The 135454-nt window shown below is 41.8% G+C and overlaps 1 protein-coding gene across 1 annotated transcript; it reads left to right on the top strand.

The window, feature by feature from the left end:
- Nucleotides 1-54906: 54906 nt before the first annotated feature.
- Nucleotides 54907-118452, top strand: LOC138598501 (polypeptide N-acetylgalactosaminyltransferase 10-like). Its single transcript, XM_069670298.1, has 14 exons — nt 54907-55065; nt 71332-71434; nt 75025-75163; nt 79235-79401; nt 99686-99871; nt 101956-102139; nt 107824-107941; nt 111701-111808; nt 113919-114140; nt 115325-115441; nt 115807-115956; nt 117468-117644; nt 117774-117930; nt 118017-118452. The coding sequence occupies exons 1-12, from the start codon at nt 54907-54909 to the stop codon at nt 117630-117632; spliced, it is 1818 nt and encodes a 605-aa protein (XP_069526399.1). The 3' UTR covers nt 117633-117644; nt 117774-117930; nt 118017-118452.
- The last annotated feature ends 17002 nt before the right edge of the window (nt 118453-135454 follow it).

Genomic DNA, 135454 nt, shown 5'->3' with positions numbered 1-135454 from the left:
GCAACATTATCCAGGTTATAATGATAATAATTACAAAGTATATTTGTATAGCTCTCATTAAAACTAACATTACAAAGTGCTGACAAAACATAAAACAACAATGAAGGAATAAAACAGGAAGTCAAACCAAATAAAGGAGGAACAACTTCAAACAGTGCTTGAATAAAAGAAACAATAAATAAATAAAACACCAAGAAAAAAACATCAAAAAAATGACAAGAAGGCCTTTCGATAAAATAAATGTCTTCAAAAGTGATTTAAAAGAAGTTGAACTTCCATTTTTTTCTGCAATTTCCCCTCAGCATCTGCTTATTCCAGCAGATATATCATGGTATAGTGATACTTAGCTTAACTTCACATATTTACAATGTTGTGAATCATTTGTATCCAACTTAAACTGTAAAATAAAATACTACTCCACCAGCCAGAATGAGTTAGTGCTGCTGGATCATCAGCAGAGGTGTTTAATGTGAGACAAACTGAGACATCAAACCATTAAAGCTCAATATTTAAACTGCATCCATTTATTGTTTATCTTTTTGGTTATTTTTCCGTTTTATTTGCAAATACAAACTTACATTCTGTACTACTACAACTCATGTAGGTGTAGTTCTTTGTTTCTAGAATCCAAAATAAGGTGGTGGAGAGAATCCTGTTAGAGTATCTCGATGTGTAGTGCAGGGTTGAATACTCCGTTCTAAGCCGTAAACCTTCTGAATTGGACAGTGTGCTTCTTCTGTTCGTTTTAATTCTCCTCGAGTCTTCAGACGAAATCAAACTTTGCTCGCTGTGGTACAATTTGTACTTCACGTCCAATTTAACCTTAGAGAGACCTACCTGAGAAATATCAGGCTGGAGAGCAGCCCAAATAACAATAACCTTGGGCCTCTGTGTGGAATAACTCACAAAAATCTATCCTTCTTCCTTTTGCTGTCCTCTCTGGAGGCGAGCTTATCTAAATAGGATTGATTGGTCTGAGCGATCATTCATCATGCCGAGCCAAAGCGGACGTTTAAGGAGAGAGGGGGGATGGAGATTTTATGGATAGGATATTTTTAGTGAGCCCTCTATGTCATCGAGGTAACCTAAGGAATTGATCAGGTTAAAGAGGACGGAAACTGCATGTGTGTGTGAAACATAAGTATATATGCGGAGATTGATTAGCTTACAGTGCATTATCTCACATGCAAGACATGGCCTTCCAAAGAGTGCGTCTTCATACTTGAATAATGAAGCCTGTGTGTGCAGTAAATTTTGGACTCTTGAATTTGAATTGCTCGTAAAATCAGGTCAGGAGAAAACTGTCTCTAATTGTATTTCATTTCCAATCAGCCTGAAGGAAGACGACAGGAAAAACACCAAGGACAGCAGATGATGAATTAGATGACACGATGAGAGAAGTGCTCGTCATATTTGTTCATTAGACGAGAGGACTCGCTGCAGATGCGGCGGCCGTGATTAGCTCTGCTGGATGCGTGTGCGTGCCTGTGCGTGTTTATTTTTGAGATTCGTTGGCACATTCCCAAACACAGGGTTGTCCTCTTAGCTTTGAGCAGGATTGTCTTGTACACTGAAGGACAAACAAACTCTCAAAACCTTTTTTTTCTCTGTTAAGACAACAGATTAATTGCTTTAACTTTATCACAGAAGGTTAGAGGAGGTCTGTCCTCCACATCGTTCTTTCTTCTCACCGGCTAAAGCCGGTCGGTCAAGGAGGTTGGGTGATAAGGTCTGGCTCACAGTCAGCATTTCAGTTCATCCCAAAGGGGTTGGATGGGGTTGAAGTATAGGCCATATGAACTGGAAAAATCTTTTCTTTATGGAGCTTTGTTCGTGCCTGGGCGTAGTGTAATGTTGAAACAGGACAGTGATCTGAATAAAAGCTATAAATCACAAGATCAGCCTTTTACCATCAAAAAAACATCCCAACACTCATGCAGTGGCTTTCTGTCAAAGTCAGACACTGAGAAATTAATACATGCACTCATAACATCATAACATGTAGAGTAGACTAGTGCAATGGTCTATTCACCAGCCTCCAAAAATCATCTGTCCAGCGTTTACAATTAATTCAAGATGCAGCTGCACAATTCTCACCAGTTTGAACACATCACACCTGTTCTTAGATCCCTCCACTGGCCCCCCGTTAAACCAGAATTGATTTTAAAATTCTCCTACTTGTGTGCAAAGCTTTAAACGGCTTTGCTCCTCAGTATATAAAAGACATGCTGCCAACCATCTAGAACTCTTAGGTCCACAGGCAGCGGTCTTTGGAGCATCCCACGTTCAAACTCCAAAGCAGGGGAGGCTACTTTTATGGATGGAAGTCCATGAGTATTTGCAAAGATTTGGGCTTCTTTACCTGCACTTGTGGCCATGTTACACCCCCTGAGTTAGCAAAGCATTCTGGGAATTTGTGGGAATGGGTTCCTACATAGGTTTAGTGATATAGAACCTTGCACTCTGGTGGCTGGAGTCGGTTCAAATTCCAACCCCATCCTCCCATAAATAAGGAAATTGTATTTTTTACAAATATATAAATGTGTTCTTTGCAGTGTGAGGATGTTGCTTCGTCCAACACTTTGGTTTTAATTTGTCCCATTCGTTTATGTTTGACCCATCAGTCTCAGTTGTGCTTTGCGTGTCAGGCAAACAAGCCAAGTTAGCATGCTAACAAAACCTCAGTATGACATCAATGTCACTGACAGAATGTTGACATGAATTTGAGTTTTGCATTTGGCTCAAAGCCCAACTGTGCCTAAGTACAACCCAAAAGATCTGCAAGCATTGGTGTAGACTCTCTTTTGTGCTTGATGAAAAGCGCTGTTTTTTTTAACATTGAGATAGCAAACTACTGTACTCGTTAGCATTTTTACACAAAACAACCTATTAACAGTAAATGTAAAAAGTTTCAAGCTTAAACGTCCTCTTTTTCAGATAACCTTCAACCTGGGGACGGTCCAGGCGAGGTCGAGCAGCACATGTGCTAACAAAGGGACAAGGCCATTCTTACTGACCTGATTCCCTGCAGGGTCTCACTGCTACAAACGGCCCCGCTGTCAGATACTAATGGGAAATAATGTCTGCAGAAGCATCACAGCGGCGGGCCGGGCTCACCGGGGACTGGGGTGAAGGTATTGGGGTCACACCTTCCAACAGTTCCCTGCATCCTGAAACAAAAACATGCTGCTCAGAGAGAAAACATCTGGAGGGACAGTGTGAAAGAGGAGGGATGACGTCAACCAAATGAGGTCGCATGGAAAGCTTCTGACCAGGAGGACAGCAGTGGGCTGATTGACAGTCTCCAGAGGGCTTTGAACCAGCGCTCCATGACATTTCACCATCATCATTGTGCACAGTGAAAGCTTCTGAGTGGCTGTTTCCCAACCATTTTTCCTCTGTGATGTAAAACCTCATGAGGGCGAGGACAGATGTGAAGGAGATTCGGAAATGCGGAATATTTCAGGTCCATCATTTCCTAAACATATTCAAGGAAGTTTAATAGAAAGTATTTTGGTAATAATAGGAAAACCTCTACTACTTACTACTACTCCATTGCACAACGAGATGAAGGGGGTCATTTGTCATGATGACTGATTTTGAGGATGTGTTGTAAAAAAAAGTTCATAAATATATCTACAGTTCAAATGGAATTAATTAAATGGACGACTAATGATGTAGCCGTTTCTCTAGAGATGGTACAACATTCGGTCTAATGCACATTTGGTAGACAGGTGCATGTTAAAATGAAATCAAGCATAAAACATTTTAAATAACATGTTCAATATCACTCATCTTTGTACCTTCTTACTTTAAATTAATTTATGCTTATGTTCTCTATTTAAGTGAAAGTAGAGAGTAAATTATGAATGAGTCTGTAAAAATATGTTTGGGTTTCATATATAATACATGGGTTATTTTTACCCCAATAAAAATACATGGGTTTCACATTTTTGGGTGTTTATTGTTCACAGTGAAAAAATGAAAACTGTATAATTCTGTGTTTTTCCAGAGTTTTTCCAGACCTTTGAATCGCAAAATGGCTTGTTCGTTTCGGGAGGAAGGAGAGGCTGTGAAAAATAATTGAATTAAAATATATACAATTTTAAAAACAAAACTTTAACAATGTGATTCAAAAATACATTAGAATAATAGAAAATTGCTGCATATAGCTAAAATATATGTCCTCTTTTTGTCCTCTAATTGTTGAAATATAAATTAAAAAGTGAAATATGGAGCCTCAATTATCATTGAATCAAATTCTATAGAAGTAGAAAATAATAGAATGCATTATTATGCTGCCCTGTTGGTTGGAAACACTTACACTTATGCTTTATCATTTCTTTTCCCTTCATGAGACATGCTCCTTCTTTCTTGGTTTATGGGAGTTACAAAGCAGAGTTTCACAAGTTCATATCATGGCAGCAGCCTGAAGAAACTTTCAGGTCAATTCTTGTTCGTTTTGGGTCATTTTGGATCAAATATGTTTTGTTTGTCGGTCGCTTCCCTCTCTAAACAACAGTGATAACTTAATTTCCTGAGCAGACCTGAAGGTGTTTGGGTAAAGTCACACTATAAACTTTAAGGTACAATCAATGACCTTTTGTTCAAGTTTAGAAAGTGTGCTCTGACAAATCTCAAACCTGGAGCAGGAAATTGCCTCCACTCAGGAGTCCAGGTTTGTTCTTTGCTCAGGGGGCAATCTGAGTCCCAAAGCAGCAAACAGCGGCTGCAGGTTATCATTTGTTGCTTTATGTGAGTCTTTTGTAAAGTGGACGCTATGGGTCATGTAGAAAATGCCACATAGGCTCTTTAATTTCCGTCATTATTCTTCGGACAGCAATGATGCCTGATAATAATAATAATAATGCATACCCTCTGTCAATCATCCACCTCAGGTTTGCTGAGTACTCATGACTCATTTCCAAACAGTCTGGGTGTCAAGATGTCGCTGGTTATTTTAATCCTCAGACATACAGACTACACATCATGTTCACCTTCAGCTCATAGACATCACAGGCAGATTGTAGTTTCTATGAAACTTTAAGGTGGTGTCTCAGATCACAAAACTTCCCTGCATCTACGTTATGTGTGTTATCACCCTGCAGACTTTTGGGGAGAGTGCCTTCAGTGTGGCAGCCCCCACTCTCTGGAACTCTCTCCCTATTGCAGTGCAACACCATTTACTCATTTTCAAAACTGCTCAAAACCTTCCTCTTCAACAAGATCTATAATCAATAACAACCGTTACCCAGCTCACTTTGCGTTCTTTCTTTGTTCTTGTGTTTATTTGTTTTTGTTTTGAACTCCCATGTAAAGTGACCTTGGGTTTCTTGAAAGGCGCTATATAAATCTAATTTATTATTATTATTATTATTATCATTTAACAAAGGCTTAGGAGTAGCAGGAAATATGGGAAATAGAGAGCAAGGATGAAATGCTCCAAAGGTCGAGGTCAAACCTCTATGCAGCGAGGATTTAGCCTCTGAGTATGCGGCACAAGCTCGAACCACTGAACTAAACCAATGTCTGTATGTAAAGATGGATGACGCGTCTCCATCCACTGTCATTGTACAAAATTGAAGTTAAAATACCCCCGAGGCAGGCGGTGCCATCTTGCGCTGGTGACATCATTTGGAGCCAGAGTTGCACAGTGGAGATGGGCGGGTGGAGCTGCCGTAGCCACTTCTGCTAACCAAAACACACGCTTAAAAAACATCAAGGATCCCGCACGCCGGCGTCTTGTGTTGGTCTGAAGCAGATGACCGTCTCCTCTCACCGTTCCTCCTCTTCTCTGCTACTCGGGAACAGAACGCTGCAGGAGCCCCATTTGTCCACAGAGCTGTCAATCATGAGGTCACATCCCGTTTTCATAGCATCAAATAACTAAATAAAAGTAAACTTGTGAGAAAAATGAACACTTGGACATAAATCAGCATGATAAGAACTAACTATAATGACAGAAACCATGTTTGAGGAAAATGTATTTGACGTATATTTTTATAGTTTGACTCATGTCCCATCTGTTAACATGGAGGAGGCGGGCTTTATGACCTATACTGCAGCCAGTCAGCAGGGGGCGATAGAGAGGGTTTGGCTTCACTTTCAGGGAGCTGTCATGTCGGCCATATTCTTATATACAGTCTATGAGCTAAAAATGAATAGTCACACCATGTAGTAGACCCTCCTTGCTGGTTGGAGACGATTACCATGGCAGCCTGTAGCAACCAGTGCTCAGTGGACCTACACACAACAATGAATCAAACAGTGAACTGATTTAAACAATATACTAAGGCTAGCAATTTCACTTACACTTAAATTGAAGCATTATAGACTTTAAGCCAGAGCTGCCTTTTATTTCATTGTTGTTGTCATGGCTACTGCTTTGTATGTTGGGATGGTTCTGCTGCCATAGTGTCTGGTGCTTGCGTTGTGTAATATTAGAGATAAAGTATTTGTTTCACCGACTATTGGTTTCATACTCAGGTGTCAGACTTCCAAGAACATGTTGGTGCACACTGCTCCACTGAGGAAGTAAAAGTGGTTAAAGAGGAAGAGATAGTGGTTTCAGTTTAATAAGCACTTTGTGTTCCCTGAGTTAAATCACTCAGGACTATTTCTGTTTTAAACCCAGATCACAATCAGCTTATTTTGTGAGTCTTTTATTTTCCTCAAAACATATTTGCTTAGCCATTTAAGGCGTTCAAAAGCTACAAATATTATATCAAGACTTATATTTCTATACATCTCCCCTGCTCTCCTGCATTAAGCAGCAAAACAGATAAAAACCCAAACACATCCTAGTTTATCAAGTTAGTTTCCCTCATTTTCTGTGTCTCCTTTCTGTTGTACTCTTTGTGTCTCTCAAAGACAAACTTCACAGAGCAGCAGATCAGCTAACAAGAATCTGCCCTTGTTGTCATTTCGTTGGCCGTAACGGCTCTGCGGGCTTCGCTTGGCAGGACGGCTGAATTAGATGACTCTGCCTCGCCGCGCTGCACGCCTCGACTTTGTGGCTTTTGGGTTAAAGATTGTTTCATGGCTCGGACTCAGACAGATTTACTGAGAGGCAGACACACTATAAATATGCAATAATGAAACTCATGAAATATTTATTGAGCTGCTTCTTCCTCCATATTTCCCCTGTCAGGTGGGATGTGCTGCGCCGTGAAATAAGACTGGAAGTTACTGGGTGACATTACTGTAATGACTGCAAGTGACTATCCAAGCCCCTGTTCGATCGGAGGATTTCAGCTCTGGGTATATTTACATAAATTAGCCTAAGACAAGCTGTCAAAGTCAGTCCTGGGCTGGAGCTTTATTTTAAACTTGCCAACATCCAACATGAACTCCATACGACCTCCACGACAACAACATGCTGCCATATGTAGGTCATGGCTGCTTGAAGTGAGAGTATGTGCTCAATCTTTAAATGCATGACACACTGCAGAACAAGTTAAGCATGGGTGTGTTTGCATTTAAACTGCTGTTCCAGGACTTAAAGCGGCTTCAGGGAAGTTATAGGCTATACAGAGTTATGCCAGTTGAAGACTCAGTTGTTAGCTTTGTGAACTCTTCAGGAGCTTATTGAACTGATTCTCTGGTGCCTAAATCTGGTATACAGCCCAGTACATCCCTGCAATGATTGAGCTCCACCCATCCATCCATCCATCCATCCATCCTTCCATCCACAAATGCATCAGAGACAAACAATCTATCCAACTCCACTTGAACTATTAAACGACTGGGTAAATGATCAGTCATACAGTGTCAGAGTTTAGACGTTTTACTTTGTGGCTTCAGGTTTCTGCGATCACCAGTTTCAGTTTCACTCTTAAAAAACTGCCATGCTGACTATCAAGTACAACCCTTCCCCCCACAGCGTTCAGATGATTCTCAATTTCACAAGCTAGCAACCGTTCATGGTAAGAGACCAACCACTGTGGCAGCGGAAGCTTCTTTGGAAATACAGGTACATCTGTCTAAACCAATATTGAAAACGTGTCGAGTCATTTTCATGGTCATCTCCACCAAAAGCAAGTGTGGTCAGCTTCTATCGATGAGAGGTCACTTTCAAAACAATATCTTTTTCTGTAACAATTTCACACATTTAAACGATTTTTATCTGATCACTGAATTGAACCAAATGAACAAGCTCACCTACTTACAAAATTTCATTTAGCAGCTCAAAATCAACAACATCCTTGATGTCAATAGCATCAATATCAATAATGCAGAGGTGAAAGACAGAGCTTCTTCTTAAAGGTGAAAGAGACTCTGCAGACCGAATGGAGTTTGGTAACTCGTTCCACCATCTGGGGACGACTGAGGAGAAGAGCCTAGTTAGCGACTTAGGGCCCTGTTTTGATGGGAGTACCAGGCACCTCACATTGGCAGAGCGTACCCAACCCAGCTGAAACCCAGCCCACCAAGTAGTTTTTAAACCAGCCTAGGCTGTTAAGAAGTAAGAAGAAGGTATACTTTATTAATCCTGAGGGAATTCATTCTTTTACTCAGTTTTTACAAACATGCACAGAAGGCCCGAAATTCAGACATGCACTAACAGGATCCCATGGACATGCACTAATGGAGAGATTTAAGAGGGAGGGGGCTGCACATGGACATGCATCCTGAGCAGTGGGGGATTCAGTGCCTTGCTCAAGGACACCTAACAGAAAAGTTTAAAGTTTAAAACATTTAAACTGGTATAGGTAATAGGTAGATACACCACCCGCTCATCACGATCAGAAATACTTTATTTATCCCCAGGGGGATAAAAAGGGACAACATAAGGACAACATCATCGTATTTGTTTGGTTATTTTTAATAAAGAAAAAGTCTGGTTCTTAATTAACATCTAACAACAACCATGATCTTTCCCTATCCTTCACCAAAGCGCTTTCTCGCCTGAAGCCAGTGACCGACAGAGTGTGGACGCAAACACAGGACCCTAGTGTGAAAGTCCTGCAGTCATCCACTGCAACCTCCAATCCTGTACATAAATGTTATACTGAATTCACTTAAAAAATGTTGCCTGTGAACAAAATGTCAGAGTGTACATTAAAATACATTAAAATAACGGGATCAGCGATTTACAAAGGCAGTTTCTAGGAGACAGGGTTGTTCACAAACATGCTGTATGGAAAAGTAAGAGCAGCTTATAGAAGTCAAACCTCAGATTCCTTTAAAGATTGATCTAAGGCAACTTTTAGCCCACTGCCCTTTCCAACATGGCAGCACTACTTTGGCAGACTCCTGCAGGGAAGACGGCTGCAGATGAGAAGGAGAGGAAGCCTGGGCGTCGAGATTAAAGCGGAGCGTCCTTGTGTTACTCAGAGAGCTGAAAGAAAGCTGTCTTTTTCTCTGTGCACCCACGGGACGTCCTACCATTTTAATGCTTCATTTCTCCTCCGTCTACAGCCTTGGGTTCATTCCTCTCATGTTCTCATTAAGCTCCCCTGAGCGCCTGCTCTTGTATGACATTGACAATTTATGTAACATGTCAGACTGTATTGAAAACCTGGGAGGCCTCTCTCTGTTAGTGTCAATTAATTTACGTGGCAAGAGCCTGCACTGAATCACAAGAAGCACTGCGAAAAGGACGAAACTGTTCGCTTGCGTAAAGAAATAGAAAAGACAATTTTTCTTCCAGATTGGATGTTGGATTTTCACCCATGTGGACATCATTTTTACTCAAGGTTTTTATATCTGCCTCAGAGCTCCAGCGACTCCCTGAATGAGAAAAAATCACACCCTCAAAATTTAAATGGATCTTGGCGAGGATGCGTCTCATCTGCCGTAACGGCTTTGTTTTATTGTTTTGAGTCCCGCAGCTGAATGGCGCCGCAGACAAACGCTGTCAGTGTGTGTTTGCTCATTTGGCAGCACTTTTAACACATTGAGTTTTTTCGAAAGCTTTTATACAAAGAGGAGCGCCACATGGGAGCAACAGCTTGTGTAAACAAAATCTTAAGCAAAACCACCCACCCATAAACTGCAGACAGCCGCACATTCATTCACACACAAACACACACTCTGAACACTAACGCATTTCCTTTGCCCTCCACCACCTACAGCGCATCAGACAGATAACTGTTTTCTTTACAAACACAATCATAAGCCAGGAGGCGTCTGATGGCACTGCAGGTTCAGCTGTCATTAACAGACTACTGAGCTCATACAGCCAATTAGGGGTTTGAATCTGGTTTTCAAATGACGAGACGAGACCAGGAGGCTGAAGCCGTGTCACCTGGTGAAAGAGTTCACCGTCCTCTCCAGAAGAAAGGTGGCATGGTATATATAGGCTACTAGTTTCTGCAGATTTAACAGATGTTTTTGTTCCTACCTTCTAGTAGGAAGCTGTAGGTGGAGCTCAATCACTGCAGGGCTGTATACCAGATCTAGGCACCAGAGAAACAGTACAATAAGCTCCTAAAGAGTTCCACAAAGCTAACAGTTGAGTCTTCATCTGGCATGAATCTGTGTAGCCAGAAAGCTAGCTTGGCTCGGCTTATTTAAAGGTATTCTTTAGCGTCTGCAGTAAACTTGAAATTCTTTCTGTGTGAGTACGGGCACTCAAAGTAAGTAACACATCATGATTTGGTCAGATCAGTGTTGACCCGAAGTGGAAATCAGTCTTTCTACGTCACCTGACGACCCACGGGATTGACGGCTGGAACGGGTGCTTTGACTCTGATACCACTTTCCCACCAAAATTAGCACGTTGACGCAGGTTTTTCAGACCCGTGAAGACACGATGCCGATTGTCTCTTCCCCATTGCCAGTGGAGTATCCTCCTGTCGGTCTCTTTTCTGCTGCGGAGACAGAGACAGGGTTAGCAAACAGTGAAGATGTTATGCTGACTAGGTCTTTATTATTTTTAGTGAAGAGAACAGAATTATAGTGAGTTATTAAGCTTTTATGCTTTTTATCAGTGGGACAATGAGCAGCCAGTCTACCTCCACCTGAGAGGCCACCTTTGGAACAAACATTTGCCCTTGGGTATCTCTTTGATGTGCTGTTATAAAGTTTGTTATCTATCAGACACGTTTCCTCCAGGATTTGGAAAGACAGCGCACAGCCTATAATTCATAGAACAACTACATATGTTGTCTTTGCACCTCGTGTCGGCACACACAGTCAAACTTGTTTAGTACAAGCATCAACAAGAGCGTTCCTGGTGTTTATTGCACTCCGTGTTTAAAGTGATCCTGATATGGCAAACACCCTCCTCTCCCTCTCACTGTCTCACATACTGATGCGCTTTATATTGATTTCCCCACTGCCCGGGTTTCCTTCTCTTCCCAGTGTGTGAGCATCCCGAGGAGTCAGTTAATGGTGCGTTACTAACTCCAGCCCAGTCATCCTTTACACGCTCACAAGAACCCCTTCACCCTGAATATCCATTACTGCCGGACTGTATAGTAACGCCGGCCCGGCTCATAACGTATTTATGAATGCGGCCTGAGGGAGGCTCGCGCTCTGAATGCTAATGTGATACTCAGACGGCGCATTTTTATCACCTTTTCCTCCTCTGCTTTTTCAGCCGCGGTATCGACACTGCTGGATTGAGATGTCAGGAAGTTTTCTACTGACACACATGAGCATGTTGCAAGCATAACCACAACGTTACTCCACATCATTCACCTCAGGAGAGACCAAAACAGAACAAGATGAGAATCCAATCTAAATCTAATCTGATAGCACAACCCCATCGGTCTGATTGAACACAACTTCAAGAGGCTTTGAGTGTTCAGCTCTATTTTGTTGCTTGTGCTGCTTTCTTGAGCATCGAGAATTAACATATCCTTTCACAGCTGTGGACAAAAAGATATGCAGAATTTTTCAATGGTTATCCAGTCCTTTGCACAAGGTAGCTGTTTCAACGTACCCTTATTGTCTGTTCTCAGGTCTTTTCTTTGCATATTCAGGTGGTGCAGAGGACAGATGTGGGGGAGCGATGAGAAAATAGAGATATGGGCTGACCAAACAATTTCACAAATGCCCGGGAAATGTACAAGAACACGTAGGTGTTCAAACTGTTCAGTGAAAAACTAAAGGAGAATGGAGCTGATCGATCTGTGGAACAACGTCGGTTAAAAGTAAAAAAAAATCTGATAACAAAACATTAAAGTCTGCGATCGTGTTGAGTGTGATAGAGAAGTGTGCTGTCTCTCTCTCTCTCTCTCTGTTTACTTCAGGGAGTTTACCCACATGGAAATTCTGACCTCTTTTGGTCCGCTGGTAAAAGCTACCGAGTGAACACAAACCAAACTCAAGGCAAAATGAAACTTTGTAATAATCTGGTCTTTGCTTTGGAACAAGCGGACCTCAGGTGTGAATGCGCCTTTGGGGTCAATGAAACCGTTTGTTTGGTTACATTCAGACACAAAAACTACTTGGTAAGGAAAGACCTCATGACTTTTTTCCCCACCTTGGTCTTTTCGGTCCCACCACCCTAATTTAACTTCTATCTAACAACTACATCACCTGACGTCCCGCATGCTGGAGGACCTGAGCTGCCTGCCCTTCTCAAAGCGTCTCATATTGCTCTGAATGGGTTTACATTGATACTGATTGAAAGCCTGTGGTGTCTCATGCGGACATGGCGTCCAAATGACTTGGCTTGTGATAACATGGGTTAAGAGTAAATTCTCCATGTCAGTGCTGAAGTATTATAGTAACATATTTGGCCTTTGGTTACAGATTGAAACAGAAAATGCACAGGTTTGACACAACTGTCTGTATGTTGTGTCCACAAGCACCTGCTCACACACTCTACCTCAGTGTGAGTGGATCAGTTAAGTATGTAAATGTACATATCATTATAAATACACATATACATAACAGCGCGTGGGCCACTTCCACTTTTTGAGTTCTATTACCTGCCTTTTTAATGAAGCTGTATTCATTATGAAATAGAAAGTAAATTCCTCCTCTAGAAGCCCCCTTTCAGAGTTACGTAGATGTCAACACTGTTTAAAATGCCAGCCATGTTCTTTGAGCTACAGTGATTTTTCTTAATTATGAAATCTGTAAACTGAAGCTCTTTGGAAGTCAGGGATAAAGTCCCCGACAAAGCTCGCGATTTAAAAGGCTGTCACTAATCCGCTGATGAAAAGGACTGCAAATCTGTCTCATTGTTTGGTTCTGACTTAATCAAAGGGTGTGAAGTCCCCTTTGATCAGAGCATGTGGTGTTTCTGTTCACATCCACACCAGATGTGTTCATTAAAAACAGCATTCGGACATTGATTCACAGAGCCGCTCGCGATCTGTTTGATGTTACAAACTGCTCTTTCACATAATCCGGACGGGGTAAACGTGCATGTGTGGAAGTCCTTTCGACATGTCTACCTCTTCTGTACAAGGTAGGACACATGTTCTAAAGATAGCTACCATGCATTTACAAAGATATAATTAGCTTCAAAACACCATGTATTACTTTGTTATCACACTACACCTTGACATGTGGCAATGCCGCTGGGTGAATGAGAAGTGATAGTTTACTGGAGGATGGCAGCTCCAGTGAGCTTTCCTCATGCCTAACTGTACAATGTGTTCCAGTCAGCTTGTTCTTGAGGAAAGGCAGAGCCATGTGTTGACACTGGTAAAACAAATACAAATAAATTAAGGGTATTATAAACCTGGGCCATTTATCCATATTTTTGGGGTCTAAATTACTAATATATATATTTAGAGTTACTCGAGTGGATTACTTAAACTGACAGCTGCAAGACAGGCGGTGATGTGCTGCAACATAATCCCTGCGGGCAAATGCTCTTCAGTAGGTCCACTAAAAGATCTTGTTTTTCCTCTGACGGGCTCCAAATGGTATTTAACGTGTCTGACGACATTATGGAAAGATCCACTACAGAGAGAGACCTTTGGATGGAACATGGAAGCTGCTGGTGTTCCTGTGTCTCAGTTGGTTAGTTTGTTTGTCTTATGTGTGTAAAATGACCGTTTAAATCAATGGAATCTGGTGGCTTTGAAGAGAGTAATAAAAAGGTATTTCTGATTTGGGAAAAATACACCTTACTCTTTTACATACAGGTCTGTCTCTGTAGGGATCCCTTCTGTAATGTTGTCAGACACTTGAAATCAGTCTATCAGTGGCAAACACAACCACCTTTTTTAGACAAACTTTGATAGGGTGCATTTTCACACTAGTTTTACAAGACATCACTCAGCATAAACTACGTCCTCGATGTCATCATCATCAATAGCATCAATATCATTAAGGTCAGAAGTGTTCATAAAGAGCCGGGTCTTTAGCTTCTTCTTAAAGGTGAAAGGGACTGCTTTTTTATAAATGAGCAACAGGGTTTTGAATTTAATGCGAGCGGCGACTGGGAGCCAGTGGAGGGATATGTGCCATTCTGGGTTGAGTGAAGACCAGTCGCGCTGCTGGGTTCTGGATCATCTGCAGAGGTTTGAATGTGCATGCAGGAAGGCCTGCCAGGAGGGAGCTGCAGTAATCAATGATATCACGAGAGCCTGTACCAGCAGTTGTGTTGCATGCTCTGAAAGGTAGGGTCTGATCTTCCTGATCTTCCATTTTGACATCAAAATATGTAAAAAACAAAAAATAGAGCCCATGTCAAAAAAAGGAATTATCCTTTAAGGCAATAATTGCTTACAGTCTCCTAATAGTGTAGGTGTGTCTTTTGGCCTTGTACCTCATCTTAAGTGCTGTCATTTAACTTCCTAAAGTTAAACTTGAAACCAGTCAAAGAAGGACCTGCAAAGTTAAGAAAAAGTAGCAGCAAAGCTGAGATGACATCTGGAGGATTTGAGGCACTTCAGCGCTGAGCAGCACCTGCAGGAAGACATATGGCCTGCTAGCTTTTGTTTACTCCAGCGCCATATGTGCTGAGTGATGCACGCAGCTCTAAGCATTCATATTTACACACACATATGCCGATGTGTGGACACACATAGTCGCCCTTCCTCGATGCAAAAACACCTTTGTAAACACTCCTAAACACAATCACATGCATCAGCTTGCACGTTCTCTGATAGCTGGAAAAAGAGGGACAGTTTTCATCATGAACATGCAAATCAACAGGAGAGGGAAAAACAAAGCCGGATGAAGCAAGGAGCTATAAGATCAGTGATGGATGGCGGAGAGTGCATTGTGAGATAATGTCTCCAGAGATTTTCCCCTCTCTCTTTGTTTTTCTCCAGATGTAGCGTGACAGACAACCCCTGCCTTTGACAGAGAAGCCTTCAGTCATTAATTAAACATTAACCACCCCCTGGTACGTCAGACAGGAAGGCTTGGAAGTTTCTTCTGACAGATGCAACATGTCACACTGCTATAATGTCGCTCGAGTCAGGAAGTCAACCAGGTGCAGCTTTAAAAGCATTCAAATATAAATCTGATTGAACTTCTGGATTTAAAATATGAATGTATGGAGGAGCAATTCATTCACGGCCTACAGAGCTGAGAAACCAGGGAAACTTGTGTTATATTTCTGGGGTCAACAAGTTTGTGAGCTGCTAGGGGTTTTATTTGACTCCTCACAGCATAAGGCTGCAAGGAATATACAAACAAAGCATGGTGCGATTACAATGATCAGTCAGAGCAGTGTAATGCATCTGCAAAAGTTAGTGTGAACACATTTTTACATGCATTACTGGGTCCATAATGCACTCTTATTTGCTTATCTCATCCACTTCATGTCTTTATTAATTGGATGATAAATAAAAAAAATCAGCAGTTATTCTTTGGCAACAACTCCCTCTGTGACTCTCTTAATGAGGAGGTGGGCTGCAGCAGATAAATTCATTCCCTGGTGGAGTACAGGCACCGTTGATGATTAAAAATAACCGCACATATGACTTCTGGCATCTAAAGACATTTTATTCTTGGAACTGATGTTCATGTGCAGAGCCAGATGGATTTGACCCGGACCTGATGAGCTCGTTAAGCTGGACCTGGAGCTGCATCGCAGTCTGAAGGCTATTGATTAACACGGGAGGCGGTGAAGCAAGATAACAACTGCACCAAATGGACAGCTATAATAAGTCGAGTTAGAAACTTTTAATGAGGGATGCAACTAATGACTATTTTCTATTGATTATCCAATACTTTGATTATTCTGTCTGTTATATGGGGGAAAAAACATGAGACATTCCCTGAGGAGTGGCAGACCGCTCCAAGGAATATTTGCTTCATAAAGACTTGAAGGTTTCAACAAGACAGTTGGTTAAATGTGGGTGTGGTGAAACACGGATTGAAAGAGCGAACAGAGCACAGAATCTATACACTATTTCTATCCCGGCTGCTGCTCAGGCTTCAGTTTATGCTACCAAAGTTAAGCTGCTGGAAAATTGTATTTTTTGGACAATGGAGGTCTGAAGTCTGAAAACCAACAAACTGGGGGTTAAGGTCAATGCAGGGTAACAACATGATATCAGGAATCTGATGTATCTGATCTGAAGGGGCCAGTGTGGGGCTCAGGTCGGCTCAGGTCGGATCTCATCAGTGTGCAGAGAGAAGATTTATCCCGTAGAGGTCGACACCGAAAGGTGAGTGTCCCTAATTGGAGGTGAAGTGCAGAGCAAAGCTCTGTGACTTATAATAAAACACGTCACATTCACTCACATCAGCTTCAGCACAACAGGGGGGCTCTGTTATACTTGACTGCTTGTGATTGATCTGCCACACACAAACACAGACGCACACACTTCTACTACATTTTGCTCATGAATGTTAACTCACCCCATGAAAACAGTGCGACTCAGAGATGCCCCCCTACATAAGGAGTGGAGGAGTGACCAACCAGCTGCACTGAAGCGTGCCATATAAAACCTGGATTAATGAAAAGAGAACTGCGAACTATAGTGTGATGAAGAAGGAATTATAAGCATAGGTCGCTCACACCACACTTATTTCTGTTGTAGCTCCAGAGGGTGGTTAAAGATTCATAGAGGGACTTGCCATCTCCCTGCCTGCAAACAAAGACACTGCAATAAGTCATAACAGCTCGGGGCATGGCATGCTCTTTTTCTACTGTTTTATCCACAAGCTAACTCACACAGCTAATTCAAACAACTCACCTCTTCCTGCTTTTCTCCTCAGAAGGGGGCGGAGCCAAAGGACTGTGGCAGGCCTCAGCACCGGCATAAGAGCTCCAGGGGTAAACCATTAAGATGACGGGGCAGTAGAGGCACAAATGATGTTGATTTATGTGATTATTTTAAGTGCATGTGTTATAATTTTACAGGTAGTAATTTGTATTTATGCATATATTTATTATTTGTCTGTTTAATTTGTTTGATGTTGGTTTTGCGAAAATATTAAATATTTCACTCAGTTTTGTTCCCTGCTGAGTGGTCCTGTCTGCTTAATTACTTGCACCAAGCAGGATGTTTAAGGCGGCTGTTTGCGTTGGTGACAGTTTGGTGTCATTATGTCTGTGTGGAAGTCAATGACTGAGCTTTGTATTTTACGTCGGCCTCATGTTCATCTGTGGGAAAACTTAAAGCCACCTCTGGAGCATCAGACAGCTGGCAACCCTGAGGTAAACAAACCCCTTTAAAACAACTTCTAGCTCCACAGCTCGGACGTGGGATTCACATGTTTCCCCTCGAAATAGTTTGATGATACAAGCACTGGCTTTGAAGGAAAATCTTTGTAATTCAGTATCTGGTGGCTCTTTGTTTCAATTATTCATTTATAAGTTATTAAAACAATTACCCTTTCAGAAACATGTTCACAATGTGACTGTTACTACAATCTAGGTATTTAAAGCTCCTGTGAGGAACTTTCGGTTAGTGTTGATTTCGGCGCCCTCTGTGGACAAAGCTGTACCTCTTTGCTGATTTTGTCCTGTACATGCCTAACTGGTGGTTTTTAACAAAGAATCTCATCCTGCTTTCTTTAAAGTGATATTTAAAGTGTCACTCACTTTTGCCCTTTTGCACATTTTTGCCCTGGAAAATGTAAACAAAGGCAGCTTGCAGTCAATTGCTTCATCTGACACCGACCCTCCGCCAGCAGTTTCAGACTAGAATTAAAAATATATAATATATATATAGAAATAATCAATCTTGTCGCTGATGGTCTGGTTTGCTTTTGTAGCTCATATAGAGTAATCCGACATGACTGTGCTACTTTTTGAAACGTGAGCTGTAGTGGCAGCTGAAGGAAGCTACAAAAAATTGAACAGCAAGATTTCAAGCTTACCACCTATTGTTAACTGACATAGTAAAATGTACAATTCTCCATGGGCTGCTGTTTTTGAGGAAGCTGGCTTACAGTATGAGATAATTTATCATGCAGCGTGAACACAATTAGAAAACAAATATAATTTGCTAGATTTTAAAGGGATAGTTCGGTTTGTTTGAAGTGGGGTTGTATGAAATACTTATCAATAGTAAGTGTACTGCATACAGTGGATGCCGGACGCTAGGCTATATGCCGCTGCAGATAGGGTCCATTTCACACGTAATTTATGCACTTATAAGGATGTCTCACCTAAAAATCAATTGTGGTTTCAATTGTACACTATATTTAAATCATTTACCGTGTTTCACTTTTCAGTAAGAAAGCCTCTTTATCTGGCACTACTTTGTGCGGACCGCAACACACACGTGTTAATACGCCTGCAGTGCACGGTGTCGGATCAGCTACAAACATACTAAAGAAAATACAGTATTATATAAACGACAAAGTGCTGTTCACGGTGGGGACCAGAGGACTTTGTTGTCCTTCACGTCATGCAGTGTTTTATGCCGTATGTCAGCTGTTAGTGTGTGTGTGCAGCGGCTAGCACAGACTGAAATCAAACTTCACTTTTCTGAAGATATCGCCATTGGTGCTTGATCTTGTCTTCTTTCCAGACTGTTCAAACAAAGAGTGTCCTGTTTACCTGAGAGATTACACCAAGTTCTGCTGAGTGATAATGGTGTTACATAGCGGTGTCTAACTGCGCTTAATGTAAACAACACTCCAGGCGCAGCACTGAAACAGATGTGCGCCTGCTGTATTGCTAACATAATCTTTAGCCATCACAGAGGTCGCCCTCGCGAGTAACCTAAAAGACCCCCTCCAGCGAAAATCCAGTGTTCAACCTTGTAAACATCTCAATGTGGTGTTTTTCATGTGCTACAAGACATATCGGGGACAACATCAGCATCATCTCCATGGCTGGGCCTGTCTGCTTTTAACCTGCAGTGTACCAAGGACAGGCTGAACAACATGTTTTCAGATTGGCAGGTTTGAGACGTCACAAACCTAAGGAGCCAATCACGTTAATGGATGGGTTGACGCTATGCATATCATTATGTATAACCTATGGCAACCACTTCTGTGATGTGCGAGCCAGCTGTAACCGTCATCGTGATGTTTGCAAACTCACTACTGTTAACGTTACTATACTAATCCGACACAGTTTATTATTTGATGCAGAGCATTTTGTATGTTTTAAAACGTGACTGGAGCTGCTCTTTAAGGCCCAAACGTGTGTGGAATGCATTTTCCTTATTACAAAACATTTGCAGTCCATGTGTCACATCATTTTAATCCAGCATCGTCTGCTTACATGTTACAGTTTCCTCCTCCTCTGTTGGCCAGGCTTGCTGGCACATTGCTTCAATTTTCTGACAATGTGGTGATTTGTGGAATTACCTAAAGTTAAAGGCAGGAATAAAACCAAGATCTATCACGCCGCCTTGTAGTTTTAAAACTAGTTTAAAGTTCAGTGATTAAACCACTGCTGTATGTTTAAAGTGTTCTTGTCCTTCCCGCAGTGCTGCTGATTATAGTCTGAGGTGAGCTGTGAGCCTCGGTGCCGATACAACTCATTTAATAGCACACTCTACGCCTTCATGGTGCCATTTAGATGATTGATTCTGGGCATCTCAACCAGCTCAGCTATGCATTAGTGATGAATAGGCCTGTGATTTAATATTCTCTCGTGGAGGCACTTGGCAATCAGCTGATTCTATAAACAACACAACACCTGTACTCTAGTTGTTCTGCTGTCAAGGGAAAGAAGAAAGAACAATGTCAGAATAAACATAATTTCACACGAGAATAGGACTTAATATTGAAAACAATACATTGTTTGTTGTTGGAATTAATCTGTGCTTGAGATTAGCTTGTTAGAGGTGTTTCACTTATGCAACAAGGTGCATTATAATCACCACATGCAGCATGTTATGCAACATGACATTTTATCTGGAATGGCACACTTGGAAATGTATGTCAAAGCTGGCTGTCATATGAAATATCTTTGATAAATTATCTCTTCATGTTTATTTGCTGGTTAAACAGCTGCATGCTTAAAGCAGATTTCTTTAATCTCCTTTGATAAAAATATGATGCAGTATGAAGAACAAAACCCCGAGGGTACAATGACATAAATCCCCTGTTACCTCAGTGCACAGTAGCATGGCCTGTCAACATCATTATTTGTAGCCATCAAATAGCATTTCTTCAGGAGGAAAGTATAAAGACTGTGTGCTATTTTCCGTCTCCAGCAAACACAGATGGATAAAAACCTGAGGAGGAGTTTTGATGAAACTTGGCGCGGTGCTGTGCCGGTGAGGGCTCATCACAAAACCTTCCAAATTAACATTTTGGCGCAGGTGCCAAGGTTCTGTTGGAAGATTCAGAACCGTCAGGCCAAGCTGTCAACATTTACCTGCCTTACAACAAATGTTCTTACCAAGATAATTTTTCTAATGTCAGAATAAAACCATGAGAGTTTTGCGCAAGTTGAAGTGCACTCCTGTCATCTCAATCATTCTGAGCAAGGTTGTTATAAAACTGAGTCTGAGCTGTCTTAAGCATCAAATAGGAAGCAGCAAATCAGGGAGAATCATGGAGGGAACTTAGGGGACAAAAAAGGGAGGCAGGAAATTCCTTGCTAACCAAGCTAGCATTAAAGCCTCAACCACTGCAGATAACAATCCACTGCACACACAAGAACAGCTGTGACCAAAAGCTGCTTCTGTTTTTGCTCCATGGTTGCTTTTTCTTCTTGCTAATTGCCACCAGGAGCATGATGGGAAATTATCTCAACAGGAGTTTAGCTGTAGTCTTGCAAACAGTGACCCTGCAAGACACCCAGTCTTTGTAAAATAATCTGGTAAACCTTACAAAATGTTCGCCGTTAGCTGATTACCTCATGAGTTTCTCATTCTACCAGTTCAGTTTTGTCTCCGACTGTATTTGACTGCCTGATCGTAAAGCTGACACACCTCAGGCAAGTACCTTTTTCGACTTAATTAATCAGGCATTCTCGGACCGTATTACTGTGGCGTTAATGGAATGATTAGCATTATGCTGATCCTGTATTACCTGAGCTGGTACAATATTATCAGAGACATGACTGAGATCACTGATCCCTGCAAGACAAAGACTGGGAGCAAGGTCATTATTAAAGTTATGAGGCAAATTTATTGCTGCTAATTAATGCGACTTTTCAAGCAATCTTTGGCAGGAGCGCGCAAAGGCTCCCATCTATTATCCCCAGGCATTTGAGGAATATATCAGCATAATAAGTGGTTGGCATTACAATTTATTATCAACACTGATTAGCACCTGCATCTCACCGTACATTTGGAAGTCATGAGAGATGTCATTAAATTGTAATTTGAATAATTTATTGCAGAGTCAAGGTTAAGAGGAAAAAAAGGAGCAGGCAGGATGAAACATTAACATTGACCTCTCTGACAGTTTAGCTCTCTGTCCCTCTGAAAGCCTCATTAGTTTACTTCAATTGAGACATTTTCTGTTTCCTGCAGATTAAGATGTAAACCTTGGGCTGGAATAAGTTTACTTAGATATGTGTTCTTTGTTTACAAGATTGGTCCTAACAAGGTACCTTTTTGAAACATTAAGATCTATGCTACTATCAGGCTAAGTACAGTAGAGAGCTATAAAGGCAACGACGCACTGACACACCCCACTACTAAGAAGTGGATGACAGTGACAGTGACATGCTCACAGTGTTAGCTGCAACATTGATTAATAAACGTCAAAGACAGAGAGTTTGGAAAGAGAGGATCTGCAGCCGTCTTTGGCTTCTGCGGCGCCAGAGACAGGGTGCATTGATCTGAACTGGGCTTAAGATCTAAGACAGCTTGGTGTTGCTTTTACTGGTTTTCTGCAAATTAAAGCCATTTGCTGAATTTTAAAGCTGAAAGCTGCCATAGCTTTCACCAGGGCATTGTTACTATATCCATCACCACAGTTACCAGGAATGGAGTAACGCCTGCGAGCTAGTTCAGGCAGTCAACTCGAGCTGCACTGTTATGCATGTCTCATTTCCACAATCACATGACAAACGCACCCTCCCAATTGGGCAATCTACATAAGCTCTCCCTCTGCTTTGTCATGGCCACGGCTGCCCTCGACCAGTCCTGGTGCGTCTTTCACCACCTCCACCCCAGCATCCACCTGCAGGCTTCGGCTAGGGGCTTTAGATATCTCATCAAATGTGAGTTGTCTGACTGAACAGCTTTTTTCCTCTAATGTGATATTAACATTTACAACAATTGTCAATCTACTGATAGGAATGATCACAATGTAGCATAGCACGGTCTTGCTGGGAGTAAACCACCCCCTACACCCTCTCTCTACTCACTTCAACTCCTTTTGAGCGCTCACGTGGAGGGTCCCCATCATTCATTGCCATCCCACGGCACTTAGCAGGGAGAGGAAGTGGATTATAAAACTTTCCAACCGCAAGCGTACATCAATGCTGACTGACTTAGGGAAGGTTTGAGAGAGGCTCACAGTCAAACAGTCATTTTGAATTAAGGTAAGATAATCTACAGTGCATTGTGAACAGCAACCCCCTCAGGCAGGGAGGGAAAACCACACAATTACACACATTCACAGTCAAATACAAATACACTTTATCAGTGTATTTACCGGAGCCTTGAACGACACAAATTGAAGAAACAGTCATCCAGAACAACAACAAGAAGCAGAGGTAAACACACACAATGAGCAAGACAACCACAAATGATATAATAGAGGGAAGAGAGAGTGAGGGAGGAGGAGGAAGACGTACTGAAAATGTCATTATGGCAAAGATGAAGGTATACTTGAGCATTGCATCTAGAAAAACAAATAGTCCTTCTGAGTCTGCACGGCTGAGGAGACTGTTTACACAATGTGCTTATGCGAGGCTAATGTGATAACTCTGAGCAAATATTCAGTGTAAATCAACACGGTCATTTCTCACATGTGCAGAATTTGCTGAGATTAAAGCCCTTTCTGAAGACAAATGGTCCCTGCTTCACATCGCACACAATCAATAACTCGTGAGACAGGAGCTTATTTTGTTGCTTTTTCATCTATATCATCAACAGAATTTGCCATCTGCGTTTCATTAGGCTCTATGAAACCGCTTTGACTGCAATATGAAAAGGATGAAAGAAAGTTAAATCAACACGTGGTCATGTGGTGTGTTGAATAGAAAGCAGCTGTTTTCACTGAGCCTCTTGTTCACGGAGGCGTGGAAACTGATTGGATTTGCCTTGCAGCGCGTTGCCAAAACAGCGCCGACAGTTGCCCGGGGATTCGCTGAGCCTTCTAACATCAATCAGTGACAAACGTGCAGATACGCTTTAATCTGGTGAACTACTGCGATGACTCAAACCAGACAGTCAAACTTTTGACTGCATTTAAAAAAGAAACCAATTTAATGGCAGGGTGCTGCCGGAAGCTACTGGGAGACGGAAGTCCTCACATAACCTGCAAATACATTTACAGAGAGACATATCCAGACTAACTGAAGGATTTAAGGGCCACAAAGCTAAGTCACAAGTGCATAACATTTATGTTAAAGACAACAGAGACAGGCTGCATGATGGTGCAGGGGTTATCTGGAAGGATCCCGGTTCGAATCCTGGGTCAGTCATAAGGAGCCTTTCTGTGAGTTTGGGTGTGTACCTGTGCGTGTGGGTTCCCTCCGGGTAGTCCAGCTTCCTCCCACATTTTAGAGACATGCTCTTTAGGTTAATTGGGAACTCTAAAATTGCCCATATGTGTGGATGCCCCATTTCGAAGGCTCCTTCAGATGCGGCCGACAAATGTGTCCTCCTTTACCCGAGCCGTGAAGGATCCATCGGGTGCATCCTTTGCAGCCCAATGTATCCAGAGATTCATTGCGCAACAATTCAAATGAGATGACGGCCGAGGAATACACGTTTAAATTCGGGGAGGTTTTGGTTTCAATCAAATAGCTAGGTATACAAATATTAAAAATAACAAAGGTGACTTGAAACTAATTATCTTAAAAATAAAAGGTTAAGTTACATGACGTTAGTTATGATAGCTAGTTAGCCCCCTAGCTACCTGTTCAGTTAGCTGAGTTCATCAGAAACAGCATCAGAGCTAAAAATGGAACATGATTGACACGTGTGCATATAGTTAGACAAGACGTAACCCTCACAACCACATGAACAGGAATCAAACCATCAAACTGAAATGTACGTCTGTGCAGCTGAGAAGATGTTACTCTTACTACCTTTAGAAATCGAACCTTTTTTTCTTTTTAACTCCGCCCCTTTCTTCTTTATCCCATATTAATTTTTTCCATCTTTTTCTCTCTCTCTCTTTACCTCTTCATCATACTTCTATCCTTCTTTCTCTTCCTTATTGGTGCTATGGTCCCCGTGCAAATACATCTTTTTCCACTTTTGTGCAGCATTTCTGAAAACTATAATGTCCTTTAGTCTTTGTCCTGCGTACATTGGTCTGTTTGACTATGATTGTTGCTAGGCGACAGGAGCCATGTTCGGTGACGCAAGGTTACGGGCGATAACAGCTGGTGATGCAAACAGGAAATCCTCTGTAGACCAGAACGTCTCATTTCAGTTCGGCCTTAGCATCCACACAGGCTATGAATGACTCATCCTCTGTAGACCGCCTCCTTCGAAGGATGCCTTAACTTAAGGATGGAGGCCTTAACTTTCATGTTCAAGACAACAAAGAGACTTTGGTTACAAATGGGAGTCAAAAGTCTTTAAAGTGAATGGCCTGCGTTGTTTGACCCATCCATCAGCCAGACTGCACCCCAAGTAGACTTTATCAGTCTTTGTATTCCTAGTGTGTCAGATAAGACTTCCAGTTGGTATTTGGGATATCATGCAAACCTTATGGTATCTTAAGTTGATATAGAGAAGAATCCACTGCTTTAAAAACAAACTTTACTGACACACAAAAGTCCCATATAAAGTCCCACTTTGAGCACCTGCACTCATGCGGTCAGAGTCACACTCCACTACAATCACAGCTGCCAATTTCCCCTGCTCTTTTCACTTCCCTCCCACACATTAACCGTCTATCTGCCTGTCTGTCTGCCTCTCTGAAAGCAGCTTCATCACCAGCTCTGGCTTCATCCAAATCCACTGTGATGGAGCACTTTATCATCCCGCACACACTAATGGAGGCAGACAGAAAGAGATAGACGGGGACCAATTAGCATCTCTGTGCCAGACTTAAACCCCAGAGAGTCTCAGGTCGTCTCTGGGTTTTCATTATGCAGAAGATCTCGTTCTTTTCATGGAACTTACTTCAGCTCAATTCATGAAAACTCAAAACTTCCTCAAAGAACAAAAAGAATTCTCAAACTATCATTTCATACTTTTTAGGAGGAGAAAAAACTTCACCTGTCAATCAATGCCAAGTGCCTGAACAGCAAGAATTTGAGTTTTGTTTCAATATGAATATTCTTTTCCCCAGATTAACTTTTGTAATTATTATCTCAGAGGCGCACACCAATGTATACCGTCTTATTTGATGCTACTTTTTGACGCCTCATGAACAAAACCTTTTAAAACAACTCCCTCTCTTTGGGGGTCATGGCACCTCTGACTTTTTTTGCTTTTTCCAGAAAAGAAAACATGTCGCTTGTGAGATCTTCTGGTCTCCCAAGTTGGATACTTGGCCAGGAAAACTTGCTTGCATCTCATAGCAGCAATGTAGACACAGTTTTGGTAACTAAAGGTTTTTTTTGACCAAAAGTTCCAGGAACTTTTAGTCCCAGGAAACTTCTCTTCACGGCACTAAATGGCTCATTGTTGTCTGCGTTTCCACAGCAGCCCAAAGACCCAGGAAGATTCCGCAAATCAGGCCAATGACGTATGGAGAAGCAATTAAAGTAACTGCACTTCAACACCAGTCCAGTAGGTGGCGGTAAGAAGTAGATGAAGGCCATACAACAAAGATGACGCCATAAAACGTGATGAACGGGCCGGTGTCATTTGTGCGACACTACAGTTAGCCTGTTAGCATGGAGGAGATGATTATCTGACTCCATCTCAAAGCACGGTGATGAACAATCTCGAATCACAAAGATAATAGTGAGCTTGCAGCTGCAGTCTTTTAAACATGGTGGGTGAAATAAAACGCTGCGAGTACTCGACCAATCAGAAACAATCAGCACTGCAGGCCCCGCCTGTACCCCGGAACTAAATCCAGACCCTAGTTCCTGGGGAAAGTTCCTGCTGTTGAAAAGCACCTTAAACAAGGTTCCCTCATCAGTCCTAGCTTCTCTTGGGGCCGCTACCTGCATTGTCCCATTAAGAGCTTGTGAGTTTCAGAATACGATCATCCTTATATCAAATCATGGCAATAATAAAGTTACATTTTATTGCAGGCAGTGGAAGGCGGAATTAGCTCTGCATGCAGAAAAACAACTGTTCAGAAAAAAGTTATTACCCGTTGAACTCTGTTACTTAAACTGCTCGCAGATAATTGACATATTGCATCTATAACAACATCTGACATGCATCAGAAAAAGCAAGCCCACACTGCCTGCAAACAGAGCCCTGAAAGCTTTTCATTATCCTCTGATTTTCTTTGTAGCTGTGAAAAAAACAAGAGTTGAGTTCATCAGAAACAGCATCAGAGCTAAAAATGGAACATGATTGACACGTGTGCATATAGTTAGACAAGACGTAACCCTCACAACCACATGAACAGGAATCTAACCATTAAACTGAAATGTTCATCTGTGCAGCTGAGAAGATGTTACTCTTTCTACCTTTAGAAATCTTACCTTTTTTCTTTTTAACTCCGCCCCTTTTCTCTTTCTCCCATATTCATCTTTTCCATCTTTTTCTCTCTCCACCTCTTCATCCTTCTATCCTTCTTTCTCTATCTTTTTCAACTTTTGTGCAGCATTTCTGAAAACTATAATGTCCTTTAGTCTTTGTCCTGCGTACATTGGTCTGTTCGACTATGATTTGCTGTAAATCAGAAGTATTATTTCATAGATTTGATAACATATTTCATGCTAAACATTTAGCACAGCCGTCAAACAAATATGTGGTGCATTTTGTAAATTATAACAAAGAATATTAGAGTGATTATTAAAAGTGGTACTTTGTGTATTTAACAGCAGAGTGTCGGTCTGAAGCAGATATCCACGGTTATGCAAAGTTCAATGACTGTAGTGTTGCCGTTAGTTACGTCTCCTCTGGCCGTTCCTCCTCCACTCTGCTGCTCGGGAACAGAACAATGCAGGAGCTGTATGGCTTCACTTTTGGGGAGCCGTCTATGGTTTTAACATATTTTAAAAATAAGATGCATATCTTTTGACATTTTTGGACACAGTGTTGAAAAATATTTTTAATTTTACAATTTTTACTCTAAAGTTTACTCGGAGCTGATTTCACATTGCAATCAAATAAATTCTAAACTTGTCAAATTAAGTTGAGACATTGATCCAGGAGTTTAGTCTTTCAATAAAGCAACGTTAATTTCATTATTTAACTGACAGCATGTGCACAAAAACAGTATTATATCATGCACACTTGGATAAAAGAGGCTGCTACAAAAATGCTAGCACACAAAATAGCATCTCATGCTCTCAGTGTAATAAATCAGAGTTTTAAAATATTGATAATAACATCCATTTTGCCCCTTTGGATTCTTTTTCTAGCTTCATCTTCCCCCTCTCTTTCTATTTTCAAGTTCAGGGAAGAAAAGAAAGACGTCACATAAGTATGAATGGAAATTGAACTTGACATCACAGCAACATTACAAAGTTACTCTTTGAGATTAATCCGCATGCGTTCAAAATTGATTAGATTAGCTTTTTATGCTCCCTTCAATTTGCAGAACAAACGGCTCCCCCAGCAGACGTCTAAATTCCTATAATGAACACTGTCAGCAGCACCGGCTCTTCCTAAATGTTTGCCTTTGAAACCGTTTAGGAACTGAGTTGACAAGTTTCTCCACAGAACGCCGTTCAAACCTGCCTCCATGAATGATGATGAGGACTTCTGAGGAAGCGTTTTTCTCTCCGTCATGCTGAAACTCTTCACCTTGAAAACAACTCACTTACTCTTTAATGCATGCAGACCTGAAGGTGGCTGTGAAGGTCACACTGTGTTTCCGGGATAGAGATGATGTGCTTCTCAGGTATGTCTTATTCTACCTTTTAAAGAGGCGTAAATGTGTGACGAAGAGGAGGGACACATTGAGGATGTTCTATAAGCTGACTTTGTGGATGAATCGACGGGAAACTATCAACACTGCACAGAGCAGAGACTCAAGGCCTCCTTCTCCCCACTCTGTAAGCAACCCTCTGCTGTTGAGTATGATACATGGTGGATGAGCTCCAGCGCCCTCTAATTCTCTACTGTGCACCCCCCAATCCTCCTCTTCCCCTCTCCCTCTCCTTACCTCCACCTCCCCTCTTTTCCATCTGTTATTCAGATGAAAAATTGGAGAAACATTGTTCTCCCTATAACCCAAAATAGACCTGGCCTACTAAAACGGCCCTGTCTTCAGCTTCCCTTTGGAACTGAGCCAAGAATACCTTCTTGGGGAAAAAAAAGAAACTCCTTTTGTCAGGTTTTTTTTTTTTAACATCTCATAATTAAATGACTTTTACTAAGAGTTTCCATCATAATAACAGCAACCTCAAACTGAACACTCTTCTTAAAAGTCAGAACAAGGAGGCAAAGCTTTCCTCTCTAAACTTAATTCCTGACTCTGACAGACACACACTTATACACGCTTACTGTGGCATACTATCATACATATTCACCACCTGCAGGCCTTGTATAGAAGCAGTGGACCTAATCTGTGCCACATACTGCTGGGCGTAACACGGCATGAAAGATGCATGCACGACATTTGGAGTACAGGTTGCACTCAGTGAGGGAATACCTTTTGTTCAGACTGGTTCACTGTTGTGTTTTAAAAGTAACACATTTCTGCATGTGTGGCTGCAGAGTTTGAATGTGAAGTGAAGGTCGTGCTGTCGGTTCAGCTTGTTCCTTGTTCCGTTTTAAAAGAATTGACTTCTATCGGCCGAGCTCAGATGAGTTTGACTGCAGCGGGAAGGTTATTTTGCGGTTTCTAACGAGGTTTTGCTGAGTAATGAAGGTCAGGGCTGTATCTTCTCTGTGGAGCTTCATCTCTGAATTGCAAATAGAAGTGACTGTGGAATTAAGGTCACCCAGTGGGGACATTATAATGTGCTGTAATGTTAAAGTAAATTGAGTAGTCTTCCCAAGAACCCAAATCGGTTTCCCTGAATTTAATCCATTGTTTATTTTCATTCTAATATATTTTTGTGGTATCGCCAGCAGTTGGCGGTAAAACAACTCAGCTCAGATAAAATGGACTCAAGCCTCAAAACCAAGATATCATTGGAATCACTTTTGGCACTGGGACTCATTCTACAAAATAAATGAGAACACATTTTACACCCATCCTGCAAAGGGTGGCAATGTCACGTTCCATGTCCTTCATGGCATTTGCTTGGTTGAAAGTACGGCTTTGGTTAAGATTCACAGAATGATTAAAAATGACTGAGATGCTCCACATTCAAAGCTTTCATGAGGTGCATTGAGCTGACCCTGCTTTAAAACCTTTTTGCCTCTTGACCCTTAAATAAGAAGAAAAGTCTTCTTGTAACCCAAGTTGCAAATCTAAGAGCAGTTCAAAGAAAGTTGTGTTCATATCTCCAGTTCTTTCATCATCTTTGTAACAGTTTGTCACCCCTGAGATAACTTTGTGACCCTGAAGTGGGTCCTGACCCCCAGGTTCAGAACCACCAACTTTTGGTGAAGATTATCAGTCATTAGTGTCGCTTTAGGGTTTAAACACAAAGGGACAGGGCCCAATGATAGACCTGAAGGATTTATTTACTTACGGAGTCAGTGGGGAGCAGGCGTTCAACATCCAAACAAAAACGTAGGCTTCTGCTGGAATGCTTCTGCTGTTTGTCATTTAAACTGCTGCTGTGACGTACCAGCGCTTTGCATTGTGGGATACAGGCGGCGAGGTAGACTGGTGTGATGCATACTGGAGATTTTCTCCGACTCAGTACGACATACTGCATACTACATTTAGCCCAAATCAGTACTATACCAGTACTGCTGGTATAGTATGACATTTCCAACACAGCAGTGGTCTCAATACGATAGAGAACGCTAGTTTATGTTGTAACCTTGGTTCTCTGAGTGAATACGATAGAGAACTAGCGGTTATAAAATATCCATCGCAGACTGCCCCCTCTTCCCAACATGTCCCGTCTGTTTCTCTGCTGCCACAGTCTAATGGAGGACAGAATACCAATAAATAATCTTCATAGTATTCCTTATAAAGACCTCACGTTGGTATGTTGACTAACATGCCAGCAATTTTTACATTGTTGTGGTCAGAGGCTTACAACATCTGAAAAACATATTAAAACATTCAGAACCATAAGACCTTCCTCCGAGTAGCCACATCAACACAAAGAAATGTCTTTACAATGATGTTGTAAAAACTCAAACTCAAGGTGCAATTTCTCAGAATCTCTCAGAAAAACGTTGTTGAGTTTTTAGTAATGACAAAGGTCGAACAGCTTCACGCTGGCAGGTTATTGAAGAACCAGCAGTCACAGGCGAAGAACAGGAAGGAAACAGGAAAGTGAATGCTCAGCATCAGTTAAATGAACCTCTTTAAATGGCAGCTAACATCAGCCAGAAAATAGCAGCCACTTAAATCCTGCAATCTGGCGACTCTGAAAAGTTGTGTCCATTCCATTATAGCAATGACCAACAGACACGCACGCCCACTCATACATCTCTCTATGATGGTCCAATTAAAGTAATGCCTGCGGCCATAATGTGCTGCCTTTGCTATATTGCAAAATGAAACAATAAAACAAGAATGATGTTTTTTTGTCTCAGACAAACAAATCTTTTGCTTGGCTCCAAATTGCCTCAACTCAGCCAAGTACTTGTTGACTGCTTGTGAATCTGCAGCTCGAAGGCCAACGTAAATATCAAACTTGAAAAAAAAGAACCCACCGGCTTTTACCACTAACAAGCCAGTGAGACAGCTCCCAAATAATGCAATGAATAATATATCCTGAACAGATGTAGCCTTTGCCTGGCCAAAGCCCCATGCTTTTACTGCAGGCCTGCAACATGCAGTAAAAATGTGCCAAATCTGCGTTTTAGCCTCTGAGGGGATTTGGAAAGTCACCACTGGACTTCTGTCAGATGCAATAAAGTTGATTTGGTGACTATAAAGCTAAGAAACATTAGTTCTCTTTTATGGTACACTTGTTTTATTGTCTGCTATAAACTTTTTTTCCTTTTTAATCATTGAAACTTTGTTGCTAAGATATGGCTGAGGTCCAGGTTTATTTCCTGCCAGCTGCCTTCAACATTAGCAAAGACTTAAAGGGTCATTCCTGTCATTTTAAACCTGGCAATGGTTTTTACATATTTTCAGGTCTAAAAGACAAATAGGTTCAAAAAGTTTTGGAGTTGCTCTTGTAGATTTTTTCAGCCAGCAGCCATGAAACAGGCTGTAAGCGCTGCAGGTGAATCTAATCATATCCACTAAGAGTGCTTGTTTTTGCCGCTGACAGGCTCAGATCAAATAAATGACAGCATGACAGAAATGATCCAACAGAGATGGACTTCTTTGTTGAGGTAAGACGCTTCCTTTTAACCAAAAAGCCACCAGACACCATTGATAAAAACAGTAATTCTTCTCCTAGAATACAGGAGTTGTTCTTTTCCTGCTGCCTTGATCAGTTTGTTGTTGTTGTTGTTGTTGTTGTTGTTGTTGTGTCAGTTGAATTTACCACAACACAATAACAAGAAAACTATCTGTTTAAGGCAGCAGAAGTCAAACAACTCCTCGCAAAGTAAAATGACTGATGGAGTCTGGTGGCTTTGAAGAGAGATATTTAGTTCATTGCTCAACAAAAAGGTCTGTTTCTGTAATGTAGTCAAACTGTCTTAATGTCACTTTTATAGACTTGCTTTTATGTGATGTCTTCTTCTTCTTCTTCTTATTGGTTATTAATCGTCTTTCTAAAAAATGTTTATTCCACTTTATTCTCACTTTTCCATCTTTTATTGCTTTTAATTCCTTTCTGCATTTTATTGCTTCTATTACTTTAATCTCCCTTGTTGCTTTAGTGCCTTTACTTCCTTCTATTGCTTCCAGCTCTTTTGGTCCCCTTGGTCTTGTGTCCGGTCATGGTGTGTGCGTTCTCCTGTTGCCTATCGGGTCTTGTGCTTTGCCTGTTTTTGTGCCGAGCTTGTTTTGTGATCTGCTGGTTTGTGCTTGCTTCTTTTTGTGATTTTATTTTTTGCTGGTTTTATGATTTGCTTGTTTTGCTTGGTTGTCACTAATTCACCTCACAAAGTTAATAGTAGTTATCTTCTTTTATTCAATAGTAATATTTATTTATTTCTCAAAGGGTCATATGTGCAATAAAAATCTGTCAATGTGCAATAATCTCTCACCACAGTGCAATAACCTAATTTAGTTTAATCGAACTAAATACCAGGTCAATTACCCACTGTTTACTTGTATATTTTCTAAGAGTGTATATTTTATATATTTTGTTATCTAATTTTGTACTTTTTATATATATATATATATATATATATCGATAGATATATATATTTTGATCTTTATTTTTTACCCTCTGTGTGCTGATTCTTTCCTATTGTATTATACTGTATAAGCGGCTGGAGACTGAATTTCCCAGAGGGAGTCATCCCAAAGGGATCAATAAAGTTGAGTCTAAGTCTAAGTCTTTGTAAACTTTTGTTTTTAAAGGTGCTATATAAATAAAGTTATGATTATTTTTATTATTATTAATGATGGTCTGTGTCTGACAGTAGTATCAACACTTTTAGTGGACATGCTTTAATAATGTGCATCTGCCCCAAAGGATTGCATCAAATCCATTACAGACACGTTGCAGCATCCAGCTGCAGCAGTCTACTGCAGCATTTTAAAACCTTTTGAACCTGGTACCCATTTGGACCGGTACAATATGTAAGAATAGGGCCAGGTTTAAAAATGTCAGAATTTCCCATTAAGCCTTAAGAGGAGAAGAATACGAAGGGTTTTCTGTAAGAGAGCTCGGATGTTAGAAAGATTGACAAAGCAAAAGTAGGTTGGAGGACATGCGCATCATTCTATCCACAACCTCTTTTTTTAATTTAAAATACTGAAACAGAGCAGCAACTTTCAGTACAAAAGAACCCTGAAAAACTAATACAAGGTTAATCATTGCAATAACAACAGAAAGAACAGAGAAGTGCAGTTCACAGCAACATCAGCACACCTTTGTGATGAATCTCTGTGCGTCATCCATATCCTTGCAACTTGAGACTTAGCTAAAAGAACACAACAGGGACCTGCACAGGGTGAAGAATGTGGTTATAGCAGTGAACAGTATCCATAGCAACAACCATGTTCATCATCATGAAATCCACATGAACAGGACACTAATGGCCTACCTACATATATAAGTTAATATCTGCTGGGGGAAATCAGAGGAGGAAATAATGAAACTATTGGGACCTGCTGGTCCAGAATCATTACACGTTTAGTGGATACACAGGGCACCTGAACATTTGTGTCACACAGCTATACACATCATTTTCAGTGGTACACTGGGGTTGGTTAGCACTGCCACCTCACAGCTTGAAGGTTCCTGGTTTGAATCCCGGTTCAGACGTAGCGGGCCTTTCTGTGTGGAGTCTGCATGTTCTCCCCCGTGCATGTGTGGGTTCCCTCCGGGTACTCCAGCTTCCTCCCACAGTCCAAAGACATGCTCGTTAGGTTCATTGGTATCTCTAAAGTTGCCTGTAGGTGTGGATGTGAGCTTGAAAGGTTGTCTGTCTCTTTGTGTCAGCCCTGTGATTGGCTGGTGATCTGTCAAAGGTGTAACTCCGCCTCTCTCATTCTTACTCCACACCTGAACCACACCAGGGGGGTACACCACGAAGCAGGAGTTGAGGTTATCGAGGTAACTTCAGGGTTAACTCCGAGTTTTCAGTACTACGAAGGTGGTTCACTTCTTACTGGGGTAAATCACCATGGTAACTTATGCTGAACACCTAACCTGCTCCGGAGCAGGTTATGTTGGAGATAAGAGATTAACCTGAACTCATCACCACCTACTGACCAATCAGGTCTCTTGATTTAGGAGCTCTGTGAGCAGACCGCGAGAGGGAGGAGGGCATTTACTAGTGCTACTTCCACTGTCCGCTACTGGCAAAGGATTGAAGAGACAGTGTTCTTCAAGCTGAGGTGGAGAATTATGTCCTTTACTTGTAAACGTGTTTTTTATTTGACTCAGTGGTCTCTTGACGCCTCAGCAGGATGCCAGTTTGATGAAGTAAAGTTGATAGATGTTCAGATCATTGAAACATGTTAGCTATAGCAACTGAACATTAGCTCTTGCATCACTCAGTTACTCTTTAAAGCATCAACGTTTCCTTTTATGCTTTGATCCAGATGTTTGTTGTTGCCTTCGACTTCACAGATGTTTTACCTCAGACATTTAAAGTGAGACCCACAAACACACAGAATGACTTTACTTTCTTGGCGATCTGATCCAAATGTTGTTATATAACTTAATATGATTTATTATAATAATATAGCTGATGTATTATGCTATCAAATGTGATTAGACAATGTTGCTTTGATTGTTCCGCATGTTGCATTTTTAAATGTATCACATAAACATTTGCATAATTCCAGGACTCTGGAGGGATGCTTGTTATTTACAGCCTCCATATCAATGCATAATTATACCCACAATGCATTTCAGCTGATGCAACACAGACCCAATCACTGCCTGTCAATTACCTCTCCACTTTTACTTATTCCTCTTTTAGTGGCTTTAGGATGCGATTCGTCTCTGTGCTCTCGGAGCGCCTCTGGCTCCCGGTTATCAGTCAGTTATTCTCTAATCTCTCCGTCCAGGAGCAGCCTTGGTCTGACTCCATATGGCAGAGTGCTCAGGTGGCATCTGGCCCTTTATCACAGCACAGATCCCTGGCCAGGTTACACACTCACACACAGCAGGAAGACACACACATGCAAACAGAGAAAGTGCAGACTGCAGCAGCAGGACCTGCACTCCTGCAGGCCAGATTACCCCCTGCGTGATGAGTAGACACATGCAGTACGACATATACATGGACACTAACGTGCACGGGAACAAAAACACGGAGGATGTACAAGGGAAACATGAGCATACATGCACAGTGTCAGAAAACTGGCACAAACACATGTAGAAGAGTATTACACGTTACCAACACTTCAGTATGTAAGCTGTTATAGTTTGTTGTATTTTGTTACATTTATTGAATTATTGCAAAACCCACAAAGGCACAAACTAGTTCTAACTGTAATCAAGATGTAAGTCGCTGAGCGAGCACACCAGCACAGATTTAAACATTCTGACTACAGGATCCTGAGTCGTGCTCAGTCAGTTCACAATCTGCCTTCACACTCTCCTGCAGCTCCGTCTCTGTCTCTCCTCCGCCATCAAAGGTTTATCTTTGCATTTTTTGGAGGGGCGTACAGCTGTTGGAAGTCGAGTGCTGTCTACTGATGTCACCTCTGTCACTTTGAGCGGCTCCACATTGTTCTTTCAAAGTGATGCAGGTCTCTTCATGTCTCGCTTGGAAGTCACTTCCTTTGTCAGTGCTTTGACACTCGTTTTGGCGAGGTATAATTTCTTTCTGCCTTTTTTTAATTTATGCAAAACACCTGTTTGTATTTTTCATGACAAGCAGTGCTGATCATGACTGGCCTCTCTCATAACCAGTCATCTTGATGTGCCCAAATCATAAAAAACTACCTTTGATTAAAACTTGAATTGGCTACCTGAATTACATTTTGAAAGTATTGAACAAAAAAATGCCAAAGCACCTCCCCATAACACATGTGCACCGCCTCCTCACTACTAGCACAGCACGTCGCTGTCATTGCTAACTGTATCCAAGTACCTTAGTCTGCCATTCTTGTGGGACTAGCTTGTTAGCTTGTGGAAGACCCCGCTCGCGTGTGATGAGTACATGGGTTAGAGTGCACACAGGCAGAGAGAAAAGTATTACATTTTGTGAGCATTTGATTTTTAATAGCTGTAAAATTGGATGTTAAAAGAATTCCAATAAACTGTGTTACAATTGAAGTGTAAAAAAAATCTAAATTTGCCATTTTACAGGTTCCATGCCTTTATGTTCTTTAACCCTGAGCCGTTTCCAAGCTACCAACCAAACAACAAGTTAGCAAAACGATATTGAATTTATTGGAAACTTCTTTCAAACATATGAAAAAGTACAACCTGGACGGGCTTGAGGGTAGAATAACATCTTTAGCACAGTTTGTGAACTTTAATAATTAATCTCTTTGATTATATTATAAAAAAGAAACTCAAATCACAGATCTTTTTATGAAAAATTCACTCTTAATTTCACTCTGAAAACGAGAGTAAATCGATATCTTTTAGTGCACAAAACCTATTATCAGGAAACACTTCATCAGTGTTAGTTTCACCGTATTACATTTTGAGTCTGGGATCATGTGATTAGCTGAAGAGCTGCCTTTAAATCCACATCCTCTTAAACCTCAACAGGCTGACATAAATATTTCCTCCAAGGCGTTGGCTCGTATTTACCATCAATCTCCTGCAGCCTGGTCCGACCCGTCACACTGACTGCTTCCTGTAATGGATGGGACAGCAGCTGAATCATCCAGCGGTCTAATGTATTATCAATTACTTGATTTGTGCCCGCTCTCTCGGTCAGATGCACTGATACAGTGTGGGCTGACGGTGAAAGCTCCTTTGTTCAGGCTGTCGATAGAGCTCAGCTGGAGGCCAAAGTGGCATCACTAATCTGCGTAATGTATGTGCTGAGAGAGGACAGGAGACGCAGTGTGTGAGGGCAGCTCATTCATCAGACGCAATAATCTACTGGATTATCAATAAGTTGATTGCTGACTGGCCTGAGCCAAATCTATTGATACAGCAGACTGTTTGGCTCTAATGTCTAATGAAGGGGCAGTCTGTGTGTGTGTGTGTGTGTGTGTGTGTGTGTGTGTGTGTGTTTTGCCACTTTTAAGCAGCTGAACAAGTTGTAAACTCAACATTTAGTATATTTTCCCTTTAAATAGTTATTGAGGTGTATGTGTCATTAAACTTTTAAACATGCAGCTGTCACGAACCGGCTCAAGGTCGAGAGGTCCCGGGGTTCGGATCCCGGATGAGCCCTCGTTTTGTCACCATCCGGCTCAAAGTCAGTGACAAAAAAAGGGAATCACACATGAAATACCGTTTAAACAATATTAATTTATTGTAAAAGTAGATAAAATAAACATAATTATGTAAGGTGGATAGGTCAGTCATGAATGCAGTGTATGGATGACTTTAGTGTTGAATGCAAACAAAACACAGAACAAACCAAACCAGCTGGTGGAGGCCTGGAAGGAAGAGAGGAGAGATAGACATTAGAGTGACTGCCACTTAAATAAGCTGAGGGCCAATTAACTCAGGTGCAGGCAATTTCCTGATGTCCTTCCCGACTCTGCCTATTGGCTCCTGAACCCGGAAGTCAACCAAACCGATAGCAGGCAGCGAGGGCAGGACGTCACTCAGACACCAAGCTGCATAAGCCTTTTACATCGTTCTATTTAAATTCCTTCCATTTCAAAGGTTTCGTTGGCATGAAACCTTCAGGAGCATTAAGGTACAAAAATATACAAAACAGTGATACTGGCAATAACATAACATAAAAATATATAATACAAAAATACGCAAAAGGCAATTCACCTTGTGTCTTAGATTTGGCGGGTTAGGTTGCTGGTTTCCCTTGAAATTCTCTGCATGTTTGGCAGCAACAAAGCAACTAATTCACTTCAATAAGGCAACACAAATATATGTTCCAGGAGACACATATAGAGGTACATATCAGCAGTTATACAAACATACATTAGCATTTATATCAGGGTAAATAGGCTACAGAAGGCCGCTTTCAAAGACGACATCTCTTTGAGCTGTAAGGATTCTTGTATCTGCAGAATAAGACGTATAAACTATCATTTCAGCCTTTTCTCCACTCACACATGAAAGCTATTAGAATAAGCAGTTAAAGCAGCGATCTGTGTATCTTTCTCTGTCAATCAACATGGAAACGATCACTTTGCTCAGCTTTCCCCACCAGGGAAAAAAAAGCAAAAAGAAAAAGATGGAATGGGGGAAAAGAAATCCCTCATTCATGAATTCATTTCGACCATATCTCCCTCCGCCTGAGCGGTTCATATCCCGACTTAATGTGGTCTCATGCATACGAGGGGCTGAGGCTGTTAAATGCAAAGGAAGCTGCAAAATGGAAGATACGGTGAGAGTCATTCACAGCCTCAATCAGGAGGAGAAAGAGGACTTTGGGAAATTTGGGAAAGAAGCATTTTGAGAGAAAAACAAGGAGAAATGGTTTGAAAGTGACAGAATGAATGTCTGAGGAATTGAATGGTTGATACGTTTAAATCGCAACCCTTTAGACCTGCTGTCAGTATTAATGTATGACACTGAAATGATTCAGAAAATGAGGACTCACAGCTGAATCTCACACTTATTTCACTCTCTAAATGTTATCTAATCCGTTTCTCTGCGTGAGCTCGAGCTGCGAGCTGTCAGGTTCATCTGCCCGGCGAGGGTTCACATCATGAGCATGACAGACTGTCACTTTAAGAGCTCCGTCGCCCATTGTCCCAGTGGTTTTGTCAAAATGTTGACAGCTGGAGAGCAAACACCTGCAAAGATAAATCATAAATCACTTTGGGTTTTAAAACGAAGCCAGAAAGTTAGAAAACTGTGAGACAATGTTGGAAACTTCCTGAGTAATAGAAGTCAGACACTGTCTATTATATATAATTTATTAGAGTGCAGAATCACTGAGGTGGAAAGACTCTATTTGACCTTTTTTTAATCCACTGTGGGTTTCTCTGCTTAAAGGTTTAATAGCAACTTTCCAATTCTCCTTCAGCTCTGCACCATCAGGATCTGTCACTGAGGCATATGTACACACTGTAACCATGAGTTATTCATGAATAAGAAGTTTATTCTGACTTTACTTAAACATTAAATGACATTGGCCCAAAAGAACAATCTTAAATGTCTAACCACTGATATTCCTCTTTGGAAGTAGAACGAGGAAAGTAAACCCATTACTCCGCCAAATTAAAGGAGCTCTCCCTTTATCTTATAGGCTAGGCTGGAAGAAGCCTTTCGGATGAGAGGTGAAACGTCTTCAAGTCCAGTTGCTTGGCCCCTTACCTGGGGGCGGAGATTAGCGTGTCGACACGAGTTAGTGTTCCCATCAATGCCGATTGTAGCCGAGGCGATAATTACCCGGGTCTACTGCAGAGTCATTTGACCCGGGTCTGAATGCAGATTGCAGCCTTTCCTATTAAGCAAAAAAGCCGGGTGTTAGCGGGTGGGAAAGTGGCTTAAGTCCATTTATGTTCTCAGCTGAATCGAACCGGACCATGGTTCATTTGGAAACGGACCGAGTCCCGTCCTTTACTCTGGACCACGGTTGGTTGGTTTGGTCCGCACCAGAGTTTGAATACGTGTTCTCAATTGTCTAAAGTAAAAGAAAGTCTGGATCAAAGCTGTCAGGTGTGAAAGCACTCTTACATAAGGTCAGTTGCTCACCAGATGTAAGACTCAGATAGTCAACAAGAAACATCGGTTTGAGGACTTCTGGTTTCACAGCATATTGGCCGTCACTCTTTTACTTTCTTTTACTGGCGCTTGAAGTGAACATATTCGGTTTGGTAACTTGATATAGCTTAGGTGACGTCTAGGAGACAGCTAATGGTACTCATCTGTCACTTAAAGCAGCCCTTCTCTAATTATGCATAACTTCAAGCCTTAATGTTATTGAAAGGGGTTATTTATATACACATTCACTGACGGAGAAATAAGCTACAAAGACCAAGGCTCTTATTCTTTTTGTACCCGGCTGTATAAATAATGGTCGGCCTTGTTGGAGTCTGAATTGACCGGCATTAAATTAACATTCATTTCCACTATTTGCTTTCCAACCTTTCTGAAGTTGTTTCACTTCAGTCATTTGGATGAAAACGTTGCTGCTGCTCCAGCATTTGGCCCTGCAGGCATCCTGACTGTTGGATGAGGTCCTGCATTATTTGACTTTAATGAATAATAGATAGAAGCTGAAGCAGAACAAACTCTATTGTCTTTGACTTTAGAAATATCTAGCATGTCCATTCAATTACAAGGACAAAGCGCTGAAAGTAGGTCTAAAGCAAGAACTCACTGAAGTGTATCAGAACTGTATGATCTTATTTCTCATCATTTTTATTCCCTCAGTCTCTTACATTCTTTACTTCATATCTCAGCGTGCTTCTCTTTTCCTCCTGGCTGTCCAACCTCCAGACTAGTATTTACATATCTCTGATAGTGGGAACACATGGATATATAAAAGGTTATGAGTTATATTCACTGCATCATTTCCGGAAAATAAAACAGATTTAAAATCATTTTTGCATTTTAGCTGACAAGCATATTCAAGGCTGCTTATGTATGTATGATAAATATGATAATTTCAAGTTCACCTCTAATTTCAGTGACGCCCTGAATGATAAGTAAGTGACGGTTCACTAAACCCTGCATGGCAGGCCCGTCAAGCTTTGGATTTTTTAATATGCAGAAGCAAAGCGGTGTGCATGGGCCTGTCGCAGGAGAAACTCTGGCTCTTTCACTGTGGATGAATAGATTTGGGGAAGTTAACACCCACCAAAACTCATTTTTTAAGACATTGTTTTGTTTACCATGCATCTAAACTTTGTCCCTCTTGTACAATTATGTACGTTAGGACCGTTTGTACCGTTTTAAAGTCCAGTGGAGACAGTGGCAGTAAAAATTAAAAGGGCAGCAGCTGCACGTGATGGGGCACTTACATGCTTAAAGACAGTTGCATTTATGATTGAACAGTTTAAAATATTAGATGGCATTTACTGAATTCACACAGTCATATTCCTCTAATGTCACGCTCAGGGTGGGAGGCCCGAATGCTGTCATTAAAGTATGATGTAGTACAGCTGTGTTTCCGGTTTGGAAATTGGGAATCTAGCAAATCATTTTTCTCTTTGTCCCAATCGATCAGCTTCAGAGAAGACAATAGATAGTTAAAATCCACAGGGACATTGGGCCATATTTCAAGATACAATACATAAATATAGTGAAAACATACTCTGATAATGTGGCTCAGGGGTAGAGCGGGTCGTCTTCTAATTGGAAGATTGCTGGTTTGATCAAGGGGCTGCACGGTGGTGCCTCGCAGCTAGAAGGTCACTGGTTCAAACCTCCGGGGTCTCCGGCTTCCTCCCACAGTCCAAAGACATGTTCGTTAGGTTCATTGGTGACTCTAAAATTGCCCGTAGGTGTGGTTGTGAGCGTGAAAGGTTGTCTGTCTATGTGTCAGCCCTGTGATTGACTGGCGACCAGTCCAGGGTCCTTTTGCCCAATGACAGCTGTGATAGGCTCAGCCCCCCGCGACCCTGTAAAGGATAAGCGGTATAGATAATGGGTGGATGGTTTGATCAACAATGCAGTCTACATTTTTGGCAAGATGCTAAACCTCGTTAGACAACAGCTAATGTTAGCATTGAACCACTTACTAGCTAACCCTACCATTGACAATGTAAGACGATACATAATTTGAGCCAATGGTAACGTTAGGATTATTTGAATTATAGTGCTAGCAATGTCGTTGTTTAATCTTGAAACGTGGCCACATGTCCCTCCAGATACTCACCTTTCAGATTTCCTCTCTTCAGAGGAGTTGTTACCTGGTGAACAACACAATGAAGATAGAATAGCATTTTAATTCTCACCCCAAGTGTGAAAAATGGCTGCTGTTTGAATATCAATTGCATGTTTTTATCTATTGCACTGCATCACATTTTCTTCTGAAAAATGCAAATGGAGCAAACCCACAGAAGACAGCGAGCTATTGCTCACTACATTTTGAAGAAGGTGTAATTTTATCAATACAGTCATGAGAGCCTGCTTGTGTACCTCTGTCTAAATCGAGGGCCAATCGTGTAGACCCTTACCCTTACCCTATTTGACGTGCGATTCTGCATAGTCGAGTTTTTGTGTGCTTTGTAAAATAGTTTGCAGAAGCATTTATCAACTTTAAACTTTGAAGGTCGGCTCACTAGAAGCCATCATTCACACTTTCATCTTTCTATCACTGTCCTCGAGTAGATACATTGGAGGCACCATCTGCAGAACTCATTAAGGCCACTGTTTGTTTAGAGGCTGATGAAAGCATTAAGGCAGCAGTGGGGAGAAAATAAGTCAGAAAATGAGAGGAAAAGTGGACGGGCTGGCTGTGTTTATGGAAGAGCGGCAGGCTTTATGAAGGTATTTGGATTGCAGAGAAATGAATATATTTGGCTGGCTGGGTATGATCACCACTCAGACGGGTTGATGAAGCATCAGGGGGAGACAAACAGAGGAGAGGGGAGGACAAACAGTGGCAGAGAGACGGAGGAAATGCAAAGATGCAAAGGAAGTATTTTATTGAATGGTTATATGTTAGAAATGGAGATGGATGGGCGGTGGTGGATCAGCATTTAGAGAATAAACAGCAGATAAAAACAGAGCTGCAGTGTGACTGAAGAAAGTTGTTGGAAGCATTTTTTCTTAACTGTGTTCCCAATGGAGTCAGATGAGAGAAGTTGCATCAAACTCGAGGTCAGATACTGTCTAAGGTGACACGAACATCCTCTTAATGGCAACAATTACAATACTTACAGGGCAGTGGCTGTATTAGTATCATGTTTGTGAATAAAATGTGAATATTAACTCTCTTTTAGCTTCCCAGTGAGCGAAGACGTTCAAAAGTAAGCGTTTTTTCACTGACTATTTGAAGACGTTGATGAAACAGTTATGTTTAGAGAAGGTTTCTGCTTCTGTCACAAGATTCAGCACACATTCACACATATTAATGGAAAGTTTTAAGTCACAGAGCAGCTAAAATGATTACGTGAGCTGTGGACCATGAAACAATGATTGCATACATGGGTGGAACGGGATTCAATCTCACGACAGCTGCATTTCAGTCCAGCACTCTTCATCATCAGCCACCGAGGTCTCCTGAGATGAGTCTGCATGAACTACGTCAGCACCAAGGGGTCGTTCTGCCTTTGTAGCAACGACTGTATGAAGTCAGAGCTGCACAGCCGAACTATCTGCACATGCTCAGTCTTCTTGTTTCTTCTTCTGAATGTGTAAACTGCTCCCTTCAGATGTCTCAAACAGGTGACATCAAACAGCCAATAAAGCGCCGTGTTTTTAATTTTGGTATGAAAAATAAAATGTGTTGAAATTACATCTTTGTGCAGACCGGATTTCACCCGCAGCTGGGACATGATTTTGGAGAACTGCAGCTACAAAACATCACTTTAGTAACCTTTAACCTTTCGACACTGAAATTTACAAATGATCGAAAGGAACAAACAACAACGTGTTTTCTGACACGCTGATGAAAATTGATTGAAATTAGGTCTCAGACGTTCAGACCTGATGTCACCTTGTTTCAAACCAACTTTCAATGTTGAAATCCTGATTGGTGCCCACTGGGTCTGGTTTGGTCTCCACCATCTCTTGATGGAAAATACTGTCTATTAAGGTACCGCACGCTCCTCTATGTTGCTGGACGGATGTGTACATTGAGTTTTTGCCAAAACCACCGGCGGCAAGGCTTTGTATCCTTGCCAAAAACTGGCGCCTATTACCAAACTTTTTTATTTGGCATAGTCACTGTGTCTTGAAAAAATATAGTCAGTGTTAACATTAGTAGTCCCTTTAGAACACCAAACTCCCAGTGAAATTCGACATCATCTTGCACATCCTGAGGACAAAACTCATGCATCACTAGATATTTGTGCCGCCATTGTGCTCAACAGAAGATGCATCAGGGAGACCGTCTACGGCTTAGTTTTTTTAGAGAAGAGAAAATAAAACGGAGCAAAAGGTGACTTTTAGAACATTCATTCAAGCAAACAAGCCGTCTGCCAAAAAAACAGAGGTTTGCAATTTCACATCAGTGCAAGAGAAGCACATTATGAACTGCTTCGGGGTCGGCATTGACACATGCGAGAGCAACAAAGAACCAATATGAGGCAACAGATCTCAGATAATGGGAACAGCAGACAGAAACTGGGAAGATGGGGCCTATCTGTTGTCCCACAACTGGGAGTCGAGGCGGCAACAGAAGTTACTTTGGGAGACATTGTTTTATTTACTCTGACAGCTTTGGCTTTAGTTTCTCTAGAAATATTACAGCAGTGCCAGGTTGTCATATACAGAACCACATACACAGAGAGAGTGTAATGTAAGGGATGTAAGGGAGCACGGAGGGAGCAGACGAGGCGAACAGGAAAAGCTCTGGGAATGTAATAATTCTTTCTCTGCCAGTTACACGATGAGTCTGAGGGAATACTGATGGCGCCTAATTAATTTATACACAAAGAGAGCAGACTCCATGATTGTCAGCACTGAAGGATCCTTGTATGTTTGATTTGGCTGGCACACACCACAAAACAGAGCGATGGTGTTTTTATGATATCAAGCTGGAAGACTTGTAGTTCATAAAATGATTAACTGAATGAATTAAAGTGACAAAAGTGATTTTAATCTGCGACATTCAGTTATTATATGATACAATGTTGGTACTGACGGGTTTGCTTTTCCTCAATCTGCCTTGTCTTTACAACACTCTGACAAGAGGAGTGAACTTTGGTTTCATTTGCCAAAACTTTTTATCTTGTAACCATCAGAAACAACTGAAACTTTTTACAGTTTAACTTGTTTAACTTATAAATGCACATATCTTAAAACAGCTACACAACATTTATTCGAAGCTTAATCCAGAAGACAACTGGACTTGGTTAAAGACGTCTCACGTCTCATCCGAAAGGCTTCACCTCACGTTCATAACTTTTTCAGTTTTCAGATGAGAGGTGAAACAGCTTCAAGAACTTCAACAGGTCCAGTTGTCTTTTGTATTAAGCTTCGAATTACCATGACCTGGATGACTGAGACGCTACACAGACATATAGCAATTTAAAGAGTTAAACGACTGGCAATCTGCTATAAAGGTGCATTAAAGGAGACTGATTATGTTCATTTAAAACTCTATATTTTTACCCTTTGGTTCCTCTGGAGTCACTCTACATGATTCACAGTTCAAATAAATCCCTGTTTATGTTTTTCTGCTCCTCTAAGTAGCCCCCCAGATCGGTCTCTGTCTGAAACGAGCCGTTTTAGCGCCTGTCTCTTTAAGGCCCCTCTCCCTCAACACCCACTTTCTACTGAGTGGACAACTTATCCAAAGCCTGCCATGGGGCATCAGCAGCAACACAAGGCAGCGCTCAACCGCTCTGTGAGCAATGATTGAAACTTAAAGTGATCATCTCAAAGATTTCCTTGTAAATAAATGTCTGTTAAGTCTCTGTCTATCACCGAATGAGGTAACATAATGGTGATTGAGCCTATGGCCCACTGATGGAAGCCTTTGCATTTGCAGTATTACAGACTGGGTGTCTGGTGCGACTTTCGCAGAATAAATCACAAGCAGCGCCCAGCAGTGGTTGGTCTGCCAGAGAGGGTAGGCGGAGCTAAGCGGCTGCTTTTCCGCTCTCTGCAAGTGTTGCGAGTAAACAGTAATCTACTATGGCTGAACAAACAAAGAAAAGATGGATGACTACAGATACAACTTCAACAAGAAGTTAAAATCCAAAGAAGAAGAAACAAACTCGACGCTCAGATGAAGCAAACAGTCTGAAAAGGAAAGCGACCGTCAGCCAGGAAAATCAAGAGTTACAACCGGAGCCAACTGTGGACGTCACACATGCAACACCGTCTGGATATCTGGGACGTGTGCTCCTGCAATCATTTATCACCATAGGTGCCGCCAAAGAGAAGGAAACTGAGAACTTCGGGATTAACACTTTAAAAGTAGTCCTGAGCACAGCAGTCTGAAAACCTTGTAGGTGGTAGATTGGTGTATTCTTGCACTTCATGGGCTTTGTGCTGAGGAAGGATGACTGTATGAAGAAATGCATCACTATCTTACATCAGCTAGTTGAAAACAGTACAAAAAACTTGGAGCCAAATAGTCAGAGCAGTCTGAAGCTTGAGGAAGAACTTTTACATAAGTTTACTATTTTACATTTGTGTATTAGCTTATTATTCAAAACTTTGGCTAAGTTCATTATGGACATCTGATACTGAAATGTTATATAAGACAAAAAGCACAATAGGTCCTCTTGAAAGTAAAGCAATGTTGTCATATGGTTGTTTCTTCTCTACACTCACGGTACCCTCATCATTACTGATTGTACCAGCATGAGTTAATGGCAAAACTTTCCACCCCCAAGCACTGGGAAACCAAGCTTTCAAAGTCCAATTATAGTGCAATGTCACTGATGAGTAATTAACAACAAGCACGCCAATTAAGCCTGAGAGATTACATTTAATTTACTTAATCTGCTCACTGTCAATACAGCTTTCCAGGGAGTCATAGCTGAGAACTTCACAACAAAGGAAACGTATGAAAAGATGGCGACAGTCACACACACTTAGTTTGTTCCCTTGTCTCTTTGGATAATGACTAGAGTTTGGATCAGGTGTGAGAAGAGACATTAAGTGGCCTGTTTAAAGCATGTTGAGGTTTTATGGCTTCGTCTTTGGGATGATTCTCCCTCCTAAACCCTCCCGTGCTCGGCCCTGTGATAGATTGCTCTGTGACAGTTTTAGCCAGAAAAGCTGAGCAATTTTATAGAAAGAGAACAGCAAAGTGCTTCAGTTCCACTTTTACACTCGGCAGACGAGCCTGATAATATTTCTCTGTCTTCCCATGTGCAACGGTAATTTCTCTGGTGAATTACACCTCTTGACCTTTCCCGGCATTAAGAAAGGGCACTTTCACACATAAATAGTGTATGGACTGTTCCTGCAGCCTCTTTATCACCGACAGAACAAAGCAGAGGCAGCATGGGAGTTTCATTACGGGAGGGTTCACCCATGTAGGCTATATTAGTGATTAAATGTAAATTCTCCTCTGGCCTTGAATGTGCTTACCACCAACAATAATACAGCATCTGAATAGAGCCACTGACTCTCAGTGTGTGCTGGAAGACGAACACAAATCCCAGGCTTCAGATAAACATTAGCACATCCAGCTGACTGCTGTTGGTGCATATGAATGAATAAATATGCCTGATTAAAAATATCACTTAACTTGACTTCTGTTGATCAACGAGTTGGGCTGTTCTCATTCACTGATGGCAAATATATAAAGGAAAAGTTATGCACTATAAAACATATATAACCTGCACAATAAAGAGCTAATTCAGAGGTCAGAGCTCAGGCAGATAGAGGATAATGGATTAGACAGACTGATAAAGAATTCATGGTGCAGTTGGGTGGGATGAATGGGTCAAAACTATGCAGGATGTGTGAAACAAAGAGTCAGCATTCAATTATTATTGTAACCTATCGCGTGCCGTAGTTTTGTGTTGTGTTTTCTGTGTGCGTCTCTCTCCTGTGTGCTCCTCAGGTGCTGCTCTCCGTTCACTGCAGGTGATTGAGCTCACCTGGGTCTCATGCAGCAATCAGGAGAGAGTGTAAAGAGCAGCAGAGCGGAGACAGCCAGTGCCAGCGGGACATTCGGCTGTGTGTGTGTGTGTGACAGACGTCTTCGTGCTCGGGTTTATTCCTTCAGTGGAAGGAGGGCGTTTCCGCCAACTGCTATGTTCCCCAGAATGGGCTAGGGGATGAGGGGAGTAACAATCGAATTAAAACCCAGGAAAAAGGAGGAAGGAACAATATATCAGCAAAATTAAAAGGAATTTATTAACAAACTAAAGCAAAAATGGAACACAAAGCAATTAGGGCCTCGAAGAAACGCCCCCCTGAGGAGCACACAGGAGAGAGACGCACACAGAAAACACAACACTACCGCACGTAACGAACCCAGCCCTAAGCGGACATGCATCCATACATTACATTTACTCCGTTTTCAGTTGTTTTCTTGAGATCTTAACAAATTTATCTTGAGATAACAAAACTGTTTTTCTCGTGATAACGGGATAATTTTCTGTCAATCTAGAAAACAGACCAACAGGCTGCAAACTGTGATGTTACAGAGCAGGACGTGCCATGCTGTCATCGCCCACACTGATGAGGTCAGTTAAGCCTGTTTCTGTTTTTTGTTTTGTGCTTTTGCAGCTCTGAGAATACGAGTTATGATCATCTGACGTTATAGTGGTGCAGCGTTGTTATCTCGAGATAACGAGATAAAACAGTCGAGATCTCAAGAACACAGCTGGAAATTACTCGTTATCACGGGAGTAAATAAAATGTATGGACGCATGTCTGCTTCAGGCTTCCGTAGTTTCCTAAACCTAACTTTGAAGTTTCTGAGCGTAAACCTAACAGATCATTTTATGTTAAACACGTTGAACAAAGAAAGAACAAAAACGTCTCTCAGCGTAACAACGGTAACAGACACTACCTTGTGAGTGTCTCTTGGACACAAAAGGGGAGCGTGAAACAAAGAGTCGTTGTCCGACAACGAGGGATGAGAATGCGTTGGACATTCGAGGGATTAAGAATGGAAAAAAAATGTTTTGTAGGATATCATTCAAACTGTAGTTATTATACTATTTGACAACACATTGGTAGACATCCTATAAACTTATGCAAACTGGAGGTCCTAAGTGGATATTGCTGTGAAGGCAAAGCAGAAGCAGTTATAAGGGCTGGTTCATTTGAAGCAGAGTGAGCGCACCATTTCTGGTTTCCAACGTTGTAAAAAACACGGTTTGCATGGGTCAACTTGGAGTTTATCTCCTAACGATAAGGGATTAATTGACTTTAAATAGCTGTTATCATGGATTCATTCCGCCAGCTGACAATAGGCCAGTGTTTGCAGTCTGACCAGAGAGGTGGGAAAGCAGATGACTCATCACCTGGAGCACTCTTTGAGTCATCTGTATCGATCAACACCCTTATCAAATCCCCACAGACACAACAGTGTATATTACGGTCATTTCGTGCTGCCGGGCAGAAAGAGTCTTGCGTTCTCCGCAGGGAGAGATTCACTTTCTCATTGACAGGAAGGTGAGATGGTAGTTTGGCTGAAGCTGCTGGAGCAGAAATAATTGCCCACATTTATCTGTTTTGTCTCCATGAAAACAGAGCCAGCAGTAATGTTCAGCTAATCGCAGTTGAGCTCAATTAAAAAAACGGCATTGTCACATTAAGCAGAAGCAGAGAGAGTGCGTACATGGCACAGGTTAATGGGCTGTATTCATAATTTAACACTGTATGCTATTACAGAAAACTGATTACAGGCCTGTTCCGGTGATGTCACCAGTCATATCTGTTTGAGGTGTAAATGTTTATAGAGGTTGTCGTGCTTGCAAACAAGAATCTTTTTCAGTTTGTAATTACTTTAAGAGCCTCAGACATCGAAGCAAACCTGGAAAACACATTGAAGGAAGACTTCACAGACGTGCAGGAATGAGCCCCCAACGCGAAACTATTGTACATCTCTGACACAAGATCAGAAACTTGTGTCAGTATTATTTTAATGCAAAAAAAAAAAATACAAGTGTATTGTGATTGAACAGCATGTACGGACCACTGAAGAGCAAAACAGTTGATTTAATGAGCAACACAAACCTTTCTAAATTAAGAGACGAATAAAATACACTTTTAACATCAGGAAATTAAACAATTTACATGGCAGACATTTTCTTCTGATGTCACACTCAGGATGGGAAGCAGAAAATACTTTTGCAAGTAATGAGGCGAAGTTTACAAATCATTATAATTTCACCAATACACGACTGCAAAGACTGTGGGTAGTGAAAATCCATGGGGAAACTGAGCCATATTTGAGGGTGAAACAGGATATTGGACATCCTGTTAGCTAGTTTAAGACAACAGCTAACATAAGCATTCCACCATGTTAGCATTTAAGGCGTTAATTCCTAGCTTGCGTTGTTTAACACTACGATTATTTGCTAGAAAGGGGGAACATAATTCACCTCCTAGCGAACATAAACCTCTTTTCTTTTGGCTTTCTGCCCTCTCAGCCAGTTCAGTGGGTGACACTTAACATGCGGTTTTGCTCTCTTAGTTCAAAGGTCAGATTTTGCATGCGTTCATTTCTACTTTTCAATTGACATAATTATAATTTGACATAGTTTAAAAGTACTTTAGGATCCCAATGCTGCATAGTCTGCCTGTCAGATGTATGAAAGAACGTGCTGACCTCCTCTTCTTAACCTCAAACTGCCCCATGACACATGATTGTGTCAAGTGGCAGCTGATTTGCCTCCTCTCCGTGAACTCTGACCCACACCATTGAAATATCCTCATTTCTGAACCTCTTGAGCATCTCCCTAATCTGATCGAAGAATGAGTGTGGGTTAACGGCAGATTAGCCACATTGTTTAACAGATTGGATTTAAACCTAGGATGTGTTGGAGTCTCTCTCCCTGCTAATCCTGCTCTTTCTCTTCCCTCTCTGGACGCTGAGAGAGCGAGGGAGAGCAGCTCATTCCTCTCTCGTTCTCTCCATCTATAACAGCCTGAGTTGTGACAATTCAATCTGTTCAGCGTCTTCCCGCATGAATTATGGATGAACCCTGCAACCTCTGAATGTGGTGGGGATTTACGCTTTATAACTGCTCCTGCTCGTGTCACAGGCTCAATATGGATTTGAAAGAGGTAGGAAAAAAAATTCAAGGTAATTCACAGCGCATCAAAGCAGTTGAAATGCCAGTATTAATATCCTCTGATGGCAGACCACTGATTCAATCCCCCGGTGCTGAAAGCCATTAGCAGAGCTCATTCAGAGAGGGCCGGGCCGTGACTTCCCTGATAAGCAATTACTGGAGCATCATTCTGTCCCAATGAACTGCTCTGTGAAACCTGCTCCAACAGGTCGAATAAACAGAAAGATTCCATCAAGACTCATCAGAGGGACAACAGGGGTGCCAACATGTTCTCATCCTGAGTCGTCAAACTGATGCTTTGTCACAGCGTTTCATAAAGATGCACGAGGTGGCTTTGGTGTCTGTTTTCTTCCTTTATAATCCGTGCTTCATAAGAACAGTCTGTTTGGTTAGGTTAAAGGTCCTGTGAGGAATTTTAGGTTAGTGGCGATTTTGGCGCCTCCTGTGGACAAAGTGGTCCCTCTTATCGCTTTGCTGATTTTGTCCTGTACATGCTTATGTGGTGGTTTTTAGAAAAGACAGTGTCATCCTGTTTTCTCTAACAGTCATATGTATCACTCACTTTAAATTTTTGCCCTGGAAAATGTAAACAAACACAGTTAAGTTAACCGCTTCATCTGACACCTACCCTCCACCAGCAGTTTCAGCCATCAACAATAACTATAAAGAAAACAATCAGTCTTGTTGCTGATGGTCTGGGTTGCTTTTGTAGGTCATACAGAGTCATCAGAACTAATTTCAGTCTGTTCCATAAGCAGCGAAAAACTCCTCACAGGATCTTTAAGGTACAAAACTGCTTGGTTAATTGAGAATGAAAATAATAAATCACAGGACTAAAAGTCCACCTCTATTCGACCTGAAGCCTGGGCCCTATTTTTTGGTCTAAATGACTCATTGGTTCAAACATTTTTTAAGTTGCTCCAGTAGATTGCTGCAGCTTGCAGGCACGAACAGACTGTAATGGCAAAAGCCCCCAGTCAAAGTGCGTCCACTAAAAGTGCTTACATTTGCGCAGTGACTCAGATTGTTATTCAAAGAGTTGGACAACAGTACTGAACATATCCCTACAGAGATGGATCCTTTTCTAAGGTAAGACGCCTCTTTATATTTTCACGATAAACAGTCATTATGGCTCTTGCAAAGCCACCAGACTCCAGTGGGACAAAAGAAACTGTATTTCTTTCCTTGCAGAACACAGGAGATGTCGTCTACCACGCTCTAAGGGCTAGCTGGTTTTTGTCATTGTGTGGCTTTGGGTTTTGGAGGGTTACGTCTACAGCAGTAGATGAGCAACTCCCATGTTCTGCAAGATAAAGTAACATATAGGGAGAAAGATTACATTGCAGCCATTACCGCCCACCTCATGCAATCTCCTGAAGCAAAACATTATGTACCTATATGGTGTTAAGACCCTGAAATATGGATAAATTGTGCCCACGTTTTATAAAACCACATCCCCCTAAAAGCCCCATAATCGACCCTCTACATAGTGAATTGTAAGCACCCTTAAACCATGACAGGTGCATGAGTTTGGTTTTTGAGTCAATTATTTGTGAATATGGGAGACTGTATGCAATAAGTGGGGCCGTCTGGGAGCAGGGATCAGGGAAGATTATCTGTGTAAGGCTCTGCGATGGGCAGAAAGCACTGCTCTGTTCAGCGGGCACCTGCTCTGCTTTTGCATGACTTTCAGTTGGAATACTTTCTGGTGTAAGCTCTCATTCAGAGTCTAGAGTCAAGCATCTGTGGTGTTAATTAAGAATGGAGTGTGGAGCACAGTGACAATGCACTTTAAAATGCATTAATCATTTCTACTGTCTGTGTCTGCGAGTGTAGCCTCGAGAAACGTTGCATAAGAGGAGAGGAAGGGAGGGGAGGGTGAGGGTGAGAGAAATTTGACAAAATTCTTGACATGGAAGCGGTTATCTGAAGTGTCGCAGCTTTTATCAAGACACAAAAGGAAGAAGTGAACACAAAGAGACTGTGGGATGAGGACAGTGACTCATACTGGAAAGCAGCAGCGACTAAATGACACAGAAGAACTGTCACTACTGGTCTGTTTGAGTTCCTCTGTAAGTGTTACTGTTCAGCAGCTGGAAAAGAGCATTTTACTGCCCTCTTCTGATGGAAGGTTACAGCTTCTTTAAAGCCTTAAGTGTGTTTTCTGAAGTGTGCCCATCTGCACCTGCAATCACACCCAACAGTAATGTCAATAGGTATCACTGGGTAATGGAGTACACCTGTACACCACACCTGTAAAAAGTATTTATTTGTATGTGGTTTGCAGTTTTAAATAAAGCTTGATTTAAAATATCTAAACTGCCTTAAAATACACTAAAAAAATGACAGCGGAAAAGATGTTCACTTGAGTTTTGCATACCAAGAGCCTGTATATCAACATGATGCTTTGTTTCTTACTTGTTACGTGCCTTTACTCAACGAGTATCTCAACATGTTGTTTTGCTAACACAGCAGGATTAAGGCGACTTTATCAGATACTTTATTTTGTGATTTTATTTAATACAAACAGTTAAAAACAAAACAAATGTGACTTTCACTGAATTGTCTCTCCCTCCAAGTCTTATTTCAGAATGATAAACTGCATCAAGTTGGATGAAGAGAATCAGAAGAGCAATGAGAAGTCAGCCAAGTTACCCTTCAAAACAAAAGCTTCTATTCTGCCATTAACAAGAGAGTGAGAACAGGAAGCGGCTATGTCGAACAGAAATGATAGAAAATAACTATGTGACACTGTATTGATTAAATCATTAGGTATGTTGTTATCAAATCTATAAAAACATATGATAATCTCGTCTCAGAGTTCAGTCAAAGAAAACAATGCTCCAGACTGGGAGCTGTGCATAAATTGTAGGCTAGAAACTGTCTTTGACTTTAATTTCACAGCATGTAGAGACAATTGTGCCTCATATTTGCATTGACAGGCAGTGGACCAAAGCTGCCTGCTGATCTCGAGTGTCTTTTTTATGATATAGCTGACCATGTAAGGCATCGTCCATAATTTTGCATAATAGTTGCTCTATTTGCATAGAGGGGCTGTGGTGAGAGAGGTAACTTTTTCAGACATATATGACTGCCTTTGGACGCTGTCAGCGCCAATAAACTACAGGGAAGATACATCTTGTGTTGCCTCTTTATACGATGTTTAGGAAAATGTGTTTTAGATATTTTATAATGTTTGCTTTAATTGTTTCATCTAATTACATTATAGTTTGTTGTTGCCTGGTTCATTAAAAAGAAAGGCGCCCTATGTAATTTCATTTACTGATTTCTGTTTCTAATGTCACATGTTTGAGTCAGATATTATATAATAATATTATATTATATTTAATATCTTAACTCAGATAGATGTTTCAGCGCTGTGAACACCGGCATGCGTTGCTTTGCATAAAGGAAATTTCAATTACTGAGAACTGAGATTTCAATAGGATGAACAATGATTGGCATTGTGAATGCATATAAAAAAGACATGTTTGTTGTTGTGCTATTTGCTTGTTGGGAATTGTTAAGGAACCTCCAGAGTGTCACGTTGTCCTGTTACTTTAAATATTAACTGACTGAACGCAGCATCAGTTGAACGCTCTTCTAAAATTGTAGGCTACTTGAGAAAAGCTAAGTCGTTTTATTTTGAAAGTCGTGACCGGACGTGGCGTGTGCTCGGGTATTTGAACGAGCTTGAGAGCAGTCTCTCCCCTCAGTCAGAGTGAAAGTTGTCTCTGCTCGGGAAAGCAGGGAGCCGGGACTCGCTAGTTTCCACCGCCGCTGCTTCTCACGCTTTCTCCAGGAGAGATGAGGCGGAAGGAGAAGAGGCTGCTGCAGTTCGCCGGGCTGCTCATAGCGGCTCTTCTTTTCCTCCCTAACGTCGGGCTGTGGTCTTTGTACCGAGACCGAGTGTTCGACAACTCGCCCAGCACAGTGGACGGTCCGGGCGGCATCCTCTCTGTACAGGTAAGAACAGCTATGTTATAATACTCCTCATAAACTTGGGTCCTAGCGTCTTCAGGGAGCTTTATTAATCTTAACTGTCTCAACAAGGAACGCGACAATCGTAGACAAAGAGCACACTCAGAGGACTTCACGACAGAAACAGAAATCAGTTCAGACGGGAGGAGAATGTGATCTGTCCGCCGGCGTTACACCAGCTGCAGAGTCAGGACCATGGAGAGCGCCTTGGTACTCTCCGGTCTGCTCCGGTTCAGCACCATGGCCAGCGCTGATACTTAGGCGTACAGAACAAGCATTCTCATCTCTGGAAATGTCCAATCACTTGAAGCAGCTTTATATTTTATTGGTTGAAAAAGCTTTCGGTGGAAATCTGGAGGACTGAAGCAGTAATTCTGAGACTCCCAGACTCCTCTGCTCTGCAGCCATTTGAGCTGTTAGATACATAACAGAAGAGCAGAAGCAAACTATCAGGGTGATCTGTTGGTGTTGGGTGTAGCATGTCTGATTTTCTTTTATGATAAGCAGTTATAGATGGTTTCATTTGGACATAAATTATACTACAGCCCTTTCTGTAGCTGTTGCTTCAGAGCACACCTTGGGGGACCACTGGTTATTTGCACTATTGATTATTGTGGACATGAAATATCTAAGAAGAATGATAATGATAACCAGCCACCGCATTTAAAATAAGTCATATGAAATGGAGTTTTGGAGAAATTGGGAGAAGCTGCAAATAGCAAATCTTTTGCTTTTAAAATCAATGTATTGTAATTTTTGTGATGAATAACTTAAATGCTAGTCCTCCAATTGACCAAAAAGAAATATCTAGTCTATATAAGCCAATGATGGAGTACTTTGCATCTCTTTCACAGCATGCATGATCTGTCTCCCTGCAGCCAATAGATGCTCTGATTAAAATATTAATAGCAGTAATTATAAGTTTGTTTTAAAGGCATTTTTCAAACTGCTGTACATCGGGAAAGGAGAAACATGTATGTAAAAACAAGACAAAGAATGAAGGTTAAGAGAAAGTGTTTATTCTTTAACACTTGCAACATCTTAAGGATCATCGACATCGCATGAAGTTGCCGTATCTGTGGTATCTGCTTACACTGAATGTGTGAGAGGAAATGCCACCCGGAGTTTCAAATCGAATCCACAATCAAAGCATGAAACATCCACGTTTCCACTTTAAATGAGCTCAAAGTGATAAAGACCTGCATCATTGTCATTTGTCTAAATACAGATTCATCAGTTTTGGTGAAACTAGTGTTATTAAAAGCAGGATATGTATCACAATGTGACAGTCGGTGTGATATCTTACTCCATCACACTGGTGATCAATTATCATGCAGCAGGATCAGACAAAGATTCCCCACCATGTGTTTCTTCTTATTGACGGATGCATCGATTTTCCAGTTTCCCTCTTACTGTTTCAGATGAGCAGATGAGAGAAAAAGATGAGAGCAAGTGAGGGAATTGATCATAAGGTTTCCTGACCGACTCGCTGTCTAGTTAACTGCAGCGAAGCGTCTGTCTGTTCCTGACTGGTATTAATTCCTCTCAGTGTCACTGCATCACACTTCATGCCTCATTTGTTGTTTTCCCTTTTTAAGAAAACACAGTTTTTTGTATTGCTGCTGTGAAAATCAGTATTCTCTTCATATTTCTAAGCCTTTCCATTATACGAGTCGTCAGTCACTTACTTGCCTGTGGTGTAAATCTCTTGCCTTTGTCACACATTGTTAAAATGAAACTACGCTGCTCTTGTAAACTTATTTCCATCAGGTGTGTTGTGCTTTTTGTGGAACAAACTTAATTTGAAATCAACCTCAGAGAATATTTTGCATAGATTGCTTGATGCACTTTAAGATTTCAACAACATAAAGGCTAATTATGTAATATACCATACTTTGAAAAAAGAATAGAGTTTCTTGTTAATATGATGAGGGAGTATTAAAAGAATTTGTATCAATTTAGTTGAAATTGAGTTCAATACTTCGCAAGTTGTCGACTAAGGAAAAAAGGTGAAATAATGAGAGCTTCCTATTCATATTAGAATAGTTAGATTTGACTCTGTGGTATTTAGGCATATAATGGGTGGAGCAGGATCATCCTGGTATGTTATAAAGTACGCTATGTGTCAGGGCTGATATCAGCTGGACTCGTATTACAACATCAAATATTATACAGCAACAAAGTCTGCAGACGGAGGAAGTAGTCAGCAGGGAACAGACACTGTTCGATCTCTGGCTCCTCTTGTCTACACGTCGAAGAGTCCTTGGTCCAGACACTGAACCTTAAATTGCTCCCGATGGTTGTGGACCTTGTGTGGTAGCTCACTGATACAGTGCACTGCATGCACAGAAATACAGACGGTTAAAAGATGTAGTAGGAGGAGAGGGCTCTCTGATGGCAAGGTGAAGCGGAAACATATTCAATAAAGTGTACACTAAAAATGATATTGATTTTTTTAGTGGGGCTTTATTTAAGTGGCTCGAATACATTTTGCTCCAGACCCGTCTACAGCTGTTCATAGCTTTGAGGTCTCCGGTAGATTCAAACAGGCGCTGTGCTGACGACCGTCTACTGTAGAATTAGACTCTTTATCTGATTGTCCGAATGCTGTGAATGCAGGGCGCTCGTTTTCAGCTGAAACAAATGTTGCATGCCGAGTGTGAGTGATGGTGCCTGTACATGAAATGATTTTTCTTATTCATTGCATTTCAAAGAGTCTCCTGCAACGTGTCTGTTTGTGGGTGCTTCTTCTTTAGCTGTATTTTCTTGTATTGGAGTTTGAAAGAAACATATGACATTAGTGTGCAATTATGTGCTTTGTGAGAACGGAAGGCTCTTCTAGCATGCATGGACTGAAAAACTGCAGTATGTAATCATGCAGTGCTCAGCTTTGTCCTCTTTTAACGTCTTAAATATCACAAACTCCTTCACGAGGCAGCAAGCATTCGTCTTCTGTACTTTTTTCTAGTAAACTTTTAATAGCAGGAGACAAATGGAGCGGAGGACAAATGAGGTAAAAGGAAGAAACAAAATGAGTGCCTGTGTTTGAATGCTCCCTGTGGGCTCTTGTGGCTTCACTGAAGTAGATAAAAATCAATACTCTTATCCCATTCAGCCTTTTCCCACATAAGTCTTGTTAGAGACATTTGTAGCGGATATTTTCTTCCTCTTGTTGCTTCTCTCCGCTTCACTTGTCGACGACACAGTGCTTAAATTATCAGAATAAGATCAGAGCAGATTAAATACGAACAAAAGGAGCTACAGTCTCATTCATAGAACATCTCCCTGGCTGATGTTTGAGATAACATAGAATATAAATGAACAACATTCCAACATATTGTTTTTTAAACATATATTTACCCGGGGAGGAGGAGGAGGAGGCTTTTCTTCAGCAGCGTCCTGGTTCACGTTTATTTGAATGCACTTTTCGCAACATGTTTTCTGCTGTTTGCCTTCAGGCTTTTGAGCTTCCAGGAATTTGCAGTTTGTGATTCTTTCATGCTCCGTCAGGGAGAACTGCAGCATTAGTGCGTTTAGATTCACAGCAGGTGTGATGGATTTGAACAGAAACAGCCAGTCAGGCCAAACAAGTGTCAAAAAGCATCCAAACATCAGCTGAAACTTCTTAAACACCCCTGCCGTTTAATCCACTTCTTAATCCACCACTGACCCACAAACTCAGTGTGTTCACAAACTCTCTCATATTAATAAGCACATCATCTGGACATAGGTCTGAAACTCAGCCAACAGCATTTGCAAATATATTGGCTGAGCAGCAATTGTATAATGACAGTGGCTGTCTCCTACAAAGCAGCAGGCTTTAGTGTTCTTATATACACCTACAGAGGAGCAGTATATACAGCTTTTTCCAAAGTATTCCTTCAAGGGCAAAGCAGCAGCAGCAGCAGCAGTTGAGGTTGGAGAGACTATAACCGCGGGCGGGACGGAGTGTAGACCTGGATGAGGGCGTTCAGGTAGGCAGGAGCCATTTTTTAAAAATATTTTGTAAGCAAGCAACAGGGTTTTGACTTTGATGCATCTCCACTGTCTTAAGAGCATTTATACTGGGTCACCTGACTTCCCAAAGGATTTGTGTGTCCATCAGAAAAAATGATTCTTATTGAATTTCCGAACAAACAAAATGAAGCACAGAATCTCATTGTGCAGGTACTGGCTGCTGTTCCATACCTGGTCTGTTCTCTGTTTTGGAATAATCAGCAGCCTTTTACTCTCCCATCAGATCAGACCAATCGCTGAAGAGACGCATACACCTGTCGCTCTCTTCAAGCCCTTCTCCAAGTAATGGAAGTGTGGTTTGTGCTGAAAGAAGAAAAGTCACAGGTGGGAGGAAGAATAATTAGCTGACTGAAAAGAACTCATCATTGAGAGTGTTATACTTCAAACCAAATCCCTTCAGTTGTTGCGTCCACAGATCGAGTTCTGTCCAGGTGGGTGAAATGTTTGAATATTTCAGCCCAAACCGAGTCGAGCAGCACTTTTTGGGTGCCGTGTGTGAATCTGAGTCTAACTTCAATTATAAGATTGTAAAAAAATAAAAAGAAGTGAAGAAGGAAAAAGCTGGTTTTGCTGGTTCTTATTTAAAAAGTCAAAATGCCTAGGGGCCAACCGATTCTAATATTTATGAACCAGTGCAGCTAAATGCCTTTCAGCAGCACACTGACAGCCTTTTGTGTTAAACTAATTTATTTGCTCCTCCTAACCATACTGAGCATTGATCGCTGTAGTAATGGGAAGGAGCGACTTGTCTCTCCTCCTCAGCACAGCTCAGGCCCGGCAGAGCAGCGTCAGCCTGCTGGAGATGGGGAGATGTGCAGAATGTAGGGGTGCTGGGAGGAGGATCAGGCGAGACTGTGGAGGCCACATCTGTCCTAAAGTATCCCCATGTTGAATTGAGCCAAGCTCTGAAGCAACAGGATGAGTCACTCCTCTGTAGCCTGAATTCTGCTGACAGAGAGACATTCACAGAGAGGGAGCCAGCAGACTGCAGGGCTGACACTGCTGCTGCCTGTCATGTGACTTTGAGCTTTATTTGTAGCTCTGAAAACATGATGCTGACACAGAGATCAGCCTGTTCTCATTCACCGTTTGTACTACAGAAAAAGAATAATGCACAATAATTTAAATATAACAGCAGTAATAAGCCAGCTCTCTAACTAAAACACTTTTTAATTCATAGTTAGATTACATCAGGGGGCGAGAGAGATCTCTGGTGTTGGATGAGAGTAGTCTGAGTTTTATTATCCACCAGTCTTTCAGTGGGCACTGGCTATAAGCAGGAACACTCCGTGTAAAGAGCAAAAGAAACGTAAGGCATCAGCCACAATGCATTCCCAGGATCCATCAGCTATCATCTGACGAGGATTTAGCTTTTTATTAATGCTTTTTAACATGCAGCTAACAAAGCGGTCATAGACGTCGCCTCTCAACTCCAACTCCACTCTCGCCTCTCAAGTTTCTTGTCGGACTGTAAACGTCTGCAAAGTGTGGAAAAGGAAGGAAGGAAGGAAGGAAGGTATACTTTATCAATCCCTGAGATTCAGACATGCACTAACAGGATGCCATGTACATGCGCCCGAGCAGTGGGGGATTCGGTGCCTTTCTCAAGGTCTTCCCTTAGACGGTAAGTATGACGAAGACGAAAGACAAACATGGCGACAAGAAAAATAAGGCAAGAGGCTTTATCGTCGCAATGTCGTTTAGAAATCGCATCAAAATACATGAAATGTAAAGATGACACTTGAGTTTTCCGTTGCAGGGTGCAGCAAAGAAAAACGATCAACTAATACAAAGATAGCAGAAATAGAAGGTGACTGTAGTTGTATCAACCATACGGGATATGAGTTGTTTCCCTATCTTTATTCAAGAGCCTGTTTTTTTTTCATTTTGAGAGCATGACTTATTGTAATACTTTCCCTCAAAAACCTGCTCTTGTGCTCAAATACCCCCTGTTTGTGCTTGCACTCAAATATATTGTTGCTTGCACAAATTTCCCGTGCAAAAACTGCTGATGATGAATATCACGTGATATGATGCGAGTAAAGTTTTGCTGTTCCTCAAGTCAGAAATTAACCTGGCTGTTTTTGTCTCAGCTCAAATGAATGTTGAAGGAAGTGGTGTGTGCTCCACTCTTTGCTTTGGAGCTGTTGTGTGCAGCCTGTGCAGATCAGGCAGCTGTGGGGGCTGACAGTGTCGCCTCTCTGTCAGCCTCGCCCGCAGGAACAGGACAGGATGCCATTCGTTGAGCTGCTAACACCACGGCTCAGCACTTAATGGCCACCGTACAGTACTGCTGTCTCTCTCCAACACGTTAATAAGGACCTATTTGAACAGCTCACATGGTTTACGACAGGATCCAGTGCAGGTTGTGATCCCAGCATTGCCAACACAGCTGTAAATTACCAGTCACCATACTTTGAAGTATGGGGAAATTGTAGGCAAACTGTCGACTACACGAGGATGTACCACAGATAAAGTGAACTAAATGTTTTCAATTGGTTGTTTAGTAACAGTAGTCAGCAGATAGTGTCAGCTCAGGGTCAAGTGCACTGGCTCTGAAAAAGCCCTGCATTGAATGAAGCTCCCATTTTATGCAATGCTACCTCAACGTCTCATGACAGCTTCACTTCACGAGTTAGTTTGTAAGTCAACAGACAACTGAATTCACTAAAATGTAACCTGGTTATTCTGCACATTCAGAATCATTACAGCTTCTGCTGTTAGCATTGTCGTTAACGCTTGACTATGTGTGCACATGTGAAACTTATTTTGTGATTACTATTGTCAGTTAGTATTTCTCTTTAACAAAGAAATCCCAAACTCAAACCATTTTCTGACGATGGTACTAAAGGAAAAATCTGTAGTTTTCATACAGGAACTAAATCTTTGGTAGAAAGTAGTCCAGCTGCAGAGTCCAGCTAGCAGGACAGCAGATGGATTATATCATGTCGACATGGTTTCAAGTCAGCTAACAGCTCCATTCAAAAAGTTGTAAACGATACCTCAAGTAACTTCAATCACTTGGTCACAACTTTGTATCATCGTCCCTGCACTCGCACGCAGCCTTGCAGCATCCTGAGAGTTTTATATAATTCAGTCGGCTTGAACCAAACTTGACGTCAGCAATTCGTAACAGGATTTGCAGGAGTTAATCTCACCCCTCCCTCTCCCACCTCTAGCAAACAAAAACTTCAGCAGCATTTACATAAGTTTAAGTTCAGTTATCTGCATGTTTTCAAGCTGTATACCAAAAAGTGCCATTAATAACCTCTAAGCTGTTTATGTGCTCTCTGCAGTCGGCTGTTAGCGGCTGATAGCAGGGCTGCTTTTAGCTGGAGGTGTGTTTGTGCGTAGCTGTGGTGCTCGCCCTCCTCACTGTGTGTTTGTGAGGTTCCTTCTGTACTTTGTGCCGCGTACAACAGGCTGCAAATCATCCCTATTAATGTGTAGCTTTTGGTGTGTGCTTCATGAATGTTTCTCTTTGCTGTTGTTGTGGGTTTGTTTACTATGTTTTTATGTACTCAGATGTTTTTTGCAGATGCAAGGCCTGAAAGCTGAAATGCAAAGGAGTGCTGCAGAGAGAGAGAGCAGAAGTTTTCTCTGTAGCCAACGATTTGCCTTATTATGAAACCTTCACATGAAGCCCAAATGTGATTGTTCAACTTCTCTTTTCAAAGCTATTCCTTCACTCCTCTGGCCTCAGGCTGTCAGTCTTTAACCCATAACCATGAAGGTGCCAAACCTCTTTATCTTCATTTAGTACTGTTGCTGTACAAAGGGGCCCTTTCTGTGTGGAGTCTGCATGTTCTCCCCGTGCATGCGTGGGTTCCCTCCAGGTACTCCGGCTTCCTCCCACAGTCCAAACACATGCTCGTTAGGTTCATTGGTAATTCTAACATTGCAAGCATGAGCGTGAAAGGCTGTCGGTGTCTATCTGTCAGCCCTGTGATTGACTGGCGTTCAGTCCAGAGTGAAATCCCACCTCTCGCCCAATGACAGCTGGGATGGGCTCCAGCCTCCCACACCATGAGTGGTATAGATAATGGATGGATGGATGGAAGTTCACTGTTTATCAATCCTTCAATTCAACCTGAAGAGCAACCAAATCAAACTGTCCTCACCTTCTCAAACCAGATCTCCGTAAAAAAGATAAGGTGTTTAAATGAGTTGTTTAGTGTCCTCTTCCCGCACAATTGGAGAACTATCATATTATATACAACGTTCGTATTTTTCAGTAATCACTTTCTACCTCTTTGTCCTTGTTTGTAATTTGTAAACGCTTTCACAACCGTTCCTTTCTCATGGCTGAAAAGTGAAGCCTTTCTCTGTAAGTGCTTCTCTCTGACTGAAAAAAGGAAAAACACCGGGTGCACAGAACATTCTGAAAGAGCAGCTGCACTTCGCCTGCCTCGTGGTGCTGCTCCTCGCTCTCGGTGAAGTAAAGCAGTCCTCCATCTTCACTTTGACATAATTTACATCAAAAAGGAGGCAACGCTTTGATCTAGATTGATTTTATTAATATTAATCTTCTCTGGCCGTGTCATGTAAACAGCAGGCGGTCCAAACATTGCAACACATTTATAAGACCAGTGTTCACAATATAATCCATCCGTATCTCAGCAGAGGATCTGAGCCCGCAGGAGGCAGAGGACTCCCAGAGTCCTGGCCTCTCTGTGGTCCTCTGCCAGCTCTCTCCCTCTCAGCGGGACTCGGGATAATGACTCCTTTTGGAGGATAATGGAGTATGCAGTGGCCTTGCTGAGCCCCTCTCTGAGGGGGGGTTTGGAGTGCCTCGCTGCAGGAGCCTTTGCCTGGGGGTCTTCTGCCTCCAGCTCATGTCTGGCTCAGACAGGATGGAGAATGGACGCCTGGAGCGATTTGCATCTGTTTCATCAAAGGACTGCGCTGCCCGGAGGACTGTTTCTGCTCCTGTGACACATGCTTCCCCGAAGCGATGACTACATGTTGCAGTAGCTTGATGGTAGTTTAACTACATTCATACGTGCATAATGATGCTTTTTTTATTACCATCTTCTAATAGTTGTCTTCTGAAACGACACAATTTTGTGCTATAAAAGGGAATTTAGGGAATAAAAGATTTCTCTCTTGGGTAGCTTTGCTGTAATTCCAATTCCAGCATTTCCAGCTGTTGTTTTGACTTGTGAATAGCCAGTCATGAAGATTAGTCATCTGACCCTCTAGCCCGGCCTCTCTCTGACTGAACTGAAGCCAGAGTAGGTCAGTTAGTGCACGCTGAACTTTCTTGTTCTTAGAAGAAGCAGCGAGGGATTTGTGAGCCTCCGGCACAGATTGACTTGTCTGTGAAGCGGCTGAAGGTGGAGGAGGAGGAACAGAGGGATGAGGTGAAACGGAAAAGACAGGTAATTGTGTCTCTGGGGGTTTTGAGGTGGATCTGTCTGATCTGACAGAACAGGAAGGATTAGAAAAAAAAAGAACAGAGAAGTTTCCCTTCTCTGGAGGAGAGGAAACAGAAATGGGAAGTATTGACCCATGGTGGTCTGAGTCGTCCTCCTCAGAGAAAGAATGGGCAGCTCTGTTCTTATCAGACTTACTGCACTGCTGGTAATACTAGCTTCTCCACTACACCAAACAAAGGAAGTTCAATAGCAGTGCTCTATCGCTCCTTTTTCACTCCTCATCTTCGTTCGGCTCAGCAGATCTAAAAGCCACAAAAAAAAGTATAGCTTTTGTTCCATAGTTGGAGCCGGACAGAAGAACGTTATGGCAACTTGCAGAAGTGCAACAACCTCTGAGTGATCAGCTGCTCGCAAAGGGGGTCAGAGTTATGTTTCATGTTTACTTTATAAACCTTTTTTATTTACTGTCGTGCAGCAGAGTCAACGATCATTCCCTAAACTTAACCAAGTAAACAAAGTTTAACTATAGTGCTGTTAAATCTTAAAACTCATGTTTCCAACAGGGATGTGTGCTGGCTTTATGAAGGCACTGACAAATGAGGGTTGTCAAATTTATAAACTGCTTCTAAAAGGCATGCACAGGTTGTATTTTTATTCCATTCATTTGGATGATTTTTCGGGGAAAAGGGACGATGTTCTCATAATCCACTAGTATTGATCCTCAATTTGATGCACTTTTTTGTTGCTTCCTCTTACATCCCAAGAGCAATCATTGAAGGAAAGGAAAAAAGTCGCGGGACTTAAAAAAGTCTTTCCAATTATTTCATTTGGTGTCTTCCTGCTGTTTATAGCTAAAACTATCCAGCATGTTGCACGAGAATGAAACGTTTAACAATGACAACAATGTGATGTGATCCTCTCCTCTCATCAACGCTGTCCTATCAATCCTATGGTCCAAGGATCCTATGACACAGTACCTTGTATGGAGGCATACCCGTGAAATCAAGTGTTAAATGAAATGACACAAATTGGGGGGCTGTGGCTCAGTGGTAGAGTCAGTCGTCTCTCAATCGGAAGGTTGGCAGTTCAATCCCTGACGGCTACAGTCTACATGTCAAAATGTCCTTGGGCAAGACACTGAACCCCACATTGCTCCTGGTGTATGAATGTGCCTATAGATCCTGATTAGAGCATAGTAGCCTCTGCCATCAGGGGGTGAATGTAAGGGTGAAACAGTGAATGTGACAGAAGTGAAAAAGTGTTTATGAAGACTAGAAAAGCACTGAATAAGTGCATTTACCATTTCCTAAATACAATGTGTGTGTAGTGCATTGGAAAGTGTGTTTGTTCCAATTTAGTCTTTAAATGAATAACGGCCGGATCTGTGGTGTAATTAATTAAAGTCAAAATGAAGTGGATATTTTGACCTGTTGGTGGCACTTGATCAAACATCTGAGGCTTAGCATCACTCTGACCACAATGTTGGACTAATAGACCAACTATGCTATCCTACTAATGTGTATGAAATAAATCTGTATACTGTATTTGTACATGTAATAGTAATTGTACATTGGATGTATACATTTAGCATGCCTCTGGATTTCCCTGTTCTGCACTATTTATGCCACATTTTATTTGAACACTCCTGATGTCAGTTGAATTGGATCTTTTTCAACTGTTAAGTGGACGTGAAAGGGTCAGACCACCCTGGAGCTTTAGTTTAGTGAGGGAGCCGCATGAGACAGAAGAGAAATGATGGTGAGGTTTGCTGGAGGGTTCGTTTGCATCTTTGAACATCTCTCTGTTTGAATGGCGTCATGTTGTACACCCAACTGAGACCAAAACAGTGATGCTCATCATCATGAAATATATCTGTATACTGTATTTGTACATGTAATAGTTATGGTACATTGGATGCATACATTTTGCACGCCTTCCTACTGGGCATGAGCCTCTCTCTGGCGTTATTAATGCTTCCCTGCCTCATACCTGACATCTTTGTTTAAAGTCAAGCCGCCCAGAGGAAAGCACAGCTTGCATTTTTTTAGTCTATTCTCTGGAGAGCGAGCCAGCAGAAGCTTATTTACTGTAAACACCAACTGATACTGTGCATCCTCTCCCACAAATGGAAATACAATTGTACCTTGTTGTGAGTTAATGCTCATTTCTGCCAAGAAACACTCGTCATTAGTTTACATATTCATTGTAAATTGTCGACTTGGCAGTTTGGTTATACTCTTGGGAGTGCCTCTCGCAGCAGCAACACAGCATTACAGCCTGGAATACATACTGTAGTGTTATGATAAATCAAATACAGAGAGCAATACAAACACCCCCTGTTAGATTTATTCAGCATGCTTTAAAACAGAGACAACACAGAACCTGACAACCACCACGTGTGGTAACAACCTGGCAGTCTAACCTCTCGGGTTTAACTTCCTCTTTGCAAAGTTTCCAAATGTGAAGGTACAAGTGAGACCTCAGAGGTCGCTGGCATTTTGTTCTGATTCTGCTGTCACTTATTTCTCAGGACAAAAGTTTCTCCCTTGTGCCATGAAACATCCACTGAAGAATAAAGCCACTGCCTCAGAGAAATAGTGATGCCTCAGAGGTTAGCATGGCATTTCTCTTCATTGTGTTTTCATTGTGAAGACCTTTTCAAGCCCGGTCACGAGTGACGTGCGAGACATTTTAAGAAACCAGGGGGAGATGGCACACAATGGTAAGCATGTATGTGTAGAATAAGAAGTGATGTATGGAACAAATGAAGAGGTTTAATCATCATATAACTTTTATATTCCTAAAGTGCAACATGAAAATTCAAGAAAATGCTGTGACAGAAATGTCCCCCACAGCTCATTAGATTCCACAGTATCACACTCACTAGAGGCCTGTGCACAGTTTTCAGCGTGTAGATAAATCCAAAGTGTGACAGACCCCCCCGGCCTGGTTATAGTTGCTAAGCAATGATTGGGCAGTCGCTGTTTGGAGGACAGTTTTTGCCAATGGTCGACTGGATTTGGACAGAACAGCCCTCTGACTCTGTTTCTGTCAGAAGTCAAACCCTTTCTTTTTGCCTTCTCAACATTTGTCACTTTTATTTTAACACAAAAACACTCAAACGATGATTTAAGAGCTCACAGTGTTTATCTCCATCCAAGGACAGGTCCTTTGTGAACATCAGATGAATAGACTATTAAAAGGTAACATGAAAGTCAATTAGTGATCACTCATGCAGGTGAAATTGGCCACTTCTCTCCCTCTCTCCCGCTGCTGTAAGCTGAATGTTTGTTCTTGATAACGTATGACTTACCATTGAGGCCTGTCACTTATCTGACTCTGTGCTTTGAAGGCAATGATTGACAAATTAGCTGCAGATAAAACACAGGCTACATGGCGAGTGGTGTAGCTCCAGCCGTGCCCTATTAGCTAGTTTAAGCTGCACCTTGAATATTGATGGAGTGGAAAAGAGCCCGGAGCAGAAATTTGTTTGTGGCAGCGTGAAGCCTGGTCCCCGTGATAATGGCCATTAGGAAGGTAGCAGCAGAGCACACAGCGGGGAGGCAGAGAAGGCAACACAAAGAGCAGACTAATGATGGCTGTGTTTGCTGTTTTTATTTCCCTTTCCTGCAATATTTATGCCACTTACACCAGCTTTTATGAGGTGGCTCGTAATGTACCTTAAACTACACAATACATAGATTCACTCCATTGTTTGAAATCCTAGCACTCCTGATGCCAGTTGAATAGGATCTTTTTCAACTGTTAAGTGGACGTGAAAGGGTTTAGTTTAGTGTCGCATGAGACAGAAGAGAAATGATGGTTAGGTTTGCTGGAGGGTTTGTTTGTATCTTGAACGCTCATCATCAGACCTGGTTTTGCAGCCTTGCAGTCAAGGTTGAGCGGTGTCAGATGCTGCCAAGCTTTGTTGAATAAGTGTGTCTATTAGCACTTTATACTCCTAGTACATCGAGTATTTTTGTTGTTGCATACGTACAACGAAGGATCTGCGTAGTGTCTGTTTCGGATTATGGATGGATGGATGGATGGATAGTTTCAAGGGATGTTTATTATTTGTTTTATAGGCTTAGGGACAAAGATTGAGACGGTTTGGGAAACACATCATGGCATGCGTTGAAATCATAACTCACTCGGCACCCTGGTAACAACAGGAGCTTTATTTTGGGGTCATAGGGTAAATCCAATTTACACACCATTTGTGTCCAACTGCTGGATTTAAGTCTTTATCTTAAGCTCCATTTGTCTCCACTACCTTCTGCCGAAAGTCTGTGGCTCCTCAGCTGTGACATGTTCACTCTCTTCACCAGCTAGTTGCTAACTGTGTGTGTATGAGAGCTTGTTTGCTGCAAACAACTGCTTGGATTGATGAAAGCACTGTGACTGAAGCGTAGCAGTAAATAGCGTTTAGCCTTGCACTTTCCCCTTACAGCCTTATTTCTCTTACATATATTATTTTCTATAGTAGAAAAAAAACAGAAGATGAACTGCAACCACTAAAAAGAATCACTGTTTACATGTCTTATGGCTGCATTACAAGCTTGTGTGTTGTCTTCACTGTGAGGAAAGAATTTCATCTTTCTCTCTTCTGCAACAGATGCTTTGGTTTCTGAGGCACTACAGCAGAATGTGAAACACCCGTATGTGATCTAGTATGTTAATGTAATGCTGCAACTTAAATTGGACTCCACTGCGTGCATTTCTTCTGCTGTGTTTTCTTTTAATCCATTGACTGTAGTGTGGCTCGCAGTGTAACCTCGAGAGAAAAGGTACCGCCTCTAGCTGTGCACTGGTGTGATGCAGAATGACAGTAAATTCGAACTGAACTGAATTCAAATCAATTGCAGTGAAATGAATTGAATGGAAATGAATGCTCCTCCATGGTGGGGAGGAAATGCATGTTCCACTAGAATGCAGGGCTAATGTGGTGTCCACTCTCGTTTTGTGCATATTAGTGTTGAACGATTACGACAGCTTTTCTGGGAGTTAAATTCCCCTGGCTGTTTGTTCCCTGCAAGGTCCTCTACATCTGCTGGCAGAGTCGCTTCATTTTAGCTGGAAGCACACGGGTGGACACTCACTTCCTGTCAGGTTCTGGTGTGACAGAATAAGAGGAAGCAAAACAGAGGAGAGAAGGATGAAGTTGTAAAATAATTACACTGCAAATAGAAAAAGGAAACGCTTTAACAGACACAGAAAGCCATACACTTGCATTCTTAGCCTGACTCGTATGTGACGTGTTGTCCTGTAGATTTAAATCAGTTCTGAAAACGTCTCTATGATGCTCCTCATCTCTTAATTCACCTTGCAGGATGGTTGTGGTAGCTACTCCTGTTCAATTACGTTCTTCAAAACGTTCATAATTAACCACATCATGGATACCATCAGTCGGGTTAATCTGCCACTAACTAGTTTAAAAACAGGAGGCTGTGAACAGTTGAGATGCTGAGTTTCAAATGGTGCTTGAACCTGGATGCCTGTGGTTTTGAAGCTTTGTGTTTCATATGGCTGCACGGTGGTGCAGTGGTTAGTGGCATCGCCTCACAGCTAGAAGGTTCCTGGTTTGAATCCCGTGCATGCAAGGGTTCTCTTTGGATACTCCGGCTTCCTCCCACAGTCTGAAGACGTGCTTGATAGGCTCATTGGTGACTCTAAATTGCCCGTATGTGTGAATGTGAGTGTAAATGGTTGTCTGCCTCTATGTGTCAGCCCTGTGATTGACTGGCGATCAGTTGGTCATTTCAGGGTGTAACCCCTCCCCTTGCCCAATGACAGCTGGTATCAACTCCAGCCCCCCCGCGACCCTGAACAGGAAGCTGTATAGGAAACGGATGGCTGGATGGATGCCTGCTCTTGAGCCTCACATCCAGCCAGTCTGTCATTAAAAAACATATGTTGTAAGTATGTAGGTATGTTGACTGGCTGTATACTGCTAATGCAGAGTGTCACTTACCTTGGCTGATTGGCTCTGTTGACTCTGAAATGTTTTGCAAACTGAAGCTGCGGAAGATGCTTCACACTCACATGTACACACACACACACGCTCTTATTGCCTGCCATAGTGGTTTGTTTGACTGCGTTATGGTATCAGCTAACACAACAGCCTGGTTAATAGTGCTCCGTGCAATTAGAGTTGTCGTTTGTGTTAACAATATTTCACTAATTGCATCCTCCCATGAGGAGCTAATTACTTTACCGTTGTGCTGTGATCCCGTAATATCTTCATTCACTGAAAGTCATTTCTGAAGCTGAGAGGATTTCATAAACGCTGCTTTTGCATCTTAATGCTGAGGAGAGTATAATAGGATATGGTGATGAGGGTTTGCATGTTTGTGTGTGTCTCGGTGTGTGTGTGTGTGTGTGTGTGTGTGTGTGTGTTTTGTCTAATGATGACATTTTCAAGCGTCATACAAATAAAAAACAGATTTTCTCTTCCTTTGTGTTAACTCCCAGCTGTCATGCAGATTTCGTCTGGCAGCCAGGAGGAAGATGAGGCAGATAAAAATCTGTTTTTCTCTTCAAATGTGGGTTTGGAAAAAAAATAAGAGCTGTATCTTTTATTTGGCACTTTACTGCAACAATAAATTAGATAAATCATGTGGTCTCCTACGGATCAGGTTCTTTTTATTTAATCCCACAAGGCCTCTTCCTCTTTTGTAATTCAAGGTAAACTGTGAAACCACGCTCATAGTAAAAGCCTAATAGCCTTCAATGTCATAATACTTCAAGCTCTATATTTCCAAACATTCAGTTCTTCGGTTTGTATATTTCAATGGCAGCGAAAAAGACATGATGGAAGTCTTAATGGGTTGTATTTTTTTCCTCCGTGCTCTTGCAGGGGTTGAACCAGGTGAGGAGAGTTGCTCAGCTGGGACTGGATGGCGTGCGGCGGACAGACTGGCACGACTACGAGGCGATGAGGAGGGATGCTGCTCGATCAGGTAGGTCCAGAATCTCTGCTGAGGCTGCAGTTTTGTTCGAGCAAGTTTGCTGAGAACATCTGCTCAGTTTCAGCACAAGGCCACACACACACACACACACACACACACACACACACACACACACACACACACACACACACACACACTGCAGCACTCTCGTCTATTCTCTTAATTCCTTCCAAGTGCATTCCTCTCTCAGAAGCAGTGTAAATCAATGCTGCGAGTAAAGTTCTTACTTCATAATTAAACACAGTTAATCTCCTACAATAAGTATCGATTCGGCCAAAGGCTTCAGTGGGAAACATACCTTTGGCTTTTTATTACAAATGTAAGAGATTTAACAGGCTTTTATGTGGTATTAGGTGGTGCTTAAGTGGTAAATGAGCCGGATGAGGGATCACTCAGAGGATTTAGTGGACAAAACAAAGGTTTAAGCTGTGTTTCTGTGTTCATTAGAGGTGCTCGCGGCCAACATAGGCCGAGAAAGCAACAATTATCAACAGATGTTTGATATAGTTCAACCAACTTAACCAAGCTCTGCACTTACTTTTGGAGTTTTCATTGTGAAGACTGTAGTTATCTGAAACATATCCTACAATTTATCCCCAAACATATTGAAGGATTGTGATGGGATGGTCTCTGCTGAGCCAGGGGACTGCTGGGGAAACCATCTACAGAATGCATTTGAACCATATTCCCATTTGTTTGATGCCATAATAACACCGGCTTCTGGTTGAACTGATCTGATTTTATTTAGACGGAAAACTTAAATGAACATTTATTCCTAAGTCATAGTTTCAACCCAGAACAAAAAGTGTGGTAGTGTGGTTTCTGTGAAACATCCACTGAGGATCAAATGACTTGGCATTACACTACACCTCAAGGTGTGTTGTTTCTGTCACTTCTGCTTGATCAAGATATATAACATATAACTCATCATTGCTCACTGTACGCTCGAGTTGGCTGGCCTGCATTGTCCGACCGTAGACTAAATCACTGTCCTTATCTATACGACAATTCTTAGCTTGCTTCCCTCTTACTTGCGTAATCTCTTTAAAGAAGATTGAAGGCGTTGGAGGAAGATGCTTCAGGTTGTAGATGCTTTGATTAATGACTTTTGCTATGTGACCCAGAACATGCTGCCTTGTTTTGTAACTGTTTCTGTTGTATGTCTGAAACTTTGTTAAAATGTGCTGTATTGGGAAGTTTTCCATCTGGTTAAACATAAAATATAGTCACACACATACAATCAATCAGTTTAATATTAATCCACCAATAAGCAAGCACTTGGCAGCAGTGGCAAAGACAACTTTAAACAGGCAGAAACCTCGAGCAGAACTGGAATTAAAGATGGACAGCCCTCTGCCACGGCCTGCTGGGTTATTTATGCACTGAGTGAGAACTTAACTGTGACTAACTAGTTGCATTTGGGTAACAACGATCAAATATAGAGCTCAAATTTCAGCAAGATGTGCCACTAACAACCTGCAGAATCGAATGCTTTTGGAGCTTAAATGAGCTTCCTGTTGGTTCTGGGTAAATTCAGCAACAGTGGTGCAAAGTTTTGTTTCAAACTACTTTCAGGATGTGTTTTGATTTCGATACAGTCCTGATTTGAACCTCTCACAGGCAAAGACGACTGAGGCTCATGGGTATTTAGAGCTGTTTTCTTCAGCCATCTCACCAACTCCTCCAATTTATTTGAATTTGTTACGCTTGTGAGTTGAGCCTCCGTTTCCTTAGTGAAATGCATTGTGGGACAACAGTGCCCACTTACCCGTCACTGAAAAATCAAGCATTTGCCTGAGTGTAGTTTTGTTACTTTCACACAGTGAGTGGACACACATTTCATACTGAAACCAGCTGGGAAAAATGAGGACATAGAGCAGGAATTTATGACACAAACTTATACAATATGAAATATTCAAGCAACAGAGAAAAAGGCAAAGATAAGACCCAAACCTCTTTAAAAAAAAAAATGTGCGTAACACAATATTTAGCTGAAATTGGACCATACCGACACAACATTTAAGATGAGTTGTCTGCTCATTTCACAAGTCAGGACAGGGTGTATTTCCAGTGAGGGATCAGAGATGTCAAATTACTGAAAGAATCTCCTCCTCTTCTTAAGTTCAGATTTTCCTGAGGAGGACCTGAAAACGTGCTTTAAGTGATCTATGGAGAAACTTTATTACGCAGTAAAAGCCCAGCATTAGCTGCAGAGTTTATCTCTGAAATGAGCCATTAAAGTGAGGAGTTATTTTCCACAGTTATTACCTTCAGGAGTATAAACAGATCATTTCTGCCTAATGGAACAAGGCGGCTCGCTTTAACTCGGTGCTCTCCTCTGACTATAGATCAGCCTCTATGCGTCTTTGTGTGTTAGTGCGCAGTGCATTGATGAGGGGCTAATGAAACATGCAGCACAGTGTAATTTGATGCACTCCTGAAATGAGCTCAGATTTCAGGATGTTTGTGTGGCAAAGGGCTGTTACAGAGTAATTAGGTTCACGCTTGTGTGTACGTGTCATTCGTCTAAGCTCAGTGTAAAAGCAGTCCAGTAATATGATCAGTATAAGTATTGATTGTCTCACTCTCGAGCTGAAACAGTTACCTGATGAATCAATATCTCAACCGACTGGAGAGTAATTGGTAAATAATTTATTGAAGTCATTTTTTCAGCTTGTTGCAGCTTCTCAAATGATTTTCCTGTTTTGTTATTAACCAAGATACATTTTGGGTTTTCGACTGGAGTTCATACAAATCAACTAATTTAAATATCAACATTATATTGCCCTATTTTACAGCAAAAGCAAGTGTCTGCTATGACCACAGATCTTTGGCCCACTTGTAGTGTGTAGTGTTAGGACACACAAAAAACTGACAAAGAGCAAAAGTGGCATTAAATTGGAGAACTGTTTGGCCCAATCCAAATCTCCACCCTACAGCGGAAGCACTCAACCCTCACAGATTGACATCAGACGTGCAGTGCGTGAGTCCATGAGGGTTTGAGAACTGTATAAAAGTGAGGAATGGGTCACACTATCATGACATCACATTAAATAATCAGAAAAGCAGCCAACATGCAGCATGTAATTGTGTTTCTTACATTACAGTGTTTACATGTTTCAGCAAACGATCAAAGTCAGAAAGGCCTCAGTGTCAATCCTTTGAAAGACAACATCTCAATGAATAACCACAAAAGTGATGAACTACATGTTGTCATTTACAGATATTATTATTTGTGGTTTGTTCAAACTTTCACTGTCACCAAGTTGGCAATGAACTCTGGGTAACTACCAAAGGAAAGTCTGCAGATATGCAGACTGATGAGAAGTCTGTAATTTGGTGTTGAAAAGTCGGCATCAGAGCCCTCACACACTTGGTGATTTGACATTGGGACGGCACTAAGATCTCACACACTGACTGGAAACGCGCCTCAAAGTCTGTGAGTCAGTGAGTGTGGAGATTTGGCATTTGACTCCAAATACATGTGTATGGGATGCACGCACAATCTCACATGTACTCATGAGGAGTTTGTGTTTTTCACAGACCTGTATGTGTGTGTGTGTGTGTGTGTGTTTATGCAGGTAATGGTGAGCAGGGGAAGCCGTTCCCTCTGACAGAAACCGACCGGGTCGACCAGGCCTACAGGGAGAACGGCTTCAACATTTACGTCAGCGACCGGATCTCGCTCAACCGCTCCCTCCCCGACATCCGCCATGCTAAGTGAGTCTTCCATTCATATGTGTGTGTGTGGGTGTGTGTGTGTGTGTGTGTGTGTGTGTTTATTCCTCCGGGTCAGAAACTTAATTAGTATTGTGCAGTCACTGAAAGCTCTGGCTTGCTGGTAAAAATATTTTCCATTAAAATGTTGTTTACTTAGTAGCATTTTATTTCAAAGATGAGAAGTTCATTGTTCATCTTTTCTTCTGCCACAAACTGTTGGGTCACTTTTCTAATGGAGCTCGTGAAAATGATGAGGAAACACTTTGAAAGAAGTTGAACCAGTCCTTTGACTTTGTCCAGAATCATTTGAATCACTTTAAATAAAAAAACAACTATGTGAATATTAAATGGATCTGGTAAAGCAAGTAAAAAAGGTGTCTACATTCAGTACTTTCTTGAAGTCTATTTAATTCCTAAATTTTCTCCCTGGGGGTCAATACAGGATTATCTTAATTCCACCTGACTATTCATCTTCACGGGACAGCAGGTCGTGGAGGGAGTGAAAGGTGCAATAAGTGTCAGCTGCTGGCAGAAAAAAGAGTTTTAGAAATTCTCTCTAAGAAACCAGAAGTTGTCAACACTCAGGTGACCTATGGGCACCCTTTTCACTCATGAACGGCATTTTGAAAGGCCTTTATTCACAGCTTTTCTTCTGCCTGACAAGACCTTTCCTCTGACACTTGACCTTCCCTTCTCCTTCATGTGAAAAGCAGCTTTGAATGCGTCCTTTCTGCCAGTTTCCCCACAATGACTGATCTTTTATTAAAGTTTATAAAAGCAGGCCTGCCTTGACCTTACACGTCTCTTGCCGTGACTCTTGACAGATACTAAACGCAACATCTCAAACATCATCCTGCATTTCAGCTCTGAAGCTGACTGATGTAGATGCATGTGAAAGTGGGAATCCTGGACTGTTATCGTAGGAATAGTGGCGATTCTGGTTCATGCTCGAGTCAGACAAATCTTCATTAGCAAATTTCAAGTCTAGAAGTCTTTTAACAACAGCACTTTTAAAGCTGCTGTCTGAGTTATTCTAAGTCAGGGTGGGCAGAAAATCACCTCCTCTCTGTTTGAAGGCCAAAACTGAACTGCTGCATAGTTTCAGATCATATCAAACCTTTGGAAAGTCAAGTCCTTACCTCCATCTATCAGCCTATCCTAGCTTACATTGGCAAAAATTAGCAAGAGCTAAGCGAGAAAAGCATTGAGACAACCTGTTTGTTGTTTTTCCGGGGACACCTCAACCTCGGGTTAGCTGTTGCTGCAACAAGGAAATAAATCTGGGCCCTGTTGAGCTAGCAACGCAATTTGCCTCTTCCTCGTTCTTCCTCCATCCGTCAAGCTGCCCTGCAACGCTGCAATATTTGAAAGCACCCTTAATATAAGATCAAATAATCATTCTGACAGTTCTCTTTCTCATTTTTGTGGAAACAATAACATGCAATTTGGCCACAACATAACACATGGACCAAACACTCCTGGGCTTGTTTGGAATGGTTACGTTTACGATAGGGAAAAGGCAGTTGTAATTGCATTAAGTCTTTCCATGACAACTGCTATAACTTTATGATTCATTCTTTTTTGAAGGTTGTAATTGAATTATCAGCATGCAGATGCGAAAAATGAATGAGCGGTAGTGAGGATTAATTCAGCCCCTGCGGCTGCCAGACTCCCGTCAGGCTCCTGTGACCAATCAGACGGACACACCTGCTCTACCCGCCGACCAGCGGCTGCTCCCGCCACAGTCTTCCTTCACCCTGCTGCCCTGCAGGCAGCATGTGGTGATTGGCATGTTGTCTGCGCCTCAGAGGCAGCCAGTTCCAGACCTGCGACTGACACATTCCATTTCTGCACGCCGACAAGATTTAATTGAAGCACACACACACACAAAAACACACACATATATACACAAGCACACCTGCATCCCCTGTGGAATTGGACAGGGTTTGTTAAGAGTAACCAGCCGGCTGCCTGTCGATCACTCTGCCTGCCTGTCTCCCAGCGTTCATATTTGAATGAGTAACACGCAAGCTGATGTTCAACACAGACATTGATCGACTGACACAGTTCACTACACACTTTCTCACTCTCCCCTCCGGCGAGGGAGCATAACTCTCTTCCCACGATTAGCTCCTCTGCAAGGGTCCTGCTGCTTGCTGCGATGATCATGTACAACGTGATCGCTGTAACCCGTCATCTGAGCACATGTTGGCGGCTGATAACAGCTGTATGTGCAGCAAATAATAAAATTAGAGCTGTCTCAGATTCAGGAGGAACATTTCAGAGGCATCACTGTGGAGCCTGATGCACCGAGCTGCATTCAGCAGCTGGGAGGTGAATTATTCAAAGGTGTTGTGTCTGTCTGTCCAAAAACAGTTCTTGGAAGTTTTGTTTTGAGAAACAAACATGTAGAGAAATTACAGCATCAGACTAACAACAAGCAATGACCCCTAAGGACCACGGCAATATGACAAACAGAAAACATGTTCACCAGTTCTGTTCTCAGTGATGCTGCCAGTAGATCACATTATACATCTTGTTACTCTTCTATGCAGATGACATACAGTAATATCTCTCTGTCCGGCTGATCAAATCAGCCCACCAAATGGCTGTTATCAGTTGACATCAGGAGCATAGACAAAAGGTAGCAGAGCCACTCTACCTCCTAGACAGCCAAGAAGAAAGGTATAATCTATTGGTAAGAGGGGTTGATAGAGCAAGAGCAAGGAAGACCAGATCAGGGGAGGTGAAACAAGACTTTTACCCATCAGACCAGGTTTCTTGTCTGTGTAACACCATGAGTCAGAGTCATTTTTACTATCGTACATACATGACCCTACTTTTGTAAAACCTTAGCCAGCAGTTTTAGTGCCCAAATCTGTCAAGACTAACGGTAATGTAGTATGATGTTGTTATATTGTCCACATAGGGATGTGGGGTGGGTGAATGGATGGTGTTAGAAAGCATCAGACTTGACACTGTTACTTTCCTTTCAACAATCATCGTTTGCCTTTTTTCAGTCTAACAGAGAAGGACAAACTTGTTTTATTAACCACACTCTGACCTCAAAAGTTAACAGTGTCAGATCAGAAATCAGTCCTAGTATCAGTTTGTAAACAAGTTATGTTCATCATCACATCAACAGTCTTTAAAGGCCCTGACTAACAATGTTGGATTGCAAAATGGGTCTGAGATCAGGGCAGCCAAAAACAGTTGACGTATGATTGCACTAATGCAACTTTATACCTCAGTATTCATGATTGCACACATGTTTTTTTAATATATGTTGTATAATTCTGTGTAACACTCAGAGACACTTTCAAACAAGAGTTGATGTGTATTACAGTCAGACAACTCACGTTGTTATAGTTTGAAATGTTTGTTGCAGCAGCAGAACACAGCTTGTGCTTGGCGTCTCGGCTCTGACCTCATCACTCCTCGCAGATTTATTTTACATGCAGAAATTTGAGGAGAGATAAGATTATTCCTTAAACCCCCCTAGCTGGAGCCTGCAGGTGGATGCTGGGGTGGTGGTGGGGCTGAAAGTAAGAGTGCAGCACTGGTGCAGGGCAGCGATGGCAATGACAGAGCAGAGGGAGCGAGCGGAAATCTTGCAGCTTCAATAGACGCCACATTGGGAGGACGTGTTTGTCAGGCGACTGTGGAAGTGATGCATATCAATTATTAAATCAGTGCAGTTTGAGTTGTCTGCCTGAACTAGGCCCATATATACAATGGGGCAATGCCTCCTTTCTCTATAAGAGGCAGGAAATACAGTTTGTACTGTAACAGCAAATGACAGAAAATGGATTGAATCTTGGTTTCAGCGAAGATTGCATGTGGATTTCAGTCAGCTGAGTAGAACTGCTGCCTTCCCGCCTCAAACACATCCATTTGAATCCATATGTCACCTCACTGACCCGAGATCTGCAGAGGAGGCGAGTGTTGCAGGTTTCTGGATGAGGGATGTGAAAGGCATGCTTTCTTCTGTCACTCAACAGGATGTATGGAGAAAAAAAAACACAATCCCTCATATATTTATATGTCTGTGTGTATTTTGCCTTTGTGTAGCTGTAAGAAGAAGCTGCATGCAGAGAAGCTGCCCAACACCAGCATCATCATCCCGTTCCATAACGAGGGCTGGTCATCACTGCTGAGGACGGTTCACAGCGTGCTCAACCGCTCTCCTCCACAGCTCATCGCAGAGGTCATCCTGGTCGACGACTTCAGTGACAAAGGTACAGGGTGCACACTCTGCACTGCACTGAGAAGAAAACACACAGATGCACTGATTAAAACATCCTCAGCCTTATCCTTTACTGTGAATTCTAAATTGTGTGAAGTGTTATTTTACTGTAAGATGAGTGGACCAAGGTCATTAGGAAGCCAACAGGTTTGGCCCTGGATAGTTTTTTACAGTAAATAAGTGTTTTCAGATAATGCTGACGATAGTATGTTGATGTTAAAATTTCAAGGGACTGTGCTTAAAAATTCTATTTCAGAATAGCATTCAAATAAATGTAGAGATCAGTATCAAAGACACCGACCAGCCTTACTCAGGTTGAGTTTGAGCTCAAATAGAATAAACCAGATTGAGAATTCAATGAGTTGCAGAGAGGTGCTTTAAACCTTTTATCTTTGCAGACAACAACTTTCCATTAGCTTTGTGTGCGTATGTGTGCGTATACGTGTATGTGTGTGTGCGTGCACCTGTCTGCATGTAATTTCCTCTCTCATTCTCTCTTCACCGGCCCTCTTAAGAAAGTGTTTAATTCCTTGTTAATTAGTGCTCTCTGTCACGGTCCCTCGTTGAAGGATGTGTTTACCTCTCGTCTCGGCGGTAATGAGATGTTCCGCTGCCTCAGACTCATTTAGAGGTTAACACCCATCAGAGCTCAGAGACCGAACCCTCCCACCGCTGCAGCTGAGCGAAGGGAGAAAGAAAAATGGCGGAAGTACAACAATAATCGACAACTTAAAACTAAAGGACAGTTACTTAAGAGTCTTATTTTTAAAATATTGGTAGTGTAGTGAACATGTTTTGGTTTGTGTTGGCTTGAATTGTGAAATCACTACAAACTGCAACTCTATGCTGTGAAAATAGCCTGGAACCTGGGCTGAGCCTGGGCTGAGCCTGGGCTGAACCTGGACTGAGCCTGGGCCCGCTTTCAGGACGGACATTACACAGCGGCAGGGAGGGGATTTAACCTCTGCAGACCCTCTGCTCTAACACTTCCTCTCACTGTCACTGTCCTTTGATAAGAAATTACACTGGCTTTAATTAAGGCTTAAGAGACACACAGACAAAGTGAACTTCAATTGGCTCTGGTCTCTGGTTGAGGCGCTGGTGTTAAAATGTCAGAGAAAATAATCCAGGACAGTTACTGTGCAGAAAACCACCAATCAATACTCGGCTTTGAACACTTGCATAATAAATTAGGGAGCAAGGGAAGAATAGGAGAGAAAAAGTGAATCATTATAAGGTGTGGCTTAGACTTACAGCGTGGCGCTCAATATGTGAATCAGATTAATTGACAAAGATGAGAATCATTTCATGTAAGAATGTGGTAAATAGAGCAATAAGTAGGGCTGGATTGTTTTAACTGTGTATTCGCTTTGGTGTGTTGTGTGTTTCTTGTTTGGTTCTGGTTCTAGTTATGGGCTGCTGCTGGTGCTGGTTACCAGTTTGTTTTTCCACCTGCCAGAGCCTGTGGAAGAGCCACGTCATGACGTCACTCTATACATGACTGCTTTTTCCAGCAGCGCTAGCGCGAACTTTCCCTCACAACATCGATCGCGGACTACATGGCATGTTTTCTGGTGTTGCTCCTGGCTTTTCAGAATCACATTAGATCCCAAAGATAGCTTATCCAACACCTTTGTGTGCCGCTATGGCTGAGAGACAGTTCTTTCACTGAAACACAAAACAATGGTTCTCAGTTGAGCGCCAGCTGCGAAACGGCCCTGAAACTGCCTCGGTCGAAAAGGGGTAATAATAAACTTAGTTTAATGATGTATTTCAAGGTCAAGATCTTTCCTAAACATAACCAGGCATGTTTGATGCCTTAAATAAACAAAATTCTGTTTCAAAATGTTACCTACATGTTCATGATGACCTGAAGATGACATCACATGACTTTTCCTTTCTTGCATTTCCAAAAGTGAGCAAGCTTCATTTTGAAAGTCCAACCTGATGTGAATGCACACATTAACGCACACGTCACACAACCTTTTGGTCCTGTTGCTTGGTGCCATTTTCAGACGTCCTTGTTAATAAGAGCTAAAATAAAAGACCATCACTATAAAGCAGCTCATGATCCCATTCTTATTCACAAAACAATCAATCTGTGTAAGTCATTAAAATCCCGGGCCCACCCTGAGGCCCAAAGCCACTTCTCTTCACACACACACACACACACAGACACAGAGCGAACCCTCCCAGTGAGTTCTGCTGACGCCGAGTTCCCTCGCTCTGCTCCGCAGCGTCCACAGAGCCTACAGTCATACTAATGGCCTGTTATATTTATAACACTTCATTATGCAGCAGAAGAGCCTGTAACAGTCATCCTGAGGGGAACTCACTCATGATGAGGCACTTTTTCAAAACATTGACAAGTTTGCCTCTGAGAAGACTCAGAATACACGCTGTCATTAAAGACATGACCTCCAGTTTTAATAAAGGTGTAACTTGTTAGCTACTTGTTAGTGACACCGTTGGCTGTTGAGTGAACTGCAGTCAACCAATCAACGCACTGATGTCATCCACTCGACGGTATTTTGCTACGTTGGCTAACCGGCAAACAAGCTAACATTTGCTTGTTTGCTAACGGTAGCTTGTTGCCGTCTTACAGCTAGCTGGCTAACCTTAGCCTCAGCAAATAATGCAATGACATTCGCTAATAGAAAACCATCGGTAGTTATACACATTTGCTTTGTTCTGCTACAGAATTTACTGTTGGCCAAAATCAACACCGTTTGACGTGTTAGCTGGAGAAGTTATTTGTCAAGCTAGATAACTGACATACACACTCAGATAGTGTTTTGCTAGTTATAATGTTAGCGAGCATGCTAAGGTTAGCCAACTAGCTCTAACGTAAATACACTGCATGAATCTTGCATTGTGCTTCGTAACCAAACAGCAAATTACACCGGCGAACCAGCAAATCATCACAAGCAGTGGCTAACGTGAGCCAGCTAAATCCACAATATCACAATGATATATATTTCACATGCTTTGCGGTGATGTCGGCTTACCTGTCCAGTAGCAAGAAAGCCGAGTCTCTCCATGTTTCGCGTGCCCTGCCGATGTTGACTCTAGTTTTCCCCCGACGTCGGTCACACTCCTGTTTGACCACACGGGCGTCACTAGATTAAACTTTTTTTTTTTCATTCTTGCGTGTACTTCGTGTTGGTGTTGTTGTGGGTGCCAGTCGTTTGTTAACATTATCCGTCTCCATTTCACAGCTTGCAGTGTCTCGTGTTGCACGCTGTTGACTGTAGGGGAGGAGAATGAGCTCTAGAAAGTCTTCTTTTCGCGGTCTTTTCGCCAGCCCGAATGTTTTACATAGAAATCAGCCCACAGGCTGTTGGAGGAAGCTGGGGAAGGTCTCAGTTTTTCAGTTCCTCTACTACCCCTTCACACATTGGTAATATAAAATGATTAATACACAATGCACCTTTAATGTGGTCATTAAAGGAACCCTCCAGTGTTGGTGAGAGTGAGCCGCATTTCCATCTCTCTCTTCTTTATCAGCCTGTCCCTGACGACTGACAGTTCATCAACCTGACTCTTGGTTGTAACTGGGCTGACCTGGCTGATCTGGCTTACGGTAACTCGACCAAACCATTAGAACTTTGCGCGATTCTGATATCCTGTGAGAAGTATGTAATATTGTGCGACAGCTTTCTGGCAGAAAGCCCTAAGCCTTTCCTGTTCCAGTCTTGGCTCGATATTTTCTGTACTGATATCCTGTCAGAGGAAAAGAGACTAATGATGATGTTGACGGGGTAGAAGAAGAAGAAGAATAAATCTTGAATTGGCTTTGACGTTGTTGAACAGAGAGTGAATAGTTCTCCAAAACTCTCCTTTATTAATCACCCATACATTAAAAATAACATTAACTTACAAAAGAGGATATAAACTGTTATTTACTGAATTCCTGCCTCAATCAATCAGTCGCTGACTTCAAATTTAGTTTCAGTCCGTTTCTCTGCAAGCTGCAGACAGCAAATACCATTAGTCAGGTGGCAGTGATGCTGGAGAGGTATCATAGCAACAAGAGCCCTGGAGGTATGATGGGAAAACTGGCTGTGGCAGTAACCTCTTGTCCTTTCATTCATCAAGCCCTCTATACGTACTCACACCTGTGGCTCTTTTTTATGTTTCACTTTTCCACAGGAGGTGTGTTAGTCTCACAGAGCCACTAACAATCGACCTGTGCTAGCGCAGTGCGAGTGTTTTCCCACCGCACCGCACAGCACAGCGAGATAAATCTGTTTACCTCCATGACATGTTGAAGGTGTGCCGGTATCAAGCCGCAGTAAGAGTCTGTCGCCTGCAGCTCTTTTCAGCCCACTGTGGCTGTTACTGTTTACACTGTAACTACCTGCAATATTTCAGACTGATGCAGGGACCGAACCGCACAGAATGTGTCCAAAATGTGGCTGATAACGCCTCGTTTGTTGAAGAGTGCTGCTGCTTTTACATTCGATTTGCAACAACAGTAACTAAGCACGTCTTCTGGAGATCTCATTTTGCTTAGTTGGTATAATCAGATTTGGATTGGTGCTTTTCTCCCCTTTTCTTTTAATGTTTTCCACTAAAAAGAGGCTTTTTATGAGAATACCCCCTGCTGTCACGTAACAGTCGGAAATCAGGCGTCTGCGTCTTCATTTTCTTTTTATTCTCTTAATTTCCAGCCCGTGGCAGATTGCAGATTTTGCACTGAAGCGTCTGTCCTCTCCCTCCCACATGCCGTGGCCCTTCAGTTCGCTGTAGAGTAAATATTACAACCCACCAGTCTTTCACCACACACCTCCTTTCCTCCAGCTTTGTACACTTTCTTCTTTAATTATAGGATTCATTGAGGCCAGTTCAGCATGTCAGGGTAGAGTGACCTCCATCATTCATCTCTGCATCCCTATTTTACCGCACTCTGCCTCTCTCCCTCTCACGCTGTTAGTAGGAATGCGGCTCCAGTGTGGCTGACAGCGATCAGTAAACAGCAAAATTCTTTGAGATAAAAACAGAGAGACATTTTCTAACATGACTTTTAATCTTTCTTCATATTTTGTTTAATTAAAGTTTTAGTTAAGGCCAGTTCTGAATGCCGGGGTGGAGTGACCTCCATCATTCAGTCTCTTCCTCTCTGTTTATCCCTCGCTCTGCCTCACTCCCCCTCACTCTGTTGCCACATCTGACCAGCAGGCAGCTCTGATTTACAGCCAGCAGCTCGAGCGTGACACTGAGCTACAGACAGTGAGCAAGTGTTGCTATCAGAGCTGACAACGGCTCTTTTATATCTCCTCGTTTCAACTCTTTCTTTCCTTCTTTCTTTGCCTCTAAACGAGCCTTTAGAGATTGTGAAATGTCTAAATTTAAAGCCCCATATATAATCCTGAATAAGCCATTCTTAGAGTTGAAGCCACAGCTTGATGGCTCAGGAAAAATCAGACCACTTTGTTCACTTCGATAATGTCATAATGAAACTTTGCTGCAGGATATTTGCCTGGATTTACAGACATGTCGTGCAGTGCCTCCATGTCTGGCATTTGTCTTTGAATTGCTCGGCTGCTGTCTTTACACAGTGTATAATAACAGACACTATTAGAATAACCTGGATTTCTATCCGTTTAGGAAAAGGAAAATACCTGACAAGAAGCTTCACATGTATTTATTTAAAGGATGAGAGATTGAGTTCATAACTATCGGGTATTTCAGCTGGACTTGTACATCAGTCTTACTGTAAAGTACCGTGGGGTCATGTGAGTTGTTGCTTCAGAGAAGAAAAATCAATAAATAAAATAAAGCTCTGTTTGACCTGACCAAATCATGTTGGCAGCCGAGATAAAGTGTCAACACTTAATTTATGTTGTGTTTAGTCTTTGTTCATGTTATGAAACTGAATTCAGATGAAAAATGAAACTCACTGTTTACTTAAAACATTACATACAGATTCCTCTGGGTTTGAACATTGTTGGAAACATTTGGGATACGTTACATAACACAAGCAATGATCAGGACAGGAGGGAACGAAGTCAGTAAGAGCCAACAAACAGCTTCAAGTGTGATCGGACACTGGTGCTGACAGGAAGTGTATAGGGCGTTTTATTTATTTATTTATTTTTTTAAATAATAATCATCATCAGCAACATCAACAAGATCAGTATAGTCATCATCATCATCATCATCATGAAAATCCTAGTCAGCATAAACTACATCCTCGAATTCATCATCATCAATAGCATCAATATCATGAAGGTCAGAGGTCATAAAGAGCTGGGTCTTTAGCTTCTTCTCAAAGGTCAAAGGGACTCTGCGGACCGAGTGGAGTTTGGTAGCTCGTTCCACCACCGGGGGACGACTGAGGAGAAGAGCCTAGTTAGAGACTTGGGGCCCTGTTGTGATGGGAGTACCAGGCGCCTTTCATTGGCAGAGCGTAGTGGGCGGGACAGAGTGTAGACCTGGATGAGGGCGTTCAGGTAGGCAGGAGACGTTTGTGTTGCTGTTTTGTAAGCGAGCAACAGGGTTTGAATTTGATGCGACTGGCGACTGGGAGGCAGTGGAGGGATATGAGCAGTGGAGTGACGTGCTGTTTTGGTTTGATTGAAGACCAGTCGGCGTGATATCAGGAGAGTCTCTACCTGTTTAGACTCTGCTGATCCTTCTGATTCTTCTTCTTCTTCTTCTCCTCTTGTTTTGTTTCTGCCACTCCCTGTTTGCATTAAATATCATATCAAGGTTTAGTCCTTAAAGGGGTTAACCCTTACCGTTACTTTAATGTGAATATCACCACTTTATCAACACAGTATTGGGCTCATTGTATTGTCATATATCATAATGCTAGCATTACCTAACTCTACTAATGTGATTATAAAAAAGGAGTGATTTCCACAGCGTCCCCTCGGCTGTTTAAGGACAGTCACACTGGGTAAATAGTTGTGTGTGTGTGTCTAGCAGCTTAGCATCGGTGGATGAGCGTGAGCAATGAATTCTGCTGGCCAAGCGCAAGTCATTTCACGGATTTATGGCCAGACGGGGCAGGGAAAGTAGCTGTAACTGGTCACACAGAAACAGAAAAGAACAGAAAGTTATCTCCTTCCTCTGTACACCAGGGTTGAGAGGAAGAAGAAGCGAGGAGATGGAACGCTGTATAAGAGTGTGTATGTTACTGTATATGCCTCCTGGAGCCGCGTATGTTCCATGATATCCGCTGTTCCTGGGATCTGAACTACAAAGCTCCCAAATCCGACTCTCAAAGATCCACCAGAGCTCAGCCTTTGTAAAGTTTGATGCCCACAAATGACAATGGATTTCAATTGGGATACGTGTTTAAGGGGAGAAAAAGTACCAAAACATCTGTGGAAACTTCTTAAATAAATTATTAAATTTTATGTTAAAAAAATGGTAGATCACTCAATCAATGTTCGATCCCTTTGCCAGTAAATTGCTAAAATGCACTGATTTTGCATGTTTCAAGGCCCCTCAAGCATCTTGTCTTCCGTCCTTTGTGGTTTACAGGAACTGTTTTGTTTGATTAGGTGAAGGCACGAAGAAGGTGAAGTCTAGGAAACATCATGGTGTGGGTGAAAATGTTGACATGTTTTTCTTTCACCGGGGAGCATACCCAAGTCTCCTGGGCGTTGAAGCCTCTATTGCCATTAATCAGTTAATATTGGATGCATGTTTTGTAATGTATAATCCTTTCTAACTCTTTCTAACTACAAACTCAAAAAAAGACTGTTGTGTACTGTTGGCAGCCTTTTTTAAGACACTTTTTTTCCCTCCAGTAGATCCTGAATCACTGCTGTACTTTGTACAGTGACAAACACTGATCAAACAGTTGCTTCAGAGGAAAGTAGTTAAACTAATAACTGTTGAAAACGCTCTGTTCAGGTTCCTCTTCGACCATGATTGAGTGTAATTTCAGATGAAAACTCTCCTTTTAAGTTTGCCCACCGCAGAGCCTGTAAACTGAACACTTCGTCCGGCCTTCTGTCCAAACCCTCTGTAAATACTTCAGTTGCATTTGTCAATACCATCGATTTTTATTCATGTAATCACAGCCAGTAGCAGAGCTTGTATTAACTCAGTGGGGCTGCGGTGGCACACTGCACTATCAGCTCCTCTGTGATGGAAACCTGCCATTGGCTGATTGATCATCCAATTACTTTGCTACTTTCTGCTTCCCGATGGGATCAGCTGAACAAATAGCTGCAATGCTTCTTCTGGAAATATGTGTGACCTGTACGCTGCTCTTGTGTTGAGTGACTTTTGAAGTATTTCCACTCATGTAGAGGAGATTTGTTGGTCAGACAGCACGGCTTCCAGCAGCCAGCAGCCTGCAGCCTGGAGCCACCACAGAGCCGACCACTCGAGGACATGGATGTTAATTGTGCAGAAATATGTCACTGTGTTCAAATGGAAAATTATTGATGGTGCAAAGTGCTGCCAACCACACCACGTGTGATTGGAGCGACAGACATTCTTGCACAGGCCTTATTTTCTGACTGAATATTGAAAGTAATAAATACCAACAATGTTTCTGTCTGTCTTTCCAAATGGCCAGGACATCAAGGAGACAGGGAATAACAGAGGCAGAGAATAACGTGCTGTTTGCTGCCATGCTGATATTTTACCACACAGTGTGAATCATAGAGGAACAACATGAGTCTGAGTGGTCTGAGATCTTCTCCTCCTGTTGAGTTTTCTTCGATTGACCGATCAGCAAAAGCTTCTGAGCACTGCATGGAGCAAATGAACAAGACACAACCTTTCTAGACCAAGTCCTAAAAGCTTCAATTTTAACCCTTTTTTTGAATTTCAAAAGTCAGAATCAGCTCAATCTGGACCCCAATTAAACCAGACTGAAATAAAACATGTACAACATTGTGATGATGTAGCTACTCTGTGAGCCAGAGTTATCATATGTCTGAGGATGGCACAAGAGGAGAGGCCCTTAATGGGGCATAACTCTTTAAAATAAATGTCAACTCATTGCAGCCTCTGGATTATGAGATACATAATGTGCCAAATTCAAAGTTTGTGTTTAATTAAGCACCAAAGGAAGCGAGCCCACACAAAGTAGCCTTTAGCATCTATCAAGTTTGTTTCTCAAGATGTTGACATGGTGGTGGTGGTGAGGAAATGTAGGGAGTCACCTCAATAATACCCCTTTCCCACCAAAATTAGCGTGTTGCTGATTGTCTCTTTTCCCATTGCCAGTGAAGTATCCTCCTGTCGGTCTCTTTTCTGCTGCGTCACCGTCGGTCGTCACAAACGCGCCAGAGACAGGGTTAGCAAACAGTGAAGATGTTACGGTGGTTAGGTCTTTGTTGTATCTATCACTCATTCAGTCTGTGTATCAAACTCGGTGCCAACAAATTTGGAACGATGTTTGAGCGCTGCTCGGACGGAGACGGGCTGAATTTGTGGGTGAGATGACGAGGAGTCGCAGAAGTTACCGACGGAGCATAGCATCGCGCCGGAGAGGGGGCGGAGATTTACGTGTCGCACTGGTTTTGTGTTCCCATCAATGCCGATCGGAGCCGAGGCGTTAATTACCCGGGTGTACTGGAGAGTCCCGGTTCTGAATGCTGATTGTAGCCTTTCCCATTAAGCGAAAAAGCAGAGTGTTAGCGGGTTTTTGACCAGAGGGGAAACGGCTTACGTTTCAATTGGACCATGAATACTTACAGAGTTAAAGCAGAGCAGTTGTTTAGAGTTTGTGACTGCTGTAGAGGCAGGCCGAGAGCCCTTTTCAATCACTAGCATTATCTTCTGTTCATGCCGATAAGCAAATACTGGGGCATCTTGGGACAGCATAGAAATCAACATACTGTACACACAGTAAGTTTCTGTTCAGTACAAAATGGACTCGTTTAATTGTAGGACATTTTCATTAATAATGAAGTTTGTTTGGCTGCCTGTGCAAGCTGCTGTCAGCAATGTAGAGCCACTTTGAACAGTCTTATCACACAATCTGCATGATGGAGAGGTGGGCAGAGGAACAGGCGCTGATGAGGAGATAGGAGACGATCTGTAGGACAGGAAGAGATGGAGGCGAGGATGGAGGGAGAGAGAGAGAGGAAACGGAGTGTGAGCAAAGTTCAGCATGTTTATTCATTCGTGTCGGTGTTTGTGTGTGTGTATCTGTTTGTGTATGTGGCGGAGGGTGTAGGGAGATAATGAGGTAATGGAGCTCAGTGAAGTGTGACGGAGACGAGCGAGAGAGCGATATGAAGAGCGGGTTGAGAGGGAGACAGACGACAGAGGACAAAAGGAGCTAATTAAGTGTTGCCATTTAGAGATGTTGAGCCATCAGCGGGAGCTGATCGATTCAAACGTTCTTCTGATGAGGAGACGACCAGATGAGTCACGTTTACTGTGAGGGACAAATAAAGACCATCTACCGTAGCTTTTTGTAATGTATTGGCCTCTGGATTAAGTTATAGCCTAGAAAATGTAGTTTGTAGCTTTATTGAATAGCCACTGGGTGATTTGTCTCTGATAGGGCATCTGTTGCACATATAGGGGGGCTAGGGTTACAAGGAAGGGAATTAAGCCCTGAATGTTTTATATCATTTTTTTCCACTATAAAAAATCTTGCAAAAGGGTTGCTGAACAATTGATGACGGAAAGAGTCAGATTTTTATTTTATGGATGTTTTCTTAACAACATCCATTCTGTGAAAGGTCGAGGAGAGTGGAGTGTTAGGTGACCAACTTCCCATTTCCTCCTCACAGGTTTGGAACAACTCGTAATACACAGACAAAGGAGGAGTTAAAAGAGTGAGGCAAGGTGTGGGACAGACGAATAATGATGCCAGACATCAGTGTGAAAGATAAACTTAGCTAACTATAGTAATCTGATCTCACAGAATTAGGTGAAAGTAACACGACCTCTTAACATCCCATTAAGTGATTGAACTACACTACTGTAAATCGGACATGATCCCAATAACAACTGCACATGGGAAGATAGGAAGGTAGATGAATGGATGGATTTTATTGATCCCAAACTAGGAAATTGTGGGAAAAGAAGAAAGCTTTTCTAACCCGCGATTTACTTCATGTAAAGATCACAGCGTGGTTCGATTAAGGCTGCATGTTGTGGTTTGGGTTAAAATTAGTACTTAAATCAGCAAACATGCACATATATATCATTTTGTTACGTTACAGTACATTACACGACGTGTCGTGCCTTGATGTTATGCTGCATTCATTAGTTCAAGTTCATCACACAAGAAAACACGTCATACATCCTTTTCAAGGTGAACAAAGTCACACAAAGGTGTAAAGAATTCATCCAACCCTCACAGTGTTAGCAGCAGCGGTAAGAAACGGTAGTCCTTTATCTACAGTAAAGTGTCCTGTGTTTGTTTGTAATATTTTGGGCTCATGCATATTTATCTAAACTGCAGAGTCAGATAAATTTAGAATATCAGAAAACAATAGGGATTTAATTATCTCCACTGGTCTGCACTGTGGAGTTTGATGTGCACTCAAACTAAACAGCACATATGTATGTGCAGCATCTTGTTTTTTGGCACACTTGTGATTTTGGAAACTTTCCAGCTAGGTGGCACAACACATTTGTTGAGCACACATCAGAAGAGCTCAGAGGAACCCTTTTTAGAACACAACCTGACTGTCTGCCCCCACAGGGCCCGGAGCTTAACACAGCTTAACACATGCAGGACCGACTACAACCTCCCTCTGTGGGTATGATGCAGAATATGAAAGGGTGCTGCTGCAGAGCTCCTTTAAACAGAGCTGCAACCTCCAGAACAAAACCAGCTGTAAAACCATCCACTCATACAGGATTGTTTTATTCTTCCTCTTTTGTTTTCACCTTCTGCACCGACTGTTTACTCCAGATCTTCAGGTGGTAATTTAGAAGTGCATACAGACGTCTTTTATTATTTATGCTTGTTTTCTCCTTCATAACATCATCGTTACCCATCATAAAAGCGTCTTTCTTCTCGTTTAGACAATCATTTCAGCGTCATTCGGCAAACTATATAACAATAATTTGATGTACGTACATAACAAGATGAAATTCTTTTTCTGGGCTGAGTCCTTGAAAGTGCCACTTATCTCAGCTTTGCAGGTTTCTATGTGCGACTCTCTGTTTTCATTTTGACAGTCAGTTTATCTGTGTGTGACTGTCTTCACAGTTTAAAACAATAAATAACAGTACGTTTTGCCATGTGAACACAGCTTTTGCATCCTGATTGTGTTGCATGACTGTAAAGGTGTTGTCATTTCCTGTTGGAGTGCACAAACTTTCCCTACATGTGGCAACAACTCCAAAAAGTTTTTTAAAAAACTTGCTGAGATCCTGAAGGACAGAATTTACTTTTTCTTTCTTTTGTGGACGCAGCTGGTGGCAAAGATATTATTATCTCGCAGCGTTGGGTAAATGTTAGCTCACTATCTGAAAGTGAGATAACCACATGCTATTTATGTGAATGCATAGCGACCTCCAATGAGGTTATTTCAGGTTCTGTCCTGATTGAATCTGTTATTTAAATCATCAAAGTGTTTCTCTCAGACGGACAGACTGTCTCTCTGAGGTAACTGCTATTACAACTGTTTGCAAATTCATTATTGGGAGTTTTTGCAGAAGAAATGAACCACCTTTTTTTTACCATCTTGGTTAAAACATGATTGGTTCTTTGTTTTTTTTGGTTCGTGACATTATTATTGCTTTTTCACCACATGTTCACATACATGCCAATAGTCTTTTAGCTACACAGTCATGTGACCATCCTCAGCTGACAGTATTTTCTAGTAGACAGATATTATGTGTGTTGTGTGGATGTCAAAGTGATTGAGAGACGACCGACTCAACCACTGAGCCACAGCCACCAGTAGTCCTTCTATATTTATCAAATCTCCATTCCATACTTTAGTAATCAGTACATCCAGGTAACGTCCACTATTTGAGCTCTTTAAGACCTGAGCCATTGTGATTGCAGAGGATGATTCCAGGTCCAGGCTACAGTGTACCCCAAATGTATGCATGACAGTACATTTAAAAAAACACATTGCATGCATATATCAAATCCTGAAAGACTTAGGACCTGTTACATCTGAAAGGTAATGAATCCTGCTGTTTGCCATTGTAGAATTAAACTGCTTTGCTTCTGACAATGAACAATTTATTTTGAATAACTGGAGTATTTTTATGCGAGTCTAGTTCTCATTAACACAATTTGGTGGTTTTCCAGAACAGAATGTGTTGTAGCTGCCAAGAACTGAAGGGCGTCAGTTCATGTGTTTGTGTGTGTATGCAGATGATGTGATTCTGCTTGTTTCATCAACCTGTAGCCTGCAGGACACTGCAGGGGTATTGTAGCGTAAGTGTAAAGGTGTATTTCCAAGGTGTCAGCTGCGATCATTTAATTTGTGGTGTCTTTCCTTTAATTATGACTTGGAGCGATGGTGGGCTGCACAGCAACATGCCCGGCCACTCCCTCAAGAACCCTTTTTTTAATGATAGCAGCAAAAATTCAACTTGGCGCAGGAAGAAAATGGATAGTGTGATGGAGTTCACAAGGGCAGCGGAATATTTTGCTGAGGGAATAAACAAGCAGCTCCTGTCTTTGGTGGTTTGCCAGAGCATCTTGGGATTAATCCACCACCCTGAAAACAGAGCTCTGTGTGTCTCAATGTTAATTGATTTTTTTTAAATGCATGAGGGAGGATGTTGGTGGTGGTATGTGTGGTTGAAATGTGTGTTGGTGGAGATATGTGATTATATGACAGTTTGAGTTCATTTCATGCAGGGATACCAAACGGCTTACATCACATAACTACATTTATCAGCCTAACCTGCTATATTAGACATGTTCGTCCTAATTCAAAACAATACAGGTCAGGTTCACACCAGTGTTTGCAAACATACAAATCTGATTTAAACATCAGAGCATGGAAGTTCATTCTTGACCTTTGGTAACAGTACTTGTAACATACTATAAAACAATGTAAGTTTACAACCACTTGAAAGCTAGTGAGCGGCCTGTTTTCCATCATAAATCAGTTAAAAGAGAACAATGAACTGTTAAGGGAGAACTGAACAACACTTCATCAGTTTCCAGAGGTTGACAAGCAAAGTTACCCATCAGTCTTTGCGTCAGTATCTGCATTGGTGGTGTTTCTAACAAGAAGTGTTGACAAGGAGAAAACAACAAAGTGCAAACATCCTGGCACTTAGGTAAATATATGATATATACGCATATAGTACATAATTAGAATCTGCAAGTGTATTTTTATATTAAACATATAATGTAACATTATTATCTGTAAATGATCTGCATGATGAATGAATCATTTATGACACTGAGCCCTGAGACTGAATACCTGGAAACCCTCATGCACTAGTTGGAATAGTGTTCCTCGACCTAGTCACATAAGCCCACTGTGTTTTTTGCAGTTGGGGTGCTCGTGATGTAGCAAAAGGGCTGACTTGAGGAACTACTTCTTTAAACACTCCAATTAGCTGGTGTATTTCAGGTCACTGAACTCGCATCAAAGTGAGACGAGCACAAACACATGTACATTTCATCTATGACAGTCTCAATGCATGCAGACACTTTGACAAGAGCCTGAGGCCGACTGCAGCGCCTTTCATCTGCTAACCGCTAATTCATGTTTGAGTTCGACCCCGCGTGAGGAGATGAAAGCCGGCCGGGCAGCTCCTGCACGGTCCACAGGAGAAATAAGTGAGTGACGGACTGCAGCGAGGTAGACAAACAGAAAGGGATGGTGTGCTGTGAGTTCAGGTGAGTTCAAGTCCAGTCTGTGCTAAATAAATGGCCTGGACTTTTATCACCAAACTGGTGTGTGATAAGCGTTTCACACCTCTGCCTCATGCTGTGAAATGACCCTGACGTCCATGATGCCTAAGCCCTCCAATCTCCTCTGCTTCACATTCTAATAAAGACTAATGTGTTTGCCGACATCAGCTCGCTCTCATTAGGGTGATTAATTGCCTCCTTGCTTTCGGTAAACAGTGTGAGCCGTATTCCAATTTATTCAGTGAAAATTATCCAATCATAATTAAATACCCTGATCTTTCTCCCCCAACCTCTTCCCATACAAGCTCTCTTCACACATTGGGGGCGAATGTTCCTTGATTAATTTTGCCTTGCTTCCTGTCATTAGCAGGATGATGTAAGCGTCACTTTGCTCAGGGTGAGCGTTTATAAAGAGCCAGAGTCAGCCTCGTAACGGTCAGTTTTAATGGCTTGATTTATTGCAGAGGCATACAGGCAGGGCAGCTCGCCTTTTCCTCACAGTTTGATGCCAACCTCACAGAGCCCCTCTGCCCTTGTTGCAATGTCACACTTTAAAGCTTGTAGGTCAGCTGCTGTGCAACACAATAAACACAGCACGGAAAATAAAGATGGCTGACCTTCACTGGAGTCACAGGAAGAAGGGAAACTGGAGAGGATGTCACATAAATCTGAAAATCAAGGATGGAAGAATGGATGGATTAGATAGGAGATTTGTTTTTGATGGGGTGATACTGAGGGAGATGGAGTGATAAAAAAAAGTGTGGGATAGCTTTAAAGAGCTTCACAAACACTCCACAGGAAGGGATTAGGTCGAGGTGAGAGATGGTTATGTGATTTTGAGGCCTTGTGTCTGAGTCTAACACTAAACCTGTATTCTAATGCAGCACAGTGAACACTGAGATTACAACCAGAGAGCTGGCTACATTTCTCTGCACAGAATCATGTATTACCTGTTAGTAGCAGTCTCATGCTTGTGCCTCAGATAGCACACCTTTTCCTCTCAGAGTAATAAATCCAACCAAAGCACACAGATGTCATAGAAAGGGAAATACTCTCAATAGAGCTAGCAGTGTGTCATGGATGGATGGATGATGGATGGATGGATGGATGCTAAGATTGGTCGATAGGGAAGATGGATGGATGGATGGATGCTAAGATTGGTAGATATGGATGGATGATGGATGGATGGATGCTAAGGTTGGTTGATAGGGAGGATGGATGGATGGATGGATGGATGGATGCTAAGACTGGTCGATAGGGAGGAGGGATGGATGCTAAGACTGGTCGATAAGGAGGATGGATGGATGGATGCTATGACTGGTCGATAGGGAGGATGGATGGATGGATGCTATGACTGGTCGATAGGGAGGATGGATGGATGGATGCTATGACTGGTCGATAGGGAGGATGGATGGATGGATGCTAAGGTTGGTCGATAAGGAGGATGGATGGATGCTAAGGTTGGTCGATAAGGAGGATGGATGGATGCTAAGACTGGTCGATAAGGAGGATGGATGGATGGATGCTATGACTGGTCGATAGGGAGGATGGATGGATGGATGCTAAGGTTGGTCGATAAGGAGGATGGATGGATGCTAAGGTTGGTCGATAGGGAGGATGGATGGATGCTAAGGTTGGTCGATAAGGAGGATGGATGGATGCTAAGACTGGTCAATAGGGAGGATGGATGGATGCTAAGGTTGGTCGATAGGGAGGATGGATGGATGCTAAGGTTGGTCGATAAGGAGGATGGATGGATGGATGGATGGATGCTAAGGTTGGTCGATAGGGAAGGTGGATGGATGGATGCTAAGATTGGTAGATATGGATAGATGATGGATGGATGGATGGATGCTAAGACTGGTCGATAGGGAGGATGGATGGATGCTAAGGTTGGTCGATAGGGTATAGATAGAGTTGCCACAACGGTTTTCAATTTTAACTAGATTATTCTGATAATTTTTTACACACATATTTTCAGGCATTCTCCCTTCATCTGTCATAAACCACCTAACGTTTTTCAATAGAGAAATCAAGTTTAAAAGAATTGGAGTGATAAGGGACACATTTTGTATTGTAGCCGTTTGAGCTTTGGTTGTAACAAATCTGAAAAGACAGTTAATCAATCCAAATCAACCGTATATCAGTAAGGCAACTGTTGATTTAACACCAATGAGATGAGGTCATTTATAAAACTTGATGATTTTATTAAAACTTTGATGCACCTTTTGTCCTGTCCTTACTTGTTGTCAACTGTATGGTTTAAAGCTAATTTAATTTCTAACTTGTACAGATTCTGGGAAACCTTGAAATATTTAAACATCATGACTGAATCCAAAGTCCAAAGTCCGGTTCCTAACTTGATGAGGTCATGATGGCATTTATGTAGCATGGGATAACAAGGGTGTTACAGCTAACATGACTTACATTTAGCCAACTCCCTACTATTATTACCTGCCCAGTCAGCTACCTCTAAATGTTTTACAACTGTTGTTCAGCTGCTTTTCTGACCTTCATTCCCTCATAACATCATATACAACTAATCCATTACTTTCCTTTTGCTGCAGGTTGTCTCTTCTCCATTCAAACTGTAGCCTTTCAGCGTATTTTCTCTTTCTGTTTATCTCACTTGCTGTCAACCTCAAATCACTTATATCTGCAGCTGGCATGAAAGCAAAGAAAGTTTCCAAAAGAGGAAGTTAAAAGGTCGACTTTTCAACTCCTCACCGTCTCTCTCTCTCTCTCTCTCTCTCTCTCTCTCTCTCTCTCTCTCTCTCTCTGCTGCTTGTCGACAGGCAGTATTGTGACTTTCTGTAAAGAAGCTGTCAAAGTTATATTTCATGTTTTGACTGCTTCAGAAATTATTTCTATTGAAACCACTGAGAGCACTGAGGGCCCGCGCTCTTATCCTCAAGAATGAGATTTAAGTGAGGAAAATCCAATTTTCACATGCCCTGCAAAAACCATGAGGGGAGGCGAGACCTTCTCCTTAATTGAGACATGCTGGGTTTGCACCATTTTCACAGGAGTAGACCAAAGCCTCATGTCCAGCCCTACATGGATCTTTACAGACAAACCTACCACATACTGTATTTCAGTGGAGAAATAACACCTCGCTTAGTTTTTATTTGCAAACATAGAACTTTATCTCCTCAACCAAGGTCAGCTAACATCTGCAAAGACCTCCCTTATTAAAACGTATCAAGTTCTATTTACGACCATCGAACCATAAGTCAAAGAAAAGTCGGACATTTTGTTCAGAGTTATAGCTCTTTAATCCCCATATAAAGAGCATTAAAATGCAAAACGGAAATCTCATCTACAAAGAAAGTCTTCCCTCCATTAAAGACCATTAAACCGACCTGCCTCTGTGACTAATGGTGGCTAAACTGTGCATATAAAGCTCTTTGACGTGATTGCAGTGATGGATATGATTTGGATGCAGTGGCAGTCCCAGGGCCTATGGCTCCCTGCAAAAATAAGTATCCCTCCGTCTGACACTGGGAGAATTACTCAGAAGGGGTGTCTATTTACTGCAAATATGATAAACCATCATCAGGAAACAGAATGTTATAAGTAGCAAGATAACAGATCATCAGAAACACTGAGTTGTTGGCTTTTCAGACTATTAATGTCACTTTTTTCACATGAATTGTCATTTATCATCATAAGCAACATCTTCCTGCTGATTGTTAGTCTGACACATTGCACATATCATTGAATATGTTAAAGTTCTGTCTTCAAAATCTGCAGAGGAAATATTGCAATGCTACAAAAAAGGAACTGAAAATAAGTATTTTCTTTATCCGTTTGAGAGATGTGTTACGTGAGGGCTTCAAGGACCCTGAAAAACTTTGTATTGTTTCAAAACTTCTCCATCCTGAATCTGTCCTTCACTGACTCTGCAGCATCCATCCATCCATTTTTTAAACCGCTTATCTTGTGCGGAGTGGCACTGGGCTGGAGAATATCCAGCATGCACTGGGCAAGAAACAAGGTACATCCTGAACACAGTGCCAGTTTATCACAGAGTCCTGCACTAACAACTGAACTGCAACCTTTGCGCTGTAAATACAACTCAACTTGACAATCTCAAGTTTTTGTGACCCTTTACCCAAACAACTGGGGTCAACTGTATGCCTGTTAGTCAAATTTAACACGTGCTTATTCTGTCTTTTTAAATTAATTCATTCTTGATCAACACTATTGTTTCCTTCTTTCTTCCCTGATGATGAATGTGATGAATTCAGCAAAGTTTGGCCCAAACTTTTGAAATGATCAAAGATTAGTTTTACAGTCTACTACGAATGAGATATCATCAGGCTTTGATCCTTAAAGAAAGAAACTGACTCCATGTAAACGTATTCAATGGCATCCATCAAGGAGCTTGCAACTTATGGTGGTGCACGAGTGGTTTAACCCATTGACTGTACAGATGAACGACACGTCTCCATCTGCTTTCATCGTACGAAATTGATGCCAAAACAGCCCCTGTGATAGGCGCTGCCGTCTTGTGATGGTGACGTCATTTGGAGCCAGAGTCTGCGCAGTAGAGATCGACTGGTAGAGTCACCATAGCCACTTCCACTAACCAAAACACACACTTGACTTACCAAAAAAACCAGCTAGGATCTCGAACGCCGTCGTGTTTAACAGCAGAACAGCTTCTTGTGTTGGTCTGAGGTTAACGTTCACAGGTATGGAAACTTCAGTGACTGTAGTGATCGTTTTAGTTACGTTTCCTCTCGCCGTTCCTCCTCCACTCTGCTAATCCGGAACTGATCGGCTGCAGGAGCCGTATTTGTCAACAGAGCTGTCAATCATAAGATTTAAGAGCATCAAATAAATAATTAAAAATAAACTTGTGAGAAAAATGAAACGTACGTCAGCATGATAAGAACTAACTATAATGACAGAAACCATGTTTGAGAAAAAATTATTTGGGGTCTATTTTGATTTTATAGTTTGACTCATGTCCCATCTGTTAACATGGAGGAGGCGGGCTTTATGACCTATACTGCAGCCAGTCAACAGGGGGCGACAGAGAGGGTTTGGCTTCACTTTTAGGGAGCTGTCCATCTTTTTATACAGTCTATGGTTTAACCCTACAGAACCTGCATTAAAAGTATTACTTCTTTAGAAATGAAAAATAGTATGTGTTTTATGACATTGAAACAGAAATAAAATGCAGATTGAATTTCATGCTGCTCCTAATGCCAGTTTTTGGGAGCATATTCTCCTCTTTATACACCAATATTCCTCATTTAGAGCAAAGCAGAGAAAAATAAAAATTGTTCATTGAATCAAAGTCTTCTGAAAAAGTCACTCCTTTGTTTAGTGTTTAAGGGAGTTCTGCGAAATGAAGAAACTGGCTGCAGTAAGCGTGTCAGGCTGAGATAAAATGCAGCAAATTTCACCACCTGACAAAATAACCTTTTGACAGAACTCAACATCAGACTAATGATCTCACCCTCTTCCTCTATCTCCTCCCTCTCTGCAGAGCACCTAAAGGTGGCACTCGAGGAGTACATGTTGCGGTTGCCGAAGGTTCGTATCCTGAGGACCAAGAAGAGGGAGGGGCTGATCAGGACTCGCCTGCTGGGAGCTGCTGCTGCTAAAGGAGAAGTCATCACCTTCCTGGACTCTCACTGTGAGGCCAACGTCAACTGGCTGCCTCCACTGCTGGGTGAGGAACACTCTTCACTGATTTTTTTCTGACACAGAAACAAGCACACACACATACACACAGATTTCTGTATGTCTGTACTTGTGAGGGCCCTCCCTAGCCCTAACCTCAACCCTAAAACTGGTTTCAGCCATCAAATAGCCCTTTTTAGGGAGTGAAGAAGTTACAAATAAATGTTCTCACTGTCCTATGTGTCCTTTTCAAGAATTGTTCTTACGTTCTGTAAAATGCTCGCACTGAACCCATTCCAAAATGTCCTGTCTTTCTATTTTCAAACGCCCTCATCTCTCTTTCCAAACAGTTGTCATTCTCCAAAAGGCCCCCATATCTCAAATCAATTATTCCCCCTAAAAATGTCTCAGAAAACCTGGCTGTAGACAAGATGGCTTATGGCAACCAAAGTGTTTATCCGTAAACAGGAACTCATGCGAAATCATGAAATCCTTAAACAGTCTGACTCCCATGAGCGTGGCATTATCAGCTTTAAAGCTCTCAAGCCCCTGCAGGTCTCCGGGACTCTGACGGACACCTAGAAAACAAAGCATTGTTCAGGCTAAAGTAGGTTGTACGATGGCTTTACCGTGGATAATAAGTTCATGATTGTTGTTTTAAGGGCTGTCCATAACACCTGACTGTCCATTTAAATATCCTTAATTAAATGATATGTTGATATGGAGCCCTTATTAATCAGTGTATGAAACAAGCAATTAAAATCATGGATGATCTGAGGCACTGATATAAAACACTGCCCGTTGTAGCAACATAATATCCTGTCTATAGACGACCTTGGTTATCATGTTTTCTGCAGCCTGGTCCGTCTCTACAAAATGTCCTCCTCTAAAAAAAACGCTTTCATATTAAAAGATGTGTCCTCACTTAAACCATGAGTTTTATTTTTACTATATTTTCTTTGGAAATAATGTCCTCATCCTCAAGGTCCTGAAGACTGAAGTGAAGGAGCACAAACACACACATTCATGCTCACCACCTACTGTGAGAGCGAGCGCTCTCTCCTCTGGCTGATGGACTTACTCACAAACAATGGAACGTTCTCAATTCCCCCTTTTTCCATTAAGGACCCATGTTCAGCTCCGTCTCCCAGCAGGAAGCCAGCCATGGAAGCATATCACAGCAAACCTTATGACCCATTTCACCTTTATGTCAGGCTGTTAACACATTACTCGGGAATCGAATGCATGTCTGCCAGTGCGTGACATAAACAGGAAGTCATTGTTTTTATTAAACTCCGGTTTCCTCCCACAGTCCAAAGACATGCTCGGTAAATTGGTGACTCTAAATTGCCTGTAGGTGTGAATGCGAGTGTGAAAGGTTGTCTGTCTCTGTGTGTCAGCCCTGTGATTGGCTGGCGATCAGTCCAGGTGTAACCCCGCCTCTCGCCCAATGACAGCTGGGATCGGCTCCAGCACTCATGCAACCCTGAACCATATACAGTCATTGCCCTGAACAGGATAAGCATGTAGCCACGTGTTCAAGTGTGCGCTGCCATGTCTATGTATGTTACTTTGCTGTAGACTTCTTTTTGCAACCTGTGAAGTCATCTTTACTTTTTCAATCAAAAGGGGACATGTTCACGTTTCATAAACAGTCTATGGCTCCATCCATCCCTTCCTCCTGATTCAGGAAGCTTCATGTTGTTTGTTATTTCATTGTTTGAGCTCATTATTTTGTCATTCTATTTTTGTTTACACTGTGGTGATTATGGGTCAAAAATAGCCCTGCTATAAAACTACAGTGGAAATGTGTCTGACAGAGAGCAGCGGAGAGGACAGCAGGAGCTCCAACATCAGTTGCTCATCCGCTCGTCAAACATTTTTCCACTCAGTGACCTGCATCAACAAACTGGCAACTCCTTTTCAGTGCACAAACAAACAAACACACGAGCCTTCACTCTTCCTGGACATCCACTGACTTCCCCTCTTACCACTGGAGACACACTCTAACCCACAATCCACAAACAGACACAACTCTTAGTTCTGTGATTTCTGTTTGCTCTGCTTCTGTATTAAAAGGCAATTAAATAACGTATTTTAACTGAACCATCCGCCTGCTTCTGTGTCTCTCAGACCGAATCGCCCAGAACAGGAAAACCATCGTGTGTCCGATGATCGATGTGATCGACCACGACAATTTTGGCTATGACACGCAGGCCGGGGACGCCATGCGGGGGGCGTTCGACTGGGAGATGTACTACAAACGTATACCCATCCCCCCGGAGCTGCAGAGGGACGACCCCAGTGAACCCTTCGAGTGAGTAAAAAAACAACCTCTCCTTGTACTGAAACATTACGTCCATCAGGCTTCCAGTGCATCAAATGTGAACAAAGGATCTTTAAATCGCACAGTTCTCAGACATAACCATTAACGCTGTTTTCCCAATAAAAGCTTTGCATGTTCAATGTTTTTCTGACACTCCGAGATGATTGACTTAACATGATGACAGCATTTTTGTTTTGGATGGAACAAAATAATCGTCCTAAAAGCCCAATTGTGTTTAATGATTGTTTACTTTTTGTCAGACTCCTCCAGCAGGCTCTAATTTAGCATTATATTCCCTCAGTGCCACTGATCTGCTAAAATCTCCTGTTTGATGTAGCCAAACACTGTACTTTGTCCTGATGCTTCTCCTCATGTTTTCTCTGTAAAAATGCTCCATTAACCTAAATAATATAATCCTGGCCTGACAGGAAAACTTTAGATGAAGTTGATGGTGGTTTGTGACCTGACCAGGCCAGCGACTTAAAGCGTTGCACCATTTGGGGCAAGTCGCTTGTCACCTGGAGCAAATGTGCTGAACATACAGCAGAAGTATAAAGTGCAGTTCTCAGGATCTGTGGAGCAATTGTGCCACAATTTTAGTCTTTTTGTAAGTTGTGTGGACACAGAGAAAATTATGCACGACAGTCTGCAATGATCTGGATATGAGCTTACACAGACAAAACGGGTGCCCTTGTTTTGACGTGTGCAATATGCAATATAAGTTGCATATGTGGTGTTTCCCTTTAAACTATCAGCTAGAGAAAGCAAAAATAGTCTTTGATCCGATTCACAAAATGACTTATCGGTGGTTCTAGGGATGCACAATATTGGATTTTTTTCCGATATGCTGATTTTTTCCAACCATTTTTGCCGATTCCTGATTTCGATACTGATATATTGGGAAGTTTTTTTCCACCTAATTGCAGAATTGTACACATTCATTGGGCAATATTAGAAAATTAAACTTAGGTTATGTACAAAATGACATATTTATTTGTATGTAACATTTTATTTTCTTTGGAATCATCGAGCGTTTAGGCATAATTATAGCGTTGTTTTATCGGCAGAAACTATCGGTAGAAAAATGACACATCTACCGATGCCGATACGTCATTTTCAAGCCATTATCTGGAGATACGCATAACGTGCCGATAATATCGGCATGCATCCCTTATAGGTTCATAAAAGCAGAATTATATCATCGTAAGCAGCTATAATATTTACTGTAATCAGCACCTTAGTTTCCTCCGTTCTAAATGCTAAAGACTGTTAGCATCACAAATACAACTGTATAGGTTACCTGCCCAAGCACGTCAATTCAACCCATATTGAGGCATGAAACAGACTCTTTTCGTCAGAGAACAGTACACACCTATGTACAGGATCAGCAAAGATATGAGACGTATTGCTTTGCCACAAACACCCGCAGACCGTTTTTGTGCTGCAGACGAAATTAAGCGTCCCAAATGAGGTAAGAAGTGCGTGTTCGTGTGTCCTGCTTACTTTGAAAAACTAAATGTTTTAATTTGATTTTGTGCACAGTGGACTATAATGTAATTTCTGAGGGTAATTAGTGATGCACAATATGTTGTTTTGTGTTGCTATAATTTGATCTTTCTTCATTAACACAACACAAAAGCTGGATTTATGAAGCTGGTAGTTACTCCTTTGCTTCCCTTTGTCTCAGCTGTAATTAAGTCCATTCACCTGCTGCGTTTGTGAATCTTTGTGCTCTAACGTAAACCAACAGAAATCTGCACCAGTCTTTAGAGCAAAGAGTTAAAAATCAAAGACTTTTGAGACACATGACTATGGCTGCTATACAGTAAAAGCCTATGGCAGGTGACAATCTGGCAGCAGGAATAACGGCTACAAAAGTATTTATCCAGGTAATTATGATGTCAAAGTAAAGATGACCATTGACCTTGTGTGTAAAAATATAATCATTTCATCATAAAAATTTTTTATTAGACATTTGTGTAAAACTGTATCATAATTGGTGTTTTGTGAGAATTCTTGAGTTATTGCCAAAAACATTTGAGAGATCACAGACAGCTTGACCTTTAACCCCCAAATTCTGATAGTTCATCCTTGAGTTCAAGTGGATGTTTGTGCCAGACGTAGCTGAGATATGATGTTTCCAAGAATGGGACGGATGCGTAGGTACAGCCTGATGGATGGACAAACCAAAACATTAAACAAGAGAAATGCAGGTTTTTGTTGTCACAGCTGGAATTCTTTCGGACCCTTTCACCTGTGTTGAAGGAAAACTGCAGAAACCTGGCTGCTCTCACCACGGGACTCGTATCTGTGCTTACTGCTCAGGAGGCGTGGGAAGCCCCCGAGTGCTTCTCACTGCTGACTGTACAGAAGCTGCCCTGTTTGCCTTTAATTGATCCTCCTCAGGGACGACTTTGGCGAGAGCAGACTACCTGCTGGCTGCCTGCCTCCGACTTCTACCTGATGAAAGAGCTTGTAACTATGACAACCTCAAAATGTGTATAGTGATGTTTCTGCACGGAACAGGGCTGCGTTTCTTTTGGGGGATTAAAAGATGAGAAAAATTCAATTGACCATTGATTGATTGCTCGGATCAGTGTGACATTAATCGGGTTAAAGTAAGACGTGGTGCAGAAAGTATTGTCCCTCACAAGAAATCTAATATATACTTGTGTGTGTGTGTGTGTGTGTGTGTGTGTGTGTGTGTGTGTCTGCACCTGCTGACCCAATTTCTCTGCCTCAGGTGTGCTGCGGCTTAAATCAAGTGCAGCCGTGATAGAGCAGCTAACAAGCCGTGCGCTCAGCAGCACAGAGCTTGTCGCAGCAGACAGAAGCCACTGTGCTCTGTAGTGGGTTAATTGGTTCTGCACTGTTCAGAGCATCTTCATTATCTGCTGAGAAATAGTGCCACAGTAAATGCATGAACTCTGACTTACTGTCTGCATCTCAGTCGATTGTTTTCCTGCTCCTACTCTGACTCTGTTTTTCTGTCATTTGAGTGTCAATCCTGCAGGCTGTGAAAGCTACTGTGGAATCAAACTAAGACCCAGAGCCAGAGCAAGAACATGCATATGTAATAACCGCTCTGACAAGCCCTGCAGCGTATTACACTTCATGGCCTTCAGTCTATATGGTTTGTGTTTCTAGCAATTGTCTCTTCACCAATATATCCCTCAATATGCTACTTCCAGTGGAGCTACCAGAAAGCAACACAGTGACAGAGTGGAGAATCTACATATGTAGTGAAAGCTGTGACTAAATGACTCATACGAGTTCATTACTACTACAATTTTATCTGCTCTGTGCTTTCAGGTTTAATTTAAGCAACATATTCTCACACAAGGGATGACTGATAAATATGGTAAAAGTTATGCAATATTTAAGGTCTGTACCAATGTCACATGTGCTCTAATTCAGGGCCAGCCATCAGCGTCTCATAGAGAGTATCAAGGTAGCACATGTTTTAAGGTCTCTTCACTTCCTTTCTAACACATGGTTAACTTGACATGGTCTGGTGTTGCCCCAGATTGGTTTGAAGTGGAGTTAGTCTCATGCAGACACTGAAAGGTTCCTTCATCTGTAAAATGAGATGAGGATGAGGGATGAAGGGATAACATGGGTTATAACTACAAAATTAATGAAATACATTACTACTGCAGTTCTAACAGGGAATTGGATAGGAATATATTGGATAAGCAAAATGTCCAATATAAAGGGCTGTAGAAAACTAAACAATAATAATTGTCTTTTGGCCTCAATCACACACTAGCTGTGTCTCAATCCAGGGGCTGCATCCTTCAAAGGTTGCGGACTTCAGAGGATGCACCATTAATAACCTGCTTGGAGCTGAACTGAAATGAGACGGTCTGGTCTACGGAGGATTTCCTGTTTGCGTCACCACCATAGACTGTATAAATAATGGAGGTCGTCTCAGCGACGTCACCCACTGGTTTCTGAAGAAGCGTTTTGAAACCTGAATTGTGCCGGTGTTGGGGGTCGCCATTTTGGGAATGCCAAAGCCAGCTAATACAGAGATGGACAAAGAGGTGGAGCACGATCGAGCTGAAGCCTATGGCTGAGCTCTATGGGCGGGCCGCATGAATCAGCCAGCTACGGCTAAGAAGTTAGGCTATATGCTCCTCAGCGTAGCTAGCGGTTATTAGCCAAAGACTGTGTAAATAATGAAAGAGCTAGTTTGACTTTGCCAGGAGGAGATTCAGTTTGTGACGGTGACTGACTGCAGTCGTTTAGTTATCAGAGTAAAGGAGTAGCGTGAGATAGCGGCAAGCCAACACGTAACGGGAAACTTAAATTAACCGATCTTCTCATCACTACGGTCCGCTGTAATCTCTCCAGGGAAAAGCCAACAACTCCTGACTCCTATATACTGGCCGACCTATAAATAAATGTTTGACACTAAACAGGCGTCTGTGTGTGTCTGTGCGTCTGTGTGTCTGTGTTGGCGTCTAGCAGACAGCCAGCAGGATCCACCTGTCAATCAAGTGACCAGGCCCCTATAATTTAAGGCCTAATATAATTAAAATGGGTGCGTTATAAAAAAAATTCACCCCCTGTACAGTTATCTTGAACATTAAAATGAGCTATTTATAACAAAAGCGTTTTTTGTACCAGGCTGTAAACATGTTTATTTCTGCTGTTAAAATTGGCATTTTCCCGCCTGCTGTAATGTTATTTCTTGTTTTCTGGAGCCTCAAGTGGCCACTCGAGGAACTGCAGTTTTTTGCACTTCTGCATTGGCTTCATTTTTCAACACCGGAGGTTGCGGCTTGGTCACCAGCTGTTCCTGCCCTTACCCTTGCTTCACCAAACGCTGCTCCTGTTGCCTTGCAACAGGTAGCTAGCAACGAGCTAGCTTAACTAACGCCACGTAACTTAACCTATTATTTTAAAGATAATTTATTTCAAGTGCCATTTCGTTTTTTTTTTATATACATGTGTAACGCCGCTATTCGATTGAGTTGAAACTAAAGCCTTTTACATTAAAATGTGTACTCCTCGGTCGCGTAAGAGCCCGCCATCTCGTTTGAATTGGCATGCAATGAATCTCGGGATACGTTGGGCCGCAAAGAATGCACCCGCTGGATCCTTTGTGGCCCAGGAAAAGGAGGACGCATTATCTGCTGCATCTAAAGGAGCCTTCGATTTAGGACAGCCTTTGACTCAATCGGCCTTCAAATAAGTCCTTTGAAGGATGCAGCCCCTGGATTGAGACACAGCTACTGACACATATGTCTTCTTTCAAATAAGCATACCAGTGAATGATTAAGCACAACACGCTCTTATCTTTTCCACTGTAAACTAATTATTTTTGGGAGGCAGCTTTATTTAACTCCAAGCCTAATTTGCAAACTTGTCACTCTCTTTAACCTTGGGAACAGCTTCTCCCGGAGTGATAAAACAAATAATGGAAGTTTCAAGGATAAGGTTTAGAAAGTCACAAGACAACGAGTCTGTCAGCCGCTTATGTCGCTTTCATTTTTCTCTTGTGGATAAAAAAGAGACATCTTGACATTTCAGTTGTTGCTGGTGACGCTTTTTGATCGTCTTTTTGTGTTTCTCCCTCTTCATCTTTGATCCTTTGACTCTGACAAAGTGATGAGCTAACTTGTAGTCGTAGTAGTAAGTGTCTGTGTTGTATTTTGTGTGTCCTGCAGGTCCCCAGTGATGGCGGGTGGACTGTTTGCTGTGGACAGGAAGTGGTTCTGGGAGCTGGGAGGATATGACACGGGACTGGAGATCTGGGGAGGAGAACAGTACGAGATCTCCTTTAAGGTAAAAATCATCTAATCAGAGGAAAGACAGACAGCGATATGAGCCTCGATTTTATCCTACTGTCATTGCATCAGGGTCAGATATGTCATTGAAATACAAATTATATGAATATATTACATCAATCAAAAGTTTTCAGACATTTTCTTGCATGTTTCGTGGTAAGCAAAGAATCTATGATGCAAGAAAAAGACACTGCCATTAAGGAAAAGTTTTTTTAGCAACATAATAGGGGAGATAGGAAGTGGCCCCATTATAACAGATAATCCTGCACTTTATTGTTTTAATCCCGGAGCAAAAGGTTAAGAATCTTACAGTGAAAGCTGCGAGATGAGAGAACCGATAGGACTTGAATAACACCCGCCATGACTCGCTGCTGAGCCGGGTGCGAAAGCTCTTATGTTTTACTGTGATAAAGTTTTCATCTTATTTGAGTAATTACTCAGATAATATCCCGTACCAAGGTTATTATTTTGGCCAAGATTATCATGCTATTAAATTTTGCAATCAGCTCATGCCTAGCTGTGCCCCTTAAGTCTACTTATTGCCCTCAGATATTCAATTTGGTTTCCTTTTTATTAAGATCCCCATTAGCTGATACAGCGCAGACAGCCAGTCTCCTGAGGTGAGAAGATTAACAAGCTCTCATACTAATCCTTACAACCAAACTGCTGCTCCCACAGACAGCCAGGCCCTGCTAGCATGTGAAACACAATCACTTCATTCACTGGTACACTTAATCTAAAGTCCACCCTGGTCACACTGGTATGGGAACATTGGGTATTTCCAACTCACACAGTGAAATAATCTCTGTACACACCAGCACACGGAGCACAGAGGCAATATGACCTCACATGCCAAGCGAGAGGATAGTGCGAGCTATAAAACTGACGGTGGATCTCTTTTATATCGCCCCGGCAGATTGGACTTTCTGTTATGCAAACATTTCTCACACACTGAGCTGCTCTGGAGGCAGAAATAATTAAACCTCTGTGGATGGAGCCAGAAAAAGGAGTTATTCAGAGTAAAAGTTAGCAAACTCACAAATAGCGTGCAGAGGAAAACTTTTCTAAAAGCATACATTAAAACATTACATGTTTTTGTTATTCATGAATGTAGAATTCAGAACATTGCTGTTTCTGCCATGATAATGCACCAGCGTGTTTCCATTGCACCACCATCAAAATGTCTATACCCTGCTTATTACCACCCTGTGTGCCTTCTAGTTCAGATGTCAAACCAGGCTGCACACAAAAGTGTCAGCCACGAGAGGTTCAGCTCCTTCAGACTGGTGCAGCAGCGAGTACAAACCTTGCAGCATTAAATTCCTGTTCCCACAGTTATTGCTGCCAGCCTTTGGTTGGGTCATTATTATTCATGTAGTGAAACCAAACACAGGAGCAACTAAAATACTGTATGTACTGAGCTGTATGCATTTATGTTTTATTTATCCAACGACACCTAGAGAGACATCACAGGTTTTAGTTGCACTTTTAGTCAATGCTGGATTTTGTCTTCCAGCAGTATGTTTAATTCATGCGGTTGGAGTGAATTCTGTTGTTAGGTAGTTTTGTACACTTGTGTGAGTCGATTTCACTGCTGGTGGATCTTCATCTGCAACAGAGAGGGTGTGTTTTGCTGCAGTAAAATTATGTCCACACAGTGTCTCAGGGCCGGTTCTGCCCTGATGGTTTAATAGCCTATGCGGCAAGAATGTTTTTTTCTTTCTCTTACTTTTTCACATTCCTGCCCTGTCTGTGTCGCTCTGCCCCGACCCATTTGGTTCCTTCTGTAGGAATCCAACTTTAATAACAGGTTGAAAAGTCTATAAGTAATATGTAGCTTTTTAAAAGGCTAAGTAAACTCCTAAACCTGCTGGGCATTGTAGTTTTTGACTAAGAAGTGAATGTGCATTTATGGTAACAAAGGTTAGAAGGTCACAAAACATTATCTGGGGATCAATAATACTTGTTCAATCCATTATTTCCTGCGATATCAGGCCTTAATTAGCTCCCTCTGTTATTTCATATCCATGGCAACACGTTGAGTCTCATCAAGAGTTGATTCACATTTGCTAGCTTGTCTGTCACGTGCTGATGAGTCCGTCAAAGTGAAACCATTGGGATTTGATCTGTCTCTATTCAAAAACATGTCCCAGTCACTTCTGGAGTATTTGAATGATAATCTTGCTTTTGGTTCTTCTGTAAATTTCAAAGGCTGCCATGCTTGCGTGAGTCATAGGCTTTATTGATGAGGCCAGATGATGATGGGAAGAATCTGTTTAAGTCATGATAGTCTAAAGGAGTGTCTGAAACACTTTGTGTCCAGGTTAAGAGGAGTCTGACACAATCTTTCTGGCTTGCCCTTAAGGTCCTTGAGAGATGGATTCATGTACAGTATATACACAGGATGGACACACTGATGGCAAAGGCCTAAGTGCCAATCTCCAATCAGATCTATGCGCAGAAAATACCCGATGGCTCTGCCACCAGGAGCAGTGTCTTGCCCGAGGACACCTCCACATGTGACTGTGGCACTCAGGGATCAAACCCCCAACCTTCAGATTGGGACACTCTACCACTGAGCCACAGCCGCCCCACAGCCGGCCCACAGCCGCAGTATTGGTTGGACTTCCTTATTCGGCTACTCTGTGTAATGTAGCGTGGATATACAATGGGTATGACCATTGGGTTCTACCATCTATTCACACATGTGAATTCACTGAAGTCAACTAAAGTCATGTTGGGTCAGGTTGACATACACTCGACCTCTGTACACCCCTGTTGAACTGTGTTGTTTGAGCGTTGAAGTCATATGTAAAATGTATATTTCATATTCCATGTTGTTGAACTCCCAGCAGCTTCCTCCTGCCTCTAACCTTCAAATAGCAGAAACGTATTTCCATAAGAAAGGAAGCCGTTTTGAAGCGCTGCTGCACCTCTTTCTTCCCATACTTGTTTGTTTTCATGTTTTAAATCCAGCTTTTCATTTCCCCACTTTTTATTCAGCTATTGTCTTAGAAAGAAAACCCATTTTCCATCTCGCCCCGCTGTCTTTAAGTCTTTCTTTCTTCCTCTTCATGGCCTCCCTTCCTTTCTCAAGGTTTATTTTCAACACTGAAAGCCAAGAAAGTGAATCATCTCTGTTGTCCTCATTATAGTTGGAGGATTTAAATGAGGAACCGCTGCTGGATGTCCGTACTATGGAGATAGACAATGGAAAGGAATAGAAACAAAATAGAAATGCTTCAAATGAGGGTTTTCTTTAACTTTAGAAAAGCTCATTAGGGTGCTTAAAACAAATTAAAATCTCATTGTGTTGTTTAAATATTGTAGGGAAAGAAATGCTTTGTTGCAAAGACGACTGCATACACTGCCAAAACCTTCTAAGGAAAAGTGTTTCTCCATTTGGAAAGTTTCAGCATTATTATAAGACTTCACCCAGCAGCTGAGTCTTTGAGTCTGACCCTGCAGCTCAGGTGAAGCCTGGTCACTTTTGTTCTTCCTCCACCATCCTGCCATGTCTTCTTTATTGCCTCTGTCTCTGTATTCTCTTCTCTCTTCTCTTTGTCTCCAAGGATTTATAAGCCTGTAAGAACTACTGTACCTCATGGCTTTTTCTTCTTAGCCATCAGTCTCTGGCTCATCTCCTTGATCATCTCCCTCCTTCACCTTTCTTTACCTCTCCCAACTTTCCCTTTGAATGTAAAGTTGGCAGAAGTTTGTGTGATGAAAAGGCTTTCTCTTCTCTGTGTCTCTGTAGGTGTGGATGTGTGGTGGTCGGATGGAGGACATCCCTTGCTCCAGGGTAGGACACATCTACAGGAAGTACGTCCCCTACAAGGTCCCTGGTGGGATCAGCTTGGCAAAGGTAATCCTTCATACCGTATGCTTCCACACACAACACAGCAGGTGAGTCACAGAGTTTCTGTATAGTACAAGAGTTGAAGGTAAGAACAATGGATTCTGAGCTTAGTCCAAAGGGCAACTGGACTTGGTTGAAGTTCTTGAAGACGTTTCATCCGAAAGGCTTCTTCAGTTCTAAACTGACTGGTGGACAGAGCTAGAAATATAAGCCTCTGTAGGTCATTGTTGATGATCTTTTGTTGTTGTCATCTTAAATTGAAATGAAGATGATTTCTGTACTCTGCTTTCTTCTTGGCCGTCCTTTCAAACTCTCGCACCAATAGAAGGATATCTATCCCAAAATGCGAAGCAACATGTCTGTGAAGGTTCTCAGTCATCCAGGTCATGACCTACAGAGGCTTATATTTCTAGCTCCGTCCACCTGACCTGGATGACTGAGAACCTTCACAGACAAGCACAATGGATCGTTGGCTAACAGTGATCCACATAATAATAAATTCCTGATGTCAGTCAGTTACGACGCCCAGGTTCCAGGCAGACTTAGTGGGTATGAGTTCAGTTTGTCCAAGCTGGATGTGGATCTGTGGTTGCATACAGGGGCTGGCTGGAAGGACATGGAGCTCAGTCTTGGTTAGGTTGAGCTGAAGTTGGCGATCATTTACCCATTTAATGATATCGACAAGGCATGCCGAGTTACGTGTCGAGGCTGTAGTGTCATCTGGGGAGTTTAGCATTGACTATTGGTTTCACAGGGGAAGTGATCTCACTCTCCTGGATAACAGTCCCCTGTTTGTTTGATTCATCCGTGGTCGCTCAGGTTAACGACTCACCCTTGATTACACATCTATTAGTATGCTAATAACCTACAGAGGCTTATATTTCTAGCTCCGTCCACCAGTCAGTTTAGAACTGAAGAAGCATTTTGGACGAGAGGTGAAACGCCTTCAAGAACTTCAACAAGTTCAGCTGCCTTTTGGATTATCATCTGCGACCACCACCCAAAGTTGACTTTCGTGCTCTTTATACTATGTCACCTGACTTTAACGGCACATAGCAACATAGGAAAGGGTCCAAAGATTATACTAGTTATACTTTACTAGTGGTACCAGACTATGATATTTTAAAGCTTGGGCCACTGACCAAGCTGCTGTATTTGAAGTTGGGAGTGAGAACCAGCTATATAAGCCCACATGTAGAAGACTGCACATGTGCAAACCATATACTGTTCACATGCACACATCAGCTGAGTGTGCACGAGTCTTTAAGTGGTGCGGTATAACAGATGGCAGCATTTTTGTGTCCTACGTCCTCCACTAAGTACTCTCCTCTTTCTCCTCTGAATGCATGGGAGCACTTAACAGTCGGCTCGGCTTCTGCTAACAAAAGACCACCTGATGAGAGGCAGCAGTATGCAGTCTATCCACTATCTACCACTTATAGCAGAGCAGGTGTTGCTGTGAAGAATGAGCTTAACTTTCTTTGTTCCTTGTGTTCTTCAAAGTACCCACACAGAATGAGAAATTGTCTAAAAGAGCTAGATCATCTAGGGTGTAGCCGGACACCATTCATTATGTATGCCTCAGCCGCAGCCTGGAACTCGGCTCAGTTTGGCTCAGTATGCAACTCAGAGGCACTGGCCTTTGTTTAGATTTTTTTATTCTGACCAACCAGTCTTTAAAGGGAGCTCAGTGGAATGCTGATGGTCCTGAGTTGACCTTACCCTGCAGATAAAGGAAAGCATTTACATAAAGGTGCTTGTTCTGTGTAAAAAGTTGACATTGCTGTTTCATTATCATGCTTATACCTCTTCAAAGCTTTGTTTTTTTAAAAGTGCAAAAGTACTCTTCATTCATGCAGAACAAGTGATAAGGTCAGCTTAAATTCAGTTGTTCTTTCGTGGTCAAAAGTTAGTAAAAGGTGAAACACAGTATCACAAATGTTATCAAAGTTATTTTGTGTTACTGACAGCAAAGAGAGATCATCCTTATTGCCAAGGACTGTGGAACTTCATGTTTATGTGTAGTGGCTTCATTGAAATTCTGAAAGACTTGTGATACCTCTAAAGAAAAGATAGTTACCTAAACACTCTCTCTCTTATTCTGTTTTGCTTTCAGAACCTAAAGCGAGTGGCGGAGGTGTGGATGGACGAGTTTGCAGAATACGTCTACCAGCGTCGGCCCGAGTACCGTCACCTGTCGGCAGGAGACATGACGGCCCAGAAGGAGCTGAGGAACCGGCTCAACTGCAAGAACTTCAAGTGGTTCATGAGCGAGGTGGCCTGGGACCTGCCCAAACACTACCCGCCGGTGGAGCCTCCAGCTGCAGCCTGGGGAGAGGTGAGGGGTAGTTGATAGAATTGCTTTAACTGGGAAAAATTAGGTCAAAGAAAGTTGTTAGATTCACAGACTGCATGCACCCTTGCTTGCATGCACAGCAATAAAAAAACAAAACAAAACATCATTATCTTATCTGAATGAATTACCTAAAGTTGTTCTTTAGATACATAATGGTTAAAAGAGTGCTGAGAGATCCGGTTCTCAAAGATGGCAGAAATAATTGCATCCATCATCACCATACTTTAACTAGGTAATGGCAGGATCTCTATGTGTTCGAGTACATTTCCATAAGAATTACATTAGAATCATCCTAAAGTTGCCTAAAAACATGAGGTCCAAAAAAAACATCCCTTTTTTTTTACTGAAAAGAAGCAAAGGAATCTAGTTCACATGTTATACGCTCCATTTGCTGGTTTATATAGGGACATTAGTGTCTAACGCTGAGACAGGCCGGGAAGCAGAGTCTGCACATATTGCTGTGTATGAGGAATGGGCTGTGAAGTGATCTGTACACAGCACAAACACTGCATACAAAGGTGACCACTGTAAGGCACACTTCCTGTTATATTCCACATTTTTAGATTCATGACTTCTTTGGCTTGGAATACTACGGAGAGATTTCCAAACTGGGAGCAGAAAGGTTCGCATCAAGCTGAAAATAGTGATTGCAAAATTCCCTGTGAAAACAACAGACAAGAAACAATGATGAAACATGTTGGCAAGAACACAGGTGGCTGCCCTCTTCTCCTGCATGCTGCAGATATCATCAGGTCAGATGGGTGCAAACTCAGGGGCCAAACCAAAAACATTGATCTGCTTTAGGTACAAACTGACAGCACTGAGTCCTCTGGAGTGCAGGTTCAATTGTGTTGAAGAGTTGTGATTGAATAATTGTTAGTCAAAGGTATTACTTCACTCTGATCCACAGTCAGTATTTATCAGATGTTATTTTATCATCGGTAAACTGACAAGAAATATAGATGAACACTGTTGGAAATGATCATCAAGTAAGGCAACAACGCACATGATCTGTAATTAAACAACTTTTCCGGTTCAGACTGTTTCGAGTCCATAAATGCCTCAATCCATCAATGTGATGTGATGTGATGACTTTCCATGACTAAAGAGCTAGCACTCTTTATTTCTTTGACTCCATGTCCATTTGTTTTGTGTATTTTTTATAGATACGAAACGTGGGTAGCGGGATGTGCATGGAGATCAAACACTTTGTGTCGGGGAGTCCGATCCGTCTGGAGAGCTGTGTGAAATCGCGGGGGGAGGTGAGCTGGAGCCATGCCCAGGTGAGGGTCATACACTACACTGGCTCTTGTAAAATGTCTCATGAGGTTTTAATGTGTACCCTTCATGCTGTATGGATCATGGAGTGTGTTCTATCTGTAAGGGCCCTGACACCTGAGCACACAGAGGTTAATGAAGCATTGGAGGGGCAGCACCGTTTTATGTTTGCATCAAGCATTTGAGCCTCTTGCTCTTACTGTATTATTTAAACAAAGAGGCAGTGAAGCTAAAAGGGTTTGGCCTAAACATGCACATGAAACACTGTCTTCATAAACCTTCAAATCTGATAAATAAACCTAAGAAATCAAAAATGGTGTACCAGAGGATGGAGGTCTGCTGTGTTACAGTTTCTGGTGTGTTCATGCAGGTGTTAACATTTGGTTGGAGGGAGGATATTCGGGTGGGTGACCCCATGCACACAAGGAAGGTCTGCTTCGATGCCGTGTCCCACAGCAGCCCCGTCACGCTGTACGACTGTCACGGCATGAAGGGGAACCAGCTGTGGCGCTACAGAAAGGTACGGGAGAGGACAGAGGAGAGTAAAGAACAGGGTGGTCCTTTTGGCTGTGTCCTTTCAGAGCTATTTGCCAAACTGTCTTTGTTATTACTTCTACTGGGACATAAAGTTTATTTGTGTATTTAAAGCTGTTTTAGTTTTATTTTCTTTGATAAAATGGATCAAATGACTGTGTAATGTAAAAAGTGTTCCCCTCAGAGATCAACCAACGAAGCGTAGCCTACTATGTGCTTCCCTTTACCTATAAAGGGCATTGTTTTGTTTTATGGCACAGGTTTTTAGAGAATTTCTTCTCTTACACTCCAAGCAATCAGCAAGGTTGCAAAATGCAGCATTATAAACATTGTATATAACATTAAATAAGTTAGCAATCAGAACGTCTTTTGAGCAGCTTCGTTTATGATAGTTTAAAGTCGAGCTGAAACGGCATTTGGAGAGTATCTAGCTTCCGTATCGTGACGTGTTTCCGACTGAAACAGGACGTGCAGGCGGGACATATCATTAGAGGGATTTGATTTGATGGTTGAGAAGTGGGCGTAGACAGACGTTCTCCACAGCGCAGTAGCTAGCTAACTGACCGAGCGTTCTTGGTGCTCTGCGGCTAAATGTTGCAGATTGATTGGTTGAAATAGTTTGGTGCTAACTTACGTAAGCACGCGTGAAATTTAGTTTTACCGGAAGAAAAAATGATTTTGATATAAGAATACGAAGAAATGGATTTTCTGTATTTTTTTTGGCCTATATTGTCAAATAGATGCACAATATTACCGGGGATGTGATCTAAAGGATTAAAATGACACTTTTCATTTCACCTCGACTTTAATGTAGCGTGCAAGTGTGCCAGAGCTTTATCATTACACTGAATAGAATAAAAGATCCACGTCTGTGTATGCAAGGACATAATGTCCCACACAACATGAGGGAGACGAGACTTGAGGCCATATACAACCTTTCTGTACTAATTTTCTTTCTTTTACATTATGAATATATAACCAGGTATGGCTCTGACTCAGTTTACAGGTTTCCTGCTGTTCCACATTGTGTGGATATATAGTGATAAAACGGATGAATACATGACAAACTTTAAGGATTAAGGTCATTAAAAAACATAAGCCATGAAAGAGACATAAAGGAGCCACTTATAAGATAATCTTGCACATTTGAAGAACCGATTTAAAGTGATATTAGAAAGTTATTGTAGAACACCAGCCTTCTGCTGCACATCATTGTCTGATGCACTGGATGCACGAATTTCTCAAATTTAGATTAATATTTAAATTACCGCTGTGGCATTGTTGTCAAATTCAGAATCATACATAAACTTCCTGGTTATAAATATAATTATTCAAGTTATTTTCACCCTTTCATCCAACCTGCATCCTCTCACTGAAATGGCCCTAAAACCGTTTAAAGAAGGAAACACTGCACATGCTCTGTGAAAATATAATCACACACTAAACCTTATTTACATATGAATGAGGCTATTCTCTTTACAACTCACTGCCCTCCAGGATAAGAGTCTGTATCACCCGGTCAGTAACAGCTGTATCGACTGCAGCCCGAGCGAGCGGCGAGTCTTCATGAACACGTGCGACCCCTCCTCTCTGAGCCAGCAGTGGCTGTTTGAGAGAACCAACGCCACCGTGCTGGAGCACTTCAACCGAGGCACCAACTGAGGCGCCTGAAAGGTGAGGTGACCAAGGCAGCAGAAACTCACATATTGCATGTGATAAAATTCATCTTTTTCTCAATGGAGTCTGGTGGCTTTGAAGAGAGCGATGAGGCTGTCGTCTGATAGTTCTGCTTCTGTTTCACAGTTTCATTGTTGCCCAGATAAGAATGGATGCTACAAATGAGTAACGTGTTGCTTCAGCGACATTCCCAGTGGAACGGCAGAGTTCAGGAGATGGTCGAACCACACACAACAAAATCCAGATTACAGTCATGCAGCACGAGCTTGTGATGATGAAGGAGGTAAGAGAACGACACGCTTCACTGAAGTTCACTTCCTTAAAAATGTGATCTCTTTCATTCACTGTCTGTGTTCTGTCCTTGTCCAGGCTGGGAAAACCTCGGTGAAACCTGATCGTCCTGCAGGAACCCAGGAAACGCAGCGCTGTTACAGACTGAAGTTTGGACGTTTCTAAATCTGTCAAACACAAACTCTGCTGAATTTCATGGATCGTCTGTTCTGTTGCCTCTTTACACTTTGTCTATTGCAACTGTTGCCTTAACATTTCCAACAATAGGAAATACCTGCCCCCTTTGTGCAAAAAGTACCAAAACAGCATATGGTAGCATATGTGGACTTTGCTTTTGCAAGCTATAAGGCTGTAATAGCTGGAGAAAATGCCTGACACCTGTTTCACCAGTATTCCTGCACAGTGTGCAGATGATTGCAAGAATATGCCTTTTATTGAAGGAACAAAATCTTGTACAGACTCGTGTTCAAAGTGCGGATATATATATATATTTTTATACAGAGAAATAAAGTTATACAGTTACAGACGTTCTGTCTATTTCTATCTAAAGATGCACTGTCTAACAATTTACAGGTAACACACTGCTCACACAAGTAAAAGTTTTTCAGGGCCTGAGATAAATATAAAGACACTGTTTTATTTTAATTATCTTCAATTACAAGCAAGTGAAATCATCTGTTCGTGTCTATCTGCTGAACTAACTGTGCTGTTGTACGGTTATCTAAGGTACTAACCCCCTGATGACGTATCCAAATACCTTTACCTGATCTGGTGACTCGTTATCACAGGCTTCTGTGAGGTTGAAATCTGTGCTGCAGATTGAGATTTCTTTGACATCTCCTACATCATTTGTGATGAAATTTCCTTTCAGATATTTAAAGTCGCTAGAGGATAAATCCTCATATTCTAGTCCTGTCTGCAGGCTGATATTACTGGTTTGGAATAAAACTGAGATGTAACTTGTGATTGTGAGGTCACCAGAGATAAATGTCATCCACAGCTGATACGGTCACGTGATAATGAAACAATGATTGACAACATTTTCTGAATTATCATTCATGCTATGCCCGCGGTGTGCCCACCCTAGCACTGTGTAATTGACCACTCAGGTCCGTGACTCAGCACCTGTATATGAGAGCAGACATCTTATTGGAAATCTGATAAAGCCGAGGTCAAACAAACTCATCATCCGGGCTCAGTCTGGGGATGAGACCTGCACAGCGAGCCAACATTTCCCCACAAAGGACAGCAGCTGCGGAGGCCCACAGATCATTTGCCACTTTCACTTTTTCTCATTGATAGAGTGAGTCATCAACCTGAGTGGCAAATCCAATACTTGAAGTATGAGTCTGCAGTTCTTATTGGCTGTCTGACGCCATCAAGGTCAAACTAACAAACAGTGGAAGCCACTGCAGAACTCTCTCCAGCCTTTGTCTTTTTTAATGCTGTTTATTGTAACACGTTCTCTGTACATGAACGGAAACAACTTTTATTCATGAGTACACTACGGCAGCTGAAGACCTCCTTACATAGGACAGACACGTTTAAAACTGTGCTTGCATTAGAGGCTTTTCAAGGTCCACTGTACACTCCTGTTGTAGTGTTCGAGATTGGCCTCAATACTGGTCCAAAGACTGCGCTGTACAGGTCTTGACTGGGAACCAACTACATTTTACTCTGTCTTGGCTTCAGGCAAAAAAAAGGATCTGGGATTTTTTTCTAAGACCTGCCAAGACTACCACTGTGGGAACATCCCTAAAACATTGGGTGCAGAATGTCTTTCTTCAATAGGACCCACAAACGAGACTCACAGGCCACGATGTATGGCCATGAAAGAAACACATGAAGAGGAACGTCTTCACAGTTTATGGGAATCTGGATCTTTCAGATCAGAGCACCTATGGTTTGTATGTGCTACATTTTTTTGTGTCATGCAGTGAAGGATTACCAGTGGTCTGGTCTTGGTCTCGACTCTGCTCCCCCTGCTTTGGTCTCTGCCTTAACTCTGTCTCAATCCTGCAGTCTTTGACTTTTCTCAGTCTCAAACCATTCTGGTGTTGGTCTCATTTTCAGTCTATCAATGTCAATTCATCAGTCATGGTGGCTCAAAATTCCACGCATTATTCATTTTGTAAATCCACTTAATAGCTAATGTACAGTATACACACAGTGTACAGAGCGTTGAACAGCCATATGGTCTGCATGGACTTTCTATGAGTCCAAGTGCGGCAAAGTAAAATGCCTCACGCCTCCATTTTCCTTTTACATTTGCATATTGATAGCACGATGCATTAACAGTGTTTCCTCCTTTTTTATGGCCTGTTATGTTTTATTAAGTTAATTTTGATTTAATTGTCATTTTCTCCTTTTTATTGACTCTCCTATCTTCATGAATAGTAACATGACGGGTGATGCAGCTGCAATTTGCCTGCAATTACATTAAAGGTCTTTTAAATACTGAAAGTAGGTTTTCCAAAGCACCGACCCTGATAACGTGAACATGAATGAACATGGCCGCCCTGCAGTCAGTGATAAACATTTATTACTCGAAGACCTTTCATTACCAGGGTGAACAGTCAAAACTTAATTAGGTGTGTAATAAGGGATTTCAATCAGGAGAGAGTTAATTAAAAAAAAGGCTTAAAAGTAATTAAATTAATTTATTTAACATGAGCACAATAGGAAAGTTGGAGAAATATGAGCTGCGACTTGATTAGACCATCGTCATGATGTCATCATTTTAAGGGGGTAGTGATGCGACAAGCCGTACAGGAATAACCCAAATAGTGTCGAGACACAGAAAACACATTCTTACTTTCAACTTGTCGACTACAGCAGCTCGGACTCTTCAAAGTGTGATGGTCGATGGTTCCCCCGCAGCAGTTGTGGCCACGCAGGGCTAGGTGGACAAATTACGAATATAAAACATGATAAGTCCAGTTAGACTGTCAAAATAAAGCTTGCATTTCAGATTTTGGACGCGCAAAAGGATTGTTTTTATTTTGATCACATTTTTTATTGAAAAACGTTTGATTAGAAAAAACATTACACAACTTATACTTTGTACCTCATTTACACCCCGCCCTGTAAGCTGCATTGCATGCCTGGAGAGTCTTAATGGAAGCTCCATGCATTCGGGCCACGGACCACTCGTGCAAAAGTATTTAATGTAACAACAGTTTGGGTGTATTTATGCACTGAAACTACAAACTTTGTAATGTAAATATCATATTTTAGGTTTAAAAAGGTGCAAATATACATACCGGTATATTAGTTATAGCTTTTCAGCCCTTTATACAATATATATATATTATATATATAGTATATATATTATATATATATATATAATATACAACAAAACCATCATAATTAGTTTATGCTGTGAACAAGTACAGATCTTATTGCTTCGTTAATAAATTAGCATTGGATCCCATCAGAGCCTCCTCTGCTTCTGCAATTTGCAAAAATATATCAGAGATTGATATTCAGACAAAGATAAAGACATGTGAAGCTGTCATTTGCTGTTGTTCTCCTTTCTGCTCCACAGTTGTGACTGGCTGCTTGTGTTTTGTGGATCAATGAAATCTACAATATAACAGTGGGCCGTTCCTCACAAAGGATTCAATCTTTCAGAAAAGATGGCAGGCACGCCGATGGCTCGTTGTGCTGCTCCAAAGGGAAATTAGTTTGAAGTGACAGGCAGGCGCACGTTTTAACGAAATACAATATTTTCCTTATTTCCTCATGTTCATTGTGAGAGCTGTTTGAAAGGACGTGTGATTGAAACTCTGACAGTTCAAGCTCCATGCAGATGCAGAGACAATCAGAAGTGAATGGTGGGTAATCTTCACTATTACTGAGCGGCTGTGGAGCTCGATGTGTACTGCACTGTGTCGAGACAATCTACAAAGAGTGAGCAACCCACTGTCATTTAAATTCCATTTGTGACGCATCCAGATCCACAATCACCTCCATCATGTCATGATCCTGCAAATTGCACCCACTCCTTTTGATGATGTGTAATATGAACATCAGAGAGCATGAAATGGAAAGATAGATGCGAGCTGGAGACAAAAGCAAAAATGTGTAATTGATTCCCGCTCTTTTGAAAACCACTTTCCTTCTTTAGTGTCAACTTTCATGTTTGGCATCTGGGAAATATGTCTGCAGAAATACACCGGGGTACAAGCAATGTGTTTGTATGAGGCTAATGATGAGTCAAGTGATGGAGAACAGACTGAAGGTTTCCCTATAAGAAACATGAAATCTGTGTCTTCTGTTCGGTTTTAAGTATTATGCACGTGATGCCTGGTTACTAGACAGAAGATGCAACTTCAGTTTGCATGTCTGAGGCAATGACAGTTAAGCTCTTTGAATGAACATGGCTGCCCTGCAGTCAGTAACAAACAGTTATCTCTCTCTACGACCTTTCACTACCCGGGTGAACAGTCAAAACTCTATTACAATGTGTAATATGGATTTTCAATCAGAATGGACTTAATTAAAAAAGAGGTTTAAAAAATAATTACATTCATTTTGTGCAAAGTTGAAGAAATATGACTCCCGGTCAAAGCTCTCTCTCTCTGGGAAGAAGCTGGCTGTCACTCAGACTCATATCCAAGCGCTTCTCCTGACTTCTGACTTCTGACTTCTTCAGTCCAGGGAGTCCGGAGAAGTGTGACACACCAGTTCTGCTCATAACCCATCAGCTGAATAATTACCGCTAACCTGCTCCTCCGCAGGGCTGTGCTGCTATAAGCGGACACACTGACACACTAATGGAAAATCACAGCCGTAGCAGTGTCGCAGCAGCAGGCTCGGGTCGCAGCAGACCTGGGTGGACGTGTTGGGGTCAAATCCTCTAACAAGCCTCCAGTTTGAAAAGGCAGATTGGAGCTGTTATAACAAGAGTAATGTAAGGTGATGTAACACATATGCTGGCTGTCAATTTAAAGTTTAAGGAAGTGCTAAATTACACGTCTCTTGCGCTCTTTTTAAATTATACTCTGTACTTTATGGGTTTGGTGACACCAAAATATGAACAAATATGCACATCGAATAATTACGTTTTGTTATAATTTCATTTAGCAGACGCTTTTGCCCAAAGCGACGTACATCTGAGAGTTAATACAACACAAGCAACGATCGAGACAGGAGGGAACGAAGTCAGTAAGAGCCAACACCAGCTTCAAGTGCGATCGGACACTGGTGCTGATCTCCAGTGTATAGGGTGTTTTTTTTTTTTAAAATAATCAGCATCATCAACAAGGTCAATATAGTCATCATAATCATCATGAATATCCTAATCAACATCAACTACATCCTGGAAGTCAACATCATCCATAGCATCAACATCATTAAGGTCAGAGGTGTTCATAAAGAGCTGGGTCTTTAGCTTCTTCTTAAAGGTCAAAGGGACTCTGCGGACCGAGTGGAGTTTGGTATCTCGTTCCACCACCAGGGGACGACTGAGGAGAAGAGTCTAGTTAGAGACTTGGGGCCCTGTTGTGATGGGAGTACCAGGCGCCTTTCATTGGCAGAGCGTAGTGGGTGGGATGGAGTGTAGACCTGGATGAGGGCGTTCAGGTAGGCAGGAGACGTTTTTGTTGCTGTTTTGTAAGCGAGCAAGTGCCGACTGGGAGCCAGTGGAGGGATATGAGCAGTGGAGTGACGTGCCGTTCTGGGTTGAGTGAAGACCAGTCGCGCTGCTGCGTTCTGGATCATCTGCAGAGGTTTGAATGTGCATGCAGGAAGGCCTGCCAGGAGGGAGCTGCAGTAATCAATGCGTGATATCAGGAGAGCCTGTACCAGCAGGTGTGTTGCATGCTCTGAGAGGTAGGGTCTGATCTTCCTCATGTTGTACAGTTTTGCATAAAACAAGTGAAACTAAGAACTCAAGACCAGCTTCAGACCCTTTGAACTGCAGTTTACAGTAGCTACCTCGCTAACACTTCCACAAGGTATCCTCATACAATGGTTTGAATGTTAGAAAAAGTAATGCACAATTTTTCTTGTGTAATACTGCAAATCGTCAATCGCGGTCACCAGATACAGACGACATGGTGGTGTCTGTTTACCTCCTGTTGCAATGACTGATGTGATGATGTATGACTACAGACCTTTGGAGGTGTTTCCACTGCAGCCACAAGGATCTAAATAAAGTCCTGGAGACAGCAGACTTGTTTGCCTAATCGTCACAGGTCTGTGGACCTCTTTGGAAGCGCCTGACCCTTCTTGCTTCAATTGAAATTAAATACATGATGGCGTGGATTAAAATAATTACTTAACTTTTATTGTTCGATTGCACGAGACTCAGCCCCGGTACATTGACAACCTTGTTGATTAATCCATCCATCACCCTCTGACCTCCGTCCCAAGCAGACCACATCAGTCTTTCTACAACGTCACCTTCCTCCTCCTCAGACTTAATATGGTGTATGATTACTAACGATTATAGTACACCTTGGTAGGTACAAATCAGAAAAGTGAAAGGGAACACACCGTGCTTCTTATGAGACGGATGGACACATCTTGTATCTTTGCATGATGTGCCAGCTACCCAAATTCATCGGGGGAAAAGAGTGATCTGATAGCATCAGTTTGCTGGCTAGATAGCTGATATGCATTTTTGAGAGTGAATATGTCTGCAGATGTCCTATTGGCTCGCTTTGTATGCTAAATCATTTGATCTTTATCCTTCTTAACACAGCTGTGAAAACCTTTCTGTATCTTCCTGTGCAAGATATAGTACACTGCAAGTTTCATCTTACTGATTGCAAATACAGACACCGCCCACCCACAGGCTAAAGGCTGAAGATGTCATGTATCTCCAAGGACCATTCTTCCTGTCAATTATCAGACAATATGGAGACTTCATTTACAAATCAGATTTTTGAATTCAAAAAGGATCAAGGTTGTTGGACCTTTCAACGTTTTCAAGATATTTTGTTGGGGTTGCGGATTGTTCTATGACATGAAGGTACGGTGTCTGTGAAGGGTTTTCAGGACAAACCACAAAATCACCACGACACCACGGCTCTCTGTAATGATCCAACATGTGACAGGGACTGAATCAGCTCAAACCCTCTCCTCAGACGACTGTCTCTGTCAGCTCCAAACACGGACTGCAAATAACAGAACACGTAAATAGTGTCAATAAAATCTAGCTTGCGAATGGGGCTCGAGATTTGGGACTCGTGCACAATCTTTTTGGTTTGATTTTTTGGCGCATTAACATCACGTGCTGAATGTCCCTCTCACCATGCGTGACCTTCTGCATCTGCCAGAATACTCCACAGAATACACCATGGTGAGCACGTCAGCTGCAGCTGCTTCAGTGTCATTTGTCAGATTTTTTGGCTTTAATAACAACATTCAACTACAAAATCAGTGACATCTTTTAAATCTCTTCTTAAAACTCACTTTTATAGACTTGCTTTTATGTGATGTCGTCTTCTTTTTGGCTTTTATCTTTCTTTTCAAAATGTTTCTTTCACTTTATTCTCTCTTTATCGTCTTTTTATTTGCTTTTAGTTCTTTTATGTCCTTTTATCGTTTCATCATTATTTTATTGCTTTTACAGCTTATTTCTCTTTTGCTTCATTTCCTCTCTTTTATTTGGTTTAGCTATTTTATTTCTACTTATTCTACTTTGTCTTGCTGTTTCCCCTCGGTCTCAGGCCTGGCCATGTTGTGTGGGTTCTCCTATTGTTGGGTTCTGTGCTTTGCTTGTTCTTGTGATCTGCTGGTTTTATAATTTGCTTGTTTTCCTGTTTTGCTTTGCTTCGTTGTCAAAGCACTTTGTGAACTCTTGTTTTTAAAGGTGCTATATAAAAATAAAGTTATTATTATTATTCAAAGTGTAACATTCAAAAATCAACGTCATCATAAAAGATGCCACATCCATTTTACCGGGCACCTGAAAACGCACCCAGACAGGTCAGTGAAGTTAGCAAACATTTAACGTTAATGTAACGGCTATTTAACGTTAGCCTGCTACTAACGTTAGCTTGTGGGAAGTTAATTTTTCAGCGTTCGCTGAATTATATATTATTGAAAAGATGAGTGTTGGTTTCAGTGAAATCATCTTGTTCTACTTAAGCTAACCAGCTTTGGGGTTAATTAATCAATTCCTCAATTCCTACTAGTGTTAGGAGCAGTTTAAGTTGTTTGACCTGTAAGACAGAGTATCTTGTTTAAGTTGTTAAAACTCTTCACTATGCTAAAGTAAACAGGCATGGGTCCTGCTTTGGTGAACTTGCAAGATCTCTCTCTCTCTGTAACCCCTATAAATGGTGTCCCTCAGGCAGATCAGTGTTTTCAAAGTGCCACATGTTAGTGTAAGTTAGCCTGTGACAAAGACCTCAAATAAAAACAATATTTCCACAGTGTGGAGCAGTTCTGGTGCAAACGTTTTGTCTCTACCTCTTTCCTGTGAATTTTATTTTATTATTATTTATTAAAACCACATCAGACTTGACTTGCACGTGCCGCTGACCTCATAAAGACTTGAGACTTGATTTGGACTTGTGACCCAAAGACTTGAGACTTGGCTTGCAAAAAGTGACTAAACATAACCCCTTTTGTTTGTGTTGTAAACAATCTCAAAAACAATGTTATGAGTTTAATCCTGAACTTACATAAGTTTATAAAAGTGCTAGAAATCCCCTCCTCATTATTGGCAGATGGAATATCCACGTTCTGCAGCGATTCACCCACAATGCAGGGGATAAAAGTTTGCTGGAATACCAAAACACACCATTACATTTGACTCTAAAATGTTTTTTAAACAACACATTTTTCCATCATATAGCCATGGTGAGCTGTTGAATTGTCTCGCCTCGTTTTTATTCATTTATTCCAGAAAAGATGGACTGCTACATTTGAATTTGAATTTGAATATGTGACAGAAGACTGAGACTTATCCCCGACCCCATCGTTTGATTTTGACTTGATATTGTCAAAACTTTACTCCCAAGTTTAGTGTTTTATGTTTTTCGCGTCCCCCTTCTTTTTGTTTCACTCAATCCATATAACACCTGGTCCCTCGCTCTACATATTTTTTTATCATCCCTATGGCTGTGAAGCAGTCAGTCTGAGGCGCAGTGATTTAGTTAAACACTTGCTGTTATATTTACATAAACCCAGTCAGCAGGGTGACTAAATCACAGACTGTAGCTGTAGAATAAGAACATCATTTCACAGCTTGAGCAGAGACTGCAGCTCATTGTGCTGCAGTCAGTTACTCACTGGTTGTTGGCGACACACGCTGCCGTCTCCTCCGTCTCTGAACAGATTTATACATCATGCTATATATTCTGTTCAGGTTGCCTCCACCAGGCGCACGTCCAAAGCAGCTTGTGTACGGGAGCCAAACTGCTCTTCAAAGACTCTTCAGCTGAGAGAAAGCCATAAAGAATGTCAGCCGTAAATTAGAGTTTACATTACATAACAAGTCTGTGCTGGTCTTTAAGCATTTTCAGTCCGTTTACTATAAATCTACTTTTATTGCCGTAATTTAGTTTTGAGGGTTTTTGTCACCTTCCAGCTAATCATTCCTGTTTATTTCACAACAGTGTGGAAATTAACTGGCAAAGACACTGTTGAGTTCAGTATCATTTCTGCAAGAGTAAAAACCAGGAAGCAGGTCATGTAACAGGATCAGGGAGCTCAGGTACTGCTTACATTTCTATGTTACTTGTTGGTCAGGTCCATACAGCACTTCCAAGAGGGACATAACACCACTGAACGTCTCTCTCTGTTTCTCTGCACAGTACTTGGTTGTCGGTCGACCCTTCAATGCAAGCTGTAGAGAGTGGAGTAAAGTGTAATACAACTCCCACCAGGTGTTGCTGGGGCGGCTTTCATTTAAGGTAACAGTGACCGTAAACTTTTACAACAAAAACTAATCAGTTAATCCAACTGAATGTTTGAAAATGCCATAATTTTTATACTGTAAAATTAATAAGTTACAGCCAAAAACAAAATTACTCTCAGATCACAGTGATAGACCTTTGACCTTTGACCGCTAAACTCAAATCAGTTCATCCTTGAGTTCAACTGGATGTTTGTTAGTGACATAAATAAGTCTCTCTGCTAATATATCGTTCACATGGATGGATGAACAAACTTTACAGCCCAGAAAATGAGTTCCTCTCGGCCACGGCTGAAGCCAGCACAGAGACTAAAGAACTCTAATTTAGGGGCATCCGGCCAGTGCAGATGCAGACAAACATAAAGACATTTCAAAATGTTAAAAGACCAGCAGCATGAAATTTGCAAAGCATATTTAATCTGCAGAATAAAGAAGAGAAGCAGCACCATTCCTTCCCAAAGTGACAGATTTGTACAGGAGGGGGGGCGGAGCTGAGACGGATGTGGAGCCTTGAAGTGCCCCCTTGAAACCATGAAAGCTGAAAAGGAAACATTTCTTTCTGCACTCCTGAGATGGCCTATCATTTTAATTCCGTTTCATCTTGTGTAAAGCCACATCACATGGCAAGCGATTTGTTCAATCCTGAATGTGAGGCATTTATCAAAATGCTCGAGGGCTTTCTCTGAAAGGACGACGACGACTGAAGAAAAATCCACCCTCCACCTCGCTATACATCATCGCTCTGTGATGCTCACCGCACTCCAGGATTTATTTTTGTGATCAAGTGGTGTAATTTTCTTTCTGTGCACCCGTTTATCCTCAAACGTGCATCGCCTACTTCTACTTCAGCGGGTAATTTTCATACATTTCCCAGAGTGCCTTTCAACAGCCTCCATACAACTGGCTTTAGCATTCTTTTAGCAACACACATTCCCGCAGACATAAGTGGTGACAGAAAGAGGAGGAATCCTGAATCCCTGATGACAACCCTGAGCCAATTCTGATTCATTCACACATTGATTTCCTCTGACCACAGCCCCCCTCATGTCCTCTCTGCAAACACTGAGTCCTTTGCTTGGCCCACATCCTCGTTTTCACTCTCTTGTCAATCCGGCGAAAGTTATTACCTATTTCATATCAGGCCTTCAGAGCACAGAGGTCCTCATTCCTTAACAATAGAATCACAGGTTGGAAAAAATGTAGTCGCCTAATTTATGGTAATTCAGTCCATTTCAGACAATCTATAATAAAAGAGTCCAGAATTCCCCTATAGACTTTTGAACAGAGAAACCATATTATCATCATTTCCTTTGCTATATGCTTGAGTAAGAAAGTTTGCCATTCAAATGGAAGCTCTTTAAATGGGAACATTGGACAGGGCACAGGGAGCTAAACACTAAAACCACCTGGAAAGGAGGCAAGGACTAAATCCAGACTACTGCAATGTTTAATAGATCCTGCAGTACAAAGGTATCGACAAAAGACTATGTGAAGGTGAAAATTCACTCTTCTTTCAGGTTTTTATTTTGCTTCCACCAGCTCAAAATGTTCCACTTTCTTCACCAGCTAGTTGCTACCTTAGTGCGTGGCCATGTGGTGCTGTGCAAGTAGCGTACAGCAAGTTGATTAGAGTTTGGTTGCCACAATAAGAATTAACAAAACAGGAAATGTCCCGCGAAAGTAAAACCATGAGGCTAAATTGGCTTTAAACTAAGTAATCTGGGAGACATTTAAAATTTAGTTCCAAGACTGTTTCATATTACAGATTATTTGTGTTACGTTACTCACTCTGTGAAACCTGTGGAGTAGCTTAGCATCATTTACAGTTAAAACAAACTCACGCTGGTGCTCTGTGCAGGCCCTCACACAGCCTCTGCCTGAGGCGACTTAGTCAGCTCTGTCCCTTTAAGAAACCCCGCCCTTACAAGCCCACTTTCTTCTGATTGGCCAGCTCTCCGAAGCCTGCTGAGGCTGCACTTTGTGACGTCACAAAGTGCAGCGTGTATGTAAAAGCCTGGTTCACAGCAGCCTGCAGACTGAGCTGAGAAGCTGAGAAGATTACTCCAACATACTTTAACCTACAGATCTGAAACTTCACCCACGTTTAGTCTGAACATTAAAATGTGAAACGGCTGAATAACCCCCCTTTAATATCAAAATGATTGACACATGCAGGTTTAAGTTTCCCAAACTCATCATTTTTCTCTTATCACCACTGAATGTGGAGCTCCTTTGGAAATGTTGGCTGTGTGTTAAGCTTCAGACTTCATATTGTAAACATGACCTACATAGTTGAGTTTCATCGGGCTCATAGAATTCATTAATCCTTCATGGAGCAGTTTTCCTTGCACGCATTAAATCAAACGCTAAAAACCAAACACACACACACACACACACACACACACACACACACATAGTGTGTAACCTTCAGAAGCTCCCTCCATGTTCGGCAGCATGAATCTGTCACATAAAGAAGCGTGAAGAGTGAAGAGCCTCTCTAATGTGCCTGCCTCGCCTCCATTCAGCGCCCCAAAAACCCTGCAACTTGTCAGGGTAATTTTCTTCACTTGAAATTAGCTGCTTCTAATAAAATTTTAATTCAGTTATTACAAGCACAGTAACGCCTCAAGTGCTGCCCCTGAGCCCTGTCTGGCTTATGGAAATGTATCCGCCAGATGCACTTAAGCCTCATGCAAATGAATTTTAATTTGGGTGGAAATTGGTTCTGTTCATTAACGTGACATTACATGAGCTACAAATGGAATTCGACCATTTGTCTCTGCATATTGACGTCAGTCAGAGTGCTCTGAAGGACGATGGGGTCGCTCAGCCTGACAACACTCGTGGGGTCCTATGAAGTCAATAACTGCATTTACACCAAATTACTTTCTGCAAAAACTTGGAGCAATTTCCTCTGTTCCAGCTGCTCCAGTAATGGCCTGAAGTCTATTCGAGGAAGGATAGAAACTGTGACTGATGAAAGTTAAATTTCCCAGGAGAAACCACAACATGTGAACTTGTAACCGGATGCATCAGAGGGATTGTTGTAGAGAAAACAGTCTTTGGTGATCATATCTGGGAAGAGAAATAGATGCCCAAATACAGTTGGTGCGAGTAGACACATCAACATCAACAGTCTGACAGCTTTCTCATAATCCGTCACACCGAGGCTTTTCTTCCCATAAAGTGTTTACAAATATACAAACAGCTCGCAGCACAAGCCGTCGTCTGTTTTTACGCTCTGAAATATTAAATATTAGCACTAGTCCTCATGAATTTAAGATGGATTCTCACATCACTGTTGCTTTTCCACAAGCTGTCAGCATGCGTAGTGAGGAAGGGACTCAGCGGCCCAGTGAGAAATCATTAATGTAACCTGGTTCAGTCAATGTGTGTGTCCTGTTCAAGTGTACTTGAGCGAGCCACTTAAACCATGAAATTATTCATTGTCACCATGGAAATCAAAGTCGGCAGGGTGTTTCATGCTTTCTCAAACCTCGTCTGTGTGCCAGTATCTGTCACGCATCTCAGTATCATTCCTAGAAATCATTCGAATGTACTTCCTGTCACAACACTTATGACACACGTTCGTATTTCAAGAGTCTATTAGTGAGTGATCATAATTGCTTTAAGACATTCAGTTATGTAAGGACATCAATTATCATTGCTCACCATTTGTTCTGCCATGCATTTATAGGTCAAAAGGCCAGAACAGCGTGCACACACTACAAGAGATTCCCGCCTTCAGACAAAAGTATGCAAAGTCCTGATTGTTTGACGGTTCTCAAGATGATCTCTCCAGATGTTCCTGTGGTGTGAGGGATGTTAAGAGGGACTTTACTTCCCCCGATCTGCTCAGAACATCATCGCGGCCGCACTGATTTCAAATATTAAACATGTTCAATATTTACAATCTGACTCTGTCGTCACATGGAACCAAATGATGAGCCAATTAGGAAGCAAGCTGACTGAAGAAGGAAGCACAACAGGTTACAATCGGCATTCAGACCGGGTCACATGACTCTGTGGGTCTGAAAATCCTGTGTCAACGTGCTACTTTCGGTGGGAAAGGGGTATCAGTGTGTTGTTGCGCTGCACACACTACAGGAACAAAACTGCTCAATCTATGATTATTTGTTGTCATGTGTGGGCTCACGTGGCTGTTTTAATCTTGATCAAAAACTCTTCTGAAAACATCTTAAAGGCCAAAACAACCTGACAGTTTAGGTTCACCTTGATTTCTTGATGCTTTCTGGTAGCAAATGTAAATACATGCTTGAAAATCCCTTACTTATCTTAATGTTTGATGAATGAGTCCGGAATATCCTAGACTTCATTAAACTGTGTCATGCCAACAGTATTGGAGGGCATCGTCATGGATATATCAGATATGATGCATCAGATCTCTGTACTCTGCAGGTCTTCCCTCCTTAGTGTGATCCTGTAGAAAACAATACTCCTGAAGGTTTATTATTTCATGGATACTTTTTTTTCTTTCACATAAACTGTTTGCAACGTTTAGTCTCATTGTAGTTGAGTCAGTTTCTTTAATTACCGTCCCTCTGTGACTCCAGTGTAGCAGCTGGTAGGACGTGCGTTGGTGGAAGACCAGCGGGGGTGGAGGATGGCTCTGACTACACACTGAAAGTGCCTCTCTTACATTCACTCTCCTGTATCCTGGGAGAGGCATCCCGGTCCTTTAAGCCACCTGATTCAGCGAAACATATTTTACTTCCAACATGAATGTGTTGACAAGAAGAAACATACCAAGAAACAAATTTCATCTGTTGTTTTTGTGTCTTTCCCATAATCACAATCATAGCGGCTCTGCATTCATCAGCTGCACGAAGAGCTGAGGTTTGGAGCCCTCGAGCTGTCAGCGTGTGGACTAATCGCTTTCTCACCTCGCTCTTGTATTTGCAAGATTTATTTTCAGTTGCCATTCATTATTTTTCATCTGATGGTGACTGGGGCATGAATGAAGCATTTCTATTGATGCCCACACTACTTCAGCAATAAGCTTTTCACAGTCTGTAAATATTGATTGGTCATATCTAAATACTGGCAGAACCTACGTGGATAATATTAAATAGTTTATTAAGAAGTATAAAAGCGGTCAGGCTGAAATGTTATACAGTACAAATAGTTCCGATGGCATCTAAGAGTGCAAATGGTAGAAGACATATGCTTCATCGGTGTTACGATTATGAGGGGGTCCTTGGAAAATGTTCTCACCTGTAAGGGGTCCCTGGCCCGAAAACGTTTGAGAACCTCTGATATAATCAGTTAATCTGTCACTGGATGCACAGAGGGGGTTATTAACACTGCTTTAAAGTTGGACTATTGTCTTAAAGTTTTAGGCCTATTGAGATCGATAAACATTCAGACATGATTTAAAGGTAACTCATATTGGAAACCAAATCGTTCAGTGACTGGAAGAGAGCTGCAGTCATACACACACGACTGGTTTCACTCCTCACAGGTACGCTCCTCTCTCTCTTCTCTACAAGAATCAGTTAATATGAAGCTGTCTGTCTCTGCTCTGTCGAGCTTCACAGGAGGAGGAGGAACTGCTAAGTTTCAGTCAGGTTTAAAAGGAAATACCTGCAGAGGTTTGGTGGTTTGTAATAGAAAGGGACCCTTTTTAACAGAAACATTCGTGAGTGTCTCATGCAGAGCAGTGAGTCAGAATAAGATCTAACAGGAGAATATCTGGAGGATTATATCTCTGTCTGAATTCAGTCATGTCTTTCGATCCTGGCTCAGGCTTTAAAATTTAAATGGAAAGTGAGTCAGTTGTTTTCATGCTCCTGTTGTGTGAAAATGTCGTTTTTCAGTTCATAAAAAACAATCTAACTTTGTAAATGAATTCCAGTTTCTCTGGCTGAAACTGTTTTTCCAAAGTCGACGATATTTAAAGGGAGATCGGTAGAAATGTTCAAGTTGTGGGAAGAAATTTGACTTTATTTCATCCATGTACAAGTTGTGACTGAAAAGGTGTTGTCTTTTATTGTTAATGAATTTTTATGATTGTTTCAGCAGGAAACCAGTGCAGACTGCAGGGGCACAGCTGCTGCAATTTAATGACTTCACTTCAAAAAGACAATGAACAACAGGCTTTCAGTGAAGATAGACAAGCAAAGGCCAAAACTGGCAGTCCAAACAAGCAAACAAGTCCGACAGAGAGCAGGGAAGAATCAAAAGTTTAAAACAGGCAGGGGTCGAGGATAACAAGTCAAGGATGCAAAACACTGAGGCTCAACACTGGAAAAGTCTGCAACAACTGACACAAGGTGGACAAGGAGAACACACTGAGCAACATACACCAGGGAGAGGAAGGTTAAAAAGGGACAGGTGAAACTATTTAGACCGTGGCAAGCTCACACAGTCGTGAAACACAAGGGCAGGAAGTAAACGGTATACTTACTCCTAATATCATTTACATCGAGTCCTCTGGTTACTCAGGTTAAATTGATCATTTCGTAAAGGTTGGTCGATTTAATGTTGAGCTGAAACTAAACAATGCTATGCTAAGCTAAAATCATGCTCAATTGTGTTTGTTCATGATATCAGCTTAAATGGCTGGCAAAGGGGCAGCTCATTCTTATCCTGCCCTTATGGTGTCTATGATTCCAAGACAAATTCAGGAGGCTCTCAGTTATACAATCAGGAAACACCGCATATAAGACAAGACAGAACTTTCTTAATCCCAAAGGAAATCATAGAGCCAGAGAGCTCCAAAAAATAAGGGACAAAATGAGAGAAATACAAATATAAGTGAAAATATAAAGTCTATGGGTTAATGCTAAGACGTAAAGTGTAGGTTAAAGCAGTTGGATTTGGATGGACTGTATAAAAGTGGCCTTTAATTGGACTGCAGCGCCAGCAGACGGTTACTGTATGTGTGATTAGTCGATGTTTTGCTTCTTCATACGTTTACTGTCACAGATTCAGAGGGAATTTATTTTTCACTACTCTTTCCGAAGGTTTTAAATTTAGATTTTACAAACAAACAAAACATAATATAAGTCAATACAATGCAGCACTGAAGATGTCTCCTGTGGGTTTCTTATGTGTGGCTTGCTAATGCTCCTCATTAACAAGCGGCTTCTCGTTGAAGCTCCTCGTGACGTTTCAGCTGTCAATGACTTCTAAGCATTTCAAGAAGTGATTTTTTTTCCTCTAAACTTCTCAGATGGTTTTATTTGAATAATTTGACAGGCGCAAAGAAGATAACAGAACTTCATTGATCCCGAAGGACGTCCAATTATCTTCATTTCTCAATAAAAGTGAAATAACGGTTAGAAACAATATGAATTAATATATGTCACTATGGAGAGTTATAAGTTAAATGTAGTGCTTCCACTCGTTTGGTCTGTAACACTTCTGTACTTTTACTTTCTGAAGAATTTGAAAGTGAGTTGTATTTTTTACTGCCAAAAGTTTATTCAAGTATAGCGGGACATGAAAATGTTTCAAGTCTTTATTTAATAATTTGTTGAAGATTTTATAGTCTCTATGTGTTGACCCTGTTAAATGTAGCATTTGTATTTGAGTGAGTCCAAACACACACACACACGCACGCACGCACGCACACACACACACACACACACACACACACACACACACACACACACACAAG

Source organism: Semicossyphus pulcher, unplaced genomic scaffold (genome assembly GCF_022749685.1).
Source record: "Semicossyphus pulcher isolate SPU_LCO1_2020_fin unplaced genomic scaffold, fSemPul1.0.p SCAF_10, whole genome shotgun sequence".
Lineage (NCBI taxonomy): Eukaryota > Metazoa > Chordata > Actinopteri > Labriformes > Labridae > Semicossyphus > Semicossyphus pulcher.
This window is presented reverse-complemented; position numbering and strand designations above follow the sequence as displayed.

Excerpts from the sequence above, each read along its gene's own strand:
- LOC138598501 (XM_069670298.1), top strand. The coding sequence starts at position 54,907 with ATGAGGCGGAAGGAGAAGAGGCTGCTGCAGTTCGCCGGGCTGCTCATA. Across the intron at positions 75,164-79,234 it reads CCCGACATCCGCCATGCTAA|CTGTAAGAAGAAGCTGCATG; the intron begins GTGAGTCTTCCA and ends GCCTTTGTGTAG. Across the intron at positions 111,809-113,918 it reads GTGGGATCAGCTTGGCAAAG|AACCTAAAGCGAGTGGCGGA; the intron begins GTAATCCTTCAT and ends TTTTGCTTTCAG.